Source organism: Harpia harpyja, chromosome 17, assembly GCF_026419915.1.
Source record: "Harpia harpyja isolate bHarHar1 chromosome 17, bHarHar1 primary haplotype, whole genome shotgun sequence".
NCBI classification, from domain to species: Eukaryota; Metazoa; Chordata; class Aves; order Accipitriformes; family Accipitridae; genus Harpia; species Harpia harpyja.
In genome coordinates, this window is record NC_068956.1 from 21,244,098 (window position 1) to 21,388,276 (window position 144,179).

The 144,179-nt window shown below is 44.4% G+C and overlaps 1 protein-coding gene across 1 annotated transcript; it reads right to left on the bottom strand.

Annotated features, from left to right (window-relative positions):
- Positions 1-1,816: 1,816 nt before the first annotated feature.
- ARHGAP20 (Rho GTPase activating protein 20) lies at positions 1,817-64,890 on the bottom strand. Its single transcript, XM_052812770.1, has 15 exons — positions 64,711-64,890; positions 54,497-54,582; positions 34,051-34,221; positions 28,533-28,682; positions 26,611-26,652; positions 25,568-25,652; positions 22,619-22,696; positions 18,555-18,621; positions 16,438-16,620; positions 11,806-11,984; positions 8,679-8,840; positions 7,184-7,293; positions 6,051-6,240; positions 5,453-5,564; positions 1,817-3,877 (listed from the first exon to the last, which is right to left on the bottom strand). Exons 1-15 carry the CDS (start codon positions 64,807-64,809, stop codon positions 2,817-2,819), a joined length of 2,775 nt encoding a protein of 924 aa, XP_052668730.1. The 5' UTR covers positions 64,810-64,890; the 3' UTR covers positions 1,817-2,816.
- Positions 64,891-144,179: the final 79,289 nt, after the last annotated feature.

Genomic DNA, 144,179 nt, shown 5'->3' on the forward strand with positions numbered 1-144,179 from the left:
AGCAGAACCATAAAAAAAGTTACAAAACTTTCTTTTTAACATTCCCTGGACCCGAGATCCTGTCCCAGCCCACCAAGATGCCCAGGGGAAGAGAGCAGCAGGGACCCCCGTGCATTAAAATTTGGCTTCCCAACAACAACATACCTAAAGCTGCTGCTTACTGCAGTCTTCAGAGTCGCACCTGACACTCTGAAAAATTTCTGTATAATCCATTTGGGATCTCAACAGCATTTAATTCCTTCAGTGAGGACTTGCAGACAGTGATCTTCTCCATTAGCGCTCTTTTTTGTGATTGTCACAGAACATGCCTCGTGCAGCAGCGGGGTGTATGTCTTGTAAGACAGAAGTGCATTTTAAATTGCACTTGGTCTACATCCAGCTTGTTCACCATATGTTTAAAGCTGAAAGCACTCTAGCATTAGCTACAGCTCAAAAGCAGACACATAATTTGTTTCCCACTGAAGCACTCTTGGATATACTTTTACTTTAGACTACCAGAGATAAATGACTTGCTGGAAGATATCATTTGTAGGACAGAACATTTATATTGCAGAGACTAGAGATTTTTCTAAAGCTTTATTATTGTTGCAATGAATCAGCATTTGCTACTTGATGTAATCTTGGCAGCACGGCAATATGCTTTTTACTGTTTTGAAAAGAAATGCAGAGTAGCTGTTTTATTTCAAAAGAGCATCTTTTTTTTGTTTTAAAGGAGGTACATATGGAGGGCTATTAGATGACAGGTCTCAAAATACATACAAAGGATTATACCTTTGGAAGGTGACTACTACAGGTCAGATTCTGTGTATTATTACCATTTTTATTAAAATAGCTGAATATGAAAAAGTTGAAAAAGAACAAAATAGCTGAATATGAAAAAGATGAAAAAGAACAAATTGCAGTGAAGTCTTTGAGCCTGCACACTATCACACATGCTGGTATAGTTCTAAGCGCATGATGGTTTACTGCATTACGTGGGTCTCCACAAATGCAGCTCTGCTGAGAGATACAACATTTGCAGGTTTAGAGCCCAAAATAATAACCCTCTGATTGTATATTTTCAAGTAAGACTATTTCTAACTTTGTTAACAGACATTCCCCCCCCTGCTCCAAATCTGCTGGAGAGTATCCATTCTGTCTGATACAGAGCTAAAAACCTTTTAATCTGATAATACTTGGAAACAGCTTAGTGCACTAGACAGTGTTTACATTTTTCAGAAATGCGTAGTGACTTAGGAGCATAAGCACCTTTATGAGAGCATAGTTTAGCAGAATAGGATCTGATCATCCAGTACTGGCCAGTATTAACTGCAGTGGGGGAGTGCTTTTGAAAATGGAAAGCTAATGAATGAATCAACACAATTTCAGAAGCACTGTATGCATGCGCACACGCCCAGATGGGTTTAGTCTAGCCCTGCCGTTCCTTCTTGCTTGCTCTATAACCCTGTTAATATTAAAGAATATATCTTGCTCTCATCCAGTGTCTTGCCCCCCTCCTTTCCTTGATCCCAGTCCTAATATCTATCACCCCCAAAGATCTCTCTGCACCTCCATATTTTTAACTGCATTCCATTAGCTGAAAATGCCCTCATCTCTCTAGATGAAGAGCAAAAGGGTAGGAATTCTTGTTTGAATATTACTAAAATTTACAAAAGTCAACAGGATGGTGACATACAGTACGAATGACGCCACCCAAAGCGGAGGAAAAATGCTGCAGTCCTTCCTCACGCAAGATTTGCAGTGGCATCACTGGGACTTTTGCTTCAGCAATACCTTGTAGAACTGACACCTAAAAAAAAATTACACAGAATATAAATTGAATTTATGACATAACAAATAATATTTAATATATAGCATTGAATGCATACACATCAATACCAGTGCTGTAACAACAAAACAGAACTCGTAAAATTAGCAGCAGTTTTTTGCAAGTACAAAAATACACATTTTTTTCAGAACATATATAATAGCAAAATTTATCAGGATATATTATACAAACTCAAAGCATTTAGATAATGCATTACTTTTAATATATTATACGATGTTTTAGATGCTGCATAATAAAATTACAAGTGTTCTGCTTGCAATAATACATAATGCCATTTACAGCAATGTTAAGAAACTATTCACAACTTAAACATGAACAGAACAGCCAACGAAGCACAATAAATGAAACACACAGAGTTGCGAGGTGTTAGTTACAAGCTTCAGCATTTCTGTTTACATATTTTTGAGCTTATTTTTTTCTTTCTTTTGCAGTGTGAAAGAAATAACTACACCTATCAAACACACTTTATAAACATACAGAAAACAATACACTTATTCCTTGGAGGACAATGAAAGTAATACCTATCAGTTTCAGAACAGTAGTATAATACCACAGTTATGGAATCTATGCTGACTTTGCACGCTACATCAAAACCACAAAGGACTGGGACTCACATCCGCAAGGCTCAACACACAAGAGTGGTTAAGGGGAGAGGACCAGCAGGCACCCCACTGCCCTGGCAGGCTCAGGGAACAGGGTGTTGCTCTTAGTAACCTCCTGGGACCCTTCCAGATTTTCGGGACACTTCTGTTTGCTTGCTTTTTAGCAGTTTTTATTATTCTTACAATGTTCTTGCAAAGCTTTATGTGGGAACGTTACTCAGTTTCCTAAAAAAAGAAAACCTGTGAATCTGGGGACTGCTCAATTAAATTTGAACAACCTGGATATTAGACTTAAAATGAACACACATTAACACCAAAGGCATTTTCTTTATGGTGTTTATTTTAAGTGTTAAGATTCCTCCGCAAAAAAGCTTTGGTCAGTCTCTTCAAACTTTGGATTGCTGTAATGCTCTTCTAGACCTCCTCTTTGATCTTGGATCATGAAGTCTGTCTCTTCCTGTGACTTTCAGAGGTAATGGCTGAATGTCAGGCTTAATCAAATAGCTGTCGACTCCGTCAGTAGGTTTCAGGGGTGCTGGCCTGCTGTTGGGCTCCACCAAGCCCCTCTCAGCCAAAGCATTGGTAGGTTGTGGAGATGGTGGCACCTTGGTGGGTGCAACCAAATAGTCATCAGCTGCTCCAGCAGCAGTGTCTTCGTGTTTCTTTAGCGACTGAAAAGTGCTATCGAAAGGGGAGGAGGTTTCAGTTGGGGTAAACACAGATTGGTCTGAAAACTGAGAGAAAGCACTGTCCAGAGAGCTCATTGATGACACAGATGGAGATGTCCCCGGAGAAGACAGGCTAGAAGAGCTAAATCCTGAGCAAATATTTAATCCCTCTGGCGTTGGAGGCAGGAGGCAATGGGACAAGTCTTTCTTTTCAATGTTTTGGTTTGTGTTGTCACTTTTACCAACGTTAATACCTATAATCAAGCTCTGATTGATAAGCTTTTGCCCTTCCATCTGCAATGACCGAAGCTGATGGAGATAGTCTTCATCTTCGTGAGATAGGACAACATCACAGCTGGCTTTGCGTGTTGCTTTCTCATGACTGTCACCAATGTGGGTGAAGGTGGGGGCAAGGAGGCCAATTGCAGGCTCTGAGGAGCGCCTGTGTCTCCTCAAGGTTTTGAGAGCACCTGAGGTAGCTGCTGAAGAGAAGCCCAGTGCACTGGAGCAGAGAGACTCATTCTCTGAGTTTTCTTGCGATGAAAACTTGTGGTGTACGTCAACAGAAATTGTCAACTGTTTCGATTTGGTTTTACTTTGGATTTCATCCACCTCTGTCTGCTCCGAATCACCATCACTCAGAGTGAAGACAGACTCCCTGCTCCTGTTATCCTGATCTCGGTTCTTAATCCAATCGCTAGAAGAAGAGTCAGCTTCATCGTTCGCCTCGTTTTCCAGGCTGTCATAGGAAGAGTCATTCAGATGGAGAGAAGCAGCATCTGCAAGGACAAACCAAGTGTTAACACATCAGTGACTGAATCACCCTGCTGACAAGCAGCTGCATTTTTTTTTCTTTTGGCAAGTACCCTTTACTTTCAGGAGCATTTGCCCTTTAAAGATTCATCAAGCAGAAATGCCAGTGATTTCAGAAAAAATTACTGTCTAATTTTGAAATAGAAAAACTGAAATGAGTGCTAAGTTGCAGTTCAGTCGAGAAACATAGGATAATGGCACAAGTAAGGGTTAGGTTTTTTTGTGTTGTTTTTTTTATTAAGTGAGGAACTTTAGTAATACGTAATCCAGCTGTAAACAATAATTTACATACAGTGTATTGAATCAGTAATTTACTGAATTTTTCTTTTCATTACTGAGTATTGAAAGCAACATTTAACCTTTCTTTCCTTCTTTAGACAAATGAAGAAAACAGGGCATACTTCATACTCTTATGGTCTTCCAGAAAATACAGTATTTTTAAGAGCAACACTATGAAGAAAGTTCTAGTCTCAGTTTAAACAATCACCACATTTCCACTGAGCAGTGCACACCTGGGCCCTATTCTGTATATGCGATAATTGGAATTACATTAAATCTCTTTTGCTCTGGGCTATGCTAAGCTGACTTATCTCACATTTGCAGCAGACAGAGTGCATGCATGGGCAGTCACCATGCCTCAGTGCGTGCCTGAAAACTTGTTCAGCTGCCGTAACCTATTGTGAGTCTGAGCTCTCAGTCCCAGCACATCCCAGCACAGCAGATCCCATGTGCTTCCACTCTTGGGGAGGGGGCAGTCCAGATTTCACTGGATTTCACCAAATTTCACTGGAGGCAGAGCAAGAGGAGTTTGGGATGGCCATACTGAGTCTGGCATGCTGGAGCAAGTGCCATTACCGCTTTTAGTATAGGTGAGCTGTGCCAAGATTTATCTTACAGAGATGCTGCTTTAGAAATATTTTAAGGAGAGACCCAAAACTCCAGTCAAAATTGATACTATCACAGAGTTGGAGAGAAAAAGAGCACTAATGATATTCTGGAATGCTCTGCCAACTAGTCTGTTAGACATTTTCAGTCACCAGTTCCATGATTTTTCTGTGCTAGTAGCAAAATCTGGATGTCCCGTTGAAACTCTGGAGATCTCTCCCTTTTGATAATGAAGAATAGATGCTTTCAACCCTAATATAATGGTGTGACAGCTGTATTATAACCGTAAGTTGATCACTGAGTTCCTGATATACTGGGAAAACATAGGCTGGGGCAAAAATTCTAGACTTGAGATGAAACCTCCAAATTTTTTTCTTTCTTTTTCTTTGTTTCCCCTCCCCCCCTTTTTTTTAATATAGTGGCTTAGATGACTGGAATAGGAGCAAGGGATTCTTTGAGACAGCATTTTGTGATATGGTCCAGGTCTATGATAAGTTGAATCAGTGATTATCACCAATACTTTGGGCAAAGGAAAGATAACACCAGTGTGTGGGAACACCACATGAAGAGGGAACAGCATTCTTCCATAGAATATACTGATCTTTTGCCTGGCTGAGTTTAGCTGTCTAACAGGATCAAAACATCATCTGTATTACCTGAGCTGTTCTCTCTCTTGCATGTCATCAGTATTTCTCCAAAGAGGGAGGTAATTTCCTCTCCAAAAATCCTGCAGCAATTCTCAGTGAGGAACTGTACCAGACTAGAAATCTGCAACAAAGCAATGGGAGAGAGATGCCTTGTCAGATCTTCCATTATTCCACTCAGGGCAAGCTCATCGTACAGATGAGGAACAGGAGCAAACTGCCCACCCGTGGTGTGGCTCCTGGCAGCCAGGAACTCCTCTCCTGATCTCCTGAGCTTGAGGAAAACAGGCAGGGCCAGCTAAAATGTCCCAGTATACATCCTTGTATACATCTTTTCCATTTCTACTCTGCCCTGTTCCAAGGTCACCATAACCAGAGATCTTTTTGATGAGAGAAGCACTTTGCTAATACACTGGGTATTGATTTATGATCTCCCTCCCCTTCTTCCAGGCAGATTATCAGAATAGCTCAATGAAGGTTTCTGGAGCCCTGATAAGAGGCTAAGTCCCAATCTGAAGAGGTACTGACTGTTTTCACGTTTGTAACCAATAGCCTGGTTGAACAGGATGAAGGGTGGTTTGGTTTTTTACTACACTGCAGTGTCTCTTACCTTTTTTGTAAATTCACTTTCTATATCAGGAGCAGAGGAAACAGGAGGCCAGAGCAGGCTAGGTGCAATGCAGATAGCCAGATTAAAAGCATTCATCTGGTTCTCTTCAGATCGCATTTCTATACCGTGCAGTACTCCAAAGATGTAACGTAAGAGAACAACATTAGCTCTGGGGAGCTGCTCTATTAACCTGAAAACATATACAAATGTAATTCTTCAAATTAGCCACTGGACAAAATAAAACCATTTTCCATAGATACACACAAGTCAAGATAATGAAAATACAGAAACAGGGTAACTAATTAAACCAGGGAGTGTGTCAAAGCGGTGTTCTTGCTCAGCTGCTTTCCCTCACTGTGACACATCTCTGAACAGTTTTCTGGGAGGACAGAAAACACTCTAACACATAATTAAAATCAGACTCTGTCAAATTAATGAACCAAGTACAATGTATGACATGAAACTGCATTTCACCTAAGTTGCCTGATAATTCACTATTCACTTAAACAAACAGTTCAGTTGTCTCCCCATGCCATCTAGTTGCCATAAGTATACATGTATGTAAGTACGCATGAGGTCAGCTAGTGACCAAAGCTCTGTTTCCCATGACATAAACTTTGCCCACTTCCTGTTTTATATCACCTGCAAGGGTGGAGGTTTCCTTTGTCACTATGCTCCAGTATTTCATTCACAATTCCATCTTGGCTTCAAAATGGTCACTAAAACTTGAGATGAATGAGGGGGAATATATGAGGAACTGATTTTAGCTACCCTTTCACTCAGGACCCCGAAGCTCCCTGCGGATGATTTTGGGCTTGGTATCAGGCAGAAATCCAGGTCTTGGACAGCTTATTTATAAATACTATAAATATTTTTTTCCATGAAAGGATATTTCTTTTATTTACTGGTGTCCACAAAAGGCAGAAAAGCAGGACGAAAGAGAGTCAGAAAATTGCCCCATACAGGCAATCGCTTAAGTATATATATAAGTTTGAATGCTCTGTCATATACAAAGATATTTTTAGCATCTATTAAAAAAAAATAGTTGAAAGTTGTAAGTTGAATATTTGGGATTCTGCATTCTGGGATACAAATTTATAGGAAAAGAATACAGAGAATATAAGTAACTTTACCTTTGGATGCTTTTTATCTTCTCTTCATTATTTCCTTGATCCATCACTGAGACCCACTTATCACAGAGCTGGGATGACAAAATGCTGCCTGGGATGTTGCGAAGAAAATCCTTATCAAGAGAAAAGAAGAACAAAACACATGAACAGCTGTTCTGGAGCACGGGAGGGAGTAGGAATAAGATATGCAGATACAAGAGGATGTATCAGTGGGACAGCACTAGCTGACAAGCATCTTGTTCCACACAGCAACCAAAACCAGCAGAAAATCATCTGAGATAAAGAAGTACTTTGGATTATGCTTAAAGTGAATATTTTCCTGCCCTTTCCTGTCAAAATAGAGGTATTCGGATGCTTCATTTGCTATTGCTGAACTAAAAAAATCTGCAGTGGGACCACTTATTTTGATGTTGCATAATTTCTGCCTTTACTTATCACCGAACTTCATCTGTAGTCCCCGTTTCTTCTCCTTAGCTGACAAACACCAATACCTCCAGACCATAAGCATTCCAAGGCACCCCTACCTTCCTTCCCCTAATCAATCCCTTTTGGTAATGGAGTACTTACACTAGTCATGGATAGTCTTGCTGCTCCAGTTTCCTAATACCTCAACCAATGGTGGGCAAACTGTTGCAATGTGGGAACAAGCCCAAATCCTAGCTTCCCAAATAAGCTAGGGTAAGGGAAGCTATGATGCATGTGAATAACACATTTGCACTTACGTGGTAACTCTTCACTGTTAGAAATGCTAAGCAACTGCCCCTCAGTGAAACTGTTACCATGGGATGAGTATTGCACACCAGCACTTTGCATGGTGCAGCTGTCCTGCCCTAAATGCACGTCCTAAATCCAGCAGTAGGAAAGCAATTGTGTATGTCTCACCCATGAAAGCCTCTCACATGGTAGCAAGAGATATGGCTTTCTGCAATAAAAATATTCCACTGAAGAAGTGCTTGCTTGAGAACGGAGATTACTATTTCTTTTAAGCACAAACTACACATAAACAGATGCACTGCACTAAAATGTGAAAAGAAATATGCTGATCCTCCTTGTAGCTGATATTTTACTGACTTACGTAGAAGTCTGTTGGAAAAGATAATGCATGGGAAAATTAATGCAAATATTTTGGGCAAAACTATACACTCGCTAGGGTCTGTAGTGTAGGGTATTACTGACGAGTAAGGAAACAGGTCTGCAAACCTGCCTTTCTAGTATTTCATTGACTTTAAGCAGAGATAAAGAGAGTAACAGGACCAGGTTGTAGCTGAGACCTTAGGAAAGCTGGCAGCAAAAGAAGCTGGCTAGTCCTCTTCCCCATCCTAATTCAGTGGTAGCCTCCTTTGGAGATCCTCACAATGTTAATGTGCCAGCCCATTCTTCTTAATTCAGCCCACCAAGTCCTCTTTGGGCCTGTCCCTGGGGAAACGTCCTACTTGTTTGTGCCCGGGATCTGCACTGCTCTCACCCAAAAAGGGGGAAAGGAATATTCTTCACATACCTTAAACAAAGATGCTGTCACAAATATGGATTCGCAGGCTAGGTCCACTTCAGCACCTGAATCAAGCTTCTCCTTGAGCTCCTTGCAGGTTTTTGCACTTCCAGAGCGTCTGAAAATACCCTCGGTGGAAGGGCCCTCTTGGTAAAGGAGGGAAAGCATGTCCTAAACAAAATTAAAAGGCAGAGAAGCTTTCTCAGAAATATATTTTATGGTCTAGTGCCATTAAAATGTAGTTTTGCCATTTTTGCCACAGGTGAAAACCTTTGAGTCCTAAAACAACTCACAAATCAAACACAAGTCAAGGCTCATCCTCCAAGCCACACCAAACTGCACAGCAAAGCTGTGGTCTGGGGCACTGATCTTGGGAAAAAAATCCCCTCAGAAATGCTGTGCTGCCACTGCTGAGCACTAACATCCTGCATGATCTTCCAGGATCTGTGCAAGTTTTAGCCAAGTCATTTAAATAAATAAACACTCTGGTATGGGAAAAGGAGACTGGTCTACCTAATCCAAAGCTCTGCGTGTGACAGTGGCCTCAGCCAGACACCACTTTGCAGGAAGATACGAGACCCTCACTGCTCATCAGTGTGTTCAACACTATCACTGATCAGAGATGAAGACTTCTGTTCCATGCCTGGATGTCTGAAAAAAAAAGAGATTTCATCTAAGCTGGAAAGTGCTTTGTTTGTTAATATCTATCTGCACTTCTACAGCAGATCAGAGTCAGATTTTTACCTCCTTTGCTTCTTGTGAGTGGTATCGTACTCTGGAAGCCGCTCAGGGCTGTTAGCAAGCCCACCTCTGGGGCAAGGTGTTCCCACCTGGGAAGTCACCGAGAGGGGGCTAAAGCTTGGCTTACAGCTCCTCTAAAGCCAATGAGGCTGCAAAGGAGTAAACAGGTAGGCAGTTCACTACATGACATATTTAAAAGGAAAGGAAAAACAAGCAGATTCCTGCCTAGCTTTTAAAATAACAGGAGGGCCTGATTTCTTCTGCTATGTAAGAGAAGAAAATGAGCAGAAAAGGAAATGCTGAAATCAGAGACCTCTCCTGACGTAATATGTACATGATATTTTCCAGCTGCTTAATTCTCTGTGGTCTCCTGTGGGTCATCTCTCAGACATGCTGGTCACCTCTCCCCAGGCCTGCTCCAAGCGATGTGGAATTTATCATGTTTGTCTCTTCCAAGGGGGAAATGCGTGCAGACAGTCTCTGGGATTATGTGCATGCACACAGTGGCCTGAGGACCGAGTTATCAAAGAGATGGCAAGAAAAGGGACACTGGGGGAGAGTCTGTCATCATTAAACCAAGTTACTGTAACAGTAATGGCTAAGCAGTGGGGTTTGGTGACTTTCCTAGTCCGGGCTGCAAGGTAGGTCTTCCCGACACACAGCAGTGCAAATAAGTCTAATGGAAACCATTATTTTTACTTTTCTTTTTAACGTTTCTTTCTTGTTCTTGCAGAAGTTGAAAGCCAAGCATTCATGTAAGTGCAGACACTTCGTAGGATCACCTTCATGGCAGCAGAACTCATGGCAGCATTTCCATTTTCTCTGCAGGGATTTAGAGCTCTGCTTTCAAAACAGGCCCAGTTCCGCAGCACAGGATCTTAGCGCATGAACAAATGATTTGAAAATATATTTGGAATAAAATACCCACAAGATAAAACTGGGAAGCCCCTCTTAAAGTAGTAAACCCAGACAAAATTACACGAACGAAGCTAATGGTGTAAGACAATTCAGTATGGCAATGGCTAAAAGAGAGCCCTTCAGATGTGAAAGCAAGTTTGAAGCTCTAAAGCAGAGGTATCAAACATGCCTGCAGCATTCATCCCTGATATTTTCCTTCTCTTGTAGGTAAATCCCACAGAGTCCCTCAGATGCGGTATTCCATTCTCCAGAGATGCTGCATGAAATCAAAAGTAAGTTATATTTTGTGGCATAAACACAGTGGTTAAGATTCAAAGCACAAAGTCTACCAAGCTGTGAGTCTATGCTTAGTAACTTTGTTTTTTTCAGTTAAAAATTTACTAATATTTATGTTTTGGAGAAATTTCTGAAATGCAGCATTGGCTCATCTCTCAGAGAGAATGAGGGACCAGATTCTTACAGAGTCCATCTCTAGAGGGCTTACTTAAATAACCTAAATGGTAAAAATGCACACTTCTCCCACAAAAGAAAATAACAAGCCCACACTATTAAAAGATCTGAAAAGTCCTGGTTTGATTCACTATTCAGGCAGCGATAAAGGAGCACATCAAGCACAAGCTTAGGAGACAAACCATCTCTCCCTGTAAACTGCTATAACCCCACTGATTTCAGTGGGGTTCTGGCAAATTGTTCCAGCCGAAAGTTGGGTTGTTAGGATGAGGGGCCCAATCCTGTGGGGCTCACTCCCACTCTGTAAACATTTCAATTGCTGCATTGACCAAAGGGCAGCCCTCAGTCCTGACCAAAAATACCACACATCTGCCTTCATTATGCCTAGGAATAGGCTCTAGGACAACCTTTTTCATGTTCCTGGACTGGTTTTGAGAGCACCCACAGCACTGGCACTCCCTCGAGACAGGATGAAAAGATGCTTCTGCAGCCTCCGCCTTCCCACCTATTTTTGCAGTGGTGCTGTCAGATCAAAAATGAGGACCCAGAGTGGTTGCCTGCCCTGGGATGCCTTCAAGAAAGGCTCTGAAACTGTCTACTTAAGGGCAGGTAGCATTTGTATGCACATGTGGACTGTCTATATGGGACAGTAGATGCCACATTTATGGAGCTGGGGATTTTAGAGAGATCTTGGGAGTGTTTTAAAAAGTATGTGTGAACATGGCATTTAGTTACACTGTGTAAGTGAGGATTAGGGAACCAGCCTTATAGCGTGGGCTATAAAGAAGAAATAGCCCTGAGCAGCAGACTGATCACATACATTTCTCAAGCTGTTTGCTATTAACCAGGCCTGGCCACAGCATATGTTAAAAACCAAAGTTCTTGCTGAGAACCACAAATGAGGTTTTCTTCTGGTTTCTCTGCCTGGGTAATTTCAGTGTCGTGTTTACAAAGTGTCCCCATGTTCTCATTCACTACACAAAGAAATTCCACCACTGTAAGAGCCAGCCCTGAGCCTGGGACTCACCAAGAGGGGTTTGGGCAGGTTGTCATCCTCACAGATGGCTGTTAGCAAGAGGCCAAAGAGCTTCCCAGGAGCAGCAGATGTTGAGGAGAGGGGTGCATTGTCCAAATGAGTGCCTGGGCCACGCCAAAAAGCCCAATTTATGATAGATCTTTTCCTTTTAAATGACTTTTGGCTTAAGTCTGGGAAAAGAGAAAGGTGTTTATTAGAAGAAATGCAGTTCAATTCTAATTCCAGTATTTGTTTTGTGGTGGTTGCTATAGTTTCAAGGGAAAAAATGTCATGAACTCAACCAACTCCCTGGCATCCATCTCAGCCTAATCCACCATGCACATACCTGTGCGTGTGTGTGTGGAGAATGTGCTGCCTTACCCAGGCTCTTAAGAGGATCACCAGCATCTGCACTGCACTGCTGGACCACAGTGTCAGCACTTACCGCTAAGTGAGGGATGGCAAACCTCAGCCCACTGACTTCACACGGAGCTGGAGTGTGCTAAATAACTCATTTCCCACCCACAGGTGCAAAACCACAGACCTTATTTGGAAAAAAATAGTACATAAACACCACTGCCCTCACCATGGCTTGCTGTCCGGAGGCATCCTAGTTCTCCTGGCAATGGGGGAGAACACCTGGTCTCCCCACAAGTAACACCAGAGAATGAACTAATGGGGTGAGACATTTTCAGACTAGGAAAACTCGCCGCCTTTGCTCTCTTCTCCACAAAGCAAGAGTATCATTAATGTCCTCGCTCCAAGCATTTGCTGACCATGGCCCAGGGATGGTGCCTGCCCTTTAATCAATGCCTTCCAGATGGCATTTCAGCATGCTGCCAACACGCTGATGGGCTCAGTTTGTCTTCATTTATTTTAACGTATTTCATGAGATATCTAAAAAGCACCACTAATTGAAGCTCTTATTTGCAGTGTATAGAGAAGGAAATACTGGTATTGGAATACAAAAAGGGTTTTTTTCATATGACCTTTCTCAAGATCAGCCAGTGTAAAGTCTTCTTAACAGCATGGGCTACTGCTAAGGGTGGGTTGAGGCTGTTTATGATGAAAGTGCTAACTGGGAAAAACTTATTCTAATATATTTTTCCTTTTCTAGATGTTTTCAAAGCTAGTCAGCTTTGATTTAGTTGCTTGCCTACCCTATGCACCTTTCTATTAGCTGATTCTTCCACCTGGTCAAACATTTTGCTTTCTGCTCTTGCAGAGGGTAGAAGCAAAGCTTGCAGAAGTAAGGAGTGTGGTATAATACCATTTTTTTTCTCTCCTATGCTTTACTACATTTGTTTTTTAGCCCAAATAGCGATTTTCATTATATGTCATTCCATTCTAGGAGATCATGCTCCCTTTGGGAATGGGTGGAAGTCTTTTCATTAGAGGCTTACAGGATGAAAAGTTACAGTTTAACTCAAAATGTGAACATATGAATGTGAAAGCCTGATGAAAAATTCTCTTCATAAAAAATAGCAAGGAGGATATACATTTTAAGCAGTCCGAAGCTTCATGAAATATAAGCTTGGCGGTGTCTAAGGCTTTACTTGACATGTCATGTTTTGGGAGAACATGACTAACCTGTAACTTTCAAAATGACATTTTTTTCTTTTAGATGAGCTGGATATTAGCACATGAATATGATTTGCTTCACTTGGAGTTCTATTCACACAACGGCAAATACATATTGGTGTTTTTTCTGGCAACCCTGTAGATCTCAGTGGAAGTAAAAATTAAGAAGAGATGCTATTTTGGAGAACAAGGAAAAGCAGAAGTGAAAAAAAAAAGGGTCTTAAAATTAGGAACTTTTCTTAGTGGCTCACTGTTTGCTCCACTCTTAAAAGCCATGGCTCAAATGGACAATGTGAGCAAGGGGTAATTGTGATGAACTGCAGCTCTCTCCTGGGACAGGAAGGAAATCCTAATCAGTGTTCTTCAACTTATCAGAGCAGAAACTAAGAACTGATGTACAGCAACGAAATGCCATGACACTTACAAAACTAGCATTCACTGAACAACAGGGAAACTCATCCTTTTCATATCCCCTTTTCTAAGGGGGTTGAGAATTCTTAAGGTAAAGAGCAGATGAGAAGGGGAGGATGTACACTTTCTTCTCTTGAACCTGTGTGAAGTTACAACACTAGGAGAAGCCCATCCTCCTCTCAGCCAAGACAGATGCCAATTATTGCTCTGCAGAAGTACTACCATATAAAAACATCAGGGCCTTGCTCTGGTGGATTATTCTAGGCCACAATCAGGAAAAAAGCAATACTTCTTTGGTTGCAGATCTTGCTCAGAGCTCACAGCACCCATCTATTCTGCTAATATTTTACATGCAGGAAATTTCTATTCATAGGTAGTATCCCAGCCATGCAAGTGGCATTTCCTCTTCTTGCAAACTAATCAGAAACTTCTAAATAAAACCTCAGATCTATTTAACAATGTAGCATTCTTTCTGATCAAACCTCTAACTGTCAGTTTTCAAAGACCTCCTTTCTGTATTGAGACCAACTTGTTGAAATTTTGCTTTCTCTTTTGATAGACGATTAAATAATAATTTGGATTACAGACTAGCCACTGACAGCAGTCGGTTCTTTCAAGTTAAACTTTAAGCGAATCAGTATTTACAATACTTTTTAGACATGTGCTCATGAGCATTACTTAATGGCTATGTTTAACCGGTAGGTGACCATTCCTGTTACGTGCTGAAAGGCTGCAGGAGAGGCAACAGAAACACTCCAGTTCTTCCACACAGTAAATTCTTCTGTACTTTTTTTAACCATCCTGCCAGGACAGCTGATGCAACTACACCACCACAGTTGGTGTCCACACAGCTACTTATTTGACATGACAGCCAGTTGTCAGTCATGTCTGCTTGTCAACACCTACAACGCTGCCTAACCATGGTGCATGCTGGTACAACTGGGCAGCTACCCCTTGCTGCCTCCAGAAGGGACAGCATGTCCAGCACAGCGGTATCGGTGCAGGGAAGTGATGGCAGGGAGGATAACACAGCATGTGTGGCAGTGAAATGTGGGGTTACAGACTCCGCTCCCGGTAAATTTGCCCTGTATGTGGTGGTGTGCCTAGTGGTTACCTAACAACAACACAGATTTTGGCTTGCTGATCTGAAGATGAGCCCAAAGCCAGATCATAGCTTTGGCTTGCACACAGGTACCCTTTGCCATTTTCCAAAACTGAAATAGGTAAGAAGGCGTTAGGAAGAGCACAACGACCAGCACTATATGCAAGATAATCTGGTTTGCAAGCAGCCAGACCTATACATCACTTTAAAAGGTTTTGTCTGATAAAGTAGGAAAGGTGAATGGACTAAAAACCTCTTTCTCCCACTTAGCGCAGTCCCTGTGTATGACTTGCAGGCTGCCCCAGGCTTCTGCTGCCCCAAAGCCAGCCTCGCCTCCCCTCCTGGGGCTTGCACAGCACCGCTGACAACACATCTGCATTAGAACTTTACAGGCCTGATTTACATTTCTATTTTCTCTTGCCAGTCAATGTCAGCTGCCAAGCGGGGCCTGTAAACCTAATTACACCCCTTTGCTAGATTGCCTCATTCTTAAAATATGCCATGAAGTAATATATGATACAAATTACTGGGGAGGGGGGTGAAGGCGTGTGAAAAGGAAATTAATTTATACAAAATGCAATCAATTTCTGGAATAATTTGTAATAGACACTGGTATAGCTTCATTATATTTAATTTCTAAAAATGTTACAAATGGATTCTATTCATATATTGTGGGAGATCTTGGCTATTGGGGAGTGCACAGGATAACAGTGTGCATGTTATTTTTATTATTATATGGTCATTAATGGTGAAGTAGGGCAGAGTTCCCAACCGAGCTGAGTATGCCAGTGTGTTAAGCACAATAAAACCACACCATGGGATGCATCCTTCCCCTACAGAGTTTTTAGTCTAAAGCCCCAATCCCGTAAAGATCTCGTTTGTTTTACCCATGAGCAGTGTCATGTGTCATTGTGTCATTGACAACAGAGTGCAAAACAGAGAGCAGGTGCTCATATTTCTGCAGCATCAAAGCCAAAGGCAGAAGAAAATATTAGTCTTCATTTTACTCAGAGAACTGAAATAAAGGAGTTGTATTCGCTCACTTCATCTAGGTACTCAAGTAGATGCCTAGGCTTTGCCACGTGAGAGTCCCAGTGAGGCAGGTGTGTAGTCCTAAGTACCTTGTTGAGATAAAGGATGCTGCCAAATGTTGCATGGGAATTCTGTGCCGAAGTCAAGCCTTGACTCCTGAACCGTAAAACCACTCTGCCTTGCTACAGAGCACAGCAAGGGCTGCAGAGAGAAGCTTGGCTAATAGACTTACAAAAAATTGCAGAGGAGAGATCTTGTCTTTCTTTTGCTGGTTTTAGAGCAACCATTTGACAGGCAGCTTGTCAAAATGTAACTTACAAAGATGACACGCATACAACAGCACACTTAAATCAGGGAGAGCTACATTGCAAAATCCCCCATGCAGCTGGAAGGTACATCTGTGTGCTCCTCTTCGCTTTCCACCACCCTCATATCCCGGCGTGTTTTCTTTCTGTAGCAGAGCCAGGGAGGTAGCTGGGCTCTGGGCAAATGATGCTGGGGCAAGCGGGGCAACGTACCGTTCAGCTGCTGGCACACAGCCAGGCGGCTTGGCTTCAGCACAAACTGGCACTGCAGCTCCTGGGGCAGCTGCTCCGTCAAGAAGGACCCCTGAAGCTGCCTGGGGCAGGCACAGTGCTTTGATCCATGGGGCATAGCGTCACGAATGTGGCTCATTTTAATTCCAAAGGGATATTCATGTCCTGTTCAAAGAGAAATCATAATATTCTGTGTTGGATTGACTGGAGGCTTGCAAAACTCTATCTGCCTTGGAGGAAAAGCAGATTTTGCATACTGGCCTGCAGCACTTTCTCTCTCAGTAATCTCAGAATTGATGCTTTTCTACATATTTACATGGACATAAATCATATACTGGCAGATGCGGAGTTACTGTGTTTGGTATAGTTAAACAGATGTAAAAGTAAAATCAGACCTATTACAGCTGTATCACATAAAAGCCCATGAGAAAAAAATAAAAGTTACTACTTCTGAATTAAATGTTTATTCTTTCTACTGCTTTACTTGTGACACTGAAAGTTTAAGTACTGGTTGCTCATATCGTTCTAGCGAGAAATGAGATTTCGGCAGCAGTCAATTTTTTGCTGAGCATGCAAAACCAAAAAATCCAGTATGAAAGTGATCTTCCGTCCCTCTCCATGGTAAGTGCAACAGCCATCAACTCAGTCAAACGAGACACAATTATGGTTCCTGTCTGAGGCTGAAACAGGAAGGAAACGTTAATCACAGGGCTAATGCAAATGAGCTACACTCGGCATTAACCAGCATCTTCAGGGACTACACAGAGGCTATTCATTTCTGGAGGAGCTTTCAAAAATGCCACCAGAAAGATATTTTTCGGACTTGCCTAAAGACCTGGAGGTTGAAATATATTAAATATGGGCACAATGTTAAGATGTTTTAGTTAACTTGCACTTAGGCTTGAACACTGATAGTGGAAGAGACGTTATTTGAGATTACAGGTAGTGTGAAGCAGAAGCACAGTCTAACTCTGTTTCTGATGTCTACCTGTGATAAAAGCTGGCTTTATCTAATAAACCTTCGCATAAATATCAAGAACAGCATCAGTTTTATATCAGGTTCTTCTTTTCCAAGGATTGTAACTTGAATTTGCAGTGAAAGAGAGTCAGACAATTAGAAAGGCCTTTCCCATTTCTGAATTCTCTGGTTCTATGTTTAAAACCAAATTTTATCTGAAGAAGTTACACATAATAGCCAGAAGGACAAAGTCTGGTATGTTACAGAGACAAACTGGTTTGCACTGTCTATGAGGTGCACAAGTTAGACATTTTATAAATATTAATGTTGTCTGACTCCAGCAAAGCATTTGTAGCTAAGGCCGCTTTAAGAAGGAATGCTAAGATTTACTGGAGTTAGATTTGCAGGAGGAAAACAGAAAATCCACAAATTTTTCTTGTTCTAATCATCTGTGAACTCATATAGCGCAAGTAATGCCAGGCTTCTACAGGGAAAGGTTCTTAATAATGGGAAGGGATTTGTTCTCAGTGAATCATGGGCCAAAATCAAATCACTCCATCCAATCACTTCAGAGCTTTGGGTTGATTCCTGGGGAGGAAAGGTCTCAAAAAGCATTTTAGAAAGTGAATAAGCAATAATTTTCTCCTAATCAGAGGGGACCTGTCAGCCAGTAAGAGAAATACAGGATTGGAAAGGACCTCTTGAATCAGTTAACTTGAGTTGTGGAAGAACAGAACATTTCTCAAAACGCTGCTGACTTTTGCTGAGGAGGGGAGTAAACAATGCTATGGAAGTGTAGGAAGAAATATGGTAAAGTTGGACTGGCTCCAGGAGAGGAGGTGAGTGGAGAGGCTGACTCTGTAGAAAGACTGAGACTCATGCAGCAAAATTGGAGCAGAAATAAATGAACTTTTTTAACCTCTTAGTGACAAGCAGACAATTGCTCTTCAAAACAAAGGATCAGCATCTGAGTAGCTCCCCAAATAGGCAAACCTGCGTGACAGGGAAGTAAGAGAAAAAAAGGGAAAAACAAAACAAAACAAAAGAGGAAACTGCATTTCAGTCTTCTCTGTATTTCTTGCTTCCTTCAGCACTAAAAACTGAGTGAATGTTGAAAAACAAAACCATGTCAAGGACTTACCAATAAGAGGGTAAGGAGCATCTTCTCTTCCTGAAATCACCCACAGCTTGTAGTCTTTTTCAGAGCCCTTTAAAATCAAAATCAAGAATAAGTTTGCCAGCCAATAAGAACAGGTTTGCATTAGGTTTCTCACAATATAAGGATAATCTGCATCTTGCCAGTGGGGTCAAAGGAATCCCCTTTACTTTTGCAGTGCCCAAATTTGCCACCAGCAAAGCTTCCGAATTGTCTCTGTCAGATGCAGTGTGGTTTATGTGACCAGGGTCCAGCTCTGAGCAGTGAGAGGGGCTGGACCCCATCATTTCTGAAGGAAAAGGGGGAGATTGCCCCAGTTCTTCCACTGCTCCTGAAAGCAGAGGGATGGAGGTCAGAGCCTGCCAGGACTCAGGATGGCTTCTGAGGCCAGACCAAGATGTTAGCCATGCCAGCCCCCCCCACCACGTGGCTGAATCGGTCCCCAGCCCGCATGCCTCCCCACTCCCAGGAGGCGGGACATGAGGCAGCCCCCAGCATGAAGGGGACCTCTGGCCCCGGGTGCTGCTTCTGGCCCCCAGCGCCTCTGTGCCCCACTTCTCCCCGCCATCGCTGAGCAGCACCCAGCCCCAAGGAGAGACAGGTCTGATCCCCCAGAGGGATTACAGATAAGCAGCGTGAAGCAGAGACCTGCTGCAGAGTGTGTAGCAGACAGCGGGCCGTTTGTGTGAGCTAAGGTGACCCTTCAGCTCCATCCTGAGTATCAGGGTAATCGCATCCACCAAGCCTGTGTTCTGGCACACAGGCACCCCCAGCCTGACACCCGAGACCCCTGCTCCACCATCTCCCCAGCTCCTCTACATCCCCTGCAAGCAGGAGGAGCTCAGGCTCGCCAGCCAAGAGCATCCCATGCCCTGCGCTGGAGAGCAGGGCAGGAGCACCTTCGCCTGAGACCTGAGCCCAACCTGATGATGCCAAGGTGAGGATGGCACCCAGCGGGCTCCTGGCACTCAGTGCTGCCACAAAAATCTCGTAGGGCTGCTGTCGGCCCTTTTGTGCAGCCCTTTTGTGTGCAAGGGCTTGGGAGTGCTGGATGGTGCTTTAAGAATGCTGAGCCCTCTTTTTAAAATTTACAGTGGAGAGGATAAATTTACATCAAAGGAGACAACTTCCAGAGGACTGGAGAATGTGAACATCTTTGGGAAAAGCTGTGTAAAACTGCTGATTTTAAAGCAAATTCTAAATATCGCCTTGAGCATAAATATACAAGCCAATGTTGCAGTGTAATTGAAGAAGGAGAATAGTACATTATTTCAGATATGACAGTGAGACAACAGAAATAACAAGAATGACATTTAATATAAACCACTCTCAGGACAAAAGCAAGTGGATAAATACACTGTGTGAAAAGTGGTCTATTATACCTTAAATCCCTTTTCAGTGACACTGCTAAATCAGGATAATTAAAATCTAAAAGTTTGCTGGCTATAAAAGGTGATAAATACCTCATGACAGTTTAAATCCTACCTCCTTTTAAACAGATTTGCCTACTATCCTGCATTGTCTGGATCTTCACCCAGTGTCCCCAAAGCTCTTGAGACTCTTTCTACTTTCTGCACGCACTGGGTGTAATGCTGATACACCCAATACAACCTTTGCAGTTTGCTCGCTGACTGACAGAGCTTTCTGGCCCATATTAGCACTGCTGTTAAGTTAGCTAGCAGGGGGCAGAAGGAAAATAAATAGGCTTTGGAGACATCTCTGATGCCTCAGGGCAAGCAGCCAGGAGCAAATAAATACAGCTGAGGAGCACAAGAAAGGGTATTTACTTTTCCTTTTAAATATATATATGAAAGGGTTTGTTGCTGTGAAGGGGAAGCAGAGGAAGGGGAAGAACTAGTAAGCGCAGTTTCAGAAGGCAGACTGCTCATCTCTTGATTGCAAATGTTGTCCTTTATGGGCTTTATGAGGCCATTTGTCAGCATAAATGTGACTGTCCCAGAAAAATCAGGAAGTGAACTTATGGAGCTGGGAAACCCAAGGCCCTTCTTTCTGCCCCACTTGATAATTTGGAACAGATGATCAATGCCATTTTGCACAAACTAGTTGTCATTTTACTAGAGAAACCACAGAGGGAAAAACCCTGATGTGTTAAACCAGAGTGAATTCAGCCAAAGTAATAGCCCCATTAATCACACAACATGTGAAATGTAGTTTTTATAATTGCCATTGAAAAGTCATAGAGCTCCTTTCAAGTGGTTCTCTCTTGACATAAATAAAAAACCTCGAGACGGCGCATAAGGAAAAGCTTCCTCGCAGTCAGAACAATCCTTCGAGGGGGTTGGGTGTTTGATTGATACGCAGGCTACAGCTTAATTTATTTAGCTTTTTTGATTTTATTGCTAATCTTATGATATGATTCTAATGAAAAAGGCCTTATGCTACGAAGATGAGGTGAAAAAATGTAGTATATTACTTGGGCAAATAATTCTGCAGGCAAGATTTTACATCTTTTGGATGGCTTTCATTCTTTTTCCACTTGAAATAAAAATGTAAAGAGGAGGAAACAGTTGGTTGTAATACATACAAAAGAACACAAAGCTGAAACCTAACCAGCTCCTCCGCCTGCTCATCTCAAACAAAATATTCTCTTCCAATACTACCATTTTCCTGTTTTTTCTGTACACAAAATGAGGAACTGCAAATGACACCCATAAAATGGGTAAAAATGAAGCACATCATAATAAGGACTTGCAGTTGCAATATAGCACAGTCTCTTGATTTTTGGTGCAGACTGAGGGAGACAATCTGCAATTAAAATCCTAATTTTAACTCACATCTTATCCTTTTCACCTTCCAGTCCCTCCATCAACTCCAGACCGACCTTAACTGGACAGACTGCTGGATCCTGAGCTCAGGCCAGAGCCCCAGCCCTGGTGTAAATGGGATGACTGAGCCATAACAAGATGGCTAGACAGAAATTGCTGTGCCTGGGAAATACCAAGCTAGCAGAATAAGCCCCTGGATGCATTAAAAGCCTGTATAAATTAGGGATAACGAATGCTAGAGAAGACAAATTCTGAGGTTACTCCAAGTTTTGCTGGGGGTCTCCAGAAGCCCCAGGGAAGCACAAGAGTGGCATTTTGGTGGTCATATTCGACTCTTTACACTCAGAGTTGTGGTAAGGAAAGACTTGTCAGATTCCATGCAACGAGATAAACATATGCATCATGAGTAAGACACTTAAAAAAATCTTGGTACCCAAACAGCAGACTGACAGGCCAGTTAAAAAGCTGTCATCCAGGAGCTTCAATGATCATCAGTGTTGGTTGGAGCCACGTTGTGAAACAATGAGAGAAACAGAATAAGGGAGCCAGAATTCTTGTCCCTGGCACTGATTCATTACTACACCTAAGGCACTACCGTGTCTGGTTTAGAGCAAAGGGAGCCAGCTGAGGCAGTACTTGATCTACTAGGAATTGCTGCATCTACTTGGTGCACTACCCTGCATTATCATAAGTCCTGTAAAAGCCTTTTACCAAAACAGTTTCAGGACATTGCTTAAATTGGGTGCATTCAGATTCTGTGCAATCACTCAGTTATATCTCACATAACACTAAAAGTCCATGGATATTTAGAGTGTCTGATTTGAACACTTGAGAGCAGTGCTTGTACTTGTAATCTCGGGACACAGCTGATCATGCATGTTTGCACATTTTTAAACCAACTAACAAGCAGGTCAGTAGGTTTCCTGTTCACATGAAGTATGCAAAAGGAGCTGTATCAAACTTTCACTTCTTGTGTCAAGATATCTCCTCTCTGGCATCAGCAAAATAGATTTAAAAGCAACTTCAAATGTGATGGATCCCTTACAGGGATGAGAGACTTATTCAAAACTTTTAAGGCACTTGATGATCTCTGGAGGTCTATAGATTAACAAGGCACTTTTGCTTCATTTCAACAACACTGAATTGCTATGATAAAGGATTTAATTAATGTTCATATCCTAAAACTTGGAAACAGTGCAAGAGAAGATTTGATTATTAAAAGTGACTACAAAAAGACTCATTAAAACTGGTGCAAGGACTTACGTTAATTCCCAGTTGTTGCAGGGCCATCAGAATTACATCATTTGCTGTATCAACATTGGTTACACTTAGGGTTTTTGACTGTGAACAGAAAAAAGGAGAAGGGGAAAGTGGCATTAAAAATTTGGATTTGCAAAGAGTATCTGAAGTGCAATAGCTCTGCATAATTCATTGTTGGAAAAACTGAGAGCATCCTGTTAAAATTTTGCTTGATAAGTAAGTTATACTACATAGACAAAGATCCACCTGTCTGAGACCGAGGTTTGATTCCTCTGCTTTGTCACATACTTTCTATATTTGCTCCCTGTTTCCCCAACAGCTCCAACAGAAGGAAGAGTGCCATGATTAGTGGGGATGAGACCTCCACATCAAATTATGTGAAAAGACACAGCCACTAACTGCACTTTAGACACTGCATAAGGGAAGTGTATGATTTGATTAATTTAAAAGCATGCAAGTTTCCTTTGAAAAAATGAAACATTTCAGTGAGTTTTTTCAGTGAAATAAGAGGTTCTTGTATCAATTGTTAATTGTTTCCGTCCTTTTCTACTGAAGATCTCCCTGGTAAGAAAATACTGTATACAGGCTGTTCATCTCTATATCCTTTGCCACATTCTATATAGATTTCTCAAAGCTAGATTTGGCTTAGTACCAGAAGCACTTCCTCGTGGTAATCTTTCATCCAGTTAAAATGCTATGTCTCCAGCACCCTCCAGAATCTGCTGATCGGTAGTATGGAAAAGCATGGATCAGCAGAAACACTGCTTTCTAAATAGCTATGGCGACCAGCATGAAGTGCCAAGCTTTGTGTCAGAGGACGTGCTGCCTTCCACAAGGCAGTCTTTCCAGAGTGAGATTTCAGCACCTGCTGCCTGGCACCAGTATTACTCCTGTACAGCTGGGCAATGCTCTGTACCTCAGCACCATGAGTTGCTCTTATGCAGGACAGTGCATTTCAAACACACCAGGATTAATGACTCCATCCTCAGCCCCGCCGGGATGTGGCAGCACCACTGCCATCACCTTGCAGAAGCAAGAACAAGGGGGGAAAGCATGTCCAGAGTGGTTTTGGCTTGTACCACCAGAGCCATGCTGGCCTCACTTCCAAGGTGACAGGCAGCTCCCACACATCAAGCACAAGTTACTAAGCCCTCTTTAGAGGCAGGCTAGTTTGGCTCCGCTGACAAGACTACACAGCTTTGGATTGCAGCTGGTTCATGGTCAGCCTAAAGCCCTGGCAGAACAAACACATGCCTGCTGCAGCAAACCACCCAGGCATATCCAATGGCCCAAAGAAGGGAAGGTGGCAGAGCTGGGATGTAAATGTTCATTGCCAGTCCCAAGACAGTTTGCTATACCCTGCTACCCTGTGTAGCATACCAATTTTATACTGGCCATAGGATGTTCAGGTGAAACAACCCCTTGACATTTTGCATTTAGAAAAGATCTGAGCTGTACATTTGTGTAAGTCCCTGATGGTAACAAGCTGCCATGGCAATCAAAGGGAAGTAGTGAGAATACTGTATATCTTGCTTCAGGACATGTCTGAATGCTCATACCATAAAAAATTTAACATTTGCCTGAAGCAATGACATCTGGCTCTCAGGAGTAGGTCAGCACATTTGCATAAGTTTTGCTCTTGGCTAGAATATAATAAAATGGTTTGTGCCTTGTGTTCAGTCTTCCCTACCCTCCAAAAATGGAATAATTCTTGGGCATCTCCAGCTGCTGTAGCACAGGGATCACAGTGCCATAAGAACTATTTGCATCACAAAGTTTCCATCTGCTCCTCCTCTGTTTTATTACTGATAATAGCTAGACTACAGTGTGTTGCTTCTAGGACTGTCAGCATCAGGAAACTGTATTTGGCACATGAGCTAATTATAGCTAAGGAGAAAAGACATTTAAAAAAAAACAACAACAAACCCTGGTACAAGAGTGCAACACCTGAGTGCATGTATGATTTATAGACTTTTACACCTGAGCACATCTTGATCTGCATTTGAGCTATATCACAGTTATTGTTGTTGTTTATTAACATTTGCCTTAGCAACCTGGCAATTCTAACTATTATTGTTTACCTTAATAATGATTTTCTGAAAAAAAGGCAGACTCCTTTATGCTTATGTCTATGCAAATACAGAATTCTAAGTGGAGATTCACTGTTGGACAAAGACCTCCAATGAAGTCTAACTTCTGTGAAAATTTCTCGTGTCCTTGCAAATGCTCTTCAGGCTTCTGAGCATGAAATACAAAACTTACAAGCACAGTTAGAAAGAGAAGACAAATGTATAAGAAGCAGAGGAAGAATGGACGGATTATCACTGAATGCTAGGGTATCCCTAGGGAACTGGATACGTACAAGAATTTAGTTTAAATTGGTTAAAAATGACTTAGTAAAAAAGGTGCAAATCATCCTATGGATGACCTTCCTTTACCAATTTACCTTATGCCTATACATTTACCAGCATCAGTTAGTTGATGAAAAACATGCTTGAGGCAAATTCAGAGTGTTCGTATACACAGCTTTACTGACTTACAATCATTATAAACAATAAAACACATTGCAACTTTGCAGAATTGAATGAAGGCAGCTGTGGGTTTAGATCAGTTATACAAGCAAAAAAAGGGTACATTGTACTGGCATTTCTGAAGATGCTTACGCATAAGTTCCGCTAGAGGTGTTTCTTGGGACTTCACACTGTACAGTCTTTAGTTTGCGTGCCAGAACCAGTATTTCTTACCAAGCACACTGTCTTTAAAACAGAACTCATGTATTAAACACAGGAAACAAACATTTCAGGGCTGCATATGCCAAGCCTTTTAAAAAGGCTGGATCCTTAAAGGAGGTTGCAAACCAAAGGAACCCTCCCAATATCCAAAGGATTTACAGGTGACTAGCACTCATAGCTGATGTGGATTTAGACCCCCATTTAGGTCAAAAGCACTTACATATGCACAAGTACCCACATCCTTTGCAATTATCTTCAGAGGAATGCTTTTAGGATAGTCTTTTTCCTTCTCTTCTCTTATTCGACTGCAAAACAAGTACAAAACAAGTAAATTTTTAATATTGTAAACATAAATACAAGACAGAGATTTAAATAGCAATCAAGCAGTAACTGGATAAGAAGCAGATTTTTTGCAGATGTACTGCAGTAGAAAGATCTCTGAGGACAAGAAAGCATCCAGCGGTATCTGGAAGGGATGCTGACTGTGGCTCCCAATAATGCCTGTTGTATTAAAGTTCATTGTACAAATCAGAGTAAGCAGCAGAGAAACTGGATTTAAAAAATCAAGCTAAAACTACCCATCATTGTGATGCCTCAGTCTGCACTACAGGCTCCTACTGGAATCAGTTACACCCCATTGTATGGACCAGTTCAAAGGACTGAACAGAAGAGTGAATTAGAAACCATCCCCAGCAAGGATGATTCAAACAACCCCAGAAACTCTGAAGAATCAGATAAAGACACAAACTTCAGCCAGCAGAACTAGGTGACCAGAAAACAAAACCACCACTAGTAGTTTTCTGTCTATTTACACAAACCCTCCCACCATTCCCTCCAGCTTGGGGTACATTTTGTAAGACCAAAATACAGCCAGCCGTGAGCAGCAGATAGGTTAGAGCAGAGGTTCCTGAGCTGGGCTTGCTTAGATGCCATCACCATGGAAAAAGCCCCAGCTCAACTAGAGCGATGGTGGCAGAGGATCCTACAACTGTGTAGGGAAGGGACCATGTGTGATAGGAATCGCTCCAGTTTTGTGCTGAGCCATGTTCAGACACGTGGAAGCGTTTCCCTCCTTGCGTAGTGATCGTTGCATGAATGGCACATACCATCTTCTGCAGGGAGAAGACATGAGATCATTTTTTTCTTAATATCACTTTGAAAGAGCTTATCTATCATGATGGCATAGGTACCACAGCTTGGGAATCACTGGTCTAGATGACGGGCACTCTTTTCAGTGTCTTCAAAGACTGTGTAATAAAGTACCTTTGCAAAAAAGAGAGCCATGTTTCCTTTTGTTCTGCAGACCTGCAAGAATTAGAGAAAAACAGGGACAAATCAGCCATCATTCTAATACCAAAATAGCCCATATACAAACCACAGTGGAACAGACTGACTCTTGGTTGCAATTTCCATAAATACCTACAAAAACTAAAAGGTTTTTCAAAATTTGAATGAAAAATCTATTTCCCTGTAAAATAAATGGAAAAGCCTGCCACGGGGATCCTTAGGCCCAGTTACCAGTTTTTATCACAGAAGTTAAAGCTTTACCAGTGAATTCAGTAGGCAATGGTTTGAGTTCTTAAACTAATGTCCAAATAGGAGGGCACTTTAAAATAAGGGCTTAATTCAAAAGTTTAAAGGTATCTCCTCAGGTACATAGACTTCTTTCCACTTTCACTGTTCTAATTCTCTTCTTATTTATTACTTGGTTTATCACCACATCACAAAGTACACATAAGCCACAATGAAAAAAGGTCCCATTGTACTTAGTAGGGTTTAACTTCGGACATTTTAAGGCTTATCTCATTTATCTTTATCTCATTTATACAATTTCAAGGATACAAAACTGTCCAGTTAAATGTAGCTAATAATAGGATAGTGCAAGGAATCTAACCTAATTTTGCTTCAAATTTCTTGATTTAAATCCTATCCCAGATGGGAGTAACTGCTATTCCCACTGCTGCTTCTGCAGATCAAGTTCTTCAAATTTTCAAAGCAGGCATTTAGGGAACTACAAGCCTACTGAATGATGCTGTGAGGGTAATGCACTTTATATACATTAAAAACGTGATTCTGCTTTGACTGCTTCAATTCTGTCGGATATGCACCTACAGACTCATGCATGGCATTTTAGATTTTTCTGTGTACCTCCAGACATAAAATAATTTCACTTCCATAAAATCTGACTCTGTTTTTATTGAAGCTATTGCTTTCATATCCAACTACTTTCTGATAGCTATAAAGGATCATGTACTGTCTCTAGATCAAAGCTCATGTTTGTTGGCAAGAGTTCAATTGAAAATCAATAGAAAATTTCAGCTTTGCTTCAGGACTATTAAGTGAAAAAAACAAACAGCACAACCAGCTCAATAGAGAGCAGTTTGTGCACAGCATTCTCTTTGGATATGGACAATGTGACATACAAATTCAGCTGCATGCGTCAGCTTTTGCTCTCTGTTGGTAAAGAGGAAAATGTATTTTTCAAGACCCAGCCAAATTACTGTGGCTAAGCAGCTGGGATTTCAGGGGGATGGTGCCCTCCCTTATCCAAAGTGACGACAGAGCCCTCCCGCTGAGACTAAAATTAGTCTAATCACTGAAATTACCTCTACAGCCCTTATGTGTTCTACAGTCAATGCTGCAAAGACAGACCAAAAATCTTTCTCTCTATTAAAATTCAGAGATTCTGCTTTAAGAGGAATTTTGACATTTTCTCTGGCACAATTAAACTAAAAAGAGAAATAGGACAAGGTCAGTATTTCACTGTATGTTTCCTGCTACTTCCAATCCAAGCTCTTCTGTTTAAAAGTGTCCTACAAGAGTCTCTTTGATCCTTTCATTAGCTTGGCTGTTTACTATTTGTAGTTCATCTCATTAATTAGCCAAGATGTTTGTCAAGTTATACTGAAAAAAAAAGAATTTCCACTGAGCAAGTCTGCAACACAGACAGTGCTTTGCCAAATCATTTATTTTCTCAAATTCTTAAGTGATAAGCGAGTATCACTGCCACATTTGCAGAGAGACAGAAGGGTGACTTGCTCACAGCAAAAGGCATCGGTTTAAGAATCAGTAAGTACATGCTTCTCACATTCACTAGTGCTGAAATGAATCCGTGACAGTCTCGTTACCTGTCAGCCTAAAAACATTTAAGTAACTTAGTAAATAAAACATACCTCAGTTCTTACCTGAAATTTGCCACACAGTTTGTGGTGGGCCAGCCCAAAACAAAGGACCTCTCTGGGTCTGTGCTGCCTTCACAGACTTCTTCTGTACAAAATGCTGTCCACATCTCACAGAGACGTGCTTGGCACTTCAGTTTGAAATGAGAGTGCGACCTGCCGGCAGAAATTCACAGGTATGTCACACACATGAAAACAGAGCAAGGCAGGTTAAACAACTCAGAGTTTCTTCTTCCTTCAGGCACATGTGAAGCTTGCATTGGAGCTGATGGAAGAAGCACTTCTGCTTTAGTTAAAGAAAACAATGTTTTACTTGGGTTGCATATAAAAATATATCAATTTCTAATCTAAATGGGATCAACAGATATCTTATATGTGGGATAAATAGGTTGCTTGTGGCATCCCTGGACATCCCCCTTCTTCAGGGAAAACTGCCCATGTCTAGAGCTCCCCTCCAAATCTCACCATGAGGCAAAGATTGCCACTTGTGTTGGACTCTCCTTTCAGTGACTTTAGGGCCATTGAGGAGTTAACAGTATAGTTGGATTGCTTAGCCACAGAGTCAACAACTATGGTGAGTTTAAGTAGTGACAACTAGGCCAGAGCAAATGAAGCAATCCTGAAGAAAGAACAAGCAGAAAACTGCCATTTGTGTTAATTACAGCACAGGTCACATACAGCCTCCACGAAGTAGCTGCACGGTAGCTTTAGGCCCACACCACTTGGAAAATGAGCCAGGATTTTGTGCATTCTGAAAATATCTACTCATCTACAAGGAAGATACATAATTTCCCCAATTTTTTTAAAATTTGGCCCTTCCTGTATTTTATCCTACTGAACATTAGAGTACAGTAAAGGTCAAATTTACAGAATTTCATGTTTTAATTTCAACTCTTTTCTTCCACTTAATTTCTCATAATAAGTCTCCTTCGTTTGTAGGATCAGTGGGCACCAGCGCAATGTAAGAAACAAGTAAAATCTCACAAAGTCAGTCCAGCTCTGTAGCAATGCAACAGCCACTCATTTCAAGCCTTGCAGACTGAATTACCTGAGCTATGGTTCTCCTGGGCCAGCAGGGAAAGGCTAGAGGAAAAGCGTTCCCCCCGAAAATGTTTTTCCCTTCTAATCCAAGGACTGCAAGCAAGAGCATGTCAGCTCATCACTGTGTTGCAAATGTGGATGGGGACAGTGCCAGGCATCATGGTGATTAGTGCTCTATAAATAAATATGCCAGGTAAGGAGTTTCTTAGAGCTTTGATACACATGGACTACCTTCTCTGAGATTAGTCTCATTTACTAGGTATTTGATTTAGGACAGACTGAACTAATACAGTCTGAAACATGAAAGTACTTGAACCTTGTGGCTTTAAAGAGGACACAGATGAACTTGAAGTACCCTGACTCATCTGAGGTTTCCAGCTGACATTGTGCTAACAGGTGTAATGGGGTAGTGCACCACTAATAACCCAGCAGTGTTTACAGTGGTGGGCCAGAAAGGACCATCAGTGCATATCACACCTGGCAAAAAGGTGCACTTCAATTAGATTGCCATAAAATACTGTAAAATACCATCTCAAGTTCATGTATTTTTTAAACTAAAAGCTAAACACTATGGCCAGCTAAACTAAGCTGTTTACTGGTGTTTACTGGTCAGCTGTGCATTTCACCTCTCTACTCTATCACGTTTTGCTACCCCATCAAAAGTAGAGAACATTTCAACATGCTCGTCAACAAATCAGTTTGTGATGCAACAAGTAAGATCTGTCAAGAATACAGAAATAACTGTAACTGACTGACCACAGAATGAACTGTGAAAATGCAGATTTACAAAAAAATACAGCTGTGAATTCTAATGCAGATGTTAATAAATGGATGCCTGGTCTGACTCCACTGAATCAATCTGTTGACCTTCCGTTTCTCCTCAATCTCCCTTTCCCATTACCCAGTACAGTGAACTCTCTACATGCTGTTTCACTTTTTTAACATTTGCAGTTCATAAAGCCAGACCCCTACAGTGCCAGTAGCGGGTGTCAGCAGGGTGTTGGCAGAAGCACAAAGTTGTTCTCCAATCATGCTTGATGTATATTCTTACCCCGTTTGCCATGCCTAGTCACAGCTCTCAGCTATTATCAGTATTCAAGTGGCCTGGTTTCCAGACGCACTGAAACAGTAGCCTCCATTAACATCTAAAGAGCCTGAAGTATAATTTTATCTCTACCTGCCATGTCCTTTATGCAATCCATGGGTTCTCAGCATTTGTGAAATGTGGGTCTTCCATTTAAGTGCCAAAGCGTTAGCTCTAGAAATGAATGTATCATCACTGACTAACGAAGCAGCATGACTGAACATTTGAAAAATGGGAAGAGTAACAATCTAACGAAGATTTTATTTTTTTTTAAGGAAGTAAGTCTCCTTGCAAGTGTTACACTGTAAATATCAGGCAGATCCAGAGTCCACTGAAATCAACAGAAAAATCATGAACATCAATGGTGTAGGTATTGACACACCCCAAACTGTGTCACCTCTGCAGACTAAACTCAGTTCCTTTTGCTTTCTGTAAGTGGCAATTGGATACCTTGCGGCTGTTAACAGATGGAAGATTAACTTCTCACTAGATTTGCTAATCTCCTTAATAGGACCCTCTGACAAAAGCATTAATGGATCTACCGTGAGATTGCTACTGTAATTCCATGTCTGCACTCAACCATTAATTTCTATGTCCAGCCACCTTGGGAAAATAACCTTAAAATGCATGTACGTATTACAAAGGAGAAAGAGGAAGACATTTCTCTGTGCCTCCCACACAAAAACTTATGTGAGAAGCCTTGATCACTGAACTGACAGATCCTTGAAATATTTCCTGTGCTAAATAAAACCACACACTCTCTGTAAGAAATCTAATCAATATATAGAAAACAGTGTAACATTTTACATACTTAACATTCATTTAGTGAGAAAAACTCTTTCAATTAATTAATGTATGACTTAATCCTCACATGCAGGCAGTAAAGGACAGGGCAGCAGAGAGAGAAGCACAGCATGTGAGTATTCTTCTTATTTTTTATAAGCTGGGCTAATGCATGATTTGAAAAGATAACAGTCTACATTTCAAAAATGATTAGAAAGTAGCAGAAAACGAACCCACAGGCACCTTGTCCAAAGTCATACACGGACTGGTTGTGGAGAGGACTTAACCCCCCAAATTTCCATGGGAGCAATGCCAATTCGCTGCCTTTAAGCATGAGCTCAGTGCTGTACAGGAGTTTACTCAAAAAGTTCAGAGGCCACAAGATACTTGTTGCCCTCTTTAGGAAAAATTTGTACCCGTTTGCTGATCATACAAAGTCTAATTATACATGAGCATCCTTTGTACCATGACTGGCTACCCACAGCTGAGCTGACACCAGTACAGCGCTAAGCTGTACCTAAGATATCTTAGGTGTTCACATGCCCCAAGCTGAAAAACTACTTAACACAAAAGAGTATTACAAATTTTTAGCACCTTCACAAGGAATAATTCTGAAGTTAAATCAGATTCAACTGTATCATTAATTCTGTCCTGGTGACCTGCTGCCTTGACTGTGCATCAGCTATTAAAAAGTCAGTAACAGTCAATAGTCACAGCCACATAGCAATACACACCACTCAGGTTTTCCCTCTAGGAATCAGAGATGGTATTTTAGCATGAGATAGCTTTAAAAATGCTGATTTTTAAGTAGTATTCATTAGTGACAGCTCTGATGCTTTAATTGCTGACAGGGCAGCTGTAGAGAGAACATCCAATTAGTTCTTTAAAATAAATCAAGTAGTATCACTCAAAATACTGTTTTTACCATTTCTAGCATAGACTTGCCCCCCTCCCTGTTTTTCACATGCAGAAGCACTATTTGTTCTCTTCCACCTTCTTCAAACATTGCAGACTCTTCACCACATTAAATCAAATGCTGTAAGAGATGTTATTACTCCCTGGGGACCAGATTTTGGAGTGGTTACACTGAGTAGTGCTTTCCTATGCAAATAGTCCCATTGGGACCCAGCCAAACCTGCAGTAATATGCAGCTCAGTCTCGGATTGTAACATTGCTTCTGCTCAGCACGCTGAGCAGGGAAGGAGGGATTCATCTCTCCTGAATTTAGTCTTCTACACTGTAGGAGATAAGCTAGTGGACTATGCCCACTGAATAGCCAGTGGACAGAGTGAGAGACCCCCAAGAGCATGACTCCCCTCATCCACCGTCGACAGTCTTTCAGGGCCAGGTGAGTTCGCTGCAGGAAGGTGCTGGTTTTCCCTCAGTGACTATAAGAGGACCCTAGAAGACTAGGTAAGTTGCAAATATTTAACATTTTAAAGCTTAAAGTAGGTGAGGTGAATGCCACCCTAAACATGACACAAACATAAATAAATACAGTAACAATGCTATTACTGCTACTGCTGGTAGAATAGCAGGATTTCCCCTAAATATCCTGATGTTCACCAACCACTTGTAGTGGAATATGTTTTGGGTAAAATGCCCTCTGTGTTGTCACACCACATCAAATGAGAGAGTTCAGCTGGGGGGGTTATGTTTACCACGTGTGATTCAAACGGACACAGCTCAGATTTCTACAGAAAACACAGATTTATTCTGGCTTTTCCCAGAAGCATCTGAAACAACTGCTTAAGTGAAAAGACACATTGCAAAAGCCCAGGATTCACATCAAGATTACCCACCCTGTGAAACCACAAACACAGTGCCTAACAGAGAATGAAGCTGCATCAGGATTTTTTATTATTATTTCCCCATAACCCAAAACAACAAGTGAAAGCAACCTCTAAAATTGCCTTAAACCACAAATGCTGCATGAAGCTGGCATGCTAGACATAGCTTGTAAATCTGATTTAATTGTGAATGGTAGAGTGAATAATCAGATCTCAGCAGCAAGCCTGATTACACATGAACACTACCCAGACTGCTCAGCATCACCTCCCTTCCCCTTCCCCTTCCTCACGCTCCTCCTGGCACAGCACAACCTACAGAGATGGACACTGCAATGCCACCTGCAATCTCTATTTTTATACAGCTCCTCATCACTGTTGTGTATCAAAGCAGCTTCCAGGTAAGCGTTAAGACCTCAAACCCCTCTGCGACACAGCCACCAGTGTTACACACACCCCACAGGACCGAAGATGACCTGTCTAAAACACAACAGTCAGTTGAAAGCAGCGCAACGGATGCAGTCGAGCACCGATGAGTCTTTTCTATGACACTGCGCTCCCCAAGCAGGGAAGATAATACAACACAAGTGATATATTCAAGAACATCTGATGCTTCTTTAAAATGTTGCGTCCTGGAATTCCTCTATGGCTATGGGGTTTCCAAAGGTGCCTGGAGAGGTCAGGCACCTAACATCCACTGACCAAATAAAAAGCTTCCTTATGATTTAGGGAAGATTTACTACTAAAAAAGCATTATGGAAATCTGTGCTATGCTCCACTGAGAAAAAGGGCTGCTCTGTAGGAGCAGTGCCTGAGGTGCCATACTCACTTGGACTTGGCAACAACCAGAAGGTCTGTGAAGAGGAAAAGGTGTCGCTCCTGGGTTTGCAGACCTGTCTTCAGCTGCACGTGGCCATCCAGGATGAACGTTCGGTTGTGGCACATGAAAGACTGCACAAGGGGACATGCCTCTGGGCTGATGGGGGAGAAGCAGCCTTCCCTGCAAAAGGAAATAAAGGGATTAAAGGCAAGCAAATCAGCCGATTGCCTGTGAGTGAGAACCAGGCAGTGACTTCCCATACCTGCTGCCAAAAGGCAATTTATTTGACCACATTTCAGTGAAAGGTGAGAGGGACAATGAAGATAATTCAGCAGTCTGATTCTGACACAAAATCTGTTAGGGACTGTCCTCGCTGAGTATTTTACAGCCCAAGCACAGGGCTAGCATTTAACAAATTACAATAATTTAAATATAACCCTCTCCATTTTGTTTATTTGTATTTGTCTCCCTTTGTATTGAAGTCTTAGAGAAAATACTGCACTTTCTGTAGGCTCTCCATAAAGAGAGAGGAGACATATGCATGATGAATGGATAACTGCACACCCACCTTGGTCAGAAGAGGACTCGTATTCAGGGTTAAAAGCTATGTATAGAAATTATTCAGAACCAAGGACAAACATAAGGTGCAACTGAACCTTGCTAGAGAGAGACCATGTACTAGATGCAACATGGGAAGAGGCTGCTCAGCCTCTCTCTCTCCTAGCACATGACCCACAAGCATTGAAGTAAGCTCCTGTTGCAGGGTTTGGTTGTGTGACTGGACCACAGCTATGCTCTTCTGTGGCTGTGGTATGTAGGGGCTGCTGGATAATACAAACCCAGGTCTACAGGGGAAAGATCAGGCTCCCTCCTGGAAGACACTGATCTTTTCTAAGGATGTATCAGGTAGGTTGCAGTCCAAGGTTACTGATGGTGGAGACATGATTCCCTCAACCCCTCCTGATGTAACTGTTCTACATAAAGCAGTTGAATAGTTATTGAGGCAGAAACTAGAGTTTCTCTAACACAATGGTCAGCTAACTCACCCAGACAGGATATCCCTAGTTTCTGAACCCTGCCCTAACAAATGTCTATTTATATGGAGCCAAACTGAATGAATGCGAGGGTCTGAGGGGAGGACACTCCTCCTCTAGGGCTCTCTAGAAGTTGGTTGCAAGTCAGGCTCTCCCTTGGAAAGCCAGAGACATGGCTTCAAATTCTCCCAGGCAGGTAAGAGAACTGAACCTGGGTCTCCTACACCCTTGTGTACCTTAAATAATGAATTTCTGGATTAAAGCCAGGACCCATTAGTATCTTTGCTCATGATTTTTAAATGCAACTTTTCAATTATTTGCTTTCCCTAGAGGTGCCTCCAGATGAACCATTTCCCTTTGGTTGAATGAATCGGTTCAATTTTTATTCAAATGTATTTACTTATTTTTTCATGTTAAAAAAAGAAAAGCTAACACTTGGCAGGATCAGCTTGGCAAGGAGAGGCTGAAGTGAGCAGCTTTGCAATTATAGTTTATTCCTGGTACCACTGGAATGGATGACAAACACCTAGCAACTTTGCTGGGAGAAGAAATGGACCTTATACAGTGGAAGTCACAAAACAAATGGGAGAGATATGAAAGAAAACAAGAGTGGGCAGAGAAAACCTTCAAAGAAGGTCATAAACCTCCTTGTACCTCTCTTAGAGCCCAGATGATTCCTGACACTTCTCTCCTTGATGCCTGTGGCTAGATTATTCAGGAAATTATTTAGGAAATCCTGACAGCTGGGAGAGAAAGGATAAGCTCTGAGATTGGCCTACATTAGCAGGACACACTTTCACTGATCTGTAAGGAGCTGGTGAGGATCTCTACCTGCTGGGGAGAGCCTTGTTTGGCCTTGGATTCTCCTTTCTGGCTGGGAGCCTGAGTTTTTGAAAGAATTCCTCAACTTAATTTGTCTTAAACTGTGTCTTAATCTTGTCTTTCATTACCTACCTCTTTAGGGAAGAGAGAAAGAAGGGGAATGACTTTCAGAATTAATAATGCAAACCTATGTTATTTGATCATTCCTAAGCAGAAAGGGTGTCCAGGAGTGTGGAGGTTAAAGCAGGGAGAGGAGTTTTGGTCCAATACAACAGTGATACGTGCTGTGTGGCCAGCAACAGGAGTCAGGGGAACAGCAAGCATCTCTCCTACCCTGCCACTTCTGTGGGACTGGGAATTCACCAATTCACCAGTTCATCAGTGACTGATAGGTTACTGGGACTTAATTTCACAAACTATGCAGCAGCACTTGGCACAGAAACTTAAGCAGAAATCAGGAATGACAATGAGTCCACCTGCATGAAAGCCATGCATGGCCTTTACCTCAAAGGTTAAGTCAGGGAAATACTTACTCATATTTGAACGCATGTCGTGGTTTAACCCCAGCCAGCAACTAAACACCACGCAGCTGCTCACTCACTCCCCCCCACCCAGTGGGATGGGGGAGAAAATCGGGAAAAGAAGCAAAACCCGTGGGTTGAGATAAGAACAGTTTAATAGAACAGAAAAGAAGAAACTAATAATGCTAATGATAACACTAATAAAATGACAACAGCAATAATGAAAGGATTGGAATGTACAAATGATGCGCAGTGCAATTGCTCACCACCCGCCGACCGACACCCAGCCAGTCCCCGAGCGGCGAATCCCTGCCCCCCACTTCCCCGTTCCTATACTGGATGGGACGTCCCATGGTATGGAATACACCGGTGGCCAGTTTGGGTCAGGTGCCCTGGCTGTGTCCTGTGCCAACTTCTTGTGCCCCTCCAGCTTTCTCACTGGCTGGGCATGAGAAGCTGAAAAATCCTTGACTTTAGTCTAAACACTACTGAGCGACAACTGAAAACATCAGTGTTATCAACATTCTTCACATACTGAACTCAAAACATAGCACTGTACCAGCTACTAGGAAGACAGTCAACTCTATCCCAGCTGAAACCAGGACAACGCAGTAACAACAACAGTTAGAAAAAACCCTTTCATGTTACACTGCTGTACCCAAATCAGCAGAAACATTCATAAAATCATGAATTTATGATTTCCTATCATAAATTCAAAAGCCCCTACTGATGTTCTTGTAGGGTCAGGCTCTTATGTCTCCATACAGACAACTCTATTTGATTATTCCTGTTTGTACATTTTCTACATCCTGATTTGTAAGCCCAGGAACCTCCCAAATTAAACTAAACAAAATCTTTGTCACATAGGTAAGCAAATGAAGGTGTAGTAGGTTTATTAATGCCAGCAGGGTCAAGCAAATTGAACTTGGGTTTAGAACAAGAAAATGCAACAACATAAATTAGTTATTTTAATGAAATCTGCCTTTTGACCAAGCATATAATCTCAACTTTAATAAGCACTCTCACATACTTTAATAGAGTTTACCTGATAAGCCTTGTAAAATAAAAAAAGTGAAAGCCTTATTAAAAAAAAGTGAAAACATTTACTTCCTTTGAAACAAAGCAGAAAGAATCAAAGCCATTAATTCATCCAGAACCTTCTAAAGCCCCAGGACGAAGGAACATGGAGGAAATTCACCAGCAGTGACAAAAATGTCTTTTGGAAAGCAAGCTTTTGATCCTCTCAATTAATGTTGCATTGTTACAAGACATGAATGAAACCCAAGTTTTGTTACATTGAAGAAAATGCAGATCAGCAATACCCTGAGGCATAGGGATTTATATAAGAGAGGTATTTTTGGAGTTCAGCTTTTAATGGCTCGATGATTTTTCTGGCCAGTAAATGGGTCTAATTTTGAAAAAGTGCTAAGCACTCAAATACTGATTCTTTGAAAATTCCTTTTAATAGAATTATGCAAAACTCAGTACTTAAGTCAATGGGATTTCTGATATAATTTTAAAAGTCAGTGATGTAGGGCCTTCTCGGCCTTCTCTGTGTTCCCATAAAATTAATTCTATGATTAACACATGTAAAAAAAACCCATAAAGTAATATCTTTCCAGTTTGGCACGAAAAAAAAGCCATCATCCAGGTTTGTTAAGAAGGAACCGTGAACCGATTCCCAAAAGATGGGGATATCCTGAAGAGTCAGCAATCAGCCATATTTCACTTCATGTAGAAGCAAGGCTGATACTGATGTTTAGATGGTATTGCCACGGTAACGCTCTAGTCTCAAGTGGACATTTCCTCCTAAAAGTACTATTTTGGGGGTCTGAAATTCCCATGCGTGGTTTTAACCAAGCTGTAAATTCTGTAATTTGAGGATATCAACAGATACATTCTTGAGTTATTCAGGAAAAGACTAAAATCACTGTACTGGCTGAAATTAGTAGAAAGATAATTGAAGATTTTTCCCCTGGCATTTCCAGAACCTCAATTTTTACAATTTTTCAAATTAATCAAAATAGGCATTTTGTGCCTATTCAAAAGACACAATGAATTAAAATAACTCTTCAATTTTGTAGGTGTAATATATGAAGTTGAAATCCAAAGTAGTCAGCCAAACACTGAAAAATACATCCCCGTTGCATTTAGTGTGAAAGCAAACACATCACTGCTCACTTCATCAATCCTGTATTTACCAGAAACAACAAAAGCACAAAAAATACTTCTTCTTCCCCCTGCAGAGCTTCCTTAGGGTTTCTCAGTAAAACTGATACCTGAATGGCATGACCCCCAAAATGTTTATTCTTGGTGTAATGGAGATGTCAGGTTTATTCTCTATTTGTAGTGAAAACAATGAAAGAAATTATACTTTCCAAAGGAGAGTTTAGCAGCCCATGTTAAGTGGTGACTAAATCCATGATCCAAATGTCATTTATGCCAATGGGAAGCTTTCCCTTGATTTCAGTTGGTGATGACTTCAGCCTATCTATGATTTAGATTAAGCTATAAAGTACCTCAGGAGAACAATCTGTTCCAAGGTACCTAAGCTGGAATGAGCTATTGCAGGTATCTCAGCTAAATGACATCCCTCTCACAGCGTGCTCATGCTCCATTCTAAACCTCACTCCATTGTTTTGGTTATTGTTCCCTGCCAGAAATTCTCTCCGCTGGTGGTATCTCGGCAGCCACAGAAGTTGATTTTCTCTTATGATGCAGCACCAATGCTCTCTGCATGACTGATACCTATTGTAATAAAATATCACTTTGCTCTTTAACCTCTGAAGTCCTTCACAAGAGATAGGTAAGAAATGCACCTTTTCATTAGCAGAGCAGTAAAATGGCAGCTATTCAAAAGGCTGAAATCTGAGTCAGCCTAGACACGTGAGAGGCTGCGCTTGGTCTGTCAAACAAACATACATACATAACAGCTTTCCAAATTCCTCTCACAGTGAACAACTTAGCCTATACTCATTTCATGCACAGGTACCATAAGCGAAAATACCGCGTACTTGTGCCAGTGCTGAAGCCCAGGTAAGGACCAGAAGCTCTTACTAGTTTTGTGCCTACACACGTAGAACTTGCAGCTTGCGGCATAAACCTAACCTGGTTTTGGCTACAGGCTAGAGAGGCCACCAAGCAGAGCACCTGCCAACCCTCCTCATAGTGTTCAGACACAACAGACTTATTTTGTATATCTCAAAGGCCAGTTCTGGATGGCTCTAAGGAACCAGCAATTTATCTTTTAGGAAAAATAAAGCCAATGAATTTTCAACTTCAGTGTCTCTCAGTAAAGCATTTACTTTACCATCACTGAGTCACAGCATTGGGCTAGAGCAACCCACTGAGAGAAGCAGAAGCTATTCACATCCTTTCAAGGCTAGCGAAAACAGCAGCTATCTGCACAGTAAGAAATGTCTACAGCCCAGCCCACGTTACAGATTTTTGCCAAAAGGGATTTATCAGTCAGGGATGACATGTGATTTGTGACCAGCAGAGATACCCCCAAAAGCAAGCCTGATCTAGAAGTCAAGTTCCTTCATTTTCTTAATAGAGCTTATATTGGAAATCAGGTAACGATATTTGCACTTTTTTTTTCTGTGCCTCCTTAAGCTCCTAAAAATTCCTGTGAGAAGGAACTTCAATAGCAGCTTAATAGATGCTTGCTTCATATTTTTGCTAATGAGGCAGGCCCTGCTAACTGGAGCTTGGAAGCCAAGATGGTTTAGTGCTGGAAATCCTTTAACACATAAGACATATTACCCATATCGTGTGGCTAAAGGATATTTTGCATTCAAGATAATTAACTTAATAAGGTATTGAGAACAATTTTTTAACCAACCAAAAAAGAGCTCCAATTTGGTATGCAAGGGCTCCTTGTCTCCCCTGAGATAAGGTGGAAAAAACCACCCCAAACCTGTAACACAGCAGTAAGTACTGATCTGCCTTACAGGGCTGCTTATAGTGCACTCAAGTGCAATATTAACATTTCAGGACTTCCAACACTTACCTAATTTCATCATAAATGATAGTTTGGACATGACTTGTACGGTATCCTAGCCAACTTGACAAAATCATGATAACAGATCTTGATGTTCTATATGCAAAAAGTGAAGAGTGAAAAACAAAGTGAAAGAAGAGCTTTTCTTGTACACTGAAACCAAATGCCCATGCTTGGGACTGAACACAAGACAATGGAGATGGCACTGTTCCTGCTCCTGATGAATTTAGCTCTATCATGCTGACAGCTCATTAAAGCACATGGCTTGAAGAGTCACTCCCCATGCTAGAAAGGCTGGGGAGAGCAAGGAGGCTACAACTGCTTTAAACACAGCAGATCTACTTCCGAAATTTATCATCAAGGGACTTTGTCTTTGAAGAACGGTTGTGGAATAAGCAAGGCACAGTGTAGGTACTTGATCATTTGCTCAAGCCCACTGTAGATGGAAAGGGGCAGAAACTGGGAGATACTACATGGTTCTGCACATTAACGCTATCTAGCTGGAGATGTCCTTGTGACATGGCTTCTGGCTCAGCGCAAACTCACAAACCCCTTATAGATGGAGTAAGGAGATGAAAACAGGGATGCCAACAGCCATGCCCAGTTCCCATGACTTGCTTGGCCCAGTCTGCACCATCCCCCCTACCTGTTTGGCACAGCCGTGCAAAGACCTGCTGGCTTCAGGGCCGAGCATTCACAGCTCCTTTCACCACAAACAAGGCTCCACACAGACAAGGCTCACCCACACAGAGCGATATGCAGCTCAGAGCCCTATTTAGACAGGCAGATATATAAAAAAAAAAAATCCTGTGCATTTTTAAAGGTGTTAACTACTCCTTACTGTCACTGCCTTCCAGCCACGACCAGTGCCCTCAGAGAGTCACTCACGTGCTCAGGATCTTCCCACTTCAACTCCTCATGATTCGGAATATGCATTTCATCTAAGTTTATACAGCACTTTATTCTAATAAATAATAATTATACCTGGAGGGTGAAAGTAAGCACAAAAAGTATCAGCCTGGAGCGTAGGAGAGTTTTCCAGGAAGGTGGTAGGTAAGATATGGGCCAACACAAAGTTAGTATGCTGTTGTAATCTTACACTGACTATTTATAGAAGGGACGTGGATAGACAAGCATAAAACTCTCTTAATCACATGGGCTGCCAACCCATTTCTGAAAATCTGCTGTCTACTTGATCCCTGCTATGCTAAGGGAGCTTCTTTCTTAGGATGCTGGGCATGTTTGCTTGCTGTTATCTATGGTAAATCTTATACAGTTAAAGCAGCACTTTGTGAAAACAGTGCAGCATTCCAGAAATAGCAAGTCTATTTTCTGCAGCACTCTGTTAAAGTCCCGTAGGCCATTACCATCACGTACAGTAGCTTTTGTACTATGAAACAAGTGAGATCTGCTAAGTTTTTCAAAGAGCATTAGTACTAAGTATTAAAATGCCTGCTCCTACTTTATAAGTGTGCTTTGCTGGTTGCAACTTCTTTTTTATGAGTAATGTATTTCAACAAATCCAAGGCAGTCACCTCTCACCCCTGTGTTTTCCCTTATGGACTGCGCCTGTGGATCTCACAGAAAGCCCTCTGCCCTGGGCTCACGTCGGCCCCAGCTCACAGCCTCTAGCACAGGGCTACCCTCACTCTCCCCGTGCAAGCACCTGGACTTCAGCAAGCTGCAGCAGAAAACACTGCACCCGAGATAAAGCAGTGAGTCCCAATAGGGTCACAGAGCCTTTGGATCAAAATGCACTGCAAACCCCTCTCCAGCACAGGCAGGGCAAGCACAAGCCACAAGCCTGCACAACGGAAGGAAGATGAATATTAACAGAGACTGGGAGCAAGTTTTGCTCAGATAAACAGGTAAATTTACATTTTAGGGCAGAAATCAGGGCTACCACTTATATTTAGGAAATCAGGTACCATTCCCCTGCTTCTAAAACTCTGTATACATTTTAATTCAAAATACATTATGCAAATATTCCAAATTAAATTATTCCAGGATTCTAAAAATTGTTTTATAAGTGTCTGAAATCATCTTCACATGATGTCAAAATCTTACTAAAAATAATAAAAATTATGATGATGAATAACACGGTTTACGCTAAATGTTCCAGGTGTCGAGGCACATAAGTGTATTATTTTTCTGTAGTCTTCCAAAAATCAGTAAACGATTAAGATTTGCAGTAAAATATCACATAGCTGTAGGGTAAAATGCATCATTAAAAAAAAATCCTCACACATTTCAGGATGGAAGCTTGGCAGCTTAACTTGAAAACAAGCTGCACTTAAGTAATTTCTACATAGCCAAAAGGACAATATTCTCTGCAGAGCAAATATGTACTACAGCATGGTGGCTGGAGACAGGAAACACGCTTGTGGTTTGGTTTGCTTCCAAGGTTTTTGTTTTATTTTAACAAACAGCTGCAAGGTGTTTACTCTGAAAATTTAGCACAAGGGCAAAATTCTCTATTGGTATAAATTAGCACCACACGTTTTGGTCATATTTTGCCTATTTCCACCAGAAAAGAATTTAGTGCAAGTTATTTAAATCCTACTGAAAAGCTCTTGCAGTGTGGGTGTCCTCCAGTCCTGCTGTACAGCTCTGCTAGCAATCAGCAAGTTCCAGGGGTTTTGGTCCAAGTCCCCCTGAGCAGGGGGAGGACATATTCACATGCAGAAGTCAATAAAACCTTTTCTGGCCTTTGGAAGAATCGATCCTCTGTTCCCCACTGCAGTTCCCACTCATTCTTACTGAGTGACATAGCAGCACCACCTTGAGTTACTCTCTCATTCCAGTTGCACCAGGGAAATGCCATTCCAGGCATTGTCTACCCAAAGAAAGATTTTGTTGTTCAGATGAAAAAAAGTCAGGAAAAAAGTGACTTTGGGGGGAAAAAAAAAAAGAAAGAAAAAAAATAAATGAAAAAAGTAGGATGAACAGAGGGCAAAGAAAACACCAGAACTTAACACCCCAGCACTGCAGTTCTGCACCATGGTTGTCTGTGCTTTTTGGAGCTTCTTGTGGCCTACAAAAAGTCTGGAGGCACAAGCTACCTTTGCCGCTTCCACCCTGGCTCCTTCCTACCCATTCCAAGGAGGCATACAGGGGAGCACTCTGGGATCTTGGTTTCACCCATGACCCCCTAGGAGGATCCAACATTATTTTAGTAGCCTGAAGGGATAAGGTTTCTGTCCTACCTTAATTTTGGGGGGAAGCAGCAATCACAATCGGGACATTTAATCCCACTTAATCACAACTGGGATATTTAAAAGCTTAGCTCAACTCCGCTGATTCTGAGTTACCTCATGGACAAAACTAACCTCTCCTTCAAAAGGGGGTTTCAAATATCTTCTTGCAAACTGTATTACAAGAGTTCAGTGCAGGTCATGTAATAGCCAGGAATTCTGGGCTACCAAAAATAGTCAGGACATGCTGCAGACCTCTGCAGAAACAGGTCATTTCAAGCGGAGGTGCACATGAGGTAAAAAGATGGTGTGGGCATCTTTAGTAACCCCTTCTGAGGTGAAAAGATTGGTGTGGGCATCTTTAGAAACCCCTTCTGGACCATCACGCATGGTAGTTAGTGAGCCTGCAATTATCTGCCTACCCTGTCATCTGCAGCTAGATATTACACATGCTATAGATGGGCACAAATAAGGCACATGTGTGACCATGTCCTTTTAACAGGGAAACAGCATTTTCTAGGTGACAGCCTAGGTTTATTGTCTGTCGGTCACCTCACTCAATTACCGGGTAATACCAGGGGGGCTGCTCACGGTCTCTCAAAGTCTCATTGCTCAACAGTCATCCCCCCTTAGCCTCTGATTTTCCCATTCTTCAAGAAGTTATGCAGCTAGGCTGTCCCCCTCCTCGGCTCATGCCACCTGGGTAGAGTCTGCAGTTAGGCAAAAACAAGTTTTAAGAAAAACAAGGGCATTCAAAACAGTGCAAGACTTTAAATATGTGGCCAGGTAAAGCAAACCTGGAACCCACCAGCTGCTGTTCCCTGATTGCCCTTTTTCAGGAGAAAACTTGCCAATTATGAACAAAGTAATCACATACAAAGTGACCTATAAATAGCTGCAAGTACCGCCTTTAAAAGATAAGCCCCTTCACCACACTTTATCCTTCCGCAAGCTGCAGCTCTCTTTGAAGCCACTGCTGCCCGGCCGTGCCTGTATCCCCACAACTGTGGGACACTGTGGGGTGAACTCCACAAAGCTCCACTGCAGATGTGAAGGGAGGATCTGCCCAGCCCTTGTATTGGCTTAAGTTTTTTAAGGACCACTTCCCTATGAGGGACGACCAATACGGGTGCTGCATGGAAGACGGGATTGTCACTTCACTGCACCTGTCCCAGCTGTAACAGGAACAAATCTGGCTTTGGTTTGCCTCAAGGGCTTTAAACCATATTTTGATACTAGTACTACAGCACAGGAATTATCCTATTACAGTTAAGAGATTACTTGATATGCCTGCTGCTGCCAGCTAGTGCAAGTGTAATGACCTAGATTCCTTATGAACAGCCAGCAGACAAATTAGTTGCAGCCCCATGCACCTGTTTGCTCTCCTATAACTAACTGCCTACATATTCAACAAGTTTTTCACATAGCTACTCAGGCAGGTTAGTCAGAGGTTTCTATTCCACCAGTGATCTGAGCTGGGGAAAAAAGCTGTTAGAGGATTCCCCACATCCCTGCACTTGATGGTAATTACTTTACATAAGGGAGAAGCTGGCACAGGCCAGTTACCTGCAAATGGCAGCCTGGAGGAGGGGGAAACACAACAGCCTTTCACATGATGACGTTTTTCTGCATGTTTAGTTGAGCCTTTGATATACCAGAAGAGCTTGCCCATGTCTGATTAGTGACCTCCTTGTAGAAATGCATGTCACACTTGACACACCACGCACTGGGAAACCTGTCCTGCTCTTGGGACAGCAAAACTGAGGGGAATGGGTGTGAGGCTGCTTAGTCTGAGGGGCTCAGAAACCAAATGTGTTTCCAGAGGAGCTCTGATAAAATGAGATGCCTTGCAAAATACTGGATATGGTTTTACTACCAGAACGTGCAGAGGGAAGAGAGAGAAGGAAGGTGGATGAAAACACCTCAGCTCTGCTTATTCATTCAGGTGAAGGTCTTTACCATTCTCTTCTGCATTTTCTGAATAATCCTGCCATGAAGACCTAGGATGCACCTAGATGTACTTAGATACCTAGTCCCACTGAATGCAGTCAGTGTTTAGTGCACAGGCTCCCTATAGAGCACACAAGGATCCAAACCAGCACATTCATCTCAGTACTTACAACCACTTTCAGCTAGGGGACAGGACAGGCTGAACGTGGATGTGTCACCAGGTGATATGCAAAAATAATCCTGGGAACAGATGTAGGCCTCTCCCCTCCCAGGTAAGTGCTTTTACCATTCATCTACGGAGCCAAGCTCGCTCCTGTGAACATAAGGGGTTTGGTCCCAGGAACACTGCATGCCCTCTGCACAGTGGCCCAGCTTCAACTGCGGGAGGGAGAAGCAAAGTCTCCACTCACTCCAAATACCCTCTGCTTTAGTAGTTACATCACTCCTGGGAAGCCGAAGATGAACTGCCTAAGGAGGCAGAGAGCTGAACCTGGGTGATTAATTTCCTTTGAAAACACACCCATTTCGAGGCCAGCAGTTTTGCAAAGAGCAGTGGTGGTCTGCGGAGACCTGCCTAAGGAACAGGCTAGAAACACCCACCATAGCTTCCACTAAGCTTGCTAGATGGCACAAACCTTGGTTGCAACACAGACCGTGGCCTATCCCTGCCAAAATACCCAACGAGCCAGACTCCTTCCTACCTCAGCCCTGATATTGCATGTTTGGACACCACTGCCCTAAACAATCATTAAAAAACACTCCAGAAAAGTGGACTCAGCCAGAGGTTTAAAAGTGAGCAACATTTGCAACTGTTTTTGTGAGGGCCTTGCTCTTGCACAGGTAGGTTAAATAGGGTCTGCGGACTAGTGGATGGAGCTTCTCAGGAGCCTCTCACGAAGCAGTGTTTAGTTCTTTGACACAGACCTGTTCAGTGCTGCCAACAGTCATGCTGTGCTGGGATGTGCAAAAGCACAACTCTAGGTGTTGGGGGAGCTCTCCGGTCAGGAGAGTGCCTAAAGAACAGAGGCACTTGAGAGGTCAGAAAGCCAGAGGTGATGTTTTTTAAGTCATGGTTTTAAATTCAGGTACTGAAATTATTCCCATGTCTTGCCCTTGAGGCTTATTCTTTATTGGATCTAGCCCCCAGTACTCAAACACTTAAGACATGGGCACAGAAGAAATCTAAAGACAGACCGTTACTCCTGTGATGTGAATAAAAACTCCTCACCGCCAGTTTTGCGCACCATGAGGAAGCAACTGGACCAGGCAAAGCAATGCCATGTCAGCCAGGAGGAGAGTTCAATGCATATTTAATGCTGGCCCTTGCCAGAGGTGAGAGCACCAGCGGCTGCACATCAGCCTGCACATCATTAGAGCCTTTCTGCTTGTTTACACAAGATAAATGACCGCAACGCAGTCTGAGCAAGTTGGTCTGTGATTTCCTCAGGTATGCCGCTGCCCAAACTGCTTGGCCAGACTGTCATTTGGCAGAGATTTTATTGTCTAAAATCAGGGATACACAATGGCTGGACAACAGCTGCATTCTGCCAGACCTCAAGGCCTAATCCAAAAAGCCCCCAAAATGGGCTGCAGCCAAAAGCACATGTGGACAGTGAGACATCTGGACAAGCAGAGCCCTGCGCTCATCCCGATGAGCAGTGCCCCTCACTGTCTTCATCTTAAAGCTGTCACAACTCTATCCAAAGGGGAATCGGCTTAAAGCACTGGTGTTAAACTATTAGTCATTTATTGTAAAATTAATCCCTCATTTAAACTCCAATCCCTCCAAAACCCTGCTTCCAAGCCTTCCTTCTTGTTACCTCTAGTTCTTTTCTTTTAATAAAAAAGGCAGCATATCTCTGAGAGCCGCATTTCATTTCAATCTCCAGATGTACAAACATCGCTATAAGCCAGTTTGTATGTCATAAATGAAGAACTGATGGGTTTTATCAAAAACAAACATATGCACACACACACACACACGCTCACACACAAAACAAAACAGAAAAAACACAGCAGGGGGACAGGAATGCCAATCTGTGAGTTAAAAGGCCATTTGAGGCCTCAGAAAGTTCACTTTGTTCCTTGTTAACAGTTAATAAAATTTTATCCCCAGCTATTACTACATAAAAATAACTTCTGCGTTCAAACACATGGTTTAAGGAAACAATACTCCAGTGTCATAATTAGCTTAAATCAAGCATGAATTAGAAATACTATAAAAACGACAACTTGTACAATATCATCACAAGTTATTTTAATTATGTGCAATTCCATTAAAAAGGAAGAGCAATTTGATAAAGATAGTGGGGTTTTTTTAAAAAAAATCACTATTTTTCTACAAATTCATGTATCCTTACCTTACATAGGGAAACATGACATACTGAGGGGTGAAATCTGGGCAAGTTCTCATACAGAGATTTCTGGCCATTCAGATTAAACATAAAATGTTAAAACACTGAAACTTTTCATGAAATGGAAAATCTCAGAAAAAATCCTGATCAGAAGTTTCAAGGCTGAATTAAATCTAAAAACTAAACCCAGAAGCAAAGAACTTTTCATTTGCTTTGTTGACTGAATCTTTAGAACAGGATTTACCCTCCATCTTGATGACTAGAAACTTGATTTCTAATGAAACTGTGCTTTTTATAACCACATGACTCCTGGAGCTGGAGTTTTATGGAAAAAGATATGAAATATCACAAGTCAAGATAAAATGAGCAGTGCCTGTACTTAGTCCCTCACATTGGGAAACTCTATTTTGTGAGATTTTGCCCTTTTTCTTCCTTTCTTTCATAAAACGGCTCTTCTGTATTCTTGAGTATATTGGAGTCTCTCAAAGGACTGTAAGATGAGGAGTGGAGGACACTGGGCTGCCCCCGGGGTGCTGCCACTTTGATTTTCCCCCGGGGGAACCACTCTCACAATAGTGACAGCCCTTGTGCTTCCCAAAAAACCATGAGCCCTGCGGCTTCAGAAAGACAGCCTTGCAAGGGCTCCCTTCCACGGCATGCCTTTTCCCAAGGGTGAATGAAGGCGTTTAAGAGCCCTCATCTCTTGTGACCACGCCATTTGGGTGGCCAAGAGCACAGGGGAAGGCTTTCGAGGTGTTGTTTCAGTTGTGGACGTGCATGCCTACGGTTAGCTACCCGTCCCCCCACCACCCGAGTGGGCCTCTCACAAACCACGGGGCGGCGGGTGAGGGCCACACTGGGGAGCAACCCCCAGGCAGGGCCCTGGCTTGCCCGACAGCCACTTCTGCCTCAAACACTGTAAATCTTCTCCTACCGCCCACGGCGCCAGTTTCAGAGGGACTCGTTACCCCATTATCCTCTCCCCTCACCTCCCTTTTGCGGCCTTCGAGGGAACCCCCTCCCACCCAAACTGCGACACCTGCATTTGAGATGGAAGGAGGCTGGGACAGTACCTGGCCATGCTACCTCCCGTCCTGGTTTTGAGCCCATGTCTCCCCACACCACCACCACTGGCGGTGTGTAACTGCTTTGAAGACAAAACCCCACACTGAGCATACGTGTGAGGCACACGCAGAAATGGGCACACACGCAATATGGCGGCCTCTGTCTCTCAAAGCCCCTCAGATCGAGCCACGAGGCGTCATCTGTCTCACACCATCCCAGGGCTGTGCCCTGCGGCGGGGTGGCCCTAGGCCATGCCCCACATGCCACCAGCAATGGCACCATCGATCAGCCAGGCTGTGGCAGCCCCGGCCAAGGGTCCCGCTCCTCTGCCTGACAGGTTTTGCTGTGGTGACCGATGGGGACAGGTGCCCCAGCAGCGGGGTGGCCTCAGCCGGGTGGGTGCCATCCCCACTGCACACTCAGACAAATCCTGTCATGGTGCCCGGGGGGGCTGCATGAGAGCAACACCTGCCTCCGCCACGACGGCTGAGGGGACAGTGGCTGCTTGGGGCGTACAGGCCCATAAAGGCCTTGTCCTGTGACAGCCAGTAAATAAAATGGCTGTGGGGTGTGACGGGGTGGCAGGCGCTGCCTCTCGATGCCCCCCGTACCGTTCCGAGGTGCTGAGCCGCATCAACCAAACATGCCTTATGTAGGTTATTTTGCTAGGCGAAATTATTTGCTACCATGGAAACAAGTGAAGAATGAGCAAAATCATTACAACTGAAATACCTATTTAACAAGTTAGTTACTTGCAATGAACTTTTATTCCCTTCCTCCCCGCAACTGGATTTGCCTGAAACATCTTCCCTGTGAAAAAGAGACAGTTAAGGCCTTCTGGCAATTTACATTTATTAGAAGACTCTATTTTTGTCTTCATCTAGTCACATAGCTTGGATCATCCACATGTCTTCTGACTAAAACCCTGAAAACACAATGTCCAAGGCTTTGGGAACACTCTGTATTTGACTAGCGCCAAGTGGAATGTATTACTAGATTACACATATGATCTTCGTTATCTGGGATATTTAGCATTTGGCATGGGACCCCTAGAAGATAACATGCCAGAATCACTTACTGTGCGTTGGGAGAAGAAAGAGCAGCCTCTCCGTGAATGGCACAACACTGCTTCCACACACAGAAGGGGGAAAAAACACCCTGGAAACTTGTAAAATCCTCAGTTCTTACCTTTAATTTCTTCAACCATAAAAGCAACTGGGTGGGGGTGACTTTTTAGGTACTTCCTTTTCAGGTTCTTTAAAGATTTGTTCATAAAACCTTTTAAGAATTATGCTTAATTTTTTTTAAAACAGCCGCTGCTTCTAGTTCACACCAAAATAACATTATAAACACGCTTCATGCTGTAATAAAGAGTAGTTTCATTACTGCTATTTTAACACCTTTAGCACGTAGATACATGTATCTATAAATGGTCATGCAGACTCAGAATTTGTGAAATTATATTAATAAGTTTCAGCATGTAAAAATATCACTTCCAAAGATCTGGTGAGGCATGTATTAGGAAAAGGGAAGCTGTCAGTGACTGCAGCACAGAATTTGGCTGTCCCTGTGAAATACCCGAGATGCGAGCAGAAGTCCGCCAACGCAGAGCAGAAATGTGGTAGCTTGGGCTTTGTCACATGTGAAAACTGTTTTGAGGGACAGCAGAACAAAGGCTGAAAATTTGGCTCGAAACAAGTCTTTGTTATTCTATATCAATTATTTTGAGATGACAAGACCTGATGCTTAAATTCAGGCCTCAGACATTTCTGTTTCAAGCCCATAATTTGTGTTGCACTGAAGTATATCATTAAGTAAGTTGTGCAGTTTTCATTAAAGGACACCAAGAAAAAAGTAAGAGAAAAATTACAACTGCGGAACAGGTCCAGGGCCAAATATAACTAAGCCAAATCCTTTGCTGATTTCATACACATTAATGGAGTTTACAATCAAACTTATTTTTCCTGCATCTGAGTATCAGCCAAGAAAAATATCAAAAGCTTACTTTTCCAATATATTTGTAAAATAACTTTGCTCAAAGTGCTTCCAAAGAGGACATCGGATGATGTGAAACAGTCCTTATATGCTTATTCATCACTGTTTTGTGAAGAAAGAGAGACTGTACAGAAAAAAGGAAGAGAAGCAAGAACAGGAGGCAATGAATAGCCTGCATATTTTTATCTCTTGGAAGTAAGGGCCCAAATTCCACTATAATATCTGTACTATTTACCGTGTTTTCTGCTGCTTGCAGTTACAGTCAAGCGAGGCAGGGATTACAGCGTGGTTGCACGTCTGTGCGCCACTGTGCCATACAGCCATCCCGGAATTCTTCTGTAGGCCAAGTATCTTTTAACTCCTTTTATATGACTGACATGGTAAGGCAAGATTTGCAAGGAAGGCTTAACTTTCATTAAACCAAATGATACAGCTGGAGAAAAAGAAGACAAGCTTTTAAGCACACAAGACTTTCAGATTTGCTTCTCTTTCAGGACTGAAGAAGAGGACAACAGCACAAACAAGCATCTGCTTTTTCCAGCTAGATCATCTTGCCTCGCTTACATCCTCATGCCATCACAGCTACAACACCACTGCCGTTAAAAACCTTAATCCTCTGAATGCTAAATAGCCATGTCCAGACGTCACAATGGTTTCTTTGAATAAATACCATTAATGAACTTTAAAATGCCCCAAAGTAAGTCTGTCCAAAGTGGGTGCCACCGCATTTTATGAAAGTGCCCTGTATATAAAACAAGGACACCTGACATATAAAGTGGTATAAAAATACAAACTGACTTGTGCTTCTAAGTATTTCCTGCCCTTTTGAACTTTTGCACTTGTTCATTAATTTCAACAAATATTGAGGTGAGCCAGCTGCTGAGGTGAGAGGATTCATATAAATCCTGCACAGATGTTTGCTAACTTCAGATAGGAGCTTTATTATCTACAAGTCATTAATCAACCATTAACAAGTAAGTGTTATGGAGTCCCAGTATTAAGGTTCACTGCCAGAGGAGAATAAGGGGTTTTGCAGGCTCGCTGTGTCTACAAGAAGGGGAACTAAGAGCTGAGACAGGTCTGAGATAAAATATTTGGAGAAGATTAGAAAACATGAGAAGTTATTTTGTTGCTCTTCGGCTCCCCTTAAGAGAAAGCACTTCACAAGAGTTAAGCATTTACACAACAAACTGAGTGGAAAGTTCAAACTTATCCATCAGTTTGGTGATGAAGAGGAATGTGTTTTGCACAGCCAAACAAGGAAGTTAGGCACAGGTGAGAATTACTGCTCCTGTGAACAATAATAAACACCATCCAAAGTGTTACGCTCTAACTGATAGACTTTGAAGCTACAGAATACCCTGCTCTGGCTCCGGGGTCCTCAGACTTCACCCGATACCTCTCAGTATGGCCACAGACTGCAGTTCAAAACAACAGAAGCAGCTAAATTGTTGCATGCCACAGGCAGAGGACAGACACGACTGAGGCAGCATCCATCAGTTGTAAAAGCTGCAGGGTCTGTCAGGTAGGCAAAGCATTGCCCTTACTGCAGAACAAGGAAACATTTTCCTCTCTTCAGCCCTCTCCACCACAAAGTTTCTGCCAACTAGCCTTACAAGAAAATGCTTCCACACACCAGATCTGGAAATAATTCTGACACGGGCTATACACACAAGACATTTATATTTAAGAAAGCGTAAAATTCTTAGGTGAAAATGGACATGCTGAGTATTATCCCACTCAGTGTCTCTCCATCTATGTCCAATTTCTGATACTTACAGAGCAGGCAATAAAACAGACAAAAAAATAAAAGTGAAGAAAAATGTTCATGTCTGAACCCCAGCAGGCAAATGACAGAAGATTGAAATATAAGCATTGAATATAGTTAATTCTCTTAACATTGAGGAGCAAGTCTTAAGACAGCTTGAAGGGAAGACATTATGGAGACATAAGTGTATAAACTGCAGGAAACCCTAAAGTCCAAGGGCTGAGAGATCCCATCTCTTGTCCCCTGTACTCTCCAGGTATTGTTACTCCCCATAGCAATAGTCCATCTCTAATTTCACAACCTCAGTTATGAACATGTCATCTATTCCCAAAAGGTGGTATCACAATTATGAACATAGCTACAAATAAAAGGAAGAAATAATAGTAAATGAAGAATAAATATGGTAGTACAGACAATCTAAACAAATCCAGTATTCTCATGAAGGGGCTACAAAATACCCATTCATCTTGTTTGAAAGACCTGGAAACAAAGTCATGGCCACAGAAGAAATTTTACAGACAGAGCCAGAACACATGTTGCTGGCTCTCAGTCCTAGGCTCAGGCCACTAGACTACACAAAAAGGTGCAAACGCCTTTAGGAATTCATTTCTAAGTTTCCTCTCTTATGTCATAGCCAGCAAAAAGACCTGCAAGTAGTTTCAAGTCATTTTCCTTTCCTATTTTGCAACTCTGATGTTTTCACAGAATACTTTCACAGGTTTCTGAAATACTGTGGAATTCTACACCATGACAAATATGAAACCAGGTATTAGTTAGATCAAACACAAAAAACTTTCCAAGCTTGCATACTGATTACTTAACACAGCACAGAGTAGGAAAAAATACTCCTTACAAAGCCATATTTTAATTTCCCTCAATAATGTTTCTTCATAAAGAGCTCTACACAGCTGGAAGCACTAACAGCCTACCAGATGGTTCCCTTCTCAATAAACACTTATGTCTTGTAAGTTTAAAGTCTAATGAACTGTAGTGCAGGAAGACAAAAGTTATGTATGCAGAGTGGTTCAAATGGCAGGTCAGGGCTGGGGCTGGACAGGGGACTAGCTCCACAGAAACTCCCATTTCTGTGGTAGCTTTATGTTGGCGTAGGGAAGGAGGAGGAATGGCTGATCCTGGCAGAAGATGAAGACAAAGAATGCTGAATGCTTCACACCCACACACCCCCACATACTCAGGCCCACAAGTGCTAATGCTGGACAGGAGAAGGCTGTGACCACCAGATCCTGGCCCACAGCATTGTCCTAAACCAGCAGATGCTTCCAGAGCCCTGGAGAGCCTGTACCATGCAGCAGGCCATGACAGAAACTTAGCTCAAATTAAATTGTACAATCCCACAATAAGCACGCCTGAGTTATGCCTGGCACTGCATAAGCGTACCAGGCAGAAAGTAGGAAACAGTCATCTTCTTCTGCCCATGCCATCTCCTCAGCAGGCAATCATACTGAGCAGCCCAAATGTTGCATGCCTGGTTGCAACTTGCAGAGCCGCTCTGCTTGCCCAATTGCATATAAACAGCTTAGTGTGCCAGCACTGCAGAAACTCCCTCTAGAAGATCAGCCAGCATCTGGGCTGGGTCTATCACATCTTTCAGCGGGCTTTATAGTTGTGCAGCTACCGAGCAGCCTGGATTGTGTTCAACAACCTGGTGCAGACAATAGCTCAAAAACATTTCAAGTTTTGGGCTGAGAAACTGGAAAACACTACAGCCAGAAAAACTCACTGACTCACCTTGAGACTGATCTAGATCTGTTAAGTGCTTTGACAAAGATCAAAGATGGTGCAGACTGGCGTCTTTGGGCCAAACTCTTCATTTTCTGATTGGAAAGAGAAACAAAATGAAATCATAGGTGAGATCGGGAACAATAACTGCATGCATACAGACTTGCCGCAGCCAGACTCCAATTTCAGACCATGGGAAAAAGGTTGAGTTATTGCCATCAGCAACCCTGGAGGGGGAAAATGTTTGTAAAATATCACATATTGAGAAAAACAGGAGCATGACCAGAAAGCCAGTGATAAAGAAAAGCTGATAATTAGTGTCTATACACAGATACCTGAGGTACACTGCACACATGAAATAAACACCTAGAGCTTGCCCTCAACCACTTTTTGTCCCTTAATATTCTATTGTACTTTAAATTTATCAAATATCCAGATGGTGGTTCAAATTTCAAATGCTTCATACATTTCTGTGTCAGGTCTGACATTTACCATAAATCAAGGTTTGGATTCTACCCACCTAACCTTATGTGCTACATTGGACTACCTTTTTCTTCCAAATCTTTAGAGATGAGGGCATTTTCCTTCCCTACTAATCTAGCTGGAGCATTACGTCTTGTCTCTCAGTAGTCAATAATGACATTTTTTTCATTCCTGATTATGTATGGGACAAAATAGGAAAGTGAGAGGCAGGGCAGTTCTTAGCACAGAACTAGGAAGGGAATGGGAAAAAGGAGATGCTCAGAGAAGGTAGCAGGAAAAAAAAGACAAAGCATAGGGAAGAGATGAAAATGTCAGTGGCTATCAAGGGAGCATGGATTCCCATTCAGTGAAGTTGAATACTACAATAAAAATACACATTTCCCTGAACACAAAGGTATTCACCACTGTATCCTTTCCCTCTTGCAGCCAGAAGCAGGACAAAGGAGTCCTGACCCTAAGTTTGGAGCTGTTCTCTAGAACCGGTTGTGCAGCCTGCTGCCAAGGTGCATGACCTCTCCTCTCACTGACACTCTACCAGATGGGTGGTTGTTACCTTATTTAGCTCAAATATTTTTTCAGAATAAACTGGTGAACAAAAGGACCAGGGCTGAACTCCTCCTGAGACCCCAACAGGACAGTATGCAATGCTAGAGCGGTCCCTTATACCAGCTTGGTAACCACCGAGAGCCCACAAACAGGTGAACCTTTGACAGTCATGAAGTCTCTGTTCTCAGCTAATTGCAAAGCAAGACTTTCTTCCTTTATACTAAAAATAACCACTGACTACCAGGAACGGGTATGTTAGGAAACAACTGATTCTTCTGCCAGTGTATGTGCTCGATGCGGCACACATTTTGTTTGGGCAGGTGCACAGCGTGCTCCCCTCAGAGAAATGAAACTCTACAGTGCTACGTGCTTTACTTGCTTTTAACAAGTGCATTTCTTTTACTCATTGCAGTGCATTTGTTATCGTGTCATTGTTTTGGTTCCCCTTTATTCATGTAAAGCACGCTTGTTTGTTTTGTCAGATACTCAGTTACAGCTATTGTGCAGCAATTGTTATAAATTCAACTGTGTAATTTCAATTCACCTTTAAAAATCATCCCCTCCTCCCTCTTTCTTTCATCAAAAAATAACCTTCTCAAGACTGATAAATTAAGCCTGGGAACGTTTAGCTGTCTTCTATCCAATCAGAAAATAACTGGATAATAACTTAATAGATTACTAACAACATAGAAGCCCATTTTTGCTAGCTTCGAGCAAAAAAGAAGGAAAATACTTTGCTAAATTTTTCTAGTGAATTAAATCGGTTTGTCTTACTGATAGCAAATCTGAGAAGCTGTTAGCATTTTAAAAAGTAGCATATCTACAAATATGAAGGCAACAAGAGATCTGTGTAACAATGCAGTCTAACATCCTACAGAAGACAAGCCACAAGACTTCCCCCAACCAGCATTTTTTGTAGGATATAAAGCTTCAACTCCCAATTGGAAATTTACTGCAAGTCTGATTATTGGGCAGGTGGCTTTCAGGGGGTGGTTAAAACTAGAGCATCTCAGCTCCTGTGAATGCAGTGAAGGTTTGGTTATGTTTTCAAAGAGATCTTAAAATGCTTTGGCTTCTCAGGTCTGAAAAGGAAGCCACTGAAAAAAATGCTGCATTTTAAAATCTCTCTCAATTATGGCAATTTTTTTCATGCTTGGTTTAGCAGCACTGAATAGAGCTTGTGGCAGTGAGATTCCAGTCTTGACTTAAATATCTGAGGACCAAGGTAAAGATTAGGACTACAGCAAGTTTAATAAGAGCTCAAATGACTGGCAGAGTCACAGAATAATTCAGGTTGGAGGGCATCCAGGAGGTCTGTGGTCCAGCCTCTCTGGACCTGCTGAGAGCAGGCTGCTCCAGACCGCCTCCAGTCCAGGTCTATGTTATCTCCCAGGATGAGATTCCACAGCCTCACCAGGCAGCCTCTTAACACAGACCTAAGCTATTAAGCAAAGCTTACAAAAAAGAGCCTTAAAACATAAAAAGATCACTGATGAGATTTGGAAGGGGAAATTTTTCACAGCAAATGTGAAGTGAGTCAGGTCACCTGTATGCAAATAAAAACATTACACAGAGACATTGACTACAAACAGAAAGGGTTTTTTTGTTTTTATTTTGCTATGTACAGAGTTTGGGAAGAGAAAATAAGTGACCATCATGATAACTTGAATTAATTTACTTTGAGAAGGAAGAGGACAAATTAATTTTTGGCTAAGCCGGACCCAGATGCCTGCTCTTCTCAGTTTCACTGCGTTGACATGTGCAAAGATGTCACCCTGGCAATGCGGAGAGGAGAAGACACATCCTGGACAGCTGTAGTGAGAGCAGATGTTTGGGAGCAAAAGGAGATGCAATGACCAATTATCTAAGCGTGGGACACAGAGAAGCATTTCTCAACATGTGTCCCACATCATAACCTCCCATTTTTTCATGTAAATATTAGAAAGGTCAACACAGAGAGAAATCCTCATACTTGCTGGCTGAGTCACACCCATGTGAAATGTATCATAAAATCAGTATCTATAATGAATGTTTACAGTGTGCCAGATGCACAGATGATAATCTTGTATCAGTCAGGACAAACTAGAATTATTTTTGCCTTCCTCATGTTCAAAAGCTTGAGTTCCCACTCCCCTCCCCTCTGATTCAGGTTGAACTTCATACTTTCTGCATTTCTGGTGGTGGTTGTCTTGACTGCTTTTTTAACAGAAACAAAAAGGTTTGCTTTTTCAGTTGTTGGACTGGTGGTAGTATTTGCCCAGTTCCTCATCTGGCATAAACAGACATAAGGTTATAGATTTCAAAAGAATTAATTTACACCAGATAAAGATCAGACCTACACTCTGAAACACTGTTTTGTAAACTGTGATGGTAGGTGGTTCATGAGCAGTTCAGCCCACCATGCTGAGGACAGTAACCTTGCAAACCATCACTGAAAATGTGCTGTCTCCCCTCAGGAATAAGAACCCCTATGGATTGCAGGATTACAGTAGAACTTTCACAAGCATCTCACAAGTCATCAGCTGGAGGAAAAATCTATTCCTGACTGCTAATATTCAACTAATTTTGCCTTGCAGTTGAAGTGGATAATGGTATTATAGGAAATTTATGTAAAATAATATATTGCTGAGTTACGGTATTCATTCCCATTCTGTGAAAAAGGTAACATACAAAGCATCTGGACGATGTCTTCAAAAAAATTGGAACTGAAGATAAAGCACTCTCTTGTACTTTGTGTATATCACTTAACTATATTAAGCTTATAAAGAGAATGGCAGAGCATGAATTAAATAAAGAATGTGTGAAGAAATTCATGGTACTTACTATTTCTTTTGTGATCACAAAAAACTCAAGTAACAGATACACAGTGTTTATAATATTTTACAGGTATCTAGAGAAGTGAAAATCTATGCAACAAGCAGATACCCTGCTGCATCCACAGCAAAGGTGCAGGAGGTCGGAGCAGGTGGGCTAATGCAGGGGCTGTGTGCTGTGATTCCCCAGGAGCACGCTGCCCACGCTGCCAGGTTATGGTGCCTGACCAATAACGATGGTCAGAGACGTGCAGAAGGATTCCTCTCACCCAGCCTCTGACTTGCACACCTGAGCTGTTTGCTTTGTGCTCCTTTTATAATCAACAGAAAGAAAAGGACACATTTAGTGCACAGTTCATCTTGTCCTAAAAGTGCTAGTTTTCCTCCACTGACTAAAAGAAAACTAAGGTGACCAAGAAAATTGAGTTAATCAGCTCAATCCTCTCCTTGCTATCTGAGCAAAGGATGGGGAACAGACAAATTTGTGAGCTCAGTAACATAAGGAACAATTGTCTTCTCAGAGAGTGGTTTGAGCTTAGGATGAGAAAATGATATTACCCAATGTCTATTTAAGAGATTCATACACAAAATAGTGGAAAAATGTATTCAGTTCCTGACTGACAGGTGAACGCAGCAGAAATGGCTCCTCAGCAATGTGCAGACACCCTTGTAAAAGCCTCCCCAGAGATGAAAGGATTTCAGGCTCCTGATTTACAGACTGGCTCGAGAAGTGGGTCAAGGCTGGGGCATCTGCCTGGGTCATTTAACTGGGTGACAGGGACAACACTCAGATGTGCCAATACCTTGAGCTGAGGATTGCACTCAAGTGGCTAAGCTCTCCCTCTCACTGCTTTATTTTTCTGATAAAAGGAAGTCTGATTTTAACAAAGCCTACTCTTTAAAAGTATCTAAGTTAATAACCATGAGGGATTTCAACCATGCAGACTCTGTTCTTGTTGTCTGAGCAACAAAACCCACCTGTAGCACACCATTTCTGGTTTAGCCAGACATGAACCAAAGAACAGAGCACAAACCTTTACCAAAAACTGTAAGGCAAAGTTCAACTAACTGCCTGACAATCAAAAAATCCAAACAATCCTCAGCACCTGGCAGTTAATTTTCCAGGACCATTGGGCATCACTCTTTCCCCTGTATCACCGGGCTACTTAGGAGAGGCAATAAATCATTTTTTCCTACATGCTATAACCCAGTATTTGTTAGACTTACAGTGTATGGTTGTCTAAAAATACCAGAAATAACAAAAATCTCTTATACTTTGGTAGAGCAAGAAATGGCCCTATACTGACCTATAACATTCCTGAGCCCTTATAAACAGGGTGAGAAGATGACTGCATTTGAACTGCTGGCTCAGGCAGCAGAGATGTCTAGGTCCCACGGAGAGCCCATTTACCATAAAGGCAGAGCAGGTGACAAAACTATGTGCTTTTGTTTATGCTGGCAGCATACTTTTACTTACAAGGACTTTCCTAAAAAGAAAGCCATTTTTGGATGGATAACCGAGGAGAAAACAATTGCAGGGGCACAAGAGGAAAGAGCTATCAACACAGTAGAAGCAAAAGCACATCATCATGGAGCAGCAGCTGCTAGAGCACAGAGCAAAGACAGAGACTAAAGGCCATCTCAGAGTAGAAAGAAAAACGGATGAAAGAAACTAGGAGCAAAAGATGTTCTACCAACTACCTCCCAAAGGATACAAATCTTTGGAAACACTGATATGGATGTGTTCAAAAGATCTCACCCATCTACGTCAAAAGCTGGAGGTGTGGAAGATTACTAAAAATGTGGAGGAGAGGAGTGCCAAATATTTGACTTATGGGTCCTACTGTCAGCTGCACTGCACCCACAGTGCTCAGACCAGCGACTCTGGTTGTGGTGGTTTTGACGAAGCCCAAAGTTTCCTTTCAAGCCTGACACAAAGCAAGAAGGTTAACACATGGATGTGATTCTGCCCCAGTTCCTGTACAGCAAGGCTTTCTCAGGAGCAGTTTACAGATGACAGAGAGAGGAGATTCCCCCCACTCCACATGGATACTACAAGCAGCATTAAGTAAACAAGCAATAATTTGATATATGCAGTTCTTGGGTATTAGATTCCACGCGACCTGCCAACTCCCTCTCTTTCCTACTGCCATCATGAGGGACAAAAAAACCCAGACCAAGACTAGGAAACTCAAGAACTAGAACACATTGTTTTATGCATAATTTTCAGTTTTTCTCACGGACAGACAGAGGAAGGATTGCTAACGCTAGTTCATAATTAAAACACCATCAGGAGGCACATCACAACAGCAAGTTATTGTAAGCCAGCACAGCCTGCCAAGGTGATTTCAACCTAAGGACCAGCTATGCAGATGACTTCATTAAAATAGGGGCTTTTTCAGTCTTCATGAGAGAAAAAACTGCTACAGCATATGTCTGTGGGATGACAGGAATTGTCCATCACTTCACTAAACAATGCCAGAGTGTTCCTGGACAGCCAAGATTCCCAGCACTACCAGGTGTGATTATGGAAGCAACTCACCAGATCCTCAGCCAGGATCATAGTAAACAGGACAGAGACTTGCAGGAACAAGAAATCTCTGCTTAAGGAGCTTTATGTTAAAAAACTTATATATAAGGGTATGAGATCAAGTTATCATCAAATATAATGGCAAATACATACTTGATTCATCTTTGCAGAGTCAGACAAGTAAAGGGATGAAGATTATGTATGACTACCTTTACTATTCCAATGCTGTTAATTTGCTTGAATTTTATCCAGTAAACTGTTGCTGTACTTGTGATCAGAATCACAAAGAAACACATTTTTATGGTAATGTGATACCATATTTCAAGTCTCAAACCATAAATACTATTTTGCTTAGGGTGCAAAATGGTTAATTTTCTGCACACGTTGTATGAGTAAATATTAAAAATTGCTGAGCCTCCAAAACATGATAAGTAGTTACTTGAAATCTTCAAGGAGGCAGCAAAAAATCCTAAGAGTGACTCCTTGTGTTACCAAATATTGTCTTATGTAAAATACTCAGGGTTGGTTGGAATCTAGCCCCTCTAAGAAGAGAGAAGTAAAACACCAGGAACTTATAAATACGGCTAAATGACTGCAGCTGCTACTGCTGACACAGTTACACTGGCATAAAAGACGTCTCTGCTGCATAGTTTGTTTTGATAAATTTGTAGAAATAAGCTCTATCAGTATAATCACTCTTACTCATGTTACTTCAATCCACTTCAGAGTTGCATCAATTTACTGGTATTGGTTACTAAACTAAACAGTCAGTACAAAACTTCTCTGTAGGTCAGCCACACATAGTCCAGTGACTCCAGTAAGTCCAGCAAAGGAGGGAATCTGGTCCAGAATTTTCCAAAAGCATTAACTAAACGCTGCACTTCAGTGTCACCTTTTATCAGGGTGTTTTGAATGCCTTCTAAGCATTTAACAGGGAGAACCTCCCAGTGTCTGTGAGGTAGGTTAGCAGTTCAAACCCCTTTGCATGTCAAGAAAATTAAATGTTTCCAGGAAAATAGCTTAAATGGTCACACAAAATACATGAAAAAAAGTCCTAGACAATTTCTGTCTCTTGGTCCTATGATGTGATCAAGCATGTGATCCTTCAGCCAAGCAGAAGATGAAGTAGGAGTTCAGACAACCACAGAACAATGTAGCAAAACTCAGCTAAATAAGTTTAATTTGAGAAAGGTATAGTCACGATAATAAAAAGAAAGGTTCAGTGGTTACTTAGCATTTGGGGCTATTTGTGCCAGAAAGTAAAATAGTTGATATTAAATACATATTTGCAACAAAATTGTTCAACTTGACATGCTGTGTCACCAGTATCAAAACTGATTTCTTGCCAACACATTCTTCCATTTAACTGTATGTAACCAATAGAAGCAGTGTAATTTCCCCGGTAGTAAGAAAGACTTTCTGTATTGTAAAAAAATACGATGCTTTGGCACCCAGTGGAAGACAGAATAGAGGTATATATACAGTCCACAGGACCCAAGTAGTAACAAAATATTCAAACTGTCACTGACATCCAGCTTCAGGCAAAATTAGGACTACCCCACTGCTGCACACGCATAAAGGCAGGAATCTTCTTCCCCAGATAGGCACAAAGAGACAGTGTGCTAGTAGTCTCAAGGGAGCACCACGACCGTGGACAAGCAGCTGAGAGGTTGGCTGGATGTTGGTGGCTGCCTGTGTTGGCTGTGCGTGGTGTGCAAAGCTGCCATATGTTGCATGGCCCAGCCAGGGTCTCAAGCTGCTTCTCCGCAGGAGGATTTCCATCTGTACCCCCGCCGCATGTGCTTCCACGCTGAGGAATTCCAAAAGGGCTGCCAAGATCCGTAAAAAGTAATATCCCCGCTCCCTTGTCAGTGCTGGCAAAAACAAGGTCTGTGTTCCTTCGACTGCGGGCTTTTTGGAGCAGGAATAGGAAACACAAGTGCTACCATTAATATTTGTCCTCAGAATGCTGAATCATGTAGAACCTGTAAGAAAAAAATGTTCATCTTCACAGTACTTGAGCATCCCTTCTCATTTCAGGTGGGTACCTGGCATCAGGGCTCTGCCAGGTTGGAAGGTACATGGTACTCTGTCTTCGGCAAAAATGAAAGAAATGATAGAAGAAAAATCAAAGCCACACGTTTAGCCATCTCAAATTAGATCGCAGTACTTGGGAGAGGATAAGTATCTCCTCCATCACTTTGTCCAGCTAGGCAGCAGAAGGTACTCCACCACTTTGTGTAGGTGTATCGCACTGCCTCTTCAGAAACCGATCAGGTATTAACTGCAGCAAAGCGTGGTAGAAAACTTGGCCAAACACTCTCCAGACAACCATTTCACCATTGGCAGCAGCTGCCATGCGAAGAGGTCCCCAGGGCTGCGGTCAGGCTGGAGCGCTACGTGCCTTGGTGGGACACAGCACACATGGACGCCGCCCATGGAAATGAAAAGCATTGCTCCCCAGCCCAAAGAGACGCTTTGGCCGGAGGAGAGGGATCGGGACTCCTCTCCGCACCACTGTGCCATGGCCAGCAAAGCCCCAACCACCGCTCAGCAGCAGGACTGGACACAAGCTCAGCCTCTACTACCACGCATCCTAAACTCATGTCACCAGGTGGACAGATTTAGTAAAGGACACGGTAACCTCGCCAGTCATTCTAATCCTTCTAGCCTGCTTGGCAGTCAGTAGTATTGTGCACCTCCAAAGACAAGGCCGTGCATAGATTTAAATAACATTGTGAGGCCAAATTTGTAAGGCAGGAAGGTACCAGCTCTACTTTGGGTAGAAAAACACTACAGCACTTGCTAAACCAAAGAGAAAAAAAGAGTTCCTGTTTTACACAGTGGGAAGAATGTGGTTATTACAGCTTGTTCATTACAGCAAAGTATAAGGCAGAAACAAGTACTTGGCTGTACGCAGAAGTGAGCATTTTGCACTTGATCGTGTCAGATGCTGAAAAGCAATTCAAGACTTCAAATAGATTTTACAACCAGTTTTGAAGATGGGATGACACTCTTCTGCTATCAATTGTGATATACTTGGAGAGCGTAAGGCGCTTCTTCGGGAAGCTGCTCTTACGTTTCTCTTGTACAAAGCACGTGCAAGAGCAGCCAGCAAACCCCGTCAGCTCTAGCAAACCCTTCCCTCTCTCCCCCCGGACACGCATGCAGCAGATCCCTCTTAGATCCCCTGGATAATTGTTCTGCAAACCTCCCCTCAGCTCTCTCTGACACCCACCTGGCAAAACCTGCGGACATCCATGCAGCACAGCCCCCCTTTAGGTCTCCCCAGGACACCCATGCAGCAAACCCCCTTATCTCCCCAGCACATGCATGCAGCAACCCCCCCCTCCCCAGCTCACCGGGAAATCCCTGCAGCAAAGCCCCTTGGCTCCACCGAACACCACCCAGCAAACCCTTCCCTAGCTCCCCGGGACGTCTATGCAGCAGCGCTCCTTACCTACCCCGGACAGCCAGGCAGCAGCCTCCCTTCGCTCCCGGGACAGCTGAGCAGCAACCCCCGTTAGGTCCCGGGGTTTATCCACCCGGCAGAGCCCCCCTGAGCTCCGGCCGGGCACCGCCGCGCCCCCCGCTCCCCGGGCCACCGGGGCAGCGAGCCCTTCCCGCGGACAGCCCCAGCCCCAGCTCCCCCGGCAGCTCCCCCCGGCCCCGATCTCGACGGCGGCGTGCCGCCCAGCCCGCTGCCCTGGCGGCGGCGGCGCGGGGCCCGGGGCGGCGGGGCCGGGGGTTTGTCCGGGGGGGACGCGCTGACCCGCGGAAGGGGGGGGCTCCAGGACGGGGGCGGGGGCCGAGGGGCGCTTTCTCGCGGGGTCTCCCGGGGTCGGCCTCACCTTCTTGCTGTCGGCGGCGGCGAAGACCCTGCTCTCGCCGCTCACCGAGGACGAGCGGCCCGGCCCGAGGTGCTCCTGTTGCGGGGACATCACGTCCATGCAGCCCCGCGCCGCCGCCCTCCCGCCGCGGGGACACCCGCGCCGCCGCCGCCGCCGCCGCCGCCGCCGCCGCCGCCCGCACCATGGACAGGGCGCGCCGCGCCGCGCCACGCCCCCGGGCCACGCCCCCGTCCGCGGGACACGCCCCTGGCGAGACCACGCCCCTCCCCCCGCAGCTTCGCGCCCCGTTCTGCGGAGAAGGGGCATGGAAGCAGGCGGGGGAGGAAGGCGGCGCGCATGCGCCGCCGCCGGGAGTCGGGGGAGGGTGGGGGGCGTGCGCTCGTGCCGGGGAGGGGGCGCGCGCCCTCCCCCTGCGCCTGCGCGCTCTGCAGAGGCGGGGGCCGCGCGCGCCGGGACCCACGGGGGCGCGGGGGGACGCGGTGGCGGCGGGGAGCTGCTGGGGCCCACGGCCGCCGCGCGGTCCCGGGAGTGGGGAGGGTGGTGCGGGGTCCCAGGGCTGGGGTGGGTGTTGTCACTGCCCCAGAATTATCCTCGCCCAGCACCTCCCTCCGGAAGGCGGGTCAAGGCAAGACGTGGTCTTCTCCAGAGCCCCTCCTGAGGGGTGGTGCGCGTTCGAAGAGCAGGCAGCGGGTTGGGTGCAGGTACAGGTGCAGGGGTCCCTGGAGCGAGGGAGGGGCGGCCATGGCAGCGCAAGCTCCAGGTGTGCTGAGGCAGCCCAGGGGAGGCTGAGGGGATGCCATTGTGCTCCATAAAGCCGTGAACACGAAGGAGGAGGAACCGCTTGTTAAGCTCATGGATGCCGCTGGCTCACGAGCAAATGGGTGTAAGTAGGCCATAACTAAATCTCGGCTGGAGAAGGGAAGAAGGCGTACTGATGGTAAGAAGAGGAGGTTGTGGAGGAGCGAGCCCCGCCAGCCAGGAGCAAAAAGGCGTAGTATTTCTGTGAGCGGTGGTGGTTTGATATGGCTGTTGTGTTTGTATGTTACCATATACCCTCATTAAATATGGTGTCTTCAATAGCAAGGGGCTACTCCTGATCACCCAGGAGGTTCTTTCTAATCCTGTGTTTCTACACTTTGGGAGGGGTATTTTTATCTCCAGCCTTTCCAGCCGTCACAGGCTCTACATGCATTTTCTCCCATGTTGATCACAAAAAAAGCAGAAAAAGATCCTGCCATCTCATGTGCAGCTTTCCATACCTACCACTTTCCTTCTGCGAGAAGAGTTTTTACCTCCCTGTGATGAACTGGATTGGGAATTGATCCAGCTTTAACAAGGTTACTTTTCATCTGGAGAACCCAGGCTGGTTCTCCTCCTGGAAGCAGAAATGTATGTGCCACTTCCATAACTTGGTGGCAGCTGCTTTTGCCATATACAACTGAAATAGCAATAAATGGTGAATTTGGTTCCATGTTTTGTAGCCACCTGGATAGGTTATTTAGGCCCAGCGTGTCCATGTGATAGTGCTTCAGTGATCTCTTTGTTGAGATTGATGTGGGCGCCTGCCCTCTCCTTGCACCCTCATTTCTGCCAGTCAGTGAAATCATGTAAGTGTAAGTAAAGGAAAGATGAAATATTAAAGCCTGGGATGCAGTATGAGTGCTTCTGCTTCCTCAGGCAGAAGCACTGGGGTTTTCTGGATCCAACTGTTAACTTTTCCTCCCTACCCTATGCCTAACCGATAAAAAAAAAAGCCATAGACATCTATGACCACTGGGAGATAGCTCTTGGGCAACATCACGCCTGTGTGTCTGGTCACAGAAAGCCCACCAGGCTGCCCCTAATGTCTTTGGGAAAGAGAAATGGGTGGTCAGGGCAGAGGTTTGTATGCATTATGTATGTTAACGTGTCATGGGTTGCATCATTTCCTCTTCATTGAATTTCTAAGGTCTTACAGCTGAAGTGTAAAAACCTTGAAATGATGCATTCTTGGTATCTGCACTAATTTACAGAGAGATAGATGGCCATACATCACTAAGGCAAATCAGCGTATAAAAAACCTTTTGAATTTTTAAAGCATGAGTCTCTGAAAATCATTATGTCAGCTAATTTTTGTGCCTCTGCACCTTGGTGCAAGTTACACGTCACTCTGGGTGGCACGCACCTGCCCCATGTGCCATGCAGACCTTGTCCTGGTGCTCTTGCAGGTTCTCCCATCCCTCCGCTCCCGTCCTTTTGGTTGTGTCCCTGTTTCCCCTCACTCCACCACGGTGCTGGTCCTGCGGGGGGTTAGCAGCAAGTGGAGAAAAAGTAGAGTCCTAGGCTTCCCCTGGCACGGCGCCCACGTCTATAAAATCGGGAGGCGAGTCTCTGATTACTACTGCGCAGCACCCGACCCAGTGGGATGCCATCCCCAGGCAGGTCTCTGAGCTTCTGTCAGAGGGCTAAGAAAAGATCTATCAGGGTAGAAAGGAAACGATACAAAATGTCTATTCAAAGCCTGGAATATATTTAGCAAGTTGGCAACTTCCTCCCCAGAAACATTTGCAAGTGATGATATTCTTGGTGACATTTTGGAAATGAGGCTGTAAGTATATGTTTATTTTGCAAAGGAAATGTTACATAAGCTTTCCGAAATGCTTGCACATGCTTAGAGGTGTTCTTTTATCTGCTACCATGAGCACATTTCTCTTCATTGAATACTGACTCTTTCAGTTACTGACTGAGATAAATAGATTAAAATCTTGCCATTTGGTGAGCAAGGTCAGAGAAGCTTTCTTCTCCGCACAGCATAAATATGTTTGCATATGCAAACATACAGCCATCAAGTTTCTGTTAGCTGCAGTACTTCCCTGGTGCTAACTTTCCCATACCTTTCCTTAACCTGCTCTGCCAGAAAAGCGGACGGGAAGTTTAGCGCTGGAGATGTGAGCTGGCAGGAGTGACTTGGAGGGAGCAGGGCTTTACAAGGCTCACTTCCCCTCGCTGCGGCACGAATGACGGAGGCATGGAGGGAGCACGCAGGGTACAGCAGCAATGTACAGGCAGCCTGGAGCACCCTGCCTGTAAAAAGACCTCTGGTGTGGCGCTGGCAGTGAGCGGGTCCTGCGCCTTACAATGATTAATCTCAAAGGGTAAAAATAAATAAACAAACCCACTAAGAACTGCCAAAAATGGGAAACAGGAAAAATAGGTTTTCCCAAAGGACTGTTCGGAGCTTAACTGGCGGTTTCTTTCTGGCAGATCAGGACTTTGTTTATTGATTTTAGTTTGGATTTTGATACACCCTTGAGAATTGGTGGTGTGATGGAGGCTGGGGACAGGATGCGATTGCAGCCTGTGCAGCATCCCCAGTGCTGCCTCTGCCCAACTGTTAGCCTGCCTCTGCACAGAGATTCCAAATGGGTAAACCACTGGCTCTCCCTCACTGCCTTTTCCAGGGGTGCAGAAGCTCCCGCATGGGCTGGTGCAGAGCCAGACACAGGGACGGGGCTGCTGCTGCCAAAATCAGCCCGGTCCCTGCCACCCCACGGTGCGGAGCAGGCACGCTCTGACATCGGCCAGGCCACAGGGCGCCTGCTGGGTGCTTCCTCTCGTGACACCAATGCTATCTGGGTTTTGACATCAGCCTGGCTATTTCTGACCTGTGTCGGTCTGAACTGAAAAGCCGAGGTATATGATTGCACCAAACTATCCTTAAAGTGCACCAACTATTATCACCACCAGCTACAATCCTGCTTGAGTCTTGCCTTAAAAAAAGACATACAAGGCTCAGAAAATAACATGCACGTTCATAGAAAGATTTTATTTCTGTTGCCTTGGCCACAGTGTTGTGCGAAGAAAAATACCGGGGAGACAGAGGGGGGATTGGGACAAAGAAATATATGGGTGTTGTAGGAAAATCACGTTTGTGCACAAGACAGAGGAGAATTATTCATGGGCAAACCCATCCAGATGGAAATATGACCCCTGTAAATCTGCCACATTAGGGAAACCCACAGTGAACTGTTAGCAAATGCTAGATACACAGGCTGCAGCTACCTCCAGTTTTTATGAGCTTTCCAACCACATTAGCACTAGCAGACATTCCCTTCCAAGAAAATCATGATATCCAAGGAACTATGTGAGGCTAGAAATGAGTGAGCTGTACTTAACTTGCACTGAATAAATAAACGTGATTCTACCAAATCTGCCCCCAAAGGGTATATTTGCCTGAACACTAATTTTATAAACCTTGCAAGTGCCTCATGCAATTAAAGCCATGCAGTAGATCCGAATTGGAAACTCCAGAGGCAGTTGTATTTCAATGAGATCTGATGCAATGACTTTCTGTTTTAATATCCCAATACCTAGAATCTCATGCTGCTCATGCATTCTGAGCAGCTAAAAATAGGGCCATATCTTGGACAGACTGGAGCTACTCAGATGGAGAAAAGCTGAGCTGAAAGGAAAGGTTGGAGAAGGAGAGCAGGATGGATGGAATGGATGCTGGAACTCAGCACAGGAGCTCTAATGGCCAGGCATTTACCCTACAGTGTGAATCCTTCATTGCTCATCTTCACAGTATTTGCTGCTGGTCCTTGCCAAAAAGGTTGTGGTAAGCTGAGAGCATCCTCCATCCTCTGTGGTCCCAGAGGGTCTGGGCAGAAGAAAGCCCAGGTACCAAGCCCTACCCTTCTGTTTTGGTAGCAGCTTGCTAATAAAATTGTTAAATGCTGAGCAGTTGCTAAGTGGAATTCACGAACGTCCTGGGATTCAGGCCACAGCAATTATTAATGCTTTGTGCAGATAGGTTCACGTTAACAGGAAATACCCCATTCTGTCCTTTCCCATGCTCTAAAGTTTGCAGGGCCTTTTGTGCCAGATGCTCTGCTTCAGAGACTCCATAAATGCTGAGAAAGACCTCACTTGGGTAGTTCTGCCAAAGCTTGTAAAATAAACAAAGGTCTACCCAACTCTCTCTATCCTAGAAATACAGGGTGGCCCCATGTGAGTGTGGAGTCCAAGTTTGCAGCATGTGGCATGTTTCCAGCAGCAGGGACAAGTGTGCACTTTGAATGGGGACCCCAGCTGACAACTCTGCTGTAGAAATGGGGACAGTGCAAGTACTGGGAGAGTCTGAGCCTTGGGTTCTCCACATGATATCACCGCTATGGCCAGCTACAGCCATCCTCCCACGGCCATACCTGCTGCCCAAATAGGAAGGAAGACTTTCACAACCCAGCCTTACAGAGGAACCTACCAACAATCCTACCAATTCTTAATATCTCTTTCAACCTTATTACACATGCCGTGTGAAATTCAGTTCAGCGCATCAAAGGGAAGTTTGCCTTTGAAGGGCTGCATGCTTCCTGCATGCAAACGTTGCTCTGATTTAATTAAGCTTGATTTTATAATCAGTGTAGTTAAACCAGTACAATGCTTGTGAGCAAATATGGCTGGCATAAGCAGCTCAATGTGCATATGGCCTGATATCAACACTGCCCATAAGCATGTGACATTTGAATTTTCCTACCATTCACGTTTTCCCTGTTTTTCCTGTATCTTACTTCTGATTTTTATGCATTATTTCTTTTGTTCACGTTAATACACTCGTAAGATGATTGTTTATTTTTGGTTTCTCGGTGCTGAAGATTTTCTTACTGTCATTGTCCGGAGTTCAACCTTTCAATTGCAAATTGCGAGGCAAAGTTAAAAGTCGGTAACGTGATATTCATCCATGAGGGACCTCACATGGGAGCTAAGTATTAGACATGAAAGGGTAGCATTTCATTTAAGATAAGGCCTAATCTCTTCCCTTTGTGAGCAATATTTCTGAACTAAATCTAAGCACTTGTGCCTGGAGCCGTTTAACTTTGCTCTCAGCTGGGTGGGTAGTGATGGAAATACACAGAACTGAATCTGCAGCATAATCCTGAGTACAAAATGCAGGTGCCATTAAGAGAAGGGAGGTTGACTTTCGGAAACATCTACTAAGGGTACAGATATGTGCAGGACGCACATTTCTTCAGTACAAGCTTGAGCTTTCTTGGATCTCGCCGTACCCATCACACTACTTGACTCCTAGAAAACTCACAGTCCACAGCACTCACAGTGATGCTCAGCATCGGGGTTGGTTTCTATTTATCAACATAATCTTGAGAAAAGATGACCTATTACCTAAAATTTGATGAGGGGGTGTTTTCAGATGCTTGCCCCAAAATTATGTTTGAGAAGCATGTTTATCAGCATACAGATCATAAATAACCTGTACTATTTTTTGTGTTATAGCCAGGTGTTGCTGACAGACTCCCTGGAGCTCCACAAAGCATTGGCCATGTAGACAGCGAAATTCCCATTTCAGTGGGTTGAGGCACAGAGTGATAAATGAGGTAACATGAGTCAGGTTGGCATATATGTGCCCGGTGAGAATTTTACATTCATAACAGGAACGTTTATAGTAACTAGAATGGGAAATTATTGGGGTTGCATTAAGAATAGAGCATCTTTGTTTTATGGCTGATAGGACTTATATTTATTGCAAGCAGAAAGTGGACTGTTGACATTGGCTCTTTAGGAAACATGAAGGAAGCTCCCATGAATAGGGTACCCTTTCAAGTGTAACATGCACTCATCCATAAAAGTTATCACATTATCATCCTTGCTCTGGATTCATTTCAGGCTTTGCTTTCCCTCTCTCTCTAATTCACAACCTAGACAGTTTTTACTGTGCGTGTGTTTAAGAACCCAGAGGGCCATATTTTTTGTCAGTTTGTGTTTTTAACATACTGATGGATTCTATTGTACTTCTGATGCGTCCCTGGATTTACTATTTTCCATTCACCATAGAGAACTCCCTTTTCCTAATAGTTTGTGGGACTGTCAAGCTGTGAATGGCAGACATAAAAAAAATGATGGGCAAGATTTTTAGTTGTCCTTTCATTAACACGCTGCAAGATTTTTCACTGCAAGAGTGGGATGCTTTCAAAACTGACTCAGATGAATAAAAAATGAGCTAGACATCCTCCTGCTGACTGGGGATCTGAGAGGAAATGGCTCTGTTTTTCTTGTACGCAGTGTTGAATTACTCAATATAACCTGATGTACGTATCTTCAGCTTCTGTAAGCCAAGGTGGGAGCCCAAACTTCACTGCACTCCATCAAGCGAGGACTTGGCTCTCCTGCCTGTCTCAGCCTCTAACCACACTGCTAGCGGTTTACAGATTAAATGGTCTGTTATACGAGTGTGGTGGGTTGACCCTGGCTGGATGCCGGGTGCCCACCAAAGCCGTTCTATCACTCCTTTCCTCAGCTGGACAGGGGAGAGAAAATGTAACGAAAGGCTCGTGGGTCGAGATAAGGACAGGGAGAGATCACTCGCCAATTACTGTCACAGGCAAAATGGACTCGACTTGGGGAAAATTAATTTAATTTATTGCCAATCAAACCAGAGTAGGGTAATGAGAAATAAAACCAAATCTTAAAACACCTTTCCCCCAACCCTCCCTTCTCCCCGGGCACAACTTCAGTCCCGATTTTCTCGACCTCTTCCCCCTCACTGGCACAGGGGGATGGGGAATGGGGGTTGTGGTCAGTTCATCACACGTTGTCTCTGCTGCTTCATCCTCCTCACCCTCTTCCCCTGCTCCAGCATGGGGTCCCTCCCATGGGAGACAGTCCTCCATGAAATTCTCTGGTGTGGGTCCTTCCCACGGGCTGCAGTTCTTCATGAACTGCTCCAGCATGGGTCCCTTCCACGGGGTGCAGTCCTTCAGGAACAGCGTGGGCTTTTCCATGGACTCACGGCCATCTTTGGGGGCATCCATCTGCCCCGGCGTGGGGTCCTCCCCGGGCTGCAGGTGGAGATCTGCTCCACCGTGGACCTCCCTGGGCTGCAGGGGGACAGCCTGCCTCACCATGGTCTTCACCACGGGCTGCAGGGGAATCTCTGCTCCGGCGCCTGGAGCATCTCCTCCCCCTCCTTCTGCACTGACCTGGGGGTCTGCAGGGCTGTTTCTCCTACATGTTCTCACTCCTCTCTCCGGCTGAAGTTGCCCAGTTGCACAGTTTTTCCCCCGCCTTCTTAAATCTGTTCTCCCAGAGGTGCTACCAGCATCGCTGATGGGCTCAGCCTTCGCCAGCGGCGGGTCCGTCTTGGCTGGACATAGGGGAAGCTTCTAGCAGCTTCTCACAGAAGCCGCCCCTGTAGTCCCCCGCTACCAAAACTTTGCCGTGCAAACCCAATACAGCAAGGGCTGAAATTCCTGGGTCTTCTGGCTGATGTGGACAATGAGGACTGTCGACCTCCAAATGGAGTTTGGCTTTTGCTGCAATGCAAGAGGGTTTAATTGCCAGAAAGGGGTGGCCAGCGGGAGCAGGGCAGAGGAGTGCCCCAAGTCCCTGGTAGGCTCCCATCGCAGCCCCTCTGCCTCTCAAGTGCTACTTCCAGCATTGTAACATTTTAAGGGAAAAAGCGATTGTTTCGGAGTGTATCCAAGCTGTTCCTGACTCCAACATGGTAATGGTAAGAAGCAGATTTTGGAAGGACCTCAGAAGATCACCTAACCTCGTCATCAAACAGCTTTACCTAGGTCTTTCCTGAAGGCCTCCTGGATAACTTGTTCTAAGAAATAAGCAGTGATGGGGCTGTGCAGCCTCCCTTGTGAGCCTGTCTCTGCATTGTCCCCACAATTGAGAACTATCTTCCCTGATGCCAGACTGAAACCACCTCTTCCTCAGTTAAGCCTATGACAACTTGTCCTAAGCCCAGGGGATATGAAAAGAGTTTATTCTTTCCTCCTTAGAGCTATCTTCTACATATTTGGACACTATGTCCCCACAATCCTCTTTTCTAGACTAAACAATACCAAATCCTTCAGCTTTTCCTTGCAGTTGATGATTCCTGGTGCTCCGACCAATCTTGTTCCCTGAATTCTTTCCATTTGGTACATTTCCTTTCTAAATCATCATTTCCAAAGCAGGATATGTTTTGTTTGTAAGGACGACATGCACATGTTTCTCTTCCTTTCACACCCCACCTCTGAAACAAATGTTTCTTTGCTTTTTTTATTAACTGAAGAAAGGTGTAGCTGTGGGGAGGGGTACGGGGAGGTTGGCAGTCCATCCTTAATATTTTACAAAAACATTTGTTATTCCCCATGATGCAGAAAGCCATTTAGCAAGGAAAAATGTATTAGTTTCACATTTCCTAAGTGTCATTATAACTGTTGAAGCCAGAAAATATACGTAAAGCTATTAAAATATTTGGATAGTGTAAGTTTAGATAAGATTCCAGCAGATATTCCTATCATGCTTATTTCTCAATATGAAAGCTGTGACCCAGCATTTCTGCTGAATCAGCAGGATACCGGCCCTGGTTATCAAGCAAAGCTAAATGGTTATTGCTTTTAAATTAGCAGAAAGGTGATCACTACCAAAGTGCATACATTTGGATGGAAACCTAAGCCGTAGGGTAATTGTGAGCTTGAATTATTTTAGGATTCAAGCTTGAGAAAAAAAAGGGGTTGTTACTGTAATAACTCCCAGACCCTTCAAAACAAAAACTGGTTTGTAAACTTTGTTAAAAATTAAACTTTTTTATATCACAAAGTAGGGAAAAAATAATCTGAAAAAAAGGTTAACCTATTTTGGAAAAAAAAATTCCTTCAGGATGCTGGAAGAATGAAAAAGTTCATTGCTGTGAATGCACAGGATTTTGGGCAGAGGAGTAGCAGGAGAGGACCTGAATGGGTGGGAAGGAGATGTGGGAGCAGAGGAGCCACGGAGCTGGCAGCCACGGAGCTGCGGAGTCAAGAAATGCCACGTGCAGCAAGAGCGGACAAGGAGGTGTCAGAGCCCCAGGCAGCATTGGCTTTGCTGGGTTGCTCTCATGGAGATCACTGCGGGCACACAGCGGGTCAGCAACCTGGATGGGGAGGACGGGATACCTCTGGACTGCTTTGCCTGGCCCCCACTGCGAGCAGGGAGCAGCGTCAGCTTGGCAAAGGAACAACTGGATCTTCCCTCAACCTAAAAATAGCGACATAAATATTGTGTATGCATTAATTATAACTATTACAAGGGTAGAGTGTGGAAAAAACCCTGATTAATGTGAGGCATGTTCAAGTGACTTCACTGAAAGCCATGCTTTTTTATTAAAGGAACATGACTTTTTTTTTTCCCAGATGCTTTTAAATATTGCACTTAGACGATCTAGTTCTCGGGGGGGCTTTCCCTCCAGAAGACCCTCAGGCATGGGGTTGGATAGCTGGTCACGATAAAATACAGCATCAGGAATATAGCATTACCACACATTGCAATACTTTGCACACAACTTGAATACAAGAACAACTTACAATTATTTTAATGTAATTGGGATATAAGCTAATGGCAGGCCTGAGGAGAAATAAAACATGTAGCATAGATAATCACAATTAGATGCCCTGGGGACCATCTTCTTGGGACAACATTTGGCTGTAGGGATGTGTACTTGGCCACAAAAATAAAAAAAAAAAACCAGGCTAAAATTAGTGTCAGGAAGAGCACTGTGCATTTATTAAAAAGAAACCTGAAATAGTAATCACAGGACTATCATGTTGATTCTGCTGCTGTTCAAGGTTCACAGCTTAATTCAGCAGTAAAGAGGCTTGCTGTTGGCTCAAAGACTTACAGGTCAGTGGAAACTGTTGATCCTGAGAGGCCTGTCAAGAAAAATGAGTGAATTATGGGTTTTGGCCAAGTCATGTGCTTACCAGGTCAGTTTTGGTAACCAAGGCAGCAAAAAATCCATTTCAATGAACTGAAATTAAAATGCATATAAATGTACAGTCTAGGTTTTGCAGGATTTTTAATGCTTTGCATTATGACAGAATGGCACATATTTTTATGTCCTCAGAACAATTCTGCTGGTTTCAAAAGGTTGAGCTGATGCTGATGTCACATTATCCATTTATTCTACAATATATTCTGGCCTTGCCCTTTGTTTAATGCTTTGCAATGGTATTTAGATGCCATAATTTTACAGTTACCTCACTGGATCGATGAGGAAAAGTAGAAAGCTGCCGGGGGAGGGTTATTTCAGAGACAAAGTCATCAGCAGCCCAGGCCTTTCCTAGCTTACCTTTCCTTCTCCTCCACCTGAATGCAAATCCATTAAAAATGGTCCAGGAAACGTCCACCTCTGCATTCACACACAAGATGCTGGTAAATCGTACTTCTTTAACCGGGGTTTATAATCTGATGTTAATGAAGACTCTAGGGTAGCACTGTGTTTGAGAAGGAGCTGGCGCCAGGAAGGAGGTTGATGTATGGTCACATACCTCCAGTGTTATCAGTGGAAACCCTCTGAATTACATCAGCGCAAGAGCTTTCCCGTTCTCTTTGGTTCAAAAGTTTCTATTGGCAGGATAATAAAAATCCCCCATCGCATCTCGTGAATAGTTTACACTGCAAATTCCAGAGCCCTGGCTGCTCCGCCGCACGGGTCCCAAAACACAGCAGCCGTGCTGCTTCCCATCTGCTGCCAGGCCCTTTCGACCACTCCAGCAGCATGAAAGGCTCCTTACCTCACATGAAAGATGCCTTTCATTTAAGACCCCTTTCCAGCGCTGGGTGAATGGGAGGAGACCGGAGTGCAGATGCAAAGCTGTGCTGCAGCCTTGCAGGCCTTTGCGGGGAAATTTGGTGGGTGGTTGGCTAGGTGATGTGGTGTTTTGCAGGGCACAGGAGCTGCTCCTGTGCCTCGTAAGTCTTGACCTGAAGGATTAATGTCAGCTCTCTAAGTTGTAACATAAAAGCCCATCTCTTAAACTCCAGCTCCTCACGCCGCCCAGCAGATCAAGGTCACTTGCAGACTCATTAACCTGATGAATAACCAAGATATGCCAGAATATTGCAGCCCCCACCTGTCTGCCCCCCCTTTCAAGCCCTCTGAAAACAGAGAGCTGCTGGTGCTGTCACCCCCCCAGCCACCCCGTCCACCCCACGATACCAGCATGCCCCATCCCCATCTCCCCTTGCGTCCATCCCCTCTGATCTGGGGAGGCCACCCTGCATTTCGGAGCAGTCGCTGCTCGCTGTAGACAGAACCGCGCTCAGTGAGGGGTACGAGTATTTTCAGCTGTGCCTTCATCTGCTGCCTAACCCAACCCAAAAAGGTATTTCTTTAACCTCCCTGTCTTAGAGACTGCGAGAACGAAGGTGAGCTTGACTTGCCAGCCTTGCTTTTTTGCTTAATTGGCGTACATGGATTGATGTGTAATTGGCACATGAGCGTTAGCTAATGAATTATGTGCATGGCAATGGGGATAACAATGATTCACTCTTCCAGAGAGTTGCACCAAAAGGCTAACAATCAGAGCAGGCTGGTTACTGAAAGCTTCTTTTACTCAGGGCTTGGAACACTATAAAGTATGGCGGTAAAATAAATACTATGTTAGGGAATAATAGTGTCCTGCTGCTAAATTAATACCTAAATGACATCGTGGAAGGATTTCCATTATAAATCTGATTTTCTTTCTGGCCTATATATTGATTGATGTGGAGTGGGTATCATTTTGTCTGCTAGTTGTTGCTGTTGCCAAGTGGGAATGATCGCAACCAGGAGCTTTCTTGGCTGAAATGCCACTCAGCTCCCTGCATAAAGTATTGTAAATTTACAGATTGCAGACTGTAGCATTATATCAGCCATGGTGTGCATTATTCATATTGACCAGTAAAGTTGCAATGTTCATTTCTGAGTGGTACCAAAGAGTTATTGGAGTAAAAGCTCATATTCTCACAATACTGTACAAAATTTGACAGGACAGTCATAAATATAAAACGAAAAATGAAGTGCAGCTCAGTAGAATAATTGTGGCTGATACAAAGTCACTGGTGTCTTAGCTGCTCTGCATGAGGGATGACAGGGATGGTTGTATCCAAAAACCTCTGAGAAATTTGCTTTTGCTTGATTTCAGCGTTGAAGTTTTCTTTCCACATAATCACTTCTTCCTCTTTGCTTTCTATGGTTACCTACAGCAAGGAATATTTTCCCAGGCATAAAAAAATGTATTTTCCCTTGTTTCACCCCAATTTATTGTTTGTTCATCTTTCTGAATAGCTGCTAGCATTAGTCATTTGTTCTCAGTGGTGCTCACGTCCTGGCTGTGCCTGGAGGACTTTGAGGATAGCTGGCAGCAGAAAGCAGGCTGCAGGCCAGATACTTCGTTCTGGGCAGTATATTACCCCGCTCTGCAGGTTGGCTACCCCCGGTCTTGGCTGTTAGACCCAGTTTTTCTGTAAGAATGAATCAAGGGCCAGTCACTCTGGTCCCTCATGAGGCTTCTCAACTAGATGTTTTGTTATCCTTCATAGCACTGTGTTTGTAACTCTCCAGCCAGTTTTCAATCCATGTGACAATGTTCATTTCCAGGCCAGTTTTGATTATTATTCTTTGGTGTGAAATACCCTATCATTTGCTTTACTAAAATCCCAGAATATTTCCTTTACGTCATTGCCTTTGTCCAGTAATGGTAAAACTCCATCATAAAATGTAATCAAGAGTGTCTGGCAAGATCTTTTATTTAGAAACATATGTGGCTTATCACACATAATTCCACTGCCCTCTTGAAGTTTCATGATTATATTTTCAATCTTAATGTTATATTAATGTGGAGGGAAGGGGGGGACACACACATTTGTTTCATACCTGACCCATCATTTTTTATGCATTTACACGTCCTATAATGCAGAGCACATATGCAAGGGAGCTATGTTATTTTTCCATGTGGTTTAGGCTGTTTGTTTATTTTATCATTAATTCTCAGTGAGAAGGTCATCCTTTCCCCCAGATGTTTATTACTTTCGCAAACCAAAAAAGATTTCTCTCATAACTTGCATCGCAGATCTAATACTTCTAAAATGCACGAGTGATGCCAATGCAATAATGGTTTCAAGAGCTTTCTATATGCAGAGCTGTGGTTTACCACCACACCACAGCTTACCACAATTTAGCAGAGAGCCACAGCTTTTAATCAGTAAACCAAGTCTTGACCAATTTGAAAACACAATGCTTCGGGGGGGGGCAAGATTTGGGAGAGATTTGCTGCACTGGTTTCTTTCAGCTTTTCTATTTACTTCAATTTTTTAAATTATTATTGCAGATTCCCAGCAAGGAGAAAAAGGGTGACTCAGGAAACATTTGGATGTTGGCAAATTGGAAAAGACTAGTCCAAATTTGTCAATTATATTTTCAACCTTAACCTTTATACCCCTCCGATCCTTTTTAGGTATATATACATTTCTGAAAATGCAGAGTGCATAAGCATGGAGGTTTCTGAGGTTTAAATATATTATCTCCACTCAAGAATTTTCCCTCTGCAAAGTTTTTGATCACTTTGGGTGTACTCAGCTACTTCTGCATAGTTTACTACTGACTGCAAGGAGAGCAGACTTGGAAAAAAAACCTGATGTATATATAATAGAGAACTGACAAGGACAAGTAAATACATTATAGTTTCATATATACATGAGCCGGGGGTAGGGGTGTGCATGTATATATGTATGCATGTATATATGTATACATATTTTGCCCTTGGAAATCTTGCGAGCATGTTTGATTGAGGAAATGAAAGATGTATATTCAGTATATAATGTAAAAATCAACTGGTTTTTTGGAAGGGGGCGGCTCATATTTCTGATATGTCTGAAGTTTAATTTCTTCAAATAGAATCTCTATTTTTGCCTTGATAACATAAAAACACTAGTGGGACTTGCTAGAGAGATTTATTTTACTAGCTGAAAGCTGAGTAGGCATCTCTGAGCAGCTGGTGGTAAGGACAGGAGATAGGTTGAATTAAATCACCATAATGAACAGGGTTTGATTTAAGATGAAAGAAATTTTTTTAATGACATCAAATTCCACTTGTCACTTTTTCATCGGCAGAGACAAGCTGTAACTACTTTATATTGAGCAAGATGTAAATTTTTTGATCTGGTACTATAATAGCCAAGATGTCAGAGATAATGTTGCTTGATTTAGAGTTTGTGGCATCCACTTGACAAGGAGAGGCAAGAGCCATGCTGTAGAGCACTGCAGCAATAATCGCACCAAACATCGGGACAGAAACAGTTTGTTTCTTTTCCTCATTGTGGGATTTTCACTACACACAAGTCCATGCTAAACCAGTATTTTACGTCAGTTGTCCTGTGGGCAAGGACAGCAGCTGTCTGCAATTCAGCATTTTTGTAGGTTTGGCCCAGAAATATTTTCAACTGAGTCTGCTGCACTTGCAGAGAGGCTGAATGTCACACTGATCGTCATCCCACGTGCCTGGACGGGCAGACTTTGGGCTTCGCTGAGACATGCAGTGAGTCACCTGTGAGAGGGTTGCGACTTTTCAATACCTCAAGGATGGGGAATTCGGATCCTGTCTCTAAATTGTTATCCTCTGGAAAACTGCTGAGTCAGCACTAAATTACCTCAAAACTGTTTTCTGTTCTGAAATCATAACACTCAGATAAATGAGTTCAGCTCACAGCAGTAGAACAGGAAACAGTGGTACCCAGCTGAAAATGAAGGGGTGATGTCCAGGGCAGGGGAAGTGCTGGGGACAATCAGGCTCCAGTCTGAGGGAAGTCTGTCTTGCTAAGCCCATTATTAAAAACAAAAAAAACCAGCCCAAGCAGGTCAAGGTTTAAAATGTTTTGGATTCTGAAGATCACTTCAGTTAACAAACTTACTAAAAACCAGTTTAATTCATAAAATTCAGCTGTGTAGGTAGAAGTTGCAAAAATCCATGCACCTTCTGATGGCTTGTCTTGCCTAATCTTCACAAAGAGCCAAAACATCAACTATTCTGGTAAATTATCTCAAAAGTGGTGCAATAGACAGAAGTCTCAATTGTTGTTTGCACCCTTCCCAGCAACGCTGCTGTTGCCACCCCTGGAGACCTGCAGGAACAGCCTGGACAAGAGATGCTGGAGGTCAGCCCCTTCCCATCTTAGTGACAGCTGTTGGGGGAAATAATCTCACAAGGTAACAACCAAAACATCTTTCTATAAAACTGGTATTCTAGAAACTTGCTTTTATTAGACAAGACTATGTCTCAAACAAAAAAGTAAATTCAGCCCCCTTCCACAAGCTTTCTGCTGCATAAACTGGTTTTGGAGAAGGTGATTATTATTGACTGTCTAGCTGCTTATGCAAAAATGAAGAATTTTGACAGTGGGGCCTAATTTTGGGGGAGGATTTCTTTCCTGTGTGTTGAAATTGTGAATGGAAGGATATGGGATGAATATGCAAATGCAGAGAAGAAAATAGACAATATTTATATGCAAGACTAAAGAAATACATATTTTCCAGTTGTTTATGGTTCTTGTCATCCACAGGCAAGCTGATCGTAAATGATGTCTCTGCCTGTGCTTGTCCGTAGTGAGGTTCCCACTTCCCACCATAAAGACAGGACCACTTCCCTTGTGGTTTCTGGGTGTGACTGCTCCTTAGCACAGTGTGTTCATGCATTTCTCATCTTGCCTCCCTTCATGTCAAAACTCAGTATCACACTATACCAACTCAGGCTTTCTGGATCATTACAGTGGCCGATCAACAAATTTTTACCTTGATCGCCATAAAACAGTAACAACATGTTTCTTTTCCCCATGACATCACAGGAGAATCTCCTTTAGGTGAATCAAAGTCATTATAACCTCTTCTGCATGTCCTGGAGGGTTTGCTTGTATGCATTTCTGGCTCTGCGCCTTCCTCAGCCCCTCGCATGTGCACACATTCGTGTGCGCAGACACCTGCCTAGACGGTTTCATTACTTTCCTGCCCACCGCCTGCTCCGGTTTCCTCCTGCAGTTTTCAGCCGAGGGCTCTGGCCACCTGCGAGGCAGCATGGCCCCGGTGTTCAAGCTCCCGACCCACTGTCCCAGCAAGCCCTCGCATGTTCCTCCTGCTCAACCGCACCACAGGCAGCTGCAAGAAGAACCAAACGGGTGGACCCCGCTTCCAGCCGGGAAGAGAGCGTGCATCCCGCCCTCCTGCAGCCCGCAGAGACGGGAGATGTCTGCAGTCATAAAATCCAATCGGTGTGATCTTCATAAACCCACACAACTTTCTCTCCACAGGTTTGAGGTGAGTCCGGCACATGGGTCGGTGCAAGCAGGAGAGCAGCCCACCAGGAAACGGCTACTACAGTCCCCGAGTAAGAGTGAGCGTCTTAAAAATCAAACCTCCGATGCTGTACTTTGCAAGCTGGACTCACGGGCTGGATGGACATTATTATTTACCTCATCATCCGTGGCCAGAGAGCATCCCTGGCAGTAACGACAGTGACCTCTGCTTTGAAACTGAGTAACTGCCATTCGCTCCCAGCGCGCGTGGTGGTGTACTGCAGTCGCAGCAACTCCAGCAAAGCAGCAGGTCCACATCGCTTTCCAAGAAACCATTTCAGTCCTGCTGCCCAGAGCCTGGCATTGCACAGCCCTTCCAGGCAGCTGGTTTGCATGGAGACCCCACCGGCTGGGAGCGTGTCAAAATCCCTTGAATGCCCGTCCCTGCGCTCAGAGATATCTGGGAGGAGACCTGCGCCTCTCGCTGCACTTTTGCTGGCAGTGGCAGCGTCAGAGGACTGGCCACTGCAGGCTGGGGATGCCGCAGGGCTTCGCTGCTGGTTCTCAGCTCTGCCGAGTTCTGGGTCACTGCTGCCACGTGATTTCATGGCTTGGCCTCTGAATTCTGGGTTTATCTGGAGATGCTTCTGAATTATGCAAAGAAGATGGAAGCTATAAACTACCAAGACTGAAGACATTTGCAAAAGGAGGCCAGGTGAGGCAAACTGGTCCTTTTTCTTGTCTCCACTCACATCCATCCCTGCAGTGGTGTGTCAGGCAGAGATGAACATTTCCTCTCTAAGTAAGAAATCATATGTTGATCCGGCTAACAAATTGCCATAGTCATTCCATGAAATGCCTCAGACACTAAATCTGATATCAATTCCCTTTTCTGACCCTAAATCCTGTTTCTTTGACAACGACGGCTAATCATTGCTACCTTTGACGCCGTGTGCCGTGACATGAGCCGCACCTTGGGAGCATAACGAGGTTGCTCCTCACCACTTCCATTCCCTTGGGCCTCTCTTATTAACTGCCTCTGGTAAGAGGTTAGCCAAGTGCTGGCACTTTTACGTCCCTGCAAATGTACCCCATATTTCTTGACGAAGACATCTGCTGACTCAAAAGGCCATCACTTACTGCACGCGGCTACTTCTCCATGCAAAGGGCCCAGTTCCTCTGTTGTGCAATCTGTCCATCTGATCTTCTAACGGCAAAAAAAGAGACATTTGCTATTTCCTCAGCACGCAGGAGACAATCAGCTCTTTTATGGGTTAATGACTTTACAGCAATAAGGTACAGTCCTCTTCTATTCTTAGAATGAAACAGCAATGTGTAACTCCACTATGAAAATATTAAAAATTGTCACTGCACTGTCTGCCTGTGTACTCCCAGAAGCCTTTAGAGATGCCTACAGTTATAAAAAAGGTGGGAATTATGGCTTCACTCTGGAATTGTGCTGCTGGACATCAGTTAATGATAATAAATCAGAGCAGCTACCTGCAAGCTGGATTACACACGAGCGTGTAAAGTGAGGCACCTGGTTTGAAACTGTTCATCCCAGTTACTTCCAGCTAAAGTCATCTACTCTGCTGTTTGCTTAACAGCTCAGGTTATAGACACTTTGCCCCTTAAAGTGATTTCCAACGCCACCTTTCCAGTTTGTCCTGCCAGGCTGGGCTGGCTCCCGGCAGTGGAGGGCCTGGAGATGGAGGGCCACCAATGCAGCATCACCAGGGCTCATATGTTCCATCCCATGGAGTTTGTGTCCCCGGCCAGATCCAGCACCACGGAGCATGAGCTTTGGTGCACCTGCTGTGCGGTCCAGCCGGCCTGCGTGGTGTCCCCAAGACAGCCCTCCCATGCTTTCTCCCACAGAGCCCTCACTTGCTTTCTCCCCAGTACTTTTCCACTTGCTGATGTATCTAACCTTATTTTTGAGGTCTGCTAAATATACAGCCAGCCATAGGCTTCAGCAAGCAAACCACAGAACCCAAACAAAAGAAAACTCATTCCTCATTTCCCTGGCCAGACCAAAACAACATCTACAACACTTCCCCAATTTAAACATGTGAGATTTTCCTGCAAAAAAAACCCAAACCATCCTCTCTGGCAAATGCTGGTCAAGCTGCGATGCACACTGCACATTGCTGTGCACCGCATGCCCCTGCCACCCCTCTTGGGCCCCCAGGCCCTGGAGACCAGCCCCTTGCTCCCTTGGTTAACCAAGAAGTTGCTGCTAAAGTCTTTTTTAACTGCTGAATGTGTTATTTAGTACTGCTCTGGATTCACTGCCGATGCGAGGGCAGAGCTATTTCTGGTGGGTCCCACGGCACTGTGGCATGTTTTCGATGCTCTCCACACAATTGGCCCCCACTGTCCTGGTGCACCACGGGCCCTGGGTACCATCTGCCAGAGAGCTCTTGTCCTTTGGGTTCAAAAGAATAAACCCACTGTATCCTTTGATTACCTTAGAAGAGTAAATCTCCTTGCTTTTAGCTAACATATATTTTTTAAATGTGATATTCTTCAAACAGGTTTGCTACACACCAAAATGGAAAGCCTTGGACCAGCAACCCCAGCCAACAGATTATGAAAGTAAGTGAAGTGGCTTTAAATGATCTCTGTGCACAAGCTCACTTTTAAAAACAGCTTTTAGATGTCTGTGGAAATCCACTCCTTTTATGCAATTTCCTTTTTTCTGCAGCCCTCAGGATAAGACGGACCAGCAAACCATAGGCTGTTTCTATTCCAGGGTAGTCTGTAAGAAATAACTGTGAGGTCCAGCAAAACAACAGCAGCCTTTGGAAACAGAGAGCAGACTTGTTCCCTGCCGGCAGCGCCACTCTCATGTTCCCTTTGCCCTTTCTGTAGACACTCAGCCCCACAGAAGCGACTGGCTTCCCTCCTCCACCATGCAAAACCTCTTTCCTCCTTCTTTCTTCACCATCACACATTTACCTTCCCCCTCCCTGTTTCCCTGCACCCTGAGGTGCATTTGCACTGGCGGACCTGACCAACCTATCCCGTTTTTCTCTCCCATCCTCCCATCAGGATGCTGCTAATGGCTCAGCGTCTCTGGCTGTCCCAGAAAGCCGCCCGTTCCTCGTCCATCCCCCTCATCACAAGAGCGAGTGTTGCACTCTGCCACTTGCCTTGGAAAGAGCTCGCATCCCGCCCAGCTGCCGAGGGTCCCTCAGCCATATTCCACCATATGGCACCACGTCCCTCCACTTTATCGCATGGAAAATATCAAGATAATCAGACCTGCCTCGCTGTGATTCATGTAACCATCTGTCTGGGCTTCCCACTATTCGAGTGCTGTAATACCCAGCCTGCTAGCCAGAATATAAGCGGGTTTTTACTGTCCAAATTTCTTAATCTAAACAAACATGAAAGGCCAAATTCTGCGCTGGGTTCCGTTTGCACAAATCCCATTTGTGACATTAAATGGAGCTGTTTGAATCAGTCTGAGCATGGAGTTTGGCCCAGTGTTTTCCAAATGATTTATGGTGTCCATCTGGCTGCTCTTAATCAAGGAGAGCCTGGCCTGAGTGCAGTTTTTAAACAATGCCAGTATATGCAAGACTCGGTTACGGCCACGGCCGTGTTTGGTACCAGGGCTGATAACACAGCTCTGTCCCCATTGTGTCACTTTTACATGGCTCTTGTTCTTTCAGACACTGCCTGTCTGGTCAAGCAGGACCCTGCCTTAAGTAAAGCCTCTGAAATGGGGATGATAAACTTTTAAAGAAAATTTGGCTATGGACAATTTAACTGCTACCGGGACTGCTTCTGTAAACCACTCTTCACTGTGGGCTAATGTACGTGTCTTCAGCTACAGAGAAAAAATTGGGAGGTAAACTGGTCGGCTCCCAGTTCTGCTTAATAGCTGAGATACCGGTTGCAGTTAGGAGGACCCTGGGCGGACCTGGTCTCCAGAAATGTATGCTGCAGCATCAGCGCTCCTGAAATCCCTTTCTGCAAAGGCAACAGCCATGCAGAGCTTCAGTCCTCTGCCACGGGGGTCCAGCTCCCATGCTGTAGCTCTGCCGGCACCGTGTGTCTCGGATCGTCTTCCCCACGGAGCCCAGCACTCCCTGAGGTCCATCTCCTGGCCCCATCTGGACAGCAGCCGAGAGTCCAGCCCAGGCTTGCAGGAAGTGCTCAAAGGAGACGTGGACAGGGATGGAGGTGGCAATGCCCTTTCAGTACCTAAAAGTCTATTGTAAAGAAATGGGGCACTTTGCCGGTGTGTATGACAAGCAGCGACAGGAGTACTTGAATCAGGGAAGGGCAATGAGAGCCCTTCCAGTCATTTCAGGAGACTGAGAAATCAAGACTCTTAAATCCTCCAGGATGCAGCCCTTAAAAAATGATATTGTGTGGGCTGTTTTTCCTATGGGGTTCTGTCCACTTCACACTGCTGGCCAAGTGAGAGCCCAACAGCAGCCAGTCAGACCAGTTCCTGGTGGAAATGTGTTAATACTGAAAAAGGGAGCTTTTGAAACTGAAATCTGTGTATTTTCTTTATTTTGAAAACAAATTACTCCTAAAGTTCCTTATAGACTTCGTGGCATGCCCAACACTTGCAGTATTTTAAGACCACAGTTCTTGAAACCCAGTGAACTTGTGCAAATCTCAGCTTGCTTTTAAGAATTAAAAAAGCTTCTTTTCCTCAACTTTTCAGAATAAAAATCCTTGCATTGAAACAATGGAGCCTGCAGGGTAGAGGTCCCAAAGTCAGCCAAAAGGCAAATAGAAGTGATGTGAACCTGTTAATTTTAAAATCTCAAGATTTGTGAATGTCAGGAATTGGTGACACAAAATCTGCATACAGACAATTAAATGAGCCTTCTAATCAGTCAGCATGATAGAAAGTCTTTTGGATGCTACCCACAGGATTTGTTATTTTTATAACTCTTGGCTGGTTTAAGTTATTTTTAAATTATTCTCTCTCATTACAGTCTGATGTTGCTTAGCGTATAGCTGAAAAAAGAAAATGTGTTCAATCTAAATACCAGGAAGAAGCAGAAAAAAAAAAAGTCCTAAGTTTCCAAAAGCAATGCTGTCTCAGCTACGTTAGGCCTCCTAATCATTTCATGCAGAAGTGGATCTGAAAGTGGTGTCAGGAAAGGTAATAACAAGGCAAGATGGCACTGCAGGGAACCTACATTTTCACCTTTCTGCCTGTGTTTTTTCTCAAGCCAAGAAGGTCTCAGAACTCCTGAAAGAGGGCTACAGCCCAGGTATGTTCGAAGCGGCGCATTATAACCAATTTTTCAAGGACTCTTACGAAGCAGAGGAGTGGGACCTGTGTAACGTCATTCTGTAGGGTCTTCCCAAACTGTTCTACACTTCAGTGCTACCTGGCCTGGCCACGCAGGTGGCAAAGACAAGCCGTTGGTCATCATTGGAAGGAAGAACTATCTATTGGATGAATTAAAACCAGGGGCTTGAATATCTTTTTCAAACAGCAGGGAAGCCCAGGGAGAAGATGTGAGAGCAAAGGGGGAATCCTCAGTTCTTCTGTGGCTCCCTGTGTGCAAGCAGGACCCCAGGTTTCCACAGAAGCAGACTGACTCTGCTCATCAGCTTCTGCTTTCTGGATCAAATCAGCATCTGATGTAAACTGGTGCTCAGTTCCTTAGGACAGAGAAGAGCATGCTGGAGAGCACCTCAGCTCTGCATTTGCATCCTTTGCCATCATCCCAGGCTAGACCATTCTCCCCCTTCACTATTTTCCCAGTACCTTCCTCAAGGGGACTGGCAGCAAAAAAAGGGGGTCCAATAATGAAGATAACTGACTTAAAATTTTGCCTGTTAATAACATTGCCTTTTCTCTGCCCTTAAGCCATTTTTTAATCCCTTTCAGCATTTTTCTGCCTATTCTATGCCATGCTCTCTGACCTTGCAAATCAATCTGTTGCGCAGTGCGGTATTAAATCCACCCGACAGCTGGATGAACCGTGCCTACTGTATCCCCCTTGTCCACTAATCCAGTAAGCAAATTTATCAGGTATGACCTACATTGCCCATTGGAGAGTGATGGTAATTCACACAAGAGCCTCTTGCGAAGCTGGAAGACAGAGGCATGCAGTCCGAAGGCTTTACTAAAGGCAGCCAAATTCTGCAGTTGTCGTCCGTGACCCAGTCCTGCTCTCCAGCATGAAGTGAGAGTAAAATTAAAGTCAATGGGGTGACATGTGAGTAGTTCTGGCATGGATGGGAAGAGATTCGGCTCTGTCATTTATGATGCGAAATTATATTTGCTTTTAATGTTCTCACACCTGGAAAGCCTCCCATCTTCCTTGTCAGAAAAAGCCTCGCACAGCACAGCTGGTGGGGCAAGGTGCTGTGTCCAGAGCTGAGCCAGCTGCAGCTGTCCGACCAAAGCAGAAGGTGCGAAAGCAGAGAGCTGGAAAGCGCCTTGGGAGATCACACAGTCCAAACCCTGTGCTGGGACAGACTGCAAGACATCCAGACTGTCCCTGATGGATGTTTCTCTGACCTTGTCTTAAAAAATCTTTAATTATCCTTATAATTAGAAAGTCTTAAAATTAAATGTCTCTGGCTGCAAATTTAGCTGATTACCTCTTGTGTGCCAGACTGGTCCCCAGGGAGGTAATGTAATGATGGATAAGAGGAGCTCTGAGTGCTAATTGGTATTTTATAGGGGTTCAGGGTCAAAATCCAGGCCAAAGTAAGGATTTCATTACTGCCTTACTAGTGAAACTATTATTGACACAGTTATGTTTTTTGGAGGATGAGAAAAGGCAGGAGAACAAATGAGCATCTCAGAGCGTGAAGGTGAGCACTGCTGCTGCACTCCTGTGTCTCCCACGGGCTCAGGAGAGGAGTGTGCTTCTCTAACCTCTCTTCTCCACTTTCTCCCAGGTTTTTTTTACATCCTTTAACATGTAAACACCAAAACTCCCATCCATGTGCAAGGGTAGTTATTGGTCTCTGACCTGAAAGAAGTTTGACCAGAAATCGGTAGTTTCACAAAGCTCTATTAATGGAAATATTAAATAACTTGTCAGATGGAGCAGGTTTCAAACTCCTACGAGACAGTACCATGATGTAATATCTCCTTGGAAACACTGCAGCATGAGGTTTGGCAGTATGTGTCGGTGATACTACAGATTGTATAGTGTGGGACTACTATAGCTGCTGTCCACTGCAACTGTGCATTCAGTCTTTCAAGGCTTTCTATACCCTGCCTGCTAAAGGCATCTACGCAGCGACTGATTTTCAAAGCTAAAAGCTGTGGTCTATGTTTCCTTTTTTTAGTCTCAAGTAGCAAGGGCATAAAAGGCACTTAGCCCCAAATTCTGGATGTTTTCAATAGGGTTTTGGCACATCCTGATGTATTTCATTAGACATCTATAGGAACAGCTGTGCGCCAAAAATTGAGGATGTCTTTTGATGAATCGTGACCTACATTTAATATTTAACTTGAATAAACTGGCTTTCTAGTACCAAAGGTACTTGGGGAAATTTGTGCTTAGACACTAAAGTAAAACTTTAGGTTTTGGTTGCTCTGGCTTGGATAATCCATTTTCATGATATTTCCTTCATAATTTTGGGCAAAGCCACAGATGCATTTGTACACAGCAAAATGAGATAATCTAAGAGGAATATGTCAAGCCAGACTGCAGAAAGAGATGATATTTAGAGGGCATGAAGCAACACACAGTATGAGATGCTGGTAACTCGGAACATTATGTACCAGCTTACATTTCAAAAAAAAAAAAAAAGAAGAGACAAAACAAGTTCTTTTTTCCCCTTCCTTCTGAGAAATCACTTTTAGGCAAGCTTCAGGAATTAACATCTGATCTGACATTCCCCCTTCTCACCCTCTCCCCACTGCAGCAAGCAAAGGTTTCTCAGCAACTTCCCCAGCCCAGGCTGCTGCTCTTGACAGCTCCAGCTCAGAAATTGGTGAAGCAGCTGTAACTCCACATGGATAATAAAGGTGTAGCAAATTGGCTACTGGGTATGCTCCTGAGACAGGGCTTTTGGAAGCGGTAGAAAGCTCTCCTTTGGCCTTGACAGTGGGGAGACACACTGCCTGGGATGCAGCCCTCTCCAGTGGGACATCAGCCGGGCTGGGCTGTCACTCACGCAATGCTGGATGTGAAACCTGCGCCAAGGCTCTTGGAGCAGGTTATTCTCTGTGCAGAAAAACCACATCTGAGGAGCTCCAGCAGGGCCTGCACAGGGACGGGATGGGATGCACTGGGTCAGCATCACCACGCAGCCTGCAACTGCAACACGCCCTGCAGTCTGCCAGCCAAGGTCCTGCTTCTGCACAGATATGTGTGTGTTTAACCCTATGCACAATGAGTAATTCCCTTGGTGTTGTATGCACGGGACTAACTTGGATGTGATTCTTTGTAGGAATGAGTCTTAAGTGTCATTATTATTAACATTAACATACGCTCAGCATCAACATAAACTGTTCCAGCCACAACCGCTGAAATACAGCCAGTCTGCCCCAAGTCCTTGCTAGTGTATTTCAGTACAGGTTAAAAAGGAAGAGAAATCATTCTGCATGGAAGCAGCTAAAACCAAAAAGCATGTGAAAGATTGCCATGTATCGAATTTTCCTGTTTATTGGCCCTGGGAATGCTTGAGTGCATGTGATACTCAGTAGCACAGGTGACAGCAAGGATATGACAATCTGTGTGGCAGTATCTTTCTGGTCTATGCAACACAGAGAGGTTATTTATTTCTATATATTATTAATGTGATTTTTTTTCTTACAGTACCAGAATGAAGGCACTGAAGAATGATAACTTCTCTCCCTGCAGGGTGGAACACAACTCAGTAAAAAGTGAAAATGTAAGACCTTGGTGCTAATCATATGCTAACTAAATTCTGTATTTAGGGGTGAATTTCATCCACCCAGCGCAGCAGTGCAAACTTCCCCAACCGTAGCATCCTCCAGAGCTGTTCAACCCTGACCTGGAGAATACCACCTCTGGGGCTGAGAAACTGGCTGGTAATCTGGTTTTCAACTCCCTTTTACTGTAGTGAAATATTTCCAATAAAAATAGGAGCTGTTCAATGTATGGCTCCAGCATTTGCCGAATGACAGCAGCACTGGGACTTTGCAGTTTAGAAAATCCCTTGTTCACCCTTATGTGAAGTGTGAGATCATGGAAAGACAGAGCAATTCACCTTCTGCCTGCCAAACACCCAATCACCATTTAAAAACTTTACAGCATCCCTCGGTGGATATATATTAGCACCGCTTAACTACTTGCAGATATTTTTCAGAGAAAGTAAATTAGAAGTATGAAAAAACAAGAGATAAACAGAGCAGCCCTCATAGCAGGAGGAAGCGACAAAAGGAGGGAAAGTGAGTCTTGAGAAACAATTCTCCTCAAATGGGCAAAGAACTGGCCTTTTAGGTAAACACATGTTCACTTATTATCTACTGCTACCACCACTTAGGGTAAAATGCATGCGTTTAGGAGAGAGCATTTCCCTGGCTAGTCTGCGTGCGTTTGGTAGGTCTTCAAGTGTCTCTTGCTGCTGCTAACAGGGTAGAGCAAGTGCAGCAGGGCCCATCCTCGTGGCTGCCTGCCTCCCCGGTCACAGGAGGACCCGTCTGATGAGCAGAAGTCACGGCAGAAGTCAGGGATGGAGAAGCTCTGTGCGGCAGCTTCGCAGGTCCCTGTGCAGGAGGTGGCCCTGGGGCGATGGAGATGCTGTGAACACAGCTCTGGAGGCCGGCATCGCTAGTGGTTGCGATGAGAGAGCAGAGCGGAGAAGTACTGGTGTGGTTAGCTGCATCAGCTGGCCAGGCTTACATACAGCCCTGTACCATGGACTGGGAAAAGCGCCCACACGCTAATGAGTACAGGGACATGGCAATTAGCTTGTAAGCGCTTTGGATTAGGACCATCTGCGCCATGCTTATACAATACCTGCTGCAACGGGCCCTCAGCCTGCCTTGCTGAAATGCTCCTGCAGGACAAATACCCAGAACAAGGAGCTCACATTTTTCCTGTTATCACTGCATGTCTTTGTGGAGAAAGTGGGGGAAATGATTTTCAAAAGAACATCTTGTTATAACAACTCCGAGAATTTATGCTCACAGCAGCTCAGTCCTGAACTCAGTAACACTTTCCAGCCGAGGAGCACAGCAGAGACATATGCAGGTTTTTTGGACAGGAAGGGAGAAGATGGATGGGAGACAATTCTGTGGAAGATTCAGGTACATTTCTGGGAAAAGACAAATGATTCATCACACTTCTGATAGCAGTTATAGGCATAACTGCGAAAGCAGTAGCACAGCACAAGCGATCAGATTAATTAGGAGGGACCGGGATGACATCAATTCTGAAAATCAGAGAGGGGAGAAGATTTTTGGTGCAGTATCTTCAGGGGACAGGCTGAAACTTTCCAGCATACAGTCACCAATCAGAATTTACAGCTCAAAACACGCATGAAAGAGCAATCAGGAAAGGGGTCCTGAAAACCACTGGGGTCCAGTCCAGCACCAGAGGAGCAGCTCATGCCCTCTGCTCCCAAACTTAAACTTTGTATTCTTTGCACCTTATAGGTTAGCAGTTCATGGTAGGAAAGATTACAGGGATTTAAAAAAACATATGTTCCTGGGATAAAATTCATCTACTTGTTTTTGTATTTGTAAGACAGCCCATGCTTTATGGGGAGAGGACATGTGCAACTAGTTTTGCATCTGTCAGGAAAAAAGGTTCTCTGCTATCTGCCAAGTTTATTTGAGCATTCAACCTACCGGTAATGAAACAGCAATGATTTTGAGGCAGACTAATAAGACAAGGGTCTGACGTGTGTGATGTATCTGGGGATATACATTATAAGGTTAACTAGGTTACATGGGTGTGCTGCAGGGTCAGCAGTGCCACCTGGCATTGTACCGTCCTGTGTACGATTTTCTTGTCACAAATCCAGCTGTGCTTTAAAAATCCAACATAAATTAAGAAAATTATGCAATGACTGTAGATGATACATCTAACTATGCTTTAGGACACATTATATGCAGAGGTACTGGTTATTACTGATCTCACTGGATAAGTCCATGGTTCCCATGAAATCTTAAAGCTCCTAGAGACTTCAGTGAAGCCAATGGTTAATGCTTTTTCCCACTGAGTTTGCAGATGTCTCATTTCTGAGCAATGACCAAAAGCTGAGAGAAGAAGGGTCCAATGATTTAGGTCGTACTCGAGGATTTCCCTGTGCTCAGTTCCCTACCCTGGGAGAGACTTTTCAGTGTCTTGTGGAAATGATACAGGATCTGTGTTCCCATCTCTCAAACAAGGTTAATGCTTCCTTACCAAAACAGTAACGTATGTGGAGGATGGCATTGAGGTCAGGACCCACGATGGAGGCAGGGCAAAGAACTGTAGGTCCAGGCTGAGTCCAGAAGAGCTCTCAAAGAGAACGGGCAAAACCCCACATCCATGGAAACCACCACAAGCAGAGGGGCTGAGCAGCAGCACAGGGACGGTCCTTTCCTGCAGGTTCGTCTGAGCTGTAATGAAACTTCCAGAGGGAGGGTGCAGTGACCTCGGGGGAGGAAATCTGCTAGGTTGTGTCCTGTCCCCTTCCAGAACATGATTGCTTCTGTAGTACACAGCTTGTTGGTGTACTTGGTTTAGTCTTCAGTGTCTCCAAGGACATATCTCCTAATGCCTGTGACAGAGACCTATGTCATTTTAAATAGTGAAATGATACCAAATATTGTCAAGAGTATCAATCCCTGCAATCAATGTGTGCTGCAATAGTTCGGTTCAACCTTGAGCATGCAACCTTACCACAGCATCCAGAGTCCAGACTGAAAATCACATTTATGGGTTAAAAAACCTGAACGAATTCAAAAACATGAGTAAAAAGAAACTGACCAAAGCCAGCACCCTGTGGAAATTACAGTGGATTGAGCTGATGGGATGCATGTATCAGCCATTCCCCAGAAGGCTTTTCAGAAAGGCAGGCAGGTGCTGCTTTTTCTTCTCTGTAGGGGAGGTGGTCCCCAGCCATCAACCTAGACAGAAGACAGCATGACAGGAGAGCGAGACCTTCATGCTGTGGGTTTGTGACCGTTTGGAAACAGCTAGCATGCTTTTTTGTGGTGTGCAGGAGTGCAAGTGTTAAATGCTGCTGTCCCATAGACTCACCCTGCTAGTGGCATAAGCAGTCTGTGTACATGGCTCTCAGCTCACTGCGAGCACCTTGCCGGAGCCTGTGACAGGGAAGCCATGTCACATCTGGCCAAGGTTTCTTTCCAGGACTGATCCATGTCCTGGAACATGGAGGCTCCCAGGCAGCTGGATATAGGGGGTCAGGAAGATTTTGGTTACCCAAGCAACTCACATGTTATGATTCCTAAACAAGTGAGATGTTGGAAGGCTGGGGACACTTGAGAGAAATGGTTATGGAAAATAGAAATAGTTTTCCAGCCATGCAGACATGCTGTGGTAAGATCTGCTTATTGAACTGTTTTCAACTCCTCATCATTTTCTGGATGGCCAAAGGATTACCAACTATCAGACCGGATATTTTATTTTCCTGCTTTCCCTTATTAAATTCAGACACCAGCAAAAGAAGAACGTGCCCTGGAAGAGTACAAGTGGTCAGTGTCCTGGTTTCAGCTGGGATAGAGCAAATTTTCTTTCTGGTAGCCGGTATAGTGTTATGTTTTGGATTTAGTATGAGAATAATGTTGATAACACACTGATGTTTTCAGTTGTTGCTAAGTGGTGTTTATACTCAGTCAAGGATTTTTCAGCTTCTCATGCCCGGCCAGGAAGAAGGCTGGAGGGGCACAAGAAGTTGGGAAGGGACACAGCCAGGACAGCTGACCCAAACTGGCCAAATGGATATTCCATACCATGTGACGTCATGTCCAGTGTATAAACTGGGGGGAGAGTTGGCCAGTGGGGGCAGATCACTGCTTGGGAACTAACTGGGCATTGGTCGGTGAGTGGTGAGCAATTGCACTGTGTCTCACTTGTTTTGTATATTCCAATCCTTTTATTATTATTATTATTACTACTACTACTATTATTATTATTATTATTTTCTTCCTTTCTGTCCTATTAAACTGTCTTTATCTCATCCCATGAGGTTTACTTTTTTTTCGCTGATTCTCTCCCCCATCCCACTGGGTGGGAGGGAGTTAGTGAGCGGCTGCGTGGTGCTTAGTTGCTGGCTGGGGTTAAACCACGACAGTCAGCCAGCCGGCTGTGCCCTGCACCGTGCTGCGGCATGGTGCCCCTCGGGTGAGCTGCCCGTAGTCAGCCATTCACAGCTTACAGTTGTTTCATTAGGTTCAAGGAGCTGGAAAACACCAAGTGAGATTGTAAAATAGGATGATGAAGATTACTGAAGGTCAGGGCGTCAGATCTTGATGCAACACTGATCAGCATTGCTCCAGGGACACCAGTGCAGCAGCTCAATTTACTGGATGCCAATGATAATAGCTTGCAGATCAGCTTCATTGTCACATTTTGAAATTTCAGTAATGTTCACCTGGAAACCGTTGTGACTGGAGAAGTGCTATGCTCAGATCTCACACACCAAGCTGATTTCCAGCCTCCAGTGCTGAAGAGTTTCCACTGCAGATGAGCGCCCGTAACCCCAATAACCTTCATTTATCTTCACGGCTTCTGACCTGAATCAGTTCCCCAGTCATTTAATTTGAGGCTCATGATAGGTAGCTCATGTTAATCAGCGATTTTGTTAACAACTGCCAAAATGCCCACCTTGTGAAACACTGTGTCTCTGTAGCACAAGGTGTCCTCACAAGAAGAAGCGCAACATGGAACTGGTCAGGCAGAGCAGTAGTTTTGTGTCAGCTGGTGTCATGTATTTCAGCTTTGGCAAAATTAGTCCCAATACTTTTTCTCTCTCTCTCTGCTCTGAATTATGTTTACAAAGATTACCTGGCACTCAGAGGATACAGTGTTAGCAGAAATGCTGCCAATTACTTGAGCTACCCTATCAAAATATTTTCAAGGCAGGTTTTTTGCAAGTACTAGTACAACATGAGTCACATTTAAAGTCAGCCCTGAAGTAGCAGCCACTCTGATAAGCAGGCTAAATCAAATCAATTGGTCTGACTCACATTTCGTATTCATCAGCTTTGCAGTGATCTGTCTTTTCTGATAGCCAGGCTACTTGCTTGTACGCCAGTAATTCAGAGGGAAGCGCAGACTAAGAGGGCGAAGCAGCCCCATGCAGAAGCAAAAGGAATAAGTCACAGGACATAAGAAAATGTCATAAATGCCATAGGGCATAAGAATATCATAAATGTCACAGGGCATAATAAAAAGGATCCTACCTACATGATCTCTGACCATGGATGGGTAAAGCAACCATTGGCCTGAGCAGAGACCACTCAGCTCTGAATATTCAACTGATTTGCAGTGTGCCAGCCGACAAGCTAAGCAAAGAGATTGCAAGCCACTTTGGATAAAAATGGATCATAAGACTTATCTTCTGCAGCAGTCCCAAATACCCAGCAGCCAAACCCAGTGTAATAAGAACAAGATAACAAAACCACATTATACATGGGTGTGACTGTAGCTGTGCAGCTCTAAGCAGCCCCTACAGTACTGTACTGGCCCAAGGCAAAGGAAGCCTCTGGACTCCTTTGGAGAGACGAAATTGGGCAAGAAATGGCTCTTCAGTGGCTCCATCCTGGCCTCCTGTGTCCCCCTCTTGCCCACTCCACCCAATGTGTTGGTCAGCCAGGCATGGAGAGGTGCCACTTACACAAAAGCAGTCATTGAACACAATTGGTGGGAAAAGGGCTATGTGTTATAGAGTAAATAGCTGATTATAGAGTAGATAGCTATGTGTTTATAGAGTAGATATCTGATTTTGGCTAGTCCTCAGGATCTTTTTGCTCTGCCATACCTCTGTCCATTGACCAAGCATACCAGTCTCCCTCAAAATATTTTAGGTCCAAAGTCTGTTTGACAGATTCATGCCCATTGAGGGTTTTGGAGGTGGTCTGTTTCCCTAAGGAAATGATGGCTTTGCATAGCGGCAAATGTATGAAGTACATACTTTGACACTTTGGTAGTCCTAATTTAAAGACTGTGGATTGATTTGTTAAAATAATCCTAGAAACCAACAGTCTAACTTGTCCCCATTGGATCTCAGGCCCAAGCCCTGTCTTTCATAGATAATTAGGAATATTCCAGCAGTCACGGAGCATGTTTGGAGGTCTCTTTTGCAACCTTGAGGAGTTACATCATGAACCTTGATGTGAGCATTGAGAAGCTATTGAAGAAAACAGAGGCCAGAGAAAGTGAGGAACCCTCTGGTAGGCCAGCATGAAACATAGGATGAATGGAAATACGAGGGGATGCAATTTGCAGAAACAACAATGAGACACAAGTTTGGAAGCTGCAAGGAGGGTGTCCTGGTTTCAGCTGGGATAGAGTTAACTGTCTTCCTAGTAGCTGGTACAGTGCTATGTTTTGAGTTCAGTATGCGAAGAATATTGATAACGCTGATGTTTTCAGTTGTTGCTCAGTAGTGTTTAGACTAATGTCAAGGATTTTTCAGCTTCTCATGCCCAGCCAGTGAGAAAGCTGGAGGGGCACAAGAAGTTGGCACAGGACACAGCCAGGGCACCTGACCCAAACTGGCCAACGGTGTATTCCGTACCATGGGACGTCCCATCCAGTATAGGAACGGGGAGGTGGGGGCAGGGATTCGCCGCTCGGGGACTGGCGGGGTGTTGGTCGGCGGGTGGTGAGCAATTGCACTGCGCATCATTTGTACATTGCAATCCTTTCATTATTGCTGTTGTCATTTTATTAGTGTTATCATTATCATTATTAGTTTCTTCTTTTTCTGTTCTATTAAACCGTTCTTATCTCAACCCACGGGTTTTGCTTCTTTTCCTGATTTTCTCCCCCATCCCACTGGGTGGGGGGGGGAGTGAGTGAGCGGCTGCGTGGTGTTTAGTTGCTGGCTGGGGTTAAACCACGACAGAGGGAAACCCATCTGTCATGGACTACCACTCACTCAGCCACCATCGGTCCCTGGATGATTGGGCTGACAAGGTACAATGTTCCACTATGAAAATTTGAAGCATTCTTATCAAAACAGGGCTAAATAATGATGCTTTGAACTCATTTCTAGAGCTGAGAATTGTGGCTCAATAACAGGTATGCTTATTGCTAAGGCTTTTCTGACAAAAATAAATGATGATTTTGGGGAATCAGTGTGTTATATCTAGGATGCTTGTTGTGCTTTCAGATTCAGACAAATAATCACAATTTGAAGTGTGACTGCTTCTTGGCTACCAAAATTACAGAGAACTGAATATGAAGGTTTTAAAACACTCAAAGCAGTCAGCTCCAAAAGGCTCATGCCATTCCCCAAGTGTCTTCATCCAGCTCTGGAGCTAAGCAACATACTGATTTTGGAACAGCACAACCCAATCGGGATTTGAAAATTAGCATGAAAGTTTAAATTCCTGTTGATTAATTTTTCTTGGTGATGAATTGGTCTTTAACAAAGGATATTAGCTCATAATTTACTGCAACATCAACCAAATGACAGGATTTCAAAATCACGGCTCTTCCCTAAGTAGTCCATTCTGAGTTAAAACATTTACCCCTTAGTACATCTGGTCTCCTGAGGGTCAATGTTGAAGCTAAATCAAGAGAAGAAGCAAGGACTATCATATTTGTAAGTAATTTAGCATCTCTGAAGAATATCAGCACTCTTGAGTTTTAAGGTCCACAACAGTTTTGGAAATTGTGCTCTTTCTAGGCAATGTGCCACCACTAAGAGAGCTCTTTCATACCAGAAATTCCTCATCATTCATTTAGCTGATGAGATGTTTTGGGATGAATCACGCATTGCTAGAGTTCATTTTGAGGCTTGTCTAGTATGCATCCCAATGTGAAAGATCCAATTCTACCATGAAAAATGTGACGATGTCTGGTGCCCTGAGACATGGAGGTGACAAGCAGCCACATAACTTGATGAAGAAAGAGTGAAAACCTTGTAAGTCAGGTATTTGGCATCATCACTTCTGAGGAGCCTTTACACCTGGAAAACACCTGTTGAAGCTGCCAAACCCCAAGTATTCCATTTTCCCCACTGGAGTCAGCAGCAATGCACCACTAGACCAATATCTTATACTTTTAAAACCCTTTTTATTAAAAGAAAACAGGCAAAATCAGCTAATAAACATTCTGTAATTTAAAAGAATTGTGCCTGTTAGTATATTCATCTCCAGGAACAGGACAGGCAATTTCTTGGAGCTGGCTAACAGGCACGACCCATCCCCAAGATCAAGATCTAATTAGGATCCCTTACCTCAAACTAACACACATTTAAATTGTTCTATCTGACAACAAAAAGGCAAGTCCCCTGTACTTCAAGCAAGGATGTCAAGAGAAGAGCTCACCCTGTGCTTGTGTCATCCTCTGCAAGAAAACCTTGTGTGAAAAACAGACCGGAGAGGTGGTAGATGCCTCATCTCTGGAAATGTTCAAGGTCAGGTTGGACAGGGCTCTGGGCAACCTGATCTAGTTGAAGATGTCCCTGCCCATTGCAGGGGGTTGGACTAGATGACCTTTAAAGGTCCCTTCCAACCCAAATCATTTTCTGATTCTCTGATTAAAAACAAATCTTGAAGGAGATATGAACAATTTCAGTCTTTGATAGAGGTAAGTGGGTCCCTTGAAGCAGTGACAATTCAACACCAGATGTGCTTCTAGAGACCTGTATGTTTTTTTAATTAAGAACCTAGTAGCAGCTTAAAAAATAAGGAGGTTCTGCATGAAACTTGCAGTCTTTTCCCACTGGTATTAATTGATCAGGCAGCCCATGGACTAATGTGCAATAGAATCATTCAGGAAAAAAAACACATTTCCATACTAGGTATGTGTGATGTCACCACTGCCAAATGGAAATATTACAAGTATTGCAGTAAATTTTGCCACAGACAGAGGTGGACTTTATTTATACTAGCACCCACCATGCTGTATTACCAAGCTGTGGATATGCTTAAATAGAAAACCTGGCATCTGTTAATAGCCCAACAGTCCTTCCTCCTCCACTCTTCCTCGTTCCCCTCTCCCACAGCAAGGAACAGGCTGAGATGGGGACAGGGGACAGGCTGTCCCTCTTGTAATCAGGTTGCACTGGCTCAGCCATAGCACGGAGCCACAGCCTCACCCTGCATCCGGATTTTCACAGAGATACTCCCCGTTTCAGAAGTCACTGGAAATAAACAGCCTCCCTGAACAGAGACCGTGTGCATGTGTAGGGTAGACCGATGGTGTCCCTTTACATAATAATGATGTTTATACTCAGGATAATGAATTACTAGCTTCCTCAGTGACAGTGTGCAGGCACCAGCCTTCAGTTGTATGCTCACTTGGCACCATCAGTAATGTAGAGATGTTTCCCAAGAGCCGTGCAAGATTTGCTGCCCTTGTTGCAAGTGGGAGTATTTTCCAGGCCATCGTCCCTGTCTCTCATAACAGCCTTGGGCCGGCCAAGGGCAGCGTTAGCCAGGTCCTGGCCTGAGCTGCCAACAGGCTTGTCAGCACCATGATACCTATGGATATCACTGTGGTGGGTGGACCTTGGCTGGATGCCAGGTGCCCACCAAAGCCACTCCATCACTTCCCTCCTCAGCTGGACAGGGGAGAGAAAGTAGAACGAAAGGCTCATGGGTCAAGATAAGGACAGGGAGAGATCACTCACCAGTTACCTTCATGGGCAAAACAGAGTCAACCTGGGGAAAATTAATTTAATTTATTGCCAGTCAAATCAGAGTAGGGTAAATGAGAAATAAAACCAAATCTTAAAACACCTTCCCCCCACCCCTCCCTTATTCCCAGGCTCAACTCCACTCCCAATTTTCTCTACCTCCTCCCCTCCAGCAGCACAGGGGGGTGGGGAATGGGGATTGTGGTCAGTTCGTCACACATTGTCTCTGCCGCTCCTTCCTCCTCAGGGGCAGGACTCCTTACTCTTCCCCTGCTCCAGCGTGGGGTCCCTCCCACAGGAGACAGTCCTCCATGAACTTCTCCAACATGAGTCGTTCCCACAGACTGCAGTTCTTCATGAACCACTCCAGCATGGGTCCCTTCCATGGGCTGCAGTCCTTCAGGAACAGACTGCTCCAGCGTGGGTCCCCTGTGGGGTCACAGCCTCCTTCAGGTACCCACCTGCTCTGGCGTGGGGTCCTCCCTGGGCTGCAGGTGGAGATCTGCTCCACCGTGGACCTCCCTGGGCTGCAGGGGGACAGCCTGCCTCACCATGGTCTTCCCCACGGGCTGCAGGGGAATCTCTGCTCCGGCGCCTGGAGCATCTCCTCCCCCTCCTTCTGCACTGACCTTGGTGTATGCAGGATTGGCTCTCTCACATCTTCTCACTCCTCTCTCCAGCTGAAGTTGCCCAGTTGCACAGGTTTTTTTCACCCCTTTTAAAATCTGTTATCCCAGAGGTGCTACCACCGTCACTGCCTGGCTTGGCCTTGGCCAGCGGTAGGCCTGTCTTGGAGCCGGCTGGCATTGGCTCTGTCGGACATAGGGGAAGCTTCTAGCAGCTTCTCACAGAAGCCATCCCTGTAGCCCCCCACTACCAAAACCTTGCCATGCAAACCCAACACAATCACCCATGCTCATGTGCGTTTCCCTTCCACAACAAGCTATGTGCCACGGTACGGATGTTGCAGAAGGCTTCACCCAAAGCTGCCCCTGTAGGAACAACACTTCTGGGACACGAGTCCTCTCACCAAATGTCCTCCTTCCCCTTAGGCACAGACAGGCTGAGATGTGCTCAATGTTTGGTTACAGCAATTTAACACTGGTGCAGCCAGGGCTGGCTAGCTGCAGCTCATCAGCTTTGGTACCCGAGGAAGTGGGTGATAACTTGGGAAGCCCCCATAAATCATATGCTCACAGCCTACCTGAACTGAACAGCCTCCAAGTGCCCACGGGTAGGGAAAAGGAGAAAGCCTTGGCCTAAACTGCAGTTAAGCAAGTTTGTTTATAGATGTGGCCTAAGAAATAAATGCTGGAAAGTGCTGGTAAGAGGGGGTAATAAAAAAATGTAGGGTGAGCAGAACCATTGTGGCACAGCATATATCTTGTTGTTTCTTACATTTCTCCTGTTGCTTCTTCTCATCATGTGCAATCATAATAGGCCATGCTCTTCCCACTTGAATTAATCAACGTTTGCACTGGGTAACTGACTGCGAGTGGAGCTCAGGATAAGCAGACACTCTAAAATATGTCCTTATTAACCTCTGTAATCTTCTCTGTGCTTGTTAAAGGTGATGGCAATTTACTATTCATTATTCCATTCCATTTAGTGTTTTTCTTTACACAAAATTTCATTTTCATTTTCTGTCTGTTCTACCAGCGGAGAGGGGAAAATATGACACCAACTCTATCTTTCACTCTGTGGGGAAAAGGATAAAAGCCAGAGGTCTGTGGGAACAGTAAAAAGCCATATTTATAAAAGAGTCACCTCCATTCTCTTGATTTGTACTAAATGTATTTATTAGAAATACAACTGAGTACTCACAAGGGCACTGTCAATTTAAAAATTACTGCATCTCTGCCTGGAAATTACTTGCTGTCCCTTGCTACAAATAAAACCATAGCTCAGTATAAATGAAAACAAGGCAGAAGTAAAAGTCTCTGTTATTCTTTGGTTTTGCTTCCCCCCCCCCCCCAGTTTGTCCATTCACACAGCCCTCTATCTCTTGGCAGCCATCTATTGCCTCTTTGTATTTACAATCACTCTCCCTCTTCAGAGGTTTTTTTGTACAGTTGCAGCAGAGGGACAAACATTTTCATAAAAAAAAAAAGGTACCAGGAGGTGGGAAGAAGACAGAGACCCTTGCCGCACTTGTAAGCCAACTGAATGTAAAATGTAAATGAAATGAGCTTAATTTTTTGCTTTGCTATGATTTCCAGTAGTGAGTTCATTGCTTGCTTTTCTGTCATTTGTTGCCGTGCACCTTAATCACCTTATTTTTACTAATTATGAATGAGTGTGCACTTCTGGAAAGGGAGAGGGAGAGGCGGCTATTGCTGTGGGGCAGGAGTCTCCTGAGGCCGGGGGTGACTGGGGGTCCCAGGGGTGCGAGCTGTCCCGCTCCCCGCTCCCAGCCCCAGCTGTCCAAACACCGCAGGTGTACCTCCCAGCCACGGGCTGGCTCTAAATATCATAAAAGTTATGAATAACGGGTTCTTGTTCCCTGCCTTCTGGCGTTTGACCCTTCATGGGTCACGTTTTCCAGATAATTGTTACAGTTGGAAATTTGCTGTTTAGAAGAAGTGAAATGAAAACTGCCCTTCTCCTGGCTGTGGCTGTGCAGGGTCCAGCAAACGTGTGGCACATCCCAGCCCAGGGCCAGCAGCAGTCCCCTCTGGGCCACCACAGCCACCCTTCACGCTTCCAGTGTTCCCGGCCAAGGCATCTTCTGCTGTGTGCTACCCCCCTTTCTGGTTATTAGCCCCCGGGGAACTCGTTTTGTGGGCAATACCAGGAGGATTGTCTCCACCTTGGCTTCCCCCACAGCCCCACAATACAGCTGTGTACGCTATTTATTTAACTCTACAGATAAGCACGTCCCTCAAACCCACATAAAGGTCCTATCCAAGCAGAGCCTGGCTTCATACAGGGTTCTCCTGCCCACCACTACAGAATCAGGTACCACCACTCCTTGTCCTCTAGCCACACACAGAGACAGCAGAAGTGTCTGCAAAATCCCAGCAAGGTCATTCAAGATGAAATCAAACATTTTTTCTGGCATTAAATTTTAGCTCGAACCACACTTTTGCCCAGGTCTGCTTGCCATCCAGTGTCCAAGCTGTTGGAAACACACCATCTACCTGGTGTGAGGATGTTGGGCTGCAGAGGCTACGCAGCTCCGTTCCCTGGAAAGCTCCCTCAAAGCTTTCCCACCTTCCCCTTTGGAGCGAAAACCGGCATGGGAGTGCCATGGCTGTGACAGCCCTGCCAGGTCTCTGCAGTGAGGTCCCTAGCTGCAGCACCCTGCCCTTCTTGCCATCTTCCAGTGGGCACACACACATTGTCCGTACCACTCTTCGGTGACTAGGAGCGCCGGAGGGGAGTTCTTCCCTTCCACAGCTTGTGGCAGGGGATCAATAGAGATCTTGCCAGAGTAAAGTAAACCCTAATTCATCCTCTCTCCCAAGCACTCTGCTATTTCTATTTGTCTTCTCTGAGTCTGGGGAATGGTCCTTCACAGGTAAAGCATAAAAATCAGGAAACAGTTATTACTACAACATATTGCTTCCAGCATACAGGTTATTACAGAAATGCTGGAAGAGTCCCCTTCACCACTCTTAGGAGCACTTTTTAAGTGCCTTATAGTAAGTATGCTCTGCAAATCTTCCATGAGCTTAGCATCCAGTTATGCTATAAGACTTGTCTGAATTAATATCCTTTCTACATTCAGAAAAAAAGGGCAAATATTTGATGAACCCATAATAAATTAAGGATGGATGGATACTAAGAGCAGAATAGTCTATTCTTAGAATTATGTAAATGGAATTTAAATAGGGTATCTCACGGAGGTTGTACAGAGAGATAATGGGAGGATCACATTTCTAATATACCAAGCTATTCTGGAGTCTGGATGAGTTCTTTCTCTGAAAATTAAATTTTTTCCAATGCCACAAAAAAAAAAAAAAGAAAAATTGGTGAACCTTATTTTAATCAAATGCTAAGCTTATTCAGGTTAGTTTTCAAATATCTAGAAGTTGCTTTGGAGGGGGATTGCACTGGGGGGGCTGATTCCAGCAAACCAAACCACAACTTTCAACTTGTGCATGAGTTTCCTGGGCTTTTGGTGAGACAAATGTGAAGCCCTGTCCTCCAGCAGGTACCACAGGTGCTGCTTTTTGGGACAAGCTGAGCAGCCTCTCCGTGCTCTGAAGGATGCTCTAGGGAAGAGGTGGCAAACAGGCGCTTTCACACACTTCCACATGTATTGGCAGGTCAGCGGTGCGATGCTGAACAGCAACGCATTCCTGCAGGATTTCAAGCCAAATGACTTTGCTCTTTATATTACTTTTGTTCCTGCTACTGGCTGCTTGGCCTTTGTCCCCTCCCATGGCCCTTGTGCTGGATGCACACCCTTACCCCAGTGCTCTGATGCAAAAAGGCTCCCTCTTACAGCCTCCCAGGCAAACCTGCAAGCGCTGTGGAGTCAGCTCCTTGTGGGTTATTCAAAGTGGGCTGTATGTACACTCCTCGTATTGCTTAAAAGTGTTTTACAAAGCAGTAGACCCCAGGGAGCATTGTTGGCCAGCAATCCACCTCTCATTTCTTTTGCCCCACCAGCCTGAATATTTATGAGGTGGCATGTGATTTGATGGTATCTGGTTCCACATGTAATGCTGATGTCATGTGTTTTAGATTTAAAATGCCAGTTTCATTTTGTAGTGCATAATAATTTGTTTCTTTGGCAGTCCATAAAGAATTGCACTGAATCTTGGCATGCCTGCCTGCAACGATGTGGAAGGGGAAGCAGGAGGACTTAATGTACACTAGGGGTTGTACCAAGAGTGGTGCAGTTTACGTTCTCTGCCTAAAACATCGGCTGACACAAGACATGAATATGCATGCCTGGAGCATTTTCTGCTCCAAGTACTTTGCCAGCAATGATGAACGAAGTCTTGCAGTATCTGGGCAATGCATGTTTGATGTTAAGACCCACCCAGCAACATCTGATGTAAAGATGGGGAAACTGAGGCAAAGCATCCTGCTAAGGTTACAAAAGCCATGTGCAAGAGGGAAGTGAACCCATCTTGCACACCTCCCACAGCTTCACTAGAACCATCCTTCCTCTCCCAGATACAGGCACCATCAGAATTTGCCCATATCTCCTCTAAACACTGTTTTGATTATAGGCAGCCCACACCTTCAAGCCTCTATTCAGATTTTTTGCTGAAATTAAAGTCCTGGATGTAATCTATCTATCAAACCTCCTACCTAGTTTTGAGCCAGTTCCCAGTGCAGAACAAGAGCAGGACATTTGGGAAACAGATGCTTAAAGAAATAGACAAACTGGATAAAGAAATAGAAAAACAAATGTTTTTCTGGCCTAAAACACTGATGAACAAAACTTAGGCCTCTAAGGGAATAATAACAGGAACTAATGAGGCATGCAATACCCACTGCAGTAAATAAAGGTATTGCCATCAGATACACACATGTATGAAATTTCATGTGCATTTACATAGGAAACAGAGTCCTTCCAGTAACTTCTGCTGCTCGCACAGGTGCCTGTGCTGTGGCAGAGCTCCCCAAACCCTTTGGGCTGGATGCTGCTCCCCAGGCGATGGGTGCTAGCACAGTCCCACAGGCATTTCTCTGTCATTGCACCTGGGGTATGTGAGCTCAGGACAGTATTTCTGGAAGAACTGTAATTTTGTAGTGCTGCAAGCAAATTCATTCAAAGAGGGATCACTTTCTGGCCAGGCCAGTGTAAAAAGCACCCTGCTAGTGCACTGCTAGCAGTATATGTGCTGGACCTACAGCAGGTGGGTCTAGACTCTGTCCTGTCTTTGCTCTCTGTTCTGCCCAGATAAAAATAATCTATCCTTGTGAAAGCACCACCCTGCCTGCACAGGCTGTATATGAATTGTCATTACTATCATCTCAGCTCCATCAGTCTGGGGTAAGACTTTCTTATACAGCTGTGCTGGCAGAGACTAGTTGTGGCTGAAGGACTAGGTGGCATCTACTTTGTATGGTAGTATAACTGCACTACACTGCTGTGGTTTATTATTACGTTTGCATGAATACAGCTGTATCAAAATGAAAGCTCCTGCTGATCTCCTAATAGCTCGTCCTAGCATCCATGTCTGAATCAGTAAGAAAAATTGTGCAGATAAAGTCTAAGGAACAGCTGAGACAGACAGAAAAAATAAACACCCTGAAAACTAACAAGAAGAAGAGGAATTCTTAGAGGAATTACTTGCACAACCTGGTTACTGAAATAAATCCATCTATTACTCCCAGTGCAAGCTCCCACGGATCTGTGTGCCTGGTGGGATGACTCATGGAGACACTCAGCTGTACCTGCTGCCTGCAAGCAGGAGCCAGCTCCCCCCCGGACAGGTGGGACGGGACAGGACAGGACGGGACAGGACGGGACATCTGTGCCCTTCCTGCCCCTCCAGGAAGGCACCAGGCAGCCAACGCGTCCTGCAGCCCACGCGGGGCTGCTCCCCACCCGGGAGCATGCCGGTGCGTGGCAGGGTTTGACTCCAGACCCATGCACGCTCTGGACCCACTTCTGCGGCGTGGGCTGATGAACCCAGTGAGACCCTCCTTGGGCTGCATCGAGTGCTCCAGTAAACCCCGAATTTACCCACCAGTGAGGTTAACCTCTCCCAGGTTGTAAAGAGCTGCCTGCTGTTATCTGCAAGGTCAAGAGCTCTGCAAGTAGAGGCAGGGGACAAAATCACAGTATACCAGGTCAAGACATTGAATAGAATATTGCTGTATATTGTGACTAATTTCCTGCTCATCTCTATGCCCTGGTTTGCTCTCTGGCCTGGAGTGGCTTTCCCCACTGAGGCAAATTTAGGGAGAGCTAATACTGTCTTTAGATGGATGGGCATAGTTGGAGAAAAAAAGCCTTGAGGAAACCAGAGGTTTCTTTAGGACTGGCACAGCAAAAGGAGCCAATGCATGTCCAGAACTACTGGTCTGGGTTTAGTCTGACTATATGAATCTGTCGGACAGTCAGAAAAAAGTACCGAAGAGAGCAGAGGATGTCACCAAGAGAAGAGATGGGAAGACCCCAGCCACTTTTCAGCTCCAAGGAAGGGGTGGTCTGTCCACATTTCTTTTCATCAGCTCTGTCTGTTTCTCTTATAAAAGGTATTATTTCTTCCAATATATCCTGCCCTGCACTCTGAGGCTCTCCTGGTAACACCACCACAATTATTTTCTCAGCCAAAGCACTCTAATACCAGGGTGATAAGCACAGCACACATGCCCTGGCAGGTTGACTAGATAAGGTTATATACAGTACGACAGAGATTTTATATTATTACTGACCTGGCCAAAAACTCGGTAAGAACTGAACAGCTTGTTCTCATGACATGTCAAACCTCTTTTCCAGACCAGAGAGCTCTGAATAAATTTCAGCAGGCAGCAATCACTTCGATGCTCTTCGGACTCCCCACTCTGCCACTGTTCCTTAGAAGAGACCCAGGGGATGCATTTTAGATTTCAGATTTCACCTCTCAGAAAGCATTTATCAAAACAGAGAAGTGAAAGATCTGCAGCACCCAACAATGGAGATGTCAAGTCTACTGCAGGGTGGTCAGGACACAACCAACTCACAACATGTGCCTTTGTTTCTGTTAATGAACTGAAATCAAGAGGTGTTTAGCAAAAATAATTGCTGTTCAAAAGTATTAAAAAATGAGTGTAGACTTTTCAACATGCAGCCTGCTTTGGTTTCCCGCTGATGGGAGGAATCGGCTTATGGCAGTACTATGTATTAGTCTTGCTTGAGCTCCTAATATATTTTGCAGAATTTCAGCTTTCTATTACTTTAAAATAAACAACTCCAGCAGTTATTCCTTGGGAGACAAGCCTTGAGTCATTGAAATGCATGTGACCTGCATATAGACATCTGTGAATCCTGCACAGCCTGGAAAAATAGCTGTGACCGGTAGAACTTCAGACCAAGAAGTAAAGAGTACCACTCCAAAAGGGTGGAAAAGAAATGTGGTGTCACTGTTGGCAGAGAAACTCAAAGAGCAATAAATAATTTGGCTTTTTTTTTTTTTTTTTTTTTCCCTGTTAACAGCATAAATGTGTTCTGGTGCAATTTAGGGGAAGAGTTAAACTGAAGACACTACAGCCCCTTACGTCTCACATTGTCCTCCCAGTTCTGCAATTCTTAATAAAATCAAACATACTCATTTACCTAGGTAGACATACTTATTACCCACAGCTGCAATGGCCTCAGTGGAGAAGAAAGATGTATTAGTGATCCTAGAAACATTGTTTTCTGGACTGCGTGGTGCATTTTAGAGAGATACATTTTCTGGGTATCTATGGGCTCTGCTCCCTGCTAGTCCATCCCACTGCCCTAGGAGAGCAACCACTGCTCCAAATACCTTTCTCTGACTTGTTTAATTAAAAATTTCCAGCAATGGACAAGCCAGTGCCTCCCCAGGCAGCCTACTTCACAGCTCACTGCCTGTGCCATTAGAAACAGACCCTGTTGCATCTAGCCCAAACTGTCCCCAATGCCATTCAAGGCATGAGGACTTCTTGTCCTGTCCCGTGTGGACGTGGATGCCGTTTCAGCCTGAGAAGCTTCGACCATGCAAAGCGATCATGGCATTTCTCAGCACTGCCCTCTCTGAGAGCAAACAGAGGTGCAAGTTTTGATAGGGTGTCAGCAATATGCCGTGTCTCTCCACGCCAGCCCCTGGAAAACCAGCCACCCAGCGCTGCCCGTTGTCCGCAGTGGTGTCACTGCTCTGTCTCACCCATCACAGCCCCTTCACCAAGCCTGTGCAACAGGGGAGTGTGATGAAAAAGGTCATCCTGCTCCTCCTTCTCCATCAGCTGCATCAAACGAGGCTACAAAACCCATCTCCTCTCTAACCCCGGGAAACAGTAGCCATCAGGAGCGAGGGGTGCACAGCACAACTTTGGTTGTACTCATGCAACTTCAAAGAAAAATGTGAAGGAAGAATGTTCAAAGAAATGTGTGAACTATTAAGACTTAAAAATTAGGGAAACACCAACTGGTGGGTTAAGTTAAATTCGGGTAGTTCTCCATGTGCCCCAGCAAAGCCCATCAGTAAAACAGGCCTTCCGAGTTGGACAAAAGCAGCAGCTCCTTTCCTCTAAATCTGGCTGCAGAGACTGTGTATGGCATTCAGCCAGGGCAAGCTGCTGGTGATCACAGTTTTATCAACAGCTGGGAATAGTTTGTATGCAGAAGATTCATCACCCCTTCGCCATGACAGCGTATCATAAAATTTGAAGTTAAAAGGAATGTAATCTTGCATCTCATCGAAGAGAAGAAATTTGTTGTGTGTTGGCCTCTCCTTTTTTTTTAAAGACAAAAAGAAAGATTATCCCTTAAAATCTTTCTAGCCCAAACCAACCTCAAATGGGAAAGTCTGCCGCTCTATTTATGGCTCAGTTCCTTTGTGTGACCATGCTTAAAACTTTTGCAGTGATTGTTGTCTTGGAACCCCTCATTCTCAGCTTACTGTACATATTAACTGTTTAGGGCTTGCAGTATCCTTATCTGAGCTAAACACAGCAAGGGAGAGATTTGTCTCATCTAACACGAATTGTCAAAAAGTTAGCTGCCTCTTTAGTAAAGGTAACTTCAAGACAATTAATTAATTACTGTTAAGGTAATTAATTTAAAGATACCAAGCTAACCATCTAGTGTCAGACGGAGTGAGACACCTCCCGAGAGCACCACACCAACCACAGCAGAGCAGGAGGCATGAGATGTGCTTTTTGGATGGCTAACGTTAGATGAGACACCTTCATCAGAGACTGGGTGTCTGAAGAAGCTCCTGTTGCTTAGTCCCAGTTTACACCACTGTTTCCTGCAAAGCTGCTTGAATACATCCCTGCCTCCCGCTACCCCCCTTACCGCTGTCACAGCTGAGCATCTTTCACGTGAAATAAAGCACAAAAGGTGGGCAAACCTCATGGAGTCCTTGGCGTATCTTCAGGATATGCTGTCTGCCTGGGATCCTTCTTTTGGCCATAGTCATTTGCTTTGTCATTGTAGGCAGGGACTGTTCTGACAGGGCACGGGAAGAATTGGGCCCAGGGGCAGATGAGTGGTATTTGTATGGTAAGGAAGGTGTTGCAGCTTTTCCTAAAGGCAGAACAGTTTTTAATTCACTTAAACTCATTCTACAATGTGTACTGCAGCCAGATCCCTTGGAATAAAATTGCTGTCTCCCGCTCCAGTGGGGGCAGCTGGAGGGCCATGCTCAGGACATCGCTCTCATCTAAGGAACTTCATCTCTCATGCTAAGTGAGAATGGTATTGTAATTAAACATTTCTCCATGAAAACACAGCTCAGTCATGAGCACAGCGGAGCCCTCCCTGCTCCGGCAGGCCGGGGTCCCTCCCCAGGACCCTTGCTTTTGTGTAGGAGCGAGGGTGGAGAGCGCAGCCAGGGCTGGAGGTGCGGGCGTGCATGGGGACCGCGCCGGCCCCGCTGGGGAAGGTGTGCAGACAGCGCTGACAAAGCATCACCACTTAGAACTGAATTACCAGCACAGGATTTATGACTAGACTGAATTTAGTCCTACCCGTATTACTGAAATAAAGCCCATGAAAGAGAATTAGCTTGAGTCAGTGGCCGTAAATCAACCGATCCCCAAACCTCCAGGATGTCGGGGGATGAGAAGCGTGTGTACTTGTAAGCGTTCTTAGACTCACACAGTGGGCTCCTTGGAAAGCTGGTCTGCATTTCCTCTGATTTGTCCAATTAATAATAAGTAGAGTACAACTATATCTACTCCATAGTTTCCATTTTTGCGTTGTTAAAGATGCCATGTCTCCACTCTATCCCCCGTTCCCTGTTTTCTCTTTTCCTATTCATATTTGTTTAAAAAATGCTCCTAGCATTTCAGTTCCATATTAATAGCAAATAACATTTAGCCCCCCCCCATCAAAGTGACTCAAAAATTAAAATGAAAAAAGAATTAGGCCTTTAAATTCACACTGATTTCATAATTCATACTAACAGCACTTAAATCTGTTTTTTTGGGGGTGCTGAGTAACAGGCAGCTCCAAAGGAACTTTGCCAGGTCATGTATTCAGATGTTTAAATATGAAGTTGGAAGTTTGGCTTTAGGTCCCTGTTTTTCCCTTCCCAGGAGTGGGTCACTGCTAGCTACCAGCTGCATGGGCAGTTGACCCCGCACCACCTTTTCTACCAGGGTACACAATGTACGTCACCTCCCCAGTGCCCTCTGACTTTGGCCTTGCATCAACCCCCCATCTAAAAATTAACAACCCCTTCCCATTCCCCACAGCAGTGCCCCTGTCTGGGCAGTGGGCTGAGAGGGGTCCTGCAGAGCCAGGTCACTGCCCCCAGCCCCCCCGAGCTCAAGGCCAGGCTATTCCAGCCATCCCTTTTATAGACGGGTGCCACTGCTACCCCACATCTCCCTTCTGGGATGCGCCTACAGCTCCAGCTGCGGAGTTAAAAATACTTCCCTGCCCCTCATTATTCACCTCAGCAGGTCAAGACAGGACTTTGATCTAAACGGAAAGGCATTCCCGGGGATATGGTTACATGAAACACATGCTAAAAGGGCTCCTCATCATCAGGGTTTATCTTTGCTCGGTAAGTTTTAATGACATGCACATGATGATGTTGCTGTGGGAACGAAGACAGCCTGTAGTAGGACCCAGTTTGATTTAATAAACCTAAAAATCATAACCAAAATGGGGCTGTTCCTTGGCATTCTGTACTTCCTTCCTTGGCTGTTTTTTGGTGAGAACACATGTACCTTCATGTTTGTTTTCACTCAAAGCAGCTTACGGGTCATCCAGCGCACAGAAAATGTGTGGTCTGGGACAATTTCTCTGCTCCTAGAGCTCCGTGTGCTCCTGTTTATGTTATAACATGGGAGAAATTAGCTCTTTTACTGTTTGGCATTTTGGCAACTACCCATCCCTGTGGACTCCAGGTGAAGGATGCTGCTGGATCCCCAAGTCTTCCTTTGTTCAACATGGATGATGTGTTTGTGGCCAACTGTGAGTGACTTCATCACCTCTACCCTGTTTGTGTGTTGTTTTTTATCAGACAAAAATATAATAGGCCATCTTTCAGTAATTATTGTAGCAGCCAGCTTTATAGCTCGTCATCTTTGCAAAACAAGGGAACAGTTTTTAAACTGCTTATGAAAAGTTTATGTGGTTATTAGAGCTGGAGCTTTGTTTCTTTTAGGCGGGTTCCTCAGGGGTTTATACCACTTGCTCAGATCAGTTCTGCGTGAGGGTTTTGCTGAAGGTGTTTTGTTTAAAGCCCTCTCTTTTGGTGGTGGCAGCTGTGGGTGAGCCAAAGCTCTTGGAAGAGCTGGTATTTATTAATTTTTTTTGGCTTGTATCTTTTTCTGCCATTCCAACACCTTTGGTTTTATATTTTCTTGAGTATTTTTGGAACAGGGTAGGGAGTTGAGGGGCTAAAATCAGCTTGCATAGAAAGAGTTACATCAACTGATACTGCTGGTCATCACCAGCACTGAGCTGCGGTTCATCTCAGCCCAAGGTTTTGCTGCACTGACTTCAGTGGCTAGCGCTGATTACACCCGGAGCGAACCAAAGGGAAGAAATAAAGACATACTAGCTCTGATTCTTGTTCCACCAACACGGCTATAAATCCGAAGGCTCTCCATTAAAGTCAGCAGTGTCACACAGGTGTGAGAAGTGACTCGCTGCAGCCAGCCACGCTTGCCTCGCTGTAATCCCAGCGGCTATTTTTCATGCGGGTGTCATTGCTTTGCCCATTAAACCTTGCCGGGTGAATGGAGAGCAGTTTTTCTCTGAGAAGTGTGCTAACAAAGTGCAGCTCTGCCGGCTTTCCCCATGCATCCCAGGTGAGCAGGGCACTGTGTGGCAGCTACTCTGGGGCTGCCCTGTGCCCCCAGTGCAGCTTTGTGCAGGCAGCTCAGCTGTGTGGGGCACTGGCAAGGGGGCAGAGAAATAAGGTACAGGAGGTACCCAACAGGCTGGCAGGAGCCCACCCTCTGCCAGAGCTGCTACCTGCCCCTGAGCTGCCATCAGGAATTAAATAAAGGAGCCCTGCCACATGTGTAAGTAGGAGAAAACTTCTTTAAGCTCAAGACCAGTAGTGAGGTCCCACCTGTCCATCACTCGTCACGCACTGAGGGTTTAAGGGCCACCAGTGGTGTTCCTCCACTCCTCACTGCTTGTGTTTGTAGGGCCCTTCCCGCCTTGGAAGGACGCATCTTCTCCCGCCTCTGCCTCTCCTGCCTGGGCTGCTCAAGAGTAACGCTCTGGTTGCGGCGAGTTAACTCTGAAACCCCTCTACTGTGCAGCCGGCTGGCAGAGGCAAGGTAGGGTTCTGCAAATAATGTGTTCAGAGAGACAAACATCTTGCCAACTGTGGCAGCTCCTCTCTCAGGATTCGAGGCTATGGCTTGAAGAGAAGGGCTCCCACCCCTCACAAGGACCCACGGCCACAGGATACCCAAGTGGGCAGAGCTCTCCATCCCACTATCCAGCCTTGGAGCTCCTGAGTGCCTCTGTGCCGGAGCAGGACACTCAGAGGAGAGGTGGGCTTTTGTTCTTCTACTCCAGCACTGGTCAAGTATGGTTCACACCAAGAGCAAACACATCATCTCAGGTCACCCCTGAATGCTCCCCACCTTACACTTTGCAGACAGCTGCCTTTGGGCAGCATTCAATCTCTCAGGCTGCAGGGGGTCACTAAATATAGATTTTGCATATTTTGGAGGAATGCGGTGAGCCCTAGGATGCAGGAGGCATGGTGGCATCTTGCCCTCTGATTACAGAAATCCTAACCAGAAAAATATTTTTCCAAGTGAAACTCTCTAGTGAATTCAGTTTAACTTTATGCTTAATTACTGGATGACATGGGGGCATACTTTTTGGCAAATTTATGGTTTGCCAGAACTCTGTTTTTAAAATAACCTATTATGGACAAGACTGGACAGATTGAAAGAAAAAAAGGAAAAAAAAAAAAAATCAGGGTCTCTCATTGCCCCTCATTACTGACTTCCCAAGGGGCAGGACTGGGGGAGAATGAGTTTGTAACATGCTACAGAAATCAAGAGGTTTTGGTCTGTATCAGGCAAATGATGGTATGGTGAACATGCAGCCGGCACCCCTTCTCCAGGACCTGCGTGCCTCCTGCCCACAGGCCCCAGCAGTGGCAGGGTGGATGCAGGAATCAGAATCAGTACCTTTTTCCAAAGCCAGAGAAAACTCACTGATAACATGGAAATGCAAAATCAAATGGTACGTGGAGCTTCCAAGGCTGATGTGCATCTCAGCGAGGGCATCTGCACAGTCAGGAGATATAAACATCCTTTTATTTCGTTGCAGTTTCCACATGGGGAAATAATATACCTACTGAAGCTGATGTCAACAAAAATTATTTCAGGTAACTTCATGGGACTGCATGTGAAAGATGACATTTCTCAACAAGAATAAAAGCACAAGAGCCTGCTCTTAAGTTAATGTGCCATGCAAAATGAGCTGGAAGCCATCAAGACTGTGAAAGAGCCTTTCAGTCTGGACATGGGACCCCTGACCAGCAAAGACCTACAGACAGCCCAGCTCACTACTCTGGCCCTCAGCTGCAGCACAGGAAAGTGTTGCTTCTGATGGGGTTTATTGTCAAAATGTTCTTTACATCTGCCAGCAAAATAGGGATAACTCCCTGTGTTTTACAGGAAGGATACCCTTGCCCAGAGTCATCTCACATATGTTTAAGCACTTAATTTGGACATCTGAATTTAGGTGTTTGATCACTTTAGACTTCCTCTGTAGATGTCCCCCCTACCCCTCTTTGCTGTTGGTGGGGCAGCCAGGGTGGGAACCATTCCTGGTGGTGTCCCAGCAGGTCCCTGAACACCTGCTTTTTCAGGTTTTCAGGAAGATCCACCTTGTATCTCTGCCTCCCCAGAGCACTCCCACGCCTCGCAGCTTTTAGGACAGAATGGTGCATAGAGCGATTTTGTGAACTGCTCCCAGCCATGAGGCTAAGTAGTGTTAAGTAGTGTGTCGGCAAGGTCCAGAAAACTCTGTCCCCATCGTTAGCTGTGGTCTTACCTGCTCCAGCTCATGAAGCAACATCTGAGGGCCCATTACAAACTGGAGGACATTGAACAACTCCTAGGAGTTACCCTAAGCTGTGAGAATGCTGCAGCATCCCTCTGCAGCCTGGGGAGAGAGCACACAGCAGGGAATGACAGTCACTTCTGCACAGAGGTCAGCCAGACCCAAATACATTTTCTTTAAAGGCACTTTCTGCTTTTTATTTTGTTAGCAGCCTGCTATCAGGCTGCCTGCTGAGGATATCTGAAATGCACAGTTGCGGTCTTTAAGTACATGCCGTCATTTACGAGACACATCGTCCTTCTCTCTAGAAAACAACACAGTAACTCCTCTGCAATCTGGAGCCTTCGCGCCTCTGTCATACCGGTATGTGGCACCGCAAGACATAAACCACAGCTACTGGAGAGCCTGGGCGGATTCCTTACAATACATGTAATGGAAACAGGTGAAATTTAAACAGTACACTTAAGTACTTGTCTAGTCCCCATTAGGGTTTTGTAGCTGTCCTTTATTTAAAGAATAAATTTCTGACACTTAAAAGAAGTTAAAGAACTGTGTTTGAAAGCTTTAACATAAAACAGCCTCACCACTGTTCTTTCTCTTGAAAAAATTGTTCGAATCACTATTAAAATGTCTCTGTTAAGAATATGGAAATGTTTGGATTAAACAGTATATTTACTTTCTAAAAATGGATGCAAAGTACAAAATAGGATCCAAATATATAAACACACGGAAAATGCACACGTACACTAAAGCAGTTAAGAAACAACCAATACAGCGAGTGTTTGAAAAGAAGTTAGTACCAGGGGCATCCAGGAAAGAACGCTCCCCGAAATACTGAGCTTCAGCCACTTTAGCTAATGTGGCACTATCAGCACAGAATAATGCATGTTAACAAACACAAGTGAAATCAAGATTATTTTAAGGTTATACTGTGTGATGGCCTTTGCTTAAAGTGGTATCCTATAAGAAGAGAATTGAAATAGTTATGAATCCCCTTGGATCCATTACAAATCCCGAAAAGAAAACTGCAGTCATTCTTACACCGTTGTTTTGCTAAGTAAGGGGACAGCTCCTGGGTGACTAGTAAGACTAACGATGTTGGACAAAAATTATTTTGTCTATGAGATTTTCGCTGGTATTTCTGTATTCCTTACTGTGTGCTTGGAGACTGCAAGGAGGAGGCGGCAGGTATTCCATCATTTTGTGCAAGGGGTATGCAGTGTTAGCAAATCTCTCTGTCTTCGGTTGTTTATTTTCCCCTTTCAAACACCGCTACAGCCTCATCCTTCTGGCCATGTGCTGGAACCTGCCTTAGTGACCAAGATTTATTAAAGGGTAACATCTGCTCTCCCAGTGCCAGTGCACCTCAGACAATCTTTTGGATATAAGCTATACTGATCAGTGATTTTTAATTTGTTAGCAGTTACTGTTTAACACCTCTTTCAGTTACTGCTGGATAGAAAATAACTCCTTATTACTACATAGTGAATAAATATCATCTAAATGAAGCAGAGAAGTGTTTATTAAGCATGTCCACCCTGTCTGCATTGTTATTGATCATGTGTTCCAGTTGTCTAGCACTGCACTGAGGTCCTCCCCAAAGTGTTTTTAAGTTTAAGATCATAGGATGACAGGACCACTCAGGTGGGAAGGGACCTAAGGAGGGCATCGTCCTTGTTGTCCTTACTGGGCACCAATTCTTCACTGGTTCCTTTTGCTTCTCTTTTCATTCTCCTCACTGCTTATATCTTCACTGCTATAATCTCCCTCTTAACCCTTTACTGTTTTTCCAGTGGTGAGAGCCAGCTGGGTGCCCGGCTGGGACCCTTAGTTTGCAGTGAATAAACAAAGCCTCCTGAAGAATGTGCCTAAGTGTCTTCCCCAGTCAGCAGTGAGAAATAGATTGATTCAAGGGTTTCACAAGGGAAGCTTTGCTGTTATTTGCCTACAGTCAGGTGTCTAAATTAGGTAGATTGACTTCCATCCTTCCTTGTTTATTCTCTCTTTCTCGTCCTTTCTACACCACATTGCTTTTTTAACCTGCCTCCATAGGTGTATAAAGTGTTTGTGGGATCATGGGTTTAGGACACATAGTAACATGGTCTTAACTTCCAAACATTGCTCACATTTGTATGGGTCAGGTTTCCTTACAGTCAATTTCTCTCATAAATATTTTCAGCTTTTGGAAATTGGCCCTTCTTGAAAGTTGATTGTCCCCTCTGCTTTGGCCAGGGTACAATAAGAAACCAAGACTGTGTTCAGGTGTTACTCAAATAAAAGGATGTATTGGGTTAACTGATGGCCCAGAGTCCAGCCCTGCTCAAGCTCCTGTTCAGCCCTGTGGGTTAGAGTCCAGCACCACCACGCTCAGCCCAGAGGTCCCCAGGAAATTCTCATCTGCAGGAGATGGACTTACAGACGCCCCCGCACATCAGAGAGTTAATGCACTCCTTCATCCAGAAGCTTAATTATTTCCATACAAGCAAGTCAGGCTGCACATGTTTAGTTTTGGTGATTTGTCAATTTAATTTTGGAGGTGAAGGCAGGAGGCAGGGGGGTGGCAGCTGAGAGCATGCTGGCGGCAAGCCCCAGTAGCGCAGAAACGTTGCTGCAGCAGCAGCAAAGGAGGTTCTCACTCCCCGGCTCTGTGTCACACTCTGGGTACACATCTCCGGCTCCGACGACAGGCTTCGTGGTTGCGTTCACGCCCCCGTGCTGATGTTGAGCAGACCTGACATCAGTACAACGTGTCCCTGCAATTTGGGATTTTTCAAGCTGTACCAGAGCTAGATCCGTATTTTCAAAGCCAGCATCATCAAGTCGCTCTCTGAATACAAGGGCAAATCTGTCAACCTGGTTGTATCAGACGTGTGTGAAATCACTGGACTGGGTGCATGTATCCTTCTTTCATACATTAATTGCCCTAACTGCTGAGGAAACCAGAGATAGAGCCAAACACAAAGCAGAAACGGCCCTTCCTTTTGTGTTATTTGATTTTTGTCCATGTCGTGGTTTAAGCCCAGCCGGTAACAAAGCACCACGCAGCCACTCGCTCACTCCCCCCCCCAACCCCAGCCACGGTGGGATGAGGAGAAAATATAAAGGCAGGCTCGTGGGTTGAGATAAGGACTGGGAGGGATCACTCCTCACTTATGGTCACAGGCAAAAGACAGGCTCAACTTGGGGAAGAAAACAAAATCAATTTAATTTACTACAAATCAAATCAAAACAAGGATATTAGGAAGTAAAACCAACCCTTAGAACCCCTTCCCGCCCACCCTCCCTCCTTCCCGCCTCAGCCCCACTCCCGGTTCTCTCCACCTCCTGCCTCCGAGCAGGGAATGGGGGCTGGGGTCGGTTCCTCACACCTGGTCTCTGCCGCTCCTTCCTCCTCAGGGGGAGGACTCCTCACTCCTCCCCTGCTCCAGCGTGGGGTCCCTCCCGCGGGAGACATTCCTCCACGAACTTCTCCAACGTGAGTCCTTCCCGCGGGCTGCAGTTCCTCACAAATGTCCCTGGCGTGGGTCCTTTCCGCGGGCTGCAGTTCTTCCCGAACTTCCCTGGCGTGGGTCCTTTCCACGGGCCAATCTTCCGTCACACGCTGCTCCAGCGCGGGCTATCCCATGGAGTCACGGCCACCTTCGGGGGCCTCCGCTCCCCTCCACGGGCTGGGGGGGGACAGCCTGCCGCCTCACCACGGGCTGGGGGGCATCCCCTCCTCCGGCGCACCTCCTCCCCTCCTTCCTCACTGACCTCGGTATCTGCAGAGGGGTTCCTCTCATATTCCGATCCCCCCACTCACTGCAGGATCCCCTTCTTAACTCTGTTCTCCCAGAGGCACTACCACTGTCACTGGTGGGCTCGGCCTTGGCCAGAGGTGTGTCTGATTTGGAGCCGGGGGAGCTTCGAGCAGCTTCTCACAGGAGCCACCCCTGCAGCCTCTCCCCTGCTATCAAAAAAACCCCACACCACAAACCCATAACAGTCCATTAGTGACAACAGACACCATGTAAAACTCCATAGGAGCCTGTGTCGCCCTACTCAGGTGGGGAAAGAAAAGTAAATAAAGGAACATGTTTTTCAAGAAGTGGGATTTGCCTTAAAAACAAAACAGCATTGACAGCTAACCACGAAGCTCCCTGTAATGTAGTCACAGCATTATACTCTGCTTTCTGTTGGCAACATTTACCAAGTGAATAACAACAAACCCTGAAGAATTTCTGCATTGCTGAGAAGATGGAGACGGTCAATATTACCAGTGAAATCATTAGCACTCCAGTTGATGAACTATAGCAAACATTTGCCATAGTATCTTCCTGGTAAAATCTTGAAAGTTTTTTTCCCCTTTGCTGGAAGAACTCTCACCTTTGTTCACCACCACACACTCAAAGCAAGGTCCACTTCAAAGTTACAGCAGGTTGCCCAGATGAGTTTTGAAACCCTGCGAAGATGGAGATGTCACTGCTTCTCTGGGCCCCTGTTCTCTTCTTCATCCTCGCTCAGAAGTTTTTCTCCTTATGCAGGAGAAATTACCTGTGTTGCAACTTGTCTCCATTGCCTCTTGCCTTTCTCTGTTCACCTTCAAGAAAAGTCCAGCTCCATCTTCTCTGTAACCCCCATTAGGTAGCTAAGGGTGCAGTTAGGTGCCCCTCAAGCTTCTCTTCTGATGGCTGAACAAGACCAGCTCCCTCGGTATCTCTTCATAGCCATGTGCTCCCGTCCCCCACCAGCCCGGTAGCCCCTTCTGCACTCACTCATATGTGTGCAAGTCTCTCTTGTACTGGGGAGCCCAGAACTGGACCCAGCACTCCAGATGTGTCTCATCAGGGCTGAACAGAGGGGAAGGGACCTGCTGGCAAGGATCTCCCTAATGCAGCCCAGGATGCCATTGGACTTTGCTGCAAGGGCACACTGCTGGCTCACGTTCAACTTTTTGTCTCCAGGATCCCCAGGTCCTCCTCTGCAAATCTACTTTCCAGCCAGAAATCTACTTTCCAGACCCCCAGTGTGCACTGTGACAGAAGGTTATTCCCTCCCAGCTATAGACTTTGCATTTGTCTTTACTGAATTTTATGAGGGCTCTGCCACTCCATGACTCCAGGCTGTTGAGATCTCTCTGAAATCTCCGACAACTCCCTCTTGACCGCAGAGATCTCACTGTAGAAAGCAATCAGTTTGGTCAGGCACAATTTGCTCTTGGTAAGCCCAGTGGGGCTGGATCCCCATCACTTTCTCCTTCACATGCTGGATGTGGCTTCCAGGGGATTTGCTCCATAACCTTCCTGGGATCTGCAGCGAGGCTGAGCAGCCTGCAGTCCCCTGCAGCCTCCTCCTTGCCCTTCATGAAGATGGGAGTGACGTTTGCCTTTTTCCAGTCCGTTTCTGGCTCTGTGCATCTCATGAAGCCCACAGCCGCTGCACTGTGCTCTCTTTTTCTGATTAAGGATTCAGCTCTGCTAAAAATAGTCACATCCTTATGCTCTTAGAGGGCATCAGAGACATCTGCTGTGACATATTCAACAACACAACACAGGGGCAGGGTGGCCGTTGTGGTGGGATTTTGGTTCTAATTCATTTTGCTTTGCCAAGGGAAGAGCTGTCGTAGGGAAAAAAATCAGCTGTCGTGAATGTAGTTGCTATCTCTCTGGGAAGGAGTATCCGTTGTTACTTTTAAGGAGCAGGTAGTCTATGCTCACACTCTTGAGTCCACCTGCAGCAATCTTTGTAATCCCAGTTTTCACATTGACATAGCTGTCACTTCAGGTGCCAATTTTCTCTCCCATTTTAGCATGGTTTTAAGCCTCAAGAGAACTGTACCTGCATGTGTAAATATGAAACATTTTTTGTTTCAATATTAAAAAACCAAATTTACGTTTTTGGGTGTTAAAGCAGAACTAGATCCTGGTAGAAACTGCTTTGAAGTGTTACACTGGGATTGCCCCCATTGCACTGGCCACAAACGCTGTGACTTGTCAGCAGGAGACGTTACCAGCTGTAATTAAAACATATATGTGCAAGTATCTCCCACAGTCAGAGTCTCCCTGTGAAGGATGAACCTCTGTGTATCCTGCCCCATCGCCTTTCACCCATGGCATCCTCAGAGGCAGTGGAGAGTGTGTCTACCTCTGGGCTGGCCCCGAGTCACCAGCTGCGGGGCATGGGGACAGCCTCCAGAAAATGAGTCTTTGTTCAGAGCAAAATCCTCACTTTGTTACCACATTATGAATTGGTTGGATGGTCATATCCAGACAGTAGTGGTCAATGGCTCAATGTCCAGATGGAGATCAGTGACAAGTGGTGTCCCTCAGGGGTCTGTATTGGGACCAGTGCTGTTTAACATCTTCATCAATGACATTGACCGTGGGATCAAGTGCACCCTCAGCAAGTTTGCAGATGACACTAAGCTGAGTGGTGCGGTTGACACGCCTGAGGAACGGGATGCCATCCAGAGGGACCTGGACAAGCTTGAGAAGTGGGCCCATGAGGTTCAACAAGGCCAAGTGCCAGGTTCTGCACCTGGGTCAGGGCAACCCCCGGTATCAATACTGGCTGGGAGATGAAGGGATTGAGAGCAGCCCTGCCGAGAAGGACTTGGGGTACTGGTGGATGAAAAGCTGCACATGAGCCAGCAATGTGTGCTCGCAGCCCAGAAAGCCAACCGTATCCTGGGCTGCATCAAAAGCAGCGTGGCCGGCAGGTCGAGGGAGGGGATTCTGCCCCTCTGCTCCGCTCTGGTGAGACCCCACCTGCAGTACTGCGTCCAGCTCGGGGGTCCTCAGCACAGGAGAGACATGGACCTGTTGGAGCAGGTCCAGAGGGGAGCCCTGAAAATGATCAGAGGGATGGAACACCTCTCCTGTGAGGAAAGGCTGAGAGAGTTGGGGTTGTTCAGCCTGGAGAAGAGAAGGCTCCAGGGACACCTTATTGCAGCCTTTCAGTACTTAAAGGGGGCTTATAAGGAAGACGGGGACAGACTTTTTAGCAGGGCCTGTTGCAATAGAACAAGGAGTAATGGTTTTAAACTAAAAAAGGGTAGATTCAGACTAGATACAAGGAAGACATTTTTTACAATGAGGGTGGTGAAACACCGGAACGGGTTGCCCAGAGAGGTGATAGATGCCCCATCCCTGGGAACATTCAAGGCCAGGTTGGACGGGGCTTTGAGCAACCTGATCTAGTTGAAGATGTCCCTGCTCTTGCAGGGGTTGGACTAGATGTCCTTTAAAGGTCCTTTCCAACCCAAACTATTCCATGCTTCTGTGATTTTACGATTACCCCGTGACACGGCCAAGGGGGCTGGGAAATAACCTTCCCCACGTGCCAAGGGAGAGGCAGCGAGGAGGGAAGGATGCTAACAGGGCTTTACTCACACATGAGTATGTGAGTAAAAGCACGGGGTTAAATGCATCTCACTTGGATATGGACATGTGTGTGTCTGTGCACACCTCCATACAGTTGTATGGATAGGTAAAATGACTGACTGATAACGTTAATTACCATATGCAGTGCCAAATCAAGAAACAGATGCCGCATTTTCAAAAATGAAGGGGCAGCTTTTCTCTCATTAAAGCTGAAGTAAATTCAGGTTGAACCACTGAATCCAACAGAGTTGCTCTAGTATAAAACTGCATAAAGAGAAAGCCTGTATTGCTTACTAGGATGATACACTCTGTAGAGCCAGCATCAAGAAAGGAGTTAATTTTTGAGCTCGAATTGTGAAGGGAGACAAGATCTTGCCTTCAGGGCACATACTGGAGTCAAATCTGACTGTGAAGATGTACAGTGGGGTTTGTTAGAAGGAATGATTCCAAGATACTCCATGTATTTGCTTGCTGAGAAGTTGTTGTACCACCATGGATGCTGGACAGCTTATGGGAGAGAGAAATCCCTGCTCCAAGAGCTTTCCAAGCAAGTGAAAGCTATGAAGCACCTTAATCTTCTTACATCTTGTGATGCCTTTTAAGGGCTATTCAAAGCCCACAGTCAAGGAACTGATTTTTATCTGAGGAGCTGGCATGATGCTAGCTGGCTGGAGTGACATAAGCTTTCTCTGGCCTTGTGAGCTTTGGGAGAAAATAGCTTTTCCCACCAGCCCTGTCTATCATCTGCCCAGTCCTGCTGTGATGCAAGGCAGTACACGCAGAACCATCTTTGTAGTGCCAGAAAACTCATTGCTTGTTTCCCTGCTGACATTTCAGGACGTGACACCTTCACAGGGTGGATCGTGCCGGGGCTCTCCCTGGAGCTGCAGGAGGTACTTTCCCTCAGCCAAGGCACCACTGGAGCAGAGTAACAAATCCAGCCTCCAGCAGGGCTGGGCAAGGCTTTAATCAACCATTCATCCAGCTTATTAAAGCATCTATGAGTAGCAGCAGATTTGCAGGATCCCTCTGTGTGAGCAATGTGCATTTCCCAAGCCCCCAAGAGCACATGCTTGGCAGACTCACCAGGGCTCCCCTGCAATGGGGCATGGGAAACCAGAGAGCCAGTACAGAGCCTGTGCACCAGTTTAGTAGCATTTAAACAGTTTTTTAAGGAGAAACACAACACATAGCACTTGTTCTGGCACACAGCTGTGCAAAAATACTTTAAGGCTGGAGAGAAGCTCTGGGTACACTGGATGTAGGGAGTGAGAGAAGGGGGGGATAGGGCATTCATTTAAATGGAGAAAGCTAGCCTGCCTGAAGGTTGCCTTTGCAAAATCTGTGTGCTTATTTGCATTCCCCTGATATTTCCTGTCCTTCTCCAAGCACAGGGTAAATTAGTCATTCAGATTATGAGTTATTTGAGCAAGATAAAAAATAAATGATAGCTCACCTTCTTCTAGAAGGTTAAGTTATTTGAGAAGTAGTGCTGTTTGTGTCTGGCATAAGCCTTGCTGTGGGAAATGATGGAGGAGGAGAGAGGAGAAATTATTGACCAAAATGGAAAAATTCCTAAGCTCATCACTGCTGAGCTGGAGCTTCCCAGGGGTGTCTTGGGGCTTCCAGCATGTGGAGAGCAGATGACCTTCACAATCTGAAAATCAGGAATGACAAGACTAAGTGACACCTAAAGCCAGCAACTAGATCTTTATTTTGGGTGACCCTTCTTTCCAATCCCTCTGATCAACAGCAAAAAGGGAAAACTGCAGATTTCTGGGGTCACTAATGAAACATCAGTGTGAGCCACCTCAAAATCTGGGAAAGTTTAACTCAGCTTTCTGGTGCTTAGACCTAGTTTTCCTCACTTACAAGCACAAATCTTCTGGCTTAAAGAGGATAAAGGAAAAAACCATCAAGTAGATAGTTAAACAGGGTGATAATAACTTTAAAGCAACTATTTCACTGTCTTCTCACCTACAGCAAAACAAGGGCTTGGACCAGATGCTGTAAACAGTTGTGCATTACTCAGACTTTGACCCAGGCTGTACAAACCTCCCTTCACACTTGCCCCAATAACTCCCTCTGAGACCCCTCAGTACGCCTCAGAGACAAAAAGCATAGGTGGCATGGCACACAGTGCACAAGCGTGTCCCTCGGCAGACACCTTCCAAAATTCAGTGATGCTGTGCTCACCGCTGCTGAGGCGTCAGGAGTTCATGCAAACAGACACTGTAATCCAGCGCAAGGCAAACATTGGCACAAGCTCGGAGAATCTCTTCATGTTTATTTATTATGAACCGTAGTGAAACCTTTCCCAGTGGGTCCTGCTAGCTCCGGGTGACAGAGCCGGTGTGCACTGGATGGGTTGCTGGGCTTGTACTTTGAGTTGTCAGAGGTTTGCGCTTGCACAACCCTCCACCTCCTCAGTCTCACAGCTTCTAGCTGAGCTGCTTCTCAAGGAACACGGGATGAGCATGTCCCAGGTGCTTACCAGGATCTGCCAAACATTGTTGGGGGCAGCTCTAGTGTCACAGGTTAGTACCATGCCAGGGTGTGCGCTCAGTATGGGCTGCTGCTCAGCCTTTTTCCCTGGCCTCTTCCTTTTCATAGTGTATGTACAGGTTTAGGCACTATCAGTCCACCTTGGGAATGATGTTCTGGAGCACTTAGTTAAGAAATATGCTTACCCTGGAGGTGCAAGTGCCGTTCATCATGCCAGCCACGATCATGTCATTGCCAGGATCCTTCCCGCTTGCTGTGGCTAGCTACCCTGGTCACCTCCTTTTCCACATTTGTGAGTTTTCTGAGGCATGGAATATCTTCTTACATGCCTTACGTGTCTTCTTGCATGGTCTTCCCAAGTCTTCTCAATGCAAAATTAATGAGTAATAATCTTTTCCAAACTCTAGACACACTTTGACTGTAAAGCTGGTCAGAAAAAAAGAGGAGTGCCTCATTTTGTGGGAGCAGCTCGCTTTCTCTGACCTGTCAGAAGGAAACTGCATTTCACACACCTACATTTTCTTTGACACGGAATTATCGTTCTTTGCCTTGCTTTTATTTGCTTGCCATACAACTTGCTTCAGATTCAGACAGGACTCTTTTGGGAAAAGAACATTTTCAGATGTAGAAAAAAAAATCTGTACACTTTTAAAAAGTAGTTTTAAGTATCTCTTCTTCTGCCAACTTATTTTTAATAGTGTAGCAAAAATGTATTCCAAATATGCTCATCCCACTTTGCAAATCTTATGCAGTCAAATAACTGGCAGCTGTTGGACCAACTGTTTCCCATTTCAAAAAAACCCAAAATTTATTTATAAAAGAAAATGTCCGGTCAGACATTCTCCCCTTTCTGTTCCACAGATGCCTCTTTAAATAAAACCTCCTTGCATTACTCATCTATGGAGTCCTCTCTGCTCTGCTCAAGGTTTAATTACAGCTTTGTCAGGACTGAGACATAGTAAATAACAACACATAGTGGATCTGGGTACTGGGGTTTATTTAAGAGCCGACACGATTCCAGCTCTTGCTCTCTGTCATTATGTCCTGCACTGGTTTCCCTGCTGCCCCCAGGCCTCCACGTCCCTCCTGCAGGCAGGTCGTGGCTGCCCCACAATGCTTGGGCAGAAAGCTGGGTCAGGCCCTCCTGTCCCACTGCTCCCTGCTACCAGCCTTGGGCATCAGCGGCCAAGGTCCCCGGGCACCCCCGGCACTCATCTCCATGCATCTCCTTGATCTCCGGGATCTTCCCCCACTTCCAGGATCTTCCCTCCAATGTTTTTCTTTCTGACATCACTTCTTGACAGGGACCTTTCTTGTTTTGGGACCAGTTCCTCTCTCCAGAACCCCAAGCCCCCAGTTTTCCCAACCTAAATGGTCTATGTGCAGAAGCCTAGCATGTGATCAGCCTCCTACCTGGTGGCTCTGTCTCATGGCTCTTCATTAACTGGAGTATTCAGGTTGCGATGCTTTTCGTTAGCTCATGTATTATCAAAATTTGCAAGCAGACCATCCCAGTCACAGCTAGCAAGTAGCAAGTTTCTGCTTCAGCTTTCAAAAGTTCAATTTTGGGCAGTCATGCACCCACACACACGTAGCCAACAATCTGCTGCCTGTTAGTGTTCACAATTTAAGCTATTGTTTCACCTATGACAATCTTCAATAGCATGTTCTCCCAGAGAATGGAAATTAACTACAATTACATTTGCTGACTTTAATTTCATTCCCTCTGATGAAATTTCTGGTCCCAACTGTTGACGTTTTCTCTGGATGATATGCACATTGATATGTCAAGTACCAATGTAAGCTTTTTTCTGTGCTAGAAAACATGTTACACAAGTTTCCATTCCAATGTTAATCCACAGCAGATTGTATGAAGAGATAGATGAAGCACTACGCTGAAGGAAAATGCATGGAAAAGATGTAGGAAAAAATCATGGGTTTATACCTTTGACATATTTTCCCAAGAGCATCATTCTGCATGAACCTCTTCAGTGCAACGTTTTAACTTGAGCACGGTTCAGGATGGCTGAGACATTTCAGACAACTTGAGACAAGACTCTGGAGTTGATGCAAGGCCCTTACCTCCTACTATAGCAGCTATAAGAAATGGAAGCTATTAATAATGCTTGTCTGAGAGAGGCTCAACTTCCATTAGCTGTCTGTGGCACTAGGTTTGGAAATGGCATCCGCCTCTCAAGTCAAAGGGGAACACCAGGCAGAAGCCAGAGAAACCAGTCACAGCTCCGAGAAACACAGTCAAAGGCTGGGGTGAAAGTCAAGAAACTGGAAAACACGTGGCATGTCAGATGTTGGGTGCAGGAATTGATTGTCAGGCAGCTACTGAGAAAAGCTGGCAGCTCGTGCTATCCAAATGAAGGAGCAATTTTCATTTGTTAAATTCAGCTTGTTTCCCAGCAATTGAATACTTTCCCACTCACCCAGTATGAGATTCATTCCCATTCTTTCAGGGATGCCTGTTGCACAGTCCCAGGGATCCTGTTTCACTGCCAAGCTGCTTGTTCAGCTTCGCTGTGGCTGTTACACTGCATGCCCAGACACATGCTAAGACCCAGCACGATGGCACTTGCAAAATGTGTTCATAAAAACAAAGAAATTCATTACAGAACGCAGAGGCGTGAGAACAGCAATCCAGTCCTGGGGTGAAAGAGGACCTGCCTGGTCCTGAAAGCATCAGCTAAGCCTTTACCATTTCAGGACAAAGGCAGAGACAGGAGGAGCATCTCCCAGGACAAAAGACAAAATGTAAGATCTTCATCTTTTGTAAGACAAAATACATCTTGGATCTTCTTGCTGTCTTTTGTGCATATAGACAGATGTAGAGTAATTGCCTTTTTTATTAGACTATAGGCTGCTAATGGTTTTTTGCCAGGCAGCCTTGTGAATGACTAGTGGGATGTTTGCAGGATTCAGCCAATGCCTTTTTTTTCTCACACCCCAGTCTTTTCCAAGCACAGCACCTCAGTGCACAACACTAAGGCACAGCAGCTCTGCCCTGAACATGCAATCAGCAATGCCAGTCCTCACATTTCTGTAGAGCAGTGCACAAAGTGGGAGTGCAGCATGCTTGCATGCACTGGAAGATGTGGATGTGGTCATGTATGCTAGAGGAAGGTGCAAAAACATCCAGAGTTTGAGATAAACAAGCAGATGCTCTGGGCTTGACTTGTAGGCATCCGGACATATTTCCCTTCTGACATGTTCCTGCCGTGCAAAGAAGTATGTCTGGCACAGGAGTGGCACCTGATTGCCCACCACCACATCCAGCCCCAGTGCCAGCATGGAAGCTGTCACCTCCTGTAGCAACTGGGGGAGTTGAGAGCTCTTTCCTTGCTCCCCCAGGGAAAAACCCACTGCCCCAGGAAAAAGCCTTGCCTCAAAGCAACACTGACAAAAGCCAGGTGTCCTTACTGTTATCTTTGTCTGTCTTTGCTGCTACCACCATCCCCACCTTCTCCCCACATCCTGAACCACAGCCAGGTCCTCCTCCTTGCTGCTCTTGCTTCCCTTCCTGGCTACCTTTCTAGCTGGTGCTCAGCTTCACCTTGTCTTGCTTATGGTTTAGATTGTACAAGTCTCTTCAGGTGCCACCAAGGAAGGCAGTGGAAGAGCTCTGCAGTGGGGCAATCTCTGCACAGCCCCTCAGTAAAATGTCAATTTTAGGTAAAATTGGCTAGGCCGCAAAGCTGGGCTGATGATGTGTCGTGTCTGTTCACGAGGTCTCCCCAGTCCGGAGGCCATGGGAACCTGGACACAGCCTGCTGCAGAGGACCGGGCAGGTTCAGGTCCTTCCATTTCAGACCATCTGTCTGAAGCACTGGCAGGTTCTTGGGTTTGGGGAAAAGCTCAGCCGTGGGTTACTTACACCAATGATAGTTCATGTCAACTACAGAAATCTTGGTCTACTTCTGACCGTTGGCTACTTGGTAGCAACATAGGGATGCTTCATACCACTACGGTAGCCCGACAGCATGGCACTGCTTCAGTGGAAGACTGCAAGGCTCTGTGCCACCACAGGCAGGGTGTACCTTCTCTTGTTTTGTTTTTTTTTTTAATTGCACAAGCATGGAGTTAGCCATTATGTTGGTTCTTTCTTCTTTCTATATGTTTCTATATTATTTTTCTCCACAGAAATAACTATTCTAATGTCATGTGGGAGCCTAGAGTTAAGGTTATGTTAACATTTAGATATACTGTCTTACTTTCTGAAATTGATAACTAATAATAATAAAGAAAATAATAAAGAAAAACACTCAAAGAATAAATTTGGCAAGATTTTCAGCAAGAAATGTATGCAGAGTTTGAAGTTAAGGAAAAATCACTTCAGGTTTGAGTTATGCAAGTAAAAATATTTTAAAATTTATTTTATCAGTTTGAAGTAGTTTCACAGAAGCAACAATTGCAATATCTGAAGTTAGAAATAAGGTCATTAATTGATTTTATCATTTAATAACTTCTTATATGGAGAGAGTTCAGTTTAATCTGGCTACTGAGCACAGGATATTTTTCTGTAGATTGTCATGTAGAAGTTGTGCTGGCTAGCACTTATCTGTTGGAATAGTCCTGGTACCACCAGTGAAATTATTTGCATAACTGCTAGAAAAGAGAGGAGGATGGGACATGGTTCCTTGCAACCACAAGTAAACCCAACCTGGTCATTCAAAGCTGAGAGCCACGAGACAGAGAAGACAAGGTTTGTGTATTCCTTCTGCTGCGGGAGAACTGCAGGTAAGTAAGCAACCTCCCAAGAAATCAAAACACTTGTTTCTACTTTCTTAGATTTTGTGGGTTTTAATAGTTAATGATAGAAATAAAAAGAGAGGAAAGAAAGGTAAAGGAAATACATGGATGAAATTCATGACATACACGTTAAGGCTGATGTATTGGTGTACACGTTAAAGAGTTGAAAATTCTTTTGATTTAATAACATTTTATATTTCAAGTGTAATTCAGCTGAAAACATTCACAACCTTCTATAGTGGTGATTCAGGTGAGAAGTAGTTTTTTATGACTGCAGAAAGATGTAAGTTTTATTACTCTTTTAATGAACTAAAGCATATGCCGCATGAATTCCTACATACATCACCCTGTCCATGGGCAAAAATGTGAACTTTGAATTCTTATTAGGGAGACTTCTAGGGAAAATTAGAGGCTAAAATTTCTCCAGCTGTCTGTGCAATTCTTCAGTTCATTGAGGTTTGAAACCTTCTAAAAAACTACAGTCTAGCCAAGGTCAGTTTGTAACGAAACATGTTATGTTTGACCTGTGCAGTGCTCATTGCAAAGTACTTACTTCATTTTATGTTAGTCTTTCCCACGAAACATGTGATGGTGAAAGTCTGCTCTTAATTTCAGTTCTCTTGATGCATGTGTTAAAGAGGCCTGTATAAAACCAGTACTTGTCTGTGTCTGCATTTATGAAGAACAACATTTACGGGCATATAAGGGTAGGGAAGATAGGTTTTAGGCTAAAAATAATTGCTGTTACGTGTTAAATGGCTTCCATGACTTTAAGGGCAGTTGCTTCTATTTAATACTGGTTTACATGTTTATAGCTGGAAGTTACCTGGGGTCTCTGGTTAGAAGAGGGTTATTAGGTAGGAAGATGCCTCCCATAAGCCAGACTGGGCAAGCTGAGTGTGCCGATGGCTGTTACAGAGTGGTGAGAGGAAACCCCTGGCTGTGTATGACAAGCTTTAGCCAGCCTACAAAGCCCAGGACCGTTACACTGCCACAAACATTATATGCTGGATGCTTGCAGGCCGTGCTTTACACAGGCACCTTCTGCCCATTCTTACCTGCATTGCAAACACCTTTGGTTTCGTGATGGGCAAAAACTCAGGATGGCCAAGACTAGGAAACCTGGGGCTGGTCTGCTCTGAGAGACCCAGAGCCTTAGCCCTACAAAAATTCAGAGGGCCCAGTTACCCCATTACTCAGGGAGGACATTGCACAGCCGTCTCTTTCACGTGGCTAGACTGCCTGGTTGATACCTGAGTGCCTGGGAACATCCCCAGGCTGTCTACCCTGTTGATAGCACAATCCCAGCATCGTTTCAGAACAGAATCCACCCCAACCAGTCGCTGGACACAGTTCAGGAGGCATTCCCGATATCCACTTCAGTGCAAGCATCCTGTTGCTTCAGTGCTGAACTCAGTGCCAGCACTGGGCATGTCCCATGTGCCAGCACAGACACAGCCCCTGGGCTCACAGGACAACCTGTCTGCTCCATGGCTACCCTTGTAGGGAAAGCTGGCATTGCGAGGAGGCACTTAGAGGAGCATCTGTGAGGTGTGGGAGCACTGCAGACTGGCGGGAGATACACAACCGCTTTGGGAACTGCCGATGGCACGTGTTCAAGAAGAAGAACATGGAAGCAATGTTTGTGCTTCAGGCAGGGCTGCTGGAGAGCTCAATGCTGGAAATACAGGCACCAGCGGTTGAGTGGCTGTGGCTGTGGCAGGTGCCTTTCTTAGAGAGGAGCCCTCACCTGCACACCTTGCTCAGAGGCTGGGGGTGGTGGGTTTGTTCTCGCTCCGTTTAGCCGGTGTTCAAATGCATGGTGGAAGCAGGAAGCGTCAGGCACAGCCAGGCCTTGGCATCCCTGGCTTTGGAGCACCGTTGGAGTGAGCGAACCTGACTGTCTAGGTCACTGGCTCATAGATTTTCTTTAGGAAAAGATGATTTACAAAATGAGAAACGCATTCCAAAGTGAGTGCTTATTTTGCAGTCAGCAGCACAGGCTGGAGCTCCAGACATGGTGCTATGCCAGGACCTGACAATGCAATAGTAGGAGTCATAAAAATAGCACAAAGCCATGAGCTAACCTGCTCTCAAACCTCTTTTTTTAATGATTAATTTAATTCCTGATAACGCATTTCTCACCTTCATTTCACTGTTTCTGGGCTGTCTTGGTAGGCAATAAAATGTTGTTTCCTTTGGCTATTTGCTGTAAAAATGACTCTAAAAAACAGATTGTGAATGAAGAACAACATGTGCCAGTTCTGTCAAAAAAAGGAGACTCAGCTCACAGTTTGGCAGAGTCACAGGAGATGCTCGGGACTGTGCCAAGGAGGGGGCCAAGCCCAAAATAGACCCTGGTCTGAATAGATGTGTAGTGATGCCTCTGGGCCAGGCAGTTTGAATATCTCTTTCTGCCTGCAGACCATCTGCTTGTCTTAGACTTGCAGTGTTCCAGTTTGTACGTGTTTGTAGGGAAGGAGGGAGGGAGGGAGGGAAAGAAGGAAGGAAGGAAGGCAGGGATAAACAAATGGCTATGTGTTATTGTAGGGACAGAATAGTTTCTGCAGTAGCACAATGCTATTTCAGATAACTGCTGTTACAGAGAAAGCCTTCCCTCTTCAGCATCATCAGACAAATATTTGCTTGCATCTTCTCATTGTTCCTCAAAATCCTTCTAATGACATCTCACAAAGAAAAGTGAACACCCTGCCTTCCCCCTTCCCTGTACCTGTATCTTCCAGACCTGTCCCCCTAATGCCTCTACCAGCTCTTTCCTGATACCCTAAATTATTATGTTTGTCAGCATTGTGCAATTGAGGCTGGCCACCTCCAGGGTCTTTGGTGATTTTCACATTCTTGTTCTCACCTCAGTGAGCCTTCAGCATATTTGATGTTTCCTCTGTATGCTTTGGTGGCTCTGGGCTCTTCTGAGACTCCTCTCAACTCTCTGAACACACCTTTATGTTGGGCTTTGATTATCTCACCCATCATCTTGCAGCCTTTGTCCCTCTGTTTTCCAACTTGACTTCTTCAACCTATTCTAAATGGTAAGATCTAAGTCCTTTGGAGCAGGACTTCTTTGGACAAATCCCTGAGCCAATGTGGCATCGTTTTGATGCTGCACCTACTGCACACACACCAGGCAACTCTCTGCAAAGGCAGCAAGGACCAGAACTGCTGTGCATGCTCTGATTAGGGCTTTGGTGCCTGCTCTGTAAGACCTGCCTTCACGTTACAAAGATCAACCCAACCCACATCACGTGAGCTGTGAGATTAGACTCTACGTTGTCTAATGAAGCAGGGCAACACTTTACGTCTGTGCAGGCACTTCAGTCATGCCCAGGACCTCTTGAGATAGCACATGATCTAAAATTCATATACAAAAGGGCTGCACCTGTACTGGTCAGTGAAGGCAAGGCCAGCTGGCCCAGAGTGACCTACAGGTAGATCTCTTAGCCTCCAAAACTGTAGCCATTTGGAAACTACCCCAGATAAATAGCTAGGGCTAGTACAGACAGCCAAGTTGCTGTGCTCAGGGATGTTCCCTGGCCTGTTTCTTTTCCTAGGAGAGGTATAGCCAGGCTTTCTTTGGCCAGGCATTACAAAGATATTGAGCCTGTCTGTGCCCTTCCCCAGCTCCCCATTGCTTTCCATAGCAGATTCGCACTCTCTAGTCTTCCAACTCCCTCTCATCTTCATGCTTTTGCCTCCAAACCATTTTTTGTTCTTGTGAATGACCCTGTTTTCAATTCTGCATCCTCTCCCCAGTGCTATTCTCCTGTGTCCATCTTCCAGGCCTCTACTATCCCCTTATTTACCATTTCTTCCAGAATATTTATGGCACTGCTCTAAGGGTAGGCTCTAGCATGTGCTCCTACCTGCTGCACAGGCATACATATGGGCACGGGTGCCAGCATGTGTGAGCAGCTTGGTGGGAACCTGGAAAAGGTGCAAGCTCCGAAGGGTTGTAGAAAGCCTGCATACTACAAGCTTTTTTGGTCAACAGCTCTGTCTTTGTTTTTTGCAAATTCAAGGCTCTTTCTGATGCTTGCAGGTGTGAACCTTGCCTTGGTCATGATCTGCTTTTAAATTTCCAACAATATGTGAACATAGTTGACCCAACAGTTAGCATTCCCACAGAGATGGCAATGCCCTTGGTAGATGTGTCATGCCAATGCTTCAGTGACACACATGTGAGCCTCTGTCACTGGTGGGTCCCAATGAACCCCATCACACAGCCTTGCGAACTGGGCATGACCTTCACACTGACCTTTGTTCCACATAGCAGTAAGGCACTAACCCTTCAGAACAGTTTAGCATCAAATGAATAAACCAGACCTGAGTTATAAGGGCTTCCTTGCAAAAGGGAATTTTATATTTCATCTGTTACAGATGAAATAAAGAGTTACAGCCCCAGGCAGTCTGCAGTGGGTCTCCAGGAGCCACACAGCATGTTGTCAGTCCCAGGCAGCGTGTCTCATACTGGCATTCTCCCGGCTGGAAGACCTGCTGCTCTCCCATGCAACGACTGGGGCAATGTGATTCACAGCAGTTTCTTTAAGGTGTCCACTTAAAATCCTACAACACACAAATGGATTGAGCCTTCTCTTAAAGAATCCTCATTCCAACTGAAAACACTGAACAAGACACAGCATCTGAAAATGGCTGCAAAAAAATTATGGGTTTCCTTACAGAGTTTAATTTCTCTTTGATGAAAAAGAGAGGGCATAGTGAAAAAGGCTAATGTTTCCATTTTATTGTCTACTATGATCCCAACACTCAGGAGCAGCTCTATAAATTAGAAGAGAAGTGAGCATCACTGGCAAAATAATTACAGAATAACGAAAATAACTTAGAAGTGAAATGTACTGTATTTGGACAAAGTTCTAAGGTAGAAAACAACAAAATCAGCACTGCTCAAATTTTTAAAATTTGGTTTATACACTGGTACGAAAAAAAGAGGACCATCTGCAACACTTGGCTCATCATCCCAGTTGAAATCTATTGTTCAGAAGCCTGTGGGCAGTGGGGCTTGGAATTGGACTTGTCTTGAGGAGACTTCCAAAATATTTCACTAGGTTTGCTTTATCAGGTATTACTGTCATTTGTGATGGAGTGACTGACTTCTGTGATTGTTGCAGTGTTTCTTCTGGGTTAGTGTCCCTGGACATCCACCTTGTCTAAAGACAAAGTTATGGCTAGTTCAGTATAGTTATTTCAGCCATTTCTTGTGGATCAGTGTTATGGATGGGGTGCAAACTGCTGACATCCACTCATGATACCGTCAAGGAACAGTTATGCTCCATTATGAACTCAAATATCTGAAGTAACAGTGGCTTCTGTAGCACAACTCTCTAACCCAAAATGACATGTTAATGAAGAAATGTCACTGTCTATTTTTCCTAAAGGTTTATGTCAATGTGAAAAAAAGGTGGAAGGTTGTAAGTCCCAGAGCAAGCTAAAAGGGAGTCCTCTAAGGCTGAGGGTTGACTGGCAGAGGCTTGAAACTCAGAGCAAAGAAATGGCTACTTGTTGTTTGATTTCTCTATGTTCAGAGAAACAGAGCTTCATTAGTCTCAATAAGTAAACAGAATAGTTCAACATTAAACCTCATGGTAGGATCATTTTCTCCTCTTAACAGAAATAACCTTTAGCAGACCAGACTTTGTCTAAACATTTGTGTTGTAAGGGGATCATGCTGGTTAGCCCTATTATCTAAACATGCTTCATTCACAACATCCCAAATTCACTGTTCCTTTCATAGGCCACTATTTCACAGGAGAGCAGGTGAAGCATCCAACCTGTGTGCAGAAACCAGCATTTCAACTAACCCTGGGAATGAACCCAGGATGTGCAGCCAGAGCTGACATCTGTGCTTCGTACTTGGAAGTTATAGTGGGCTGATTTTCTTGGATCTAGGGTCCCTGGAAAAATCTTGTGACTGAGTTCATTGAATGGGCTTCGTTTGAGGGCACTCAGTGAAAGATGGAAATGCCCATATGGGAGTTTGCTTCACACATGTCTTTGGAGGATTTGAGAGTAATGCATTCACAGTCATGTCCCAGAGTGGAGGACCTGTATTGATTTTTTTCCTCTCCTTATCTATTTAATTGATCAATGTAGCTTCATAGCTGCATAATATTCTTCAGGTTACATTTCACTTTGTTCACCTTATGGCCCTCTTGACACAGAGCAAGCTCTTTCTGAGCATAGTCATCATTAAATACAAGCACCATCTATTTTATTGGAGCCTATATTTATTTCACAACCTCAGAGAATTGCTGAAGAAATTATTGCTAACAGATACAACTGCAGAGAGTGTCCCTGGGGCACCTTTCTGAGCACGGCTCCTCGGAAGGTTCCTGTTAACCACCTGCCGCTCAGGACCAGGTCTGGAACTCATCACCACTCCTATCCACTTTTAAAACTTGTTCTTTTTTTCTCTATAACTTGTTTTTAATAAGGCACAGTTACAAAATTACTTGGTTTATGTTCTTAGGGGCTGCCAAAGATTTGAGCAAATCAGGAGGGGGAGGTTGACTTTACCTCAAGGCAATCTCTCTGTAACCCCCCTCCCCAAGCCAGCTCACACTGACAGCCCACTCCAGGGAGATTTATGTTTTCTCAAAGGATATTAAGAAAAAGATTATAGTGTGAAATGAAGGGCAGCGTGGTCCTCCCACACCCATTCTTTCCTTTCCTCTCAGGCTGTTGAGCACAGGAGAGGAAAGTGGCAAGCAACCCTGGCCACCAGTGATGGACAGTGTTCACACAGGGAAAGCACTGCGGGGATTCTCTCCTCCAGTATAAATACCTCCTCCTCTAGCTTGGTTTCCTTGTTTAATATTTCTGAAGAAATAGTTTTGAACAGTAAAAACCTGCTATTGGATCTTAGCCAAAGCTCCTATGTTTTTATGACACAGCACATCAAAGCGCTCATAGGAAAGACATGGAACATTTGGGGATGATTTATCATCCCCAAATAAACCTTCCCATGTAATTGCTTTCCCTATCTAAAAGAAGCACTGTGGATGCTGCATTTCAGCAAAAGCACTAGTAGGGGGGATCCCAGGGCTGCTGCTAAGATGGGGCAAACGTGTCCCACTGCAACCACTCCCTGGGGGCCTTCCTGCGAGGAAGGTCTCACCTGTGGTTAAGCCATCTTCAGTGGCCTCATGTCTCTTCCTGGACTGTATTACTGCACAGGAAACCTCGAAGCAAACATCTGTCTTTGGTGGTTCTTCAGTGTCAATTCACCGCAGTTATATTTGCCAAGGAAACAAAAAAATCACAAGAACAGTAAATACTGGAAAAGACAAGCTAATTCCAGAGTGGCCTGAAGTAACTGCAGCAACAGGGGCAATTCTGGGATGGTGCAGGTAAAGCCCTTTACTTGATGGAGCAGTTGTCAGAAAACAGAAAGAGGGTAGACCGAAGAACATGATCCAGCAGCACAGCCATTGCATAGTTTTATTTTAACGCTAAAAGTAGTGTGTATTTTAACACTTCATGATTAGTGCCATCGCAGTAACTATGGGATGTTTTCTCTAACAGCTGCAGCAAAAATCTAAGAGCTGAAGCAAACCTGGGTAGAGAAAAGGAGCTCCTGAGGTAGAAGTTTGTTTCCCACTATGCACGTATAAAATATTGTCCACTAGTATATTGTTATTCTAATTTTTGCAGACTATTTTGTCTCTTCTCTGACTTCTCAGAGCGCTCTCCTTTGCCACTGCAGGGATTATTGTGCTAATAAAAAAGCTTGCAATTCTTGGTGGAGTCCTTGAGTAGGAGATGTCTGTTTCTAATTGTTTTCTTATTGTTGGCTTTGAACTTCATATCTTTTGTGCTGATGTGTGCCTTGAAAGCCCTTCTTGGGGAATATAGTATTACTAATGTGAGATGTTGATCAGCCCCCATGGCAGGATGTTTATATGCAGAGGAATGTTTTGATCTGTGGCTATAGCCTGAGTCTAGATCTTGCCCGGGTTAATTTGGATGCTGTTTTGTTTGATTCTGACAGACAGCCTTCACTGTGTCTTGGGTTAACTCCATAGGTTTAATTTCTTTGATTTATCAATGGCCAGCCAATCATATTTTTCCCCACTTTTACAGATTGTATGGTAAGTGCTATGTTGTCAGCAATTCCCATTGAATATGTAGAGAGTTTCAGATTTATGAGCAACGCTATTACCCTTGCTCTGTTGAATTAATTGCAGATGCCCCTGAATTTGGTGTGTTTATATAGTATTTGTTACTTTTGATTAAATACAGTGCAGTCCTTGGGACATGTACAGGACTTACATTTGAGTGTTACCAAGCAACATCACATGATTTTTATATCTGTGATAGTCAAAAGGGACTGTGAGGTGCTGGCTCAAAAGCAAACTTGCTGCTGCTGTACTGCAAAAAAAAAAAAAAAAAGATAAATTGTTCCAGATTTGCCATGCTGGCTCGAATCTGTGGTCGGTCTGGTCTGATCCAGTCTCCCTCGTCCGGCACCAGCTGAGAGCTGCAGAGGAAAACTGAAACAAATAAACTAACAAAATCTGAGAGATATGTAGGCAATTTACAGTGCAATTTACAAGATCAGAGCACTCTTTGCTGACTTACAGGGATGGCCTGGGGCAGACAACCGTCATTACCTTTATTAAACTTTTAGGACAGCAGATTGAAAGGAGTTCAAGTGAGATGTACGGCAGTTTGGGGGGGTTGACACAACCCTGGAAGGGAATGTGGCATTCCCCTCCTTGGCAGAGGAGGGGAGGGAGGGCTGGGAAAGGCCCACTTCGGCAGCATCCAACTCCTACCACTGGAAGATGTCAAGGAAACTGGTGGAGGCTGATCCTCCCCTGGCTTGGCACGTACCTGTCACTGAGGACATGCTGCTCTCAGAGAGGCAATTCTCCCAGCTAGGGTTAATTAGCACATTCATGATGAAGCAAAAATGTCCCAGTGGATAGGCAGAGGACTTCAATGTACCATGAGAGTTGCTACTACTGCTGGTCTCAGAAAAGGACCAGATGAAAGCTATTCAGATGACTTGTGTTGCTCATCCTGGACATGCAGGATGATGAAGGATGAGATCAAGGATAGCACTTTGGTACTTCCTCTTCAAGCAAGGTGCATAGGCTGTAAAGAATGATCAGAAAAAAATGGCCTATATGCCTAGGACCTGCCCCTCTGCCAAGTGCCCTAATCACAAGCTAATTTCTCATGGGCTCCTGGCTGTGGAGGATGTCCCACTAAGGTGATTACTGCCCAGCAACTTGATCTCTCTTGAAAAGAGCTCTCAATTCATTCCCCCCTCAAGCTTAGGAGGACCCAGAATTCACATCCCTCTCATCTCCCTGGCCTGATCCCCCAGATCCCTCCCTGCTCCACCTCTTACAAAATCTCCCCCATATATGCTGGACCAGCAAAAACACCGTGCTTTTTAGGGGTGGTGATATTTCTTGTAAGATCTTTGGGTGGGGGATGCCCAAAGTAGGGTACATTGGCTTAGTCCAGAAAAGGGTCTGATTGTGTTAACACTTGAATAATTTTGTCAAAGAAACCAGTTCTGTGCTTACATTCATTGCTGACTCCATCCAGACTGTTCAGTGCCTGGCAGGATCAGCTCTACACATTTTTCACAAGCATCTCAGCAACCCAAAGAAGAGTCTGCCTCCAGACATTTAAGAAGGGAGTCTGAACCGTCCGGGACTCGTCATGGTCCTCTGAGCCATAGTTCCCATGAGTTGCTCAGAAGTGATATAGAGCCAAGGAGGGTGCAGAGATCTTCTTCAGTTAGCATTTCTGGAGCATCTGCAAGAATCAGCAGGCTCTCATAAAACCATTGTGAAGATGAAGACATGGTCCCGCAAGGCCCTTCATCACAATTTCCATCCCGAAGACAGTGAACTCCATCCTTTACATCAGCAGTGGAGCAACTCCTTCTGAACATGAATTAAAGGTGGGGTTTTTTTTCCCCCTAGAATATTTGAAACTCGTCTAAGTTGTCTGTATGCTGGTGCTGATATAGTGTGATTCTTACAAACAGCCTCTGTTGCTGTGAAGATAAGCCAGGCTCTGCATTAACACTGTTGCTGCACCTTCTAACCCAGCAAACCATGTCCAGCTCACTCGACCTCCAAAATAGGAACTGTCAAGCACAGTTTTCTGTTCTGTCGAGATTTTAGGAGTCTTCTAGACAAAAGAGGTGTCTCCTATGAGGACAAACACGTTCCAACATTTTCTGAGTTCCTAGTGGTTTTCTAGGGATTTTTACCAGGTCTCCCAACAGTGTATGGAGGTTTATAGCAACTAAGCAGTTCATTTTAACAGAATGCCTTCATTCCATTTTCTTTCTCCTTCTTCATCATTAAAGCATTTTCGACACAGAGCCATAAAGATAATGTTTGCCATGTAGTGTTTTCTAATAGCAATTTAATAAGTCTCAGATCAAGATATGAAAATAAAAGAAATTAAAACATATAAATAAAATCAACATATTCAAAGGCACATGTTTATCTGCTGTAAATCCATGTGACCCTGTTTTGCCCAGCAAATGTATATGTGTAGGAATGAACAGCCTCACACACAGAAACACACACACAGACACTGTGGAGGAACTCAGATCAAGCCACTAGTGCCTGCATTTTTCTCTATACGAAAATAACTTAATACCAATAGTTAGAGGTTTCCCACAGAGCTGAATGACACAGTCCATGCTGAGTCGGGAAGACTGGGAAATGTCTATATGAACAACTTTCATACATTAGTGCTACACATATAGCATTGAAGTGTGTAAGTGTGTGCAAATAACATCTGGTTCTCAACACCATTACATCAAGTGACACCTTCCAGCGATTAGTCCAAGCATTAATCCCTCTTCCAGTAGAAATCAGAGAACACCTGGGACAGGAGAAATCCTGTGGGAACAACAAATGGAAAAAAGCTTTAATTTCAATATGTGTTTTAAGGCAAGATTTTCAAACCTAATGGCAGAAGCAAGTGCCAACCACAAAATTTAAAACAACTAGTAGGTAAGTAAGTTCATGGGAGGTAGGTGCCAGGTCAGCTTTGGGATTTGTACAGATGAAAACAAATCATGCCTTGAAGAGTGTCCATTGAGGTGGATAGGATGAATGGAGGGAGAGGGGGTCAGACAGGTCTCTAGCGCAGGAGCTGCCAGCTCACAGCCCACAGCAGAGGTCCGGGTGGCGAGAACAATTTCTCTGGCTTAGACTTGGACAAGACGCTTTCCAGTCACAAGCCTGATCTCCACAGGTACTCCCATGAGCTGCCTGGAAGTGCTCTGCCCGGAGGGGTGCCTGGGACGGAGGAGCACCGGACAGAGCAGGGCATGGGCTCTACAGGGTGCAGCAGAGCTGAAGCCAAGCCAGGGAAGGAAGGGACACGGGTGGGACAAAGCCAAGCCTCCTCTTTGGCTGGGTTTCATTGTCTTGTCAGGACAAAGTCCTGGTAGAGAAATGTTTTGTTCAACACAAAAGACTGAAGGATATCTTGTTCCACTGGCTGTGTGACAGCGGTAATCACAGCTGGTGTATTACAGGGCCGGCACGCGGTCTGCATTGCCGTTTTCATCGTGGGCTTCAGGTCTTAGACTTGTACCTGAGGAATAGTTAGATTTGCCCCAGGTTTCCCCCCTTTTTGCCTGTGCTAATTTATACGTGATTGGCATGCCTCCTTTCATTAAAAAGTAAACTCACCCCCACATAGCCATGAGCGCCTTGGTGAGATTAGAAACATGGATATTTTTAACAAGCAGTATTTCGTTTTCAGAACCCTGACTTTTTCTAGGGATGATAAACATTGCTATGAGTTTTATAGTGAGAATAAAACTTAATAAATAAAAATAACTGTATTTTATAGAGGGACATGGATAAGAACAGTACCTGGCCACAACAATGGCAATAGGAGAAGCTATTTCAAGAGCACAGAAACCTGGCCACTTTCTGTGGTCCTTTCCCATCCTACTTCCCCATCATCTGCTATCAATCCCTAATCTAAGTGAGGGATGTCAAAGTGTACATACCTGTCTTTTCTCTTTACTACTTGTTTTGGACCTGTTATCTATGAATCTGCCTAATTCCTATTTGAATCTGCTCTGGTTAAGTAGCTCCATAATCTCCTGGAGCAACAAAAGCAAAAAAATCACTACTTACTTGTAAAGAAGTACTTTCTGTTTTGAAAAATCTTGATATTTAGAATCTAAACTAAGATCTGTTTTAAGCCAATTTCCTACTAGTTCCAATGACCCCCCCAGTACTTGTGGAATTTGACTAATAAATTATTCTTATCCACTGCCTTTACGATACTGTACCCTGACGGTATCTCCCCACAGCCACCTCCTCTCCAAATTGAACAGTCCTAATCTTTTGGTCTCTCTTGCTCTCTTCACTGTTTTAGTTGCCCTTCCCTGTACTCCTTCTAACTCCGTGGTGTCCTTCTTCAGATGCAGAGACCAGAACTGCAGATGTTTTTCACAATGATGAGGTTCACAAAGGTTTTCTACAGTGGCAAAATGTACATAGTGGCAAAATGGTGTCTTTTTCTCAATACTTCTCTGAGAAGTAGTAGTAGTTTGAGAGTAGTAGTACACTTCCAATTTAGAATAGACTAGACTATTTCAGTTGGAAGGAACCTACAGTGATCATCTAGTCCAACTGCCTGACCAATTCAGGGCTGATCAAAAGTTAAAGCATGTTGTTAAGGGCAGTGTCCAAATGCCTCTTAAACACTGACAGGCTTGGGGCATCGACCACCTCTCTAGGAAGCCTGTTCCAGTGTTTGGCCACCCTCTTGGTAAAGCAATGCTTCCTAATGTCCAGTCTAAACCTCCCCGGTGCATCTTTGAACCATTCCCACTCATCCTGTCACTGGGTACCAGGGAGAAGAGATCAGCACCTCCCTCTCTGCTTCCCCTCCTCAGGAAGCTGTGGAGAGCAACGAGGTCGTCCCTCAGCCTCCTTTTCTCCAGACCAGACAAGCCCAAAGTCCTTAGCCACCCCTCATAGGACATTCCTTCCAGCCCTTTCACCATCTTTGTTGCCCTCCTCTGGACGCATTCAAGGACCTTCACATCCTTCTTAAATTGTGCGGCCCAGAACTGCACACAGTATTCAAGGTGAGGCCGCACCAATGCTGAATATGGTGGGATAATCACCTCTTTTGACCAGTTGGTTATGCTGTGTTTGATGCACCCCAGGATGCAGTTTGCCCTCTTGGCTGCCAGGGCACACTGCTGACTCACATGGAAACTGCTGTCGACCAGCACCCCCAGATTACTTTCTGCAGGGCTGCTCTCCAGCCACTCCTCTCCCAATTTATACTTGTGCCCGGTGCTACTCCATCCTAGGTGCAGAATCCAGCATTTTAACTTGTTAAGTTTCATCCCATTAATTATAGCCCAATGCTCCAATCTATCTAGATCCCTCTGCAAGGCAACTTGTCCCTCAAGAGAGTCAACAGCACCTCCCAGTTTGGTATCATCAGCAGACTTGTTAATGGCGCAATTCAACTCCTGCATCCAAATTGTTGAGAAATATATTGAACAGAACTGGCTCTAGAATTGAACCCTGAAGAAAACCACTGCTGACTGGTTGCCAGCTGGATATAGCCCCATTCACTACAACCCTTTGAGCTCTGCCCTTCAGCCAGTTCTTCACCCAGCGCACCATGAACCTGCTCATCCCATAGTTCGTCAACTTGTCCAGAAGGATACTGTGAGGGACAGTATCAAAAGCCTCACTAAAATCCAGAAAAACTACATCCACCACCTGCCCTTCATCCACTAGGCAGGTGACCTTATCATAGAAGGGTATCATATTAGTTAAACAGGACTTTCCCTTTGTGACCCCATGTTGACTGTGCCTGATGACTGCATTATT

What these genes read in the sequence shown, in the direction of transcription:
- ARHGAP20 (XM_052812770.1), bottom strand. Translation starts at nt 64,809, where the DNA reads ATGGACGTGATGTCCCCGCAACAGGAGCACCTCGGGCCGGGCCGCTCG. An exon ending in TGTGTGCCAGCAGCTGAACG is followed by an intron (nt 11,985 to 16,437) that starts GTACGTTGCCCC and finishes CTCTTTTCCCAG; the next exon opens with ACTTAAGCCAAAAGTCATTT. An exon ending in ACCTGCCCAAACCCCTCTTG is followed by an intron (nt 8,841 to 11,805) that starts GTGAGTCCCAGG and finishes AATTTTGTTTAG; the next exon opens with GACATGCTTTCCCTCCTTTA.